General features: G+C 45.5%; 2 protein-coding genes and 1 long non-coding RNA gene across 3 annotated transcripts; 1 reads left to right on the plus strand and 2 right to left on the minus strand.

Annotated features, from left to right (window-relative positions):
• Positions 1-2,591: 2,591 nt before the first annotated feature.
• LOC129381730 (uncharacterized) lies at positions 2,592-24,377 on the minus strand. Its single transcript, XR_008609851.2, has 4 exons — positions 23,566-24,377; positions 16,935-17,300; positions 4,564-4,675; positions 2,592-2,661 (listed from the first exon to the last, which is right to left on the minus strand). It is a non-coding gene; the product is annotated as an uncharacterized lncRNA (long non-coding RNA).
• Positions 24,378-33,915: 9,538 nt separating this feature from the next.
• Positions 33,916-65,432, minus strand: LOC129381452 (uncharacterized). Its single transcript, XM_055064321.1, has 4 exons — positions 64,837-65,432; positions 44,639-44,991; positions 34,967-35,072; positions 33,916-34,010 (listed from the first exon to the last, which is right to left on the minus strand). The coding sequence occupies exons 1-3, from the start codon at positions 65,353-65,355 to the stop codon at positions 35,036-35,038; spliced, it is 909 nt and encodes a 302-aa protein (XP_054920296.1). The 5' UTR covers positions 65,356-65,432; the 3' UTR covers positions 33,916-34,010; positions 34,967-35,035.
• Positions 65,433-136,254: 70,822 nt separating this feature from the next.
• LOC126518120 (uncharacterized) lies at positions 136,255-137,637 on the plus strand. Its single transcript, XM_050167973.1, has one exon. It carries the CDS (start codon positions 136,255-136,257, stop codon positions 137,635-137,637), a length of 1,383 nt encoding a protein of 460 aa, XP_050023930.1.
• The last annotated feature ends 6,542 nt before the right edge of the window (positions 137,638-144,179 follow it).

The raw sequence follows: 144,179 nt of genomic DNA on the forward strand, positions 1-144,179 counted from the left end.
TTAACCGACGAGCAGCCAGGCAGGGTTGCGGCAAACTAAGCGCTCTTTTGCGCTTGCCGAGCACAGGGGCGGAGAAGTAGCAGAAAAAAAAATGAAATTATGGGGTTTTACGTGCCAAAACCACTTTCTGATTATGAGGCACGCCGTAGTGGAGGACTCCGGTAATTTCGACCACCTGGGGTTCTTTAACGTGCACCTAAATCTAAGTACACGGGTGTTTTCGCATTTCGCCCCCATCGAGATGCGGCCGCCGAGGCCGGGATGCGATCCCGCGACCTCGTGCTCAGCAGCCCAACACCATAGCCACTGAGCAACCACGGCGGGTCAAGTAGCAGAAGAAGCGGGGCACACGGTGCCCTTACGACCCTGTGCGCATGCGCCGTGTTTAGAAATCTCGCAGCGCGGGCCGCTGGCCATGCGTTCGCGTGTTCCCTCTAAGAGTGAACCGTACTGTACTTCCTATCTTTCTCATGGTGGCTAAATTATCGCCACGCAGGACTTCCCTCCGGTAGGTAATTATTCTAACTAGCAGAGTTTAGCAGATTAATAAGCAAGGTTTACCTGACGTTTATACTTTCGTGCAGTTATGTTGGGATAGCAGAATCTTCTATCTTAAGATACACGATATAATTTTTCGTGTGTCGAAGATGCAGATACTGATTCACGTTTTGCCGCAGATATCATGAGTCAAGATATCATGAGACAAGATACTCAAGGACGAGAAGAGAGGGGGTTAACCGAGGGTGCCGAATTTTTATCAGTCATATCATCAGAAGCCAACAAACACTGACACCAAGGACAACATAGGGAAAATTAATTGTGCTTAATAAATGAAATAAAGAAACGATAAATTAATGGAAATTAAAGTGGATGAAAAAACAACTTGCCGCAGGTGGGACCCGAACCCACAATGCGAAGGTTGTGGGTTCGGTTGTGAGCAAGAGGGCAATATTTTAAAAGGACTGCCAACTGATTTCCAATTAGGTCGGCAGTCCCTGTGCAGTTGGCAATATATCCATGTATTCAGTTGGCAATATATCCATGTACTGTGCAGCACTAGGTAAGGGTTATTCGAGCACATACACTCTAAGTAGGTTGCTTTATGCCAACAATTTGTTCCTATCTCTAAGAAGCCCTGGCTGTAGCTCATAGTCACCGTCTACAGGGCAATTTATATTTTGGTGAGAAGAAGGATTGAACACTTTTAAGTTCACAAACCGACAACCTGTGAGAATCAGCATGAGAGTGTTGACAATTTCTTACCTGGTGGAGCAATAGAAACAGGTACTCATCACCTAATCATGGCAGGTGGGAAGGGGGGGGGGGGGGGGGGGGGTTAGTTAGGTAGGCGCTGCTTTAGCAGAAGGAAAGCAGCAAATGATGACAGGTTGTTGCAGCTAATTTGCTGCTTGTTTACTTCCCGGTTTGCGGACTTTGTGTCGACCACTTTGATCATGCTTAAACGGAACTTAAGCGGCGGTTCTTGCGAAGTGAGCATTGCCATCGGCTAGGAACAAACATAGCAAATTGCGTACGTACGCCTCCTTAGTTTACCTAGGCGCAGTCCTCGAACAATTCTCTCGCAACTCACGCATGCGCACAAGCCACGGGAGTTGTGCATGCGCACAACTGTCGCGTGTCAGAAATACACTCTGTAATAGCGGCCCGTGAACTTGGCAGCACAAATGGTTGCGGTCCCTAATATGCCATTCACTGTATTTTTGCTGAACTCGCCTTACTTCCATTGCTCGACATTTTGCAGCAAGAATTGATCTCCGCGTGTTAGAGATCATCCAGCGGCGTTTGCAACAGCCATTTGCACAGTTTCAGGATAGAAGTAAGAATGGTTTCTCGCACTTGCGCGCTCTTGCCTGATGCAATGTGCGTTGCGCCGCCGGCTGCACCATCTTGTGTTTCAAGAGCAAAGTGCTGCAAGGAGAAATAGATCACTCGCCAACCCGGCCCGGGGAAAGTAGATGGCTAGTGAAGCTGTTAAATATAACCACAAATGCTGAGGGGGACATCCAATGCTTTATTGCTCTAGAGTAAAGGCAGTAATGGTAATTTTGACGGCACGCCACCGCTGGTCGTATAGCCGTTTTTTTTTCCTTTGCCGCACCTCGTGTTCACGCATCTCCTCGGGAGTCCTAAGTCGTACGCATTGCCTACCCATGGCGCTGTCACAAGAACAATGATATCTGCTGCCATACTAGTCATCTTATATACAAAAGGCTAGGGACGTCCGCCCTATGTCGCAAGCCGCCGTCACCACGGCTGCTTGCGAAACTGTGATCTTTAATGGGAAACGTATGCGGAAAACGCCAGGACGTGCTTTGCATTGTTACCAGGAGTGCCTTATCATCAATTATGTGGCTCGGACGCTTGTTTTGTGCTTGTTCTTTTTGAAACAAATGGGGTGGTGCATGTTGTATGCGTGGTTCCAAAGAATGTACGCACTTTAGGCTTCGCGCTGCTTAGCTTGAAGCCTCCACAACCTCCACCGCAGGTCGGCCTGGTATTCATACCTGCGGCATCCGGCCACATGTTTGAGCATGAATGAATCATGAATCGTTTATTCGTACACGATGAGAGAGAACACTAAACAGTGCAAAAATTGCAAAACCATGAGTGCTTGCTCCATGAGGACGAAAACCATTTGACCTGTAAGAAAAAAGTTTGAGACGTTTTAGTTCGTGAACAACGGATTGCGCGCGAGCGTACGGCTGCTGTTCATATTTGGTGCCTCGCGCGTAGACCGTTTTAATATGCACGATGCGAACATGCTCAAAGACCACAGCAGCGTCGAAGCGCAAACGGAAATGGTGCGAACGTGGTGGATAACACTGCGTTGATCTTGAAGGTGCAACGCCTGGTGTGCCAGAGTGAAAGCACATATCCAAGCAGGGCCTCGAGGCGCAAGGCTTTACTGAATTGAATCTTTTCTGTGGCACCGGCCCTTATTGAACTACTGTGGTGGTTTTTATTGGCTATTTCATAGAGCGCCACCTTCCGGCTAGAATGAATGCTGAAGTCCGAGAGACCAGCGATGGCAGCACCTGGGAGGCAGCCGCTAGATCTTGGAGGCTGTGATATTGCTACCTGGAGCAGCCGAAATTTGGCATGGCTGCCTTGTATTGCCCCCGACTAAAAATAAAGAAAGCTTCCGTACCCTTGCACCATACAACAAATAACACTACCAACATTCTAAACAAATACGTGTGCGCGGCCTACACAGTCACAATTTTTAAATATTTGTCTTGGGGAATTTTTTTACAATGTTCTCAGTGCCACCTTTACGTGGGTGCGACCATTACACTAGTACGTACGGTATTCGCATATTTTGAGGGTTGTTTGTTTTCCGGTTTTATATTTTTTTATTTTCGGAGGGTAAAAATATTGTGATATTTTTTTCAAGCTGGCGATTGGGGAGAAATCGATTTTTTTTCCGCTAAAATCTACAATTGTACGAATAGATAACATACGGGTACTTTTCCATTTTATCGGAGGGTGTCTTGAGTGTAATCAGAAGGAAAGTCACTGAAGAATAAAAGTAGGTTGGAGTGCACATGGCAGACATTGTCAGCACCAGTTGGAAGCTTACCATTATCATTCAAAAGTAACGCGTACAAAGAATGCATCTTACCGGTGTTAACATATCGGGCAGTGACTTGGGCATTGATGCAGACGCTTGAGAACAAGTTAAGGAACGCGCAAAAAGCGAAGTAGAATGGCAGGCATAAAGTTGAGAGACAAAACAAGAGCGGGTTCGATCAGAGAGCCTACGCGGATAGCGTATAACGTAGTAGGCACTAAGAGAAAGAAATGGAGCCGGGCGGGTCATGTGATGCGCAGGTTAGATAACGGGTGGAGCATAAGGGTTACAGAATGGGGGCGAATAGAAGGGACGCGCAGTCGAGGACGGCAGAAGACTAGGTGGGGCGAAGAAATCAAGACATTGGTGGGCACTAGTTGGAATTGTTTGGCGCAGGACAATGGTAATAGAGATAGCAGGGAGCGGCCTTCGTCCTAGAGTGAACATAAAATGGGCTGATGATGATACTTGACTGTAAGCGCAAAAAAAGCCTATTGTGCCTTTTCTTCAGCCGGCCTCCGCACAATGTCACGGTGAGTTACCAACTCCCAGTTAGGCGCGCTCGTTGGGCGGTTGGTTGAGGGCCTTGTAGCGTCGCCGTTCTGCGCACAGCTTGTGCACAACTATCAGTAACTAGAGTCCACTTAAGCAAGCAGGCTCTAACTTCGTTGTCCCGACACAGGGTTCGTGCTAACACACCGCACTCTTTGTAGCATGCAAAGAGAGAGAGAGAAGAGAGAGAGAGGGTGGTATTTGGTTTCAGAATTCGCGGAATAGTCGCGTTTAACCCGGATATCCGGAAACACGTCCGGAATGTAAAAATCTGGCGAAATCGTGGTTGACCGGTAAAGAAGAACGTTACGATGATACATTACAACATCTGCATAATTTCTACCAAACGAACATCCGAGAAAATAACTCAGTCTGCTTGCAAAAATGCAATAGAATTAGAAATACTCACAAATACTTACCAAAGAGCTGCCAATCAGGTAGGAGGGCGTCCTTGATGGCCCCCGTGGCTAAGCCCACAATGCAGGCCACGCCATAGAGACTGCATAGCGCCTTCAGTGCCGGGGTGGTTCACTGCACCAAACATCCGACAGACAAAATTTGTGAAAGCATGCTGTAACATATTATGAAGAGCAGCAAGTAGCTATCGCTCAATTAAAGTTTAGAAATGCGTCGCTAAATAAAGCCGTTGAAGTGGTATGCTTGAATAATTGGGGCACAAATTACGTGTTATTGTGATCTCGATATTTAGTGTGACCAGCTCTGTTGAAGTGCGCATCTGCCGGCAAATACCAAAGGCTATAACGAAAAAGCACTGGCTAGCTAAAAAATAGTTATTCAAACACCGTTAATTCTGCTCATTAATAGTGTGTCGAGAAAGCTATTGATATTGTATTACCTGACTATCATATGATAAAGAGAATGCTATTGGAAACAATTCCGGAAGGTTATTGAATTGGTCAGTAAAAAGTTCACAAGGCTGTGCCGTCCTTTGACGAGAACAAGCCGTTAACTTACAGAAGTTACGTGATTTATGAACAGTATATATATGTCCCTTGTACGATAATCATTACTAGGTCCATAATATTTCAAGTGATGAGGAACTATGAAGCTCGAGTTTCATACCGCTTACTGCTGCAATAGGCACAACCAAATATGCCCAGGTTAAATTCATGTGTCCTTGCCGATGAGGCAGTTACCACTAAACCTGAAGAAATTTGGGCACACAAAAGTTAACATGCACCAACAAGATAGGGACCTTCCACACAGCAAGCAGCTTGGGTCAGCTGGAGTAGCGGTCACAAGCAAGCTTCAAATTAGCGCACGTTTAGCGAAACAAAATTGATGCTTTCAGAACTGCCGGAATTAAAGCGACGTTTTGCTTTTGAAGCACAACACGTACAGAGCGCCATAACATTACATAATCTTCAATTCCCTCGCAGAAGTTGTTGCAAAAGTAATATCACGTCACATTTGCAACATCACGTCTACCAGGTCAAGGTATTTAGTCTTCAAGCATAAGCTCGAACAGCTCACCTGAACAAGAATGTAAACGCAAACATGTACTACAGTACTAGGCGCCTACTTCGAACTGCTGTCTGTCTAGCTCCCCAGCAACCACTTCCCTTTTATATGACGTAGGTGCCCAACGGCGATAAGCGATTTCTTCATCACGGCTGCGATAAGTGAGTAAGTAGAGCAAATGCCTGTATCAAATCATTAATTTTGACACGGGCATTTTAAATGGACACTGAGCATTCCTCTAGCCGATACTAACAAGCTGCGTGCCGTGGACAGAAAGCACCAAACACATTATGGCAACTAAACGGAGATGGCGGACTTCACACTTGTGCGGGCGATACGACACGCGGCTAGCCAATGCAACAATCGCATCGAACACGTGACCGAGGAATTCTAGCTTTGTCAGTTCTTAAGAGCCCAGCCGTGTTGTAGCCCTTGCGCACAAGTCTGCGACGAAAATAAGAGTCGAAATAATTCTTGAAAATGATGCCATCATATCAGCTACAGGAGTTGCACGATGAAGAATGCTGTCGCCGCTTGTTTTTTCTTCTCGATCACAGCCCTTTCTTCTTCTCGCCCTGTGCTGATAAGTGCACGTGGAGGCTACGTCATAACCCTGGCCAGGTTCGCGTTGTTTTTTCTTCTTGTTTCACAGCACCGCTCTGTTCGGGTTACCACCACTTCGCCGCGTTTTTCGGCTGCCACATTACCTCCCGTGCCGAGCTGTGCTCCTGCTAAGAAGGGCTGGGATATACCTTGTGTGAATAATGTGCGATCGCTTCACGTTTTCTGTACAGTGCGTTGTTAGCGGCCCGACAACCCATCCCGCAAGGACAAAAGAGAAAGTGCGAGAAAACGGACGAAGGAGGCCCTGCTACTCGCCGGCGCTTTGCCAGACCCGAAACGTGATACCATGCCGCCGTGTTTCGTTAGTAAAGACTTGCCAGTGCCGCTTGCATGGTGTACATCACCGGCACCAAAGAGAAAAACGAAAGGTGACGCATTGCGTCGTAGTCACGAGGAAATTCGATTTCCTGTAAAGTTCTTATTGTTCTTTTTCCAAAATAAAAAAAAACGAAAGCGATCGATTTGGGACAGCGAGTCGCAAACCAAACACGCAACACGTGTACGCACCAGCAAACAACACAAGGAGGAACAGCAAGCGCTGAAAGCTTCAACTACAAGGAGGCGCGCTAGGCTCCAGGTGGCGCAGTGGCGGAACGACGTGTTTTGCCAGGGCTATATCAAGGAAGTAAATCACCAAATATGGTCTGTCACCTCCACCACCGGAAAAGGATGAGGAAGGGAAGAAAGGAGAGGCATATCCAGTAGAAGAGAGCGAAAGGGTGATTACCGCCGGCGACACAAACCTGGCTAGCTGCTCAGAAGCAATTGCGGAGAGAGTGAAAGTCAATAAAAGAGTGGCGGTAGAGACATTTCACGGCGAATAACCGGTTCTGTCATTGAGCGAGCAAAAGCTAAGCTCGCGGAAAATGCCCACGGCCGCAACATTTTCGTAGCAGCAGGCGGGCTAAATGACGTCCTAAAAAAGAAAGGCACAGGACTAGCCCAGCGCTGGGTGGAAGAGGGTAGACAACTTGCGCGAACTCTCCCTTCAGATGGAGATCGTGGTGTGCAAGGTGCAGGAGGTGCCTGTACGTAACAGTAACCTACGAAGAGTAGTAGTGGCTGCTAGTGAGGATATATAAACAATGACCTGGGAGAAAGGTTTCAGTGTTGTAGAAGTAAACAGGCAAGTGAGAAGATGTGGTCGTTTAGAACGAGAGGGGATCCACTTCAATTTTAGGGTTGGACCAAAAATGGGAAGGTGACTTGCTGGACGCACGGCCGCTTTTTTCTTTGGGGGGGGGGGGGTGCGGGGGGGGCCCAAGGGCGCTCAGGATTCCTATGTAGGTAGTAATGAAGAAGGTGCCCCAGGGAAACCGTAGCAAACCATCGGCATCAATAGTAGAAAATGAGGAAAACAAGGAAAAAAGCTCGCTATGTAATAGGTTACAAAAACATGCAGGGCGGCCCAAGAAAGGAAAAGCGGGTAGATATTGACAAATGTGAGTGTATGCGGTTACAGAACTACAAATTAGGCCCTTGAAGGAGCCGTCGGTGATTGAGAATTATGTTTGGTAAGGGCGCAACAAAGCTAAATCGTAAATAAAGGGAGGGTAGACGGTATGCACATCCATTAAGCAGCCAAATGGAAAAGAATAAATTCAATTCGTCAAGAGCATGTGATCTTATCCTGCACTATGAGTGGAAAGAAAACTTCGCTCGGTATAATGCATTTGTGGACCGGCAATTAGAGCACAGAAAAATCAGCAGTTAGCTGAGTGCCTAAGTTCTGATATTAAGGGATTCGCGAATGATGCCGAAAATATCCAATTAGGTGACATGAATGCCCACATACAGGATCTAGGTGGCTATACCGACGACATCGTGAAGTGAATGCTAGATGTTTCCGAGCAACGTAACCTCGTTATTGGGAGTAGGGGGCCGAAGTGTGATGGGCACACCACGTGGCAAGTAGGAAACCGACAACTTATAACTGATTACTGTCTCATCACAGAAGGAATTCATGACTGGCTGAGGGAAATGGTCATTGACGAGGAGGCAAATAGGAGGATCGGGAGTGACCATAAACGCATCATTTTGAAATTGGGAGATGTAGTTATGGAAGAGAAGAAAGAGCGCAATATCGCGATTTCAAATCCTAACTCTGAACAAATATCAAATATAGTCACAAGAGGCCAGAAAGAACTTTGGAATTGGCTAAGCAAGGAGTGGGAATATAGTGAGCTTCAAAGCATTACAACGACAGAAACACAAAGAGAAGTAACATGTTCGCTCGAAACAAAAAATGAGCCCAAAAAGCTGGCGGAACAGGGAGAATACGAGAAGCGGTCGCCGAATGACAGACAGCATCCCGAGAGCACAGACACGCAAAGAAGCTGCCGTTGGCGCAGGATGAAGTAGCCAGAAAATGGGAAATATAGCGGGGAAAAAATTGTGTGGTTAAAACGATACCGGTACAAGCATAAATAGAAGGTGAAAGTTAACATTGGTTGTCAGAAATACGCGAGAAAAAAAGGTCGCACGTACAATGTTTTGGACCTGCAGATAATATTGTTACGAATGATGTTTATTTACAGGGTGAAACGAGGTCCGAGATGGAAGCTACAGGCCAGGCCCAGCCGGCGCAGAGTACCCCGAGATCACGCGCGCACACTCTACTTCTTCTTTCTCTGCCTCAGTCACGCAGTGCTGCGACAATATTATCAGGCAGGAATTCTGGAACAATCCAGCAGCACATCCTAGATGAAGATGCAAACAAGCTTGAAGGGGACGCGGCATTAAATTACATAAAAAAATAAATACCAGCCGATACTTTCCAAGGAAATGAAAGGGTTCTGGTAGATGAAAGAAGGGGCTTGAAAGACAACTAGGCGGAAAAGGAGCTGGTGCTGAAAAATGTCAACTCGAAGAAAGCCGATGCGGAAATTTCTTAGCGCACAGCCACAGGGCTATAGTTGGTTCCCGTTAGGCTAAATAATGGACTAAGACAAAAAGTCAGCAAGCTGTGTTCAAAGCAGTGGAAAAAACCTTAAAAGAAAGATGTACACCAGAGAGTTCGGACGGGCGACAAAGTAGAAGGAATTCAATTTATAAAGGTGAGGGACAGAAAGATAGAATTCGCTCGTATAGACCATTGACCATTACATCGGTAACGTACAGTTTCACCAAGCAGGCAAATAAATTAAAGCTGCAAGCATGGCATGATAATAATAAAATTTTGGGAGAAAATGAGAAGGGCATCAAAGTAGGTAGGCGTCTGGGTGATAACTTATTTCTCCTTACTCAGTCTATAAAAGTATCAAGAGTAGAAAGGTAACCAATATATGTAGCCCTTTTAAATATTACAGGAGCGTATGACAACGTAAACCACAACATTCTTTTGAATAATCAAGAAGGAGAAGGCTTACCCGATAATTGTCTACAGCTTTTGCAAAATGTTTACATAGGAAATACTGTTTGGGCGCATTGAAAGGGAAGGGATTAGTTGCGAAGAGAAAATTGGTATCAAACAGGGACAGAGGTGCCTTTATCCCCACAGCTGTTTATTATCTACCGGGCGAGGATCGAAATTGGCACTAGAAGGAAGCTATATTGGATTAAATCTCATATAAAAACAGGCCAGTACACTACTAGAGCTACAGCTTCTAGGTTTGTTTTATGTGGACTGCATTGTGTTGGTAGCTAACAAGCAAAGAAATATGCAACGTCTGGCTATTATTTGTGTTCAGGAAGGTGACAATATAGGTCTAAGTTTCAGCGTTAGAAAATCAGCTGTTTTCGTATTCACAGAAAACAATGAACAGACAGTGTCAATAGAGGGGCGGAAAATAGTTAGCGTAAAAGAATATAAATACCGTGGTATATGGACAAACGAAGGAAAATATTATATGCAAACCAAGGAAAAAATAGTAGCAGTGAAGGGGAAGAGAAATACTTCGCATCGGACGCTCACGAGAAGACTACAAATGACGCTGTGCAGGATGATATGGGATGAACAAGTCAGGGAAGCTCAAAGTGAAACGACTGAAGGATATGGAAGAAGGTAATTGGGCTCGTGGAGTGTTCAGGTATTTTTACATTAAAAACATTGATTCACAGTGGAGGAAAAGAGCTATGAACGTTACCATCAACAATGCGATCTGTATGGGGAGCAACACAGCAAAAAGGAACGTGAAGAGGAAAGTCAGAGAGGCTGACATAATCTCATGGGTGGCGGAATTCGAAAAGGAACCTGCCATGAGTTACTGCATCAGAAGAAGAAAAGGAAATCAGTAAAGAAGCCATGTATGATAACTCAAAGTCAAGCTCAAAACTTGTCGAATTGAGATCTGGATGCCTTAAAATATGCACCCATAACGCGAGATATAAGAAAGAAAAGAAGCATGTGTTGTTCGCTGCGCTAAAGCTAGAGAAACGACAGAGCATGTTTTGTTGGAATGTGAAGATATCTGCCCCGTGGTCGCTTTAGGCCCCACTGGCCTTCCTGAAGCGCTTGGGTTGAACGAGAGCAGAGGAAAAGTTAACGTGTTGGCAATAGAGATTACTAAAAGGCGATTCGAAGATTAGTGGAAGTAGGGAAACGACAAGGACAAGGAAGCATAAAAACAAAGTTCACGCTAAGGGTTCACAAACTTTGTTTATGGGAATTGGTCGTTTGTATTTTTTCCTTTATTGTTTTTCCTTTTCTTTTTTATTTCTTTTTTAACACTGGTAGGACAGAGCTTGCTGGCGTAACCCACCGCCCCGTAACAAATAGGACTCTTTGGAACAGGGCGGTGGGTTCGCGCCCCGTTAAAGAGACACCCGCTGTGGTTGCTCCTAAGCACGAGGTCGCGGGATCGAATCCCAGCCATGGCGGCTGAAATTCCATGAGGGCAAATGCGAAAACTCCCATGTGCTTAGATTTAGGTCCACATTAAAGAACCCGAAGTGGTCCAAATTATTCCGGAGTGCCCCCCCTACGGTGCGCTTTGTAATCATATCGTGGTTTTGGCATTTAAAACACCGTAAGTAAATAATTGAGTATTAGGCGGCGTAATGTATTACTCATTTCTACTTTATAGTGCCTCGTAGAGTACTGGTGCAACTACGATACGTAAAATTGCGTAACTGACCTGTCTGTGCGAAACTTAATAAGAGGTACAAATTGAAGGTCGTACAGGTCCCTACATCGAGTCATGATGACCAGAAAGTCGAAAGCTTCTATGAAGACGTGGAATTGGCGACGGGTAAAGTCAAAACAAAATACACTGTACTGATGGGCGACTTTAATGGCAGGGTAGGCAAGAAGCAGGCTGGCGACAAGTCTGTGGCTGAATATGGCATAGCCTGTAGGAATAGCAGGGGAGAGTTAATAGTAGAGTTAGGAGAAGAGAATAATACGCGGATAATGAATGCCTTCTTCCGCAAGCGGTATAGCCGAAAGTGGACGTGGATCAGCCCGAATGGCGAGATTAGCAAGGAAATATACGTTATACTCTGCGCTAACCCTGGCATCATACAAGATGTGGACGTGCTCGGCAAGGTGAGCTGCAGGGAGCATAGGATGGTAAGAACTCGAGTTAGCCTAGACTTGAGGAGGGTTCGGAAGAAACTGGTACATATGAAGCCGATCAATGAGTTAGTGGTAAGAGGGAAAATAGAGCTATTCCGGGTCAAGCTACAGCACAGGTATTCGGCTTTAACTCAGGAAGGGGACCTTAGTGTTAAAACAATGAACGACAATCTTGTGGGCATCATTAAGGAGTGTGCAATAGAAATCGGTGATAACTCCGTTAGACAGGATACCAGTAAGCTATCGCAGGAGACGAAAGATCTGATCAAGAAACGCCAATGTATGAAAGCCTCTAACCCTACAGCTAGAATAGAAATGGCAGAACTATCCAAGTGAATCAACAAGCGTCAGACAGCTGACAAAAGCAAGTATAATATGGATAGAATTGAACATGCTCTCAGGAGTGGAGCAAGCTTAAAAACCAATTAGAAGAACTAGGAATAGGCAAGAATCAGATGCATGCGTTAAGAGACACAGCTGGCAATATAATTACTAATCTGGATGAGATACTTCAAGTGGATGAGGAGTTCTATAGAGATTTTTACAGTACCAGTTTCACCCACGACGATAATAGGAGAGAGAATAGTTTAGAGGAACTTGAAATCCCACAAGTAACGCCGGAAGGAGTAAGGAAAGCCTTGGAAGCTATCCAAACGGGGAAGGCAGCTGGGGTGCATCAGGTGACAGCAGATTTGCTGTCGGATGGTGGTTAGATTGTTCTAGAAAAACTGGCCCCCCTGTATAAGCAGGGCCTCATGACCTCGAGCCTACCGGTGTCTTGGAAGAACGCTAACATTATCCTAATCCATAAGAAAGGGGACGCCAAAGACTTGAAAAATTATAGACCGATCAGCTGACTGTCCGTTGCCTACAAAGCGTTTACTAAGGTAACCGCAAATAGAATCAGGAACACCTTATACTTCTGTCAACCAAAGGACCAGGCAGGATTCCTTAAAGGCTACTGAACAATAGACTATATTCACACTATCATTCAGGTGATAGAGAAATGAGCGGAATATAACGAACCCTTATATATAGCTTTCATTGATTACATGAAAGCGTATGATTCAGTCGAAATCTCAGCAGTCTAAAATTTTTTTCTTTATTACATACTGCAGACCACAACAGGGTCCAAGCAGGACAGGCAAAACATAGTAACTGCACAACAGGAATAAGAATGCGGGACACAAGACAATTGCGAATGCGGAAAAAAGTGTTATTAAAATTACGACGAAGATGTAAGATGGTTCCATTCAGATATGGTACGTGGTAAAAAAGAAAATTTATAACAATTAGTTCTCGAAAAATATGGCATTAATGACTGCGTGTTGTGGTGTTCTTGTATGTCGGGTGGATAGAGGAGATAAGTATAAGGAGGGGGCGGGGGTGTCTATTGCGAGCTTACGATTCAGTAGCAGCTGAAGGAAGTGAAGGCGAGATTTACTTCTTCTATCTTCAAGTGTTTCAATATTGTTAGTCGCCATAAAATCGGTAGGAGAATCCGCCATTGTGAATTCTGAATAAATAAACCCGAGAGCCTTTCTTTGAATTCGTTCAAGTTTATTAATGTTTTCTTTAGTAAGAGGGTCCCACACTATAGACAAATATTCTAGTTTCGGTCTGATGTAGGTGTAATATGCTAGGTGTTTATTATTTTGGGGAAGGGGGAGGGGCATTTCTATGCTTATGGTTTAGAAAACATAGCTTACGGAACGCAGATGAGCTTATGTTTTCCATGTGCAAGTTCCAGGTAAGATCGATAGTTATCGTGACGCCTAAATACTTGTAACTATGAACCTGTTTTAATGTTGATGAGCCTTGTTGATAAGTATAGTTTAACGGATTCTTTTTATGGGTAATCTGAATAAAAATTTTTTCTGTGTTAACAGGCATACAAAATTCACTGCACCAATGAACTACATTGTCTAGGCTCGCGTTAAGTTCATTTTGTTCTTCCGCGCACGTAAGTTGACCAAATAACACACAGTCATCTGCAAACAATCAAATTTCTGTTCCTGGTGTAATGACGGTAACCATATCATTATTATACAGCTGAAATAACAGTTTCCCCAGGACACCTCCCTGGGGCACTCCTGAGGTTACTGGAAGACAACTCCCGTCGTTGTCATTAACTGAAACAAAGTGCACTCTGCTGGTTAGATAATCGGCAGTCCAGGAAATCAAAACATCGGGAAGGTTAATTTCTTTTAGTTCTTGCATTAGTTTGAAATGACTAACCCTGCCAAGCGCTTTGCTTAAATCGATAAATACGGTGTCAATTTGACCATGATTATCTAAAGTTTTTGAAAAAGTATGGACTAATGTAACTAATTGTGTCATTGTCGAGTATCCTTTTCTAAAACCATGCTGAAAGTTACCTATTACGGAGTGTTGTTAAAGAAACTAATTTATGTATATTGCAATGATATGGTCCAGCATTTTACAGAGTACAGAAGTTAAATATATAGGAAGAGATTTTTGTATTAGTAAGCGGTCACCCTTCTTAAAGAATGCAATAACTTGAGCGGTCTTCCAGTCCAATGGAAGTCTTCATGCCATCAGGGATTTACGAAACAGCACAAGATACTTCGCAATGATTTTAGCATGGAGTCATGGAGGCATTACGGAATCAAGGTGTAGACGAGCAGTATGTAAAAATACTGCAAAGTATCAACAGCGGCTCTACAGCCACCTTAACCCTCCATACAGAAAGCAACAATATCCCAATAAAGAAAGGCGTCAAGCAGGGAGATATAATCTCTCCAATGCTAATCTAGCGTGTTAAAGGAGGTATTCAGAGAATTTGATTGGGAAGAATTGGGGATAAGAGTTAATAGAGAATACCTTAGTAACTTGTAATGCGCTGATGTTATTGTCTTGCTTAGTAACCCAGGCGATTAATTGCAATGCAAACGCACTGACCTGGAGAGGCAAAGCAGAAGGGTGGGTCTAAAAATTATTCTGCAGAAAACAAAATAATGTTTAAAAGTCTCGGAAGAGAACAGCAGTTTACGATAGGTAGCGAGGCACTTGAAGCGGTAAAGAAATACATCTACTTATGGCAGGTATTGACCGCGGAGGCGGATCATGAGACTGAATTATTCAGAAGAGTAACAATAGGCTAGGGTGCGTTTGGCAGGCTTTCTCAGATCATGAACAGGAGGTTGCCATTGTCCCTCAAAAGAAAAATGTGCAACGGCTTTGACTTACCTGTACTCACCTACAGGGCAGGTACCTGGAGCCTTAAAGTTAGGGTTCTACTTAAATTGAGGATGACTTAACCAGCTATAGAAAAAAGAATGATGGGTGTAACGTCAAGGGATAAGCAAAGAGCAGATTGAGTGAGGGAACGAACGCGACCTAAAGAAATCGTATTTGAAATCAAGAAACAAAATGGGCATGGGCAGGGCGTGTAATGAGGAGGGAAGATAAGCAATGGTCATTAAGGGTTGCGGACTGCATTCCAAGACAAGGGAAGCGTAGCAGGGGACGGCATAATGTTAGGTGGGGGGATGAGATTAACAAGTTTGCAGGGACAACGTGGGCACGATCAGTACATGACCGGGATAGTTGGAGAAGTATGGGAGCGGCCTCTGCCCTGCAGTGGGCGTAACTAGGGTGATGATGATGATGACCTGCCTGTCGTTACCAAGCTGCGTGATAAGTTGCGAAACCGACAACCCATGCAGCTAGTCTGTTTGCGAACTGCAAGAAATGAATGGCTTTTACTGCAGTAATCTTCAAACGTGACTGCACCGCTGTGAGAAACTGAAGTACTTCGATGATATTGCCATGATCAGCCTCCGCCTATTTCTATGTCCACTGCAGGACGAAGACCTCTTCCAGCAACCGCCAATTACTCCGGTCTTAATGTATAAGCTGATTCCGAGATGCAGCTGCAAATTTCTTCCCTTCATCACCTAGCCTATTTTTATACTTCCCTCGTGTGCCCTTCCCTTCCTTCGACAGCCATTCTGTAACTCTAATGGTCCACAGGTTAATGGTCCACAGAACCGAGTTGCCCGCCGAGCTCCATTCTTTTTCTCCTAATGTCAACTAAATATCGACTATCCCCTCTTGCTCTCTGCTCCACGCCGCTGGTTTCCTGTCTTTTAACGTTATGCCTTGCATGTTTCGTTCCATCGTTCTTCGTACGGAGCTTAAATTTTCTCGACCTTCTTTGTTAACGTCCAACTTTCTGTAACATATGTTGGCACCGGTATAAGCTAATGATTTCACACTTTTCTTTGCAATGACAGTGGTAAGCTGCCAGTCAGGATTTTTATTGCCTCACGTACACATCCAACGCATATTTACTCTTGTGTGAATATACTTCTGACTGTCAAGATCCCGTGGGAGGAATTGTCTTACATCAACGTGCTCCTGCGTCAATGCTGACTGGCGATCATGAAATGTTGTTTTCTTGCCTCGCTGTTCAACATTATCATTGCCTCCTGCATATTATTCTTCAACCCCAGCCTTGCATTGCCTCTGTTAAAATACTAAACGAAAGGTTTTCAATTCATGCGCACTGTTGCCGAAGAACACATGTCATCTGTTAAGCTACGGTTGCCGATATATTCACCATTGACCTTCGCTGCTAAGCTACCGAAGTCTGCTACCTTGAGTACTTATATAAGCATGCAGTGTATAGCAATGACAATATTGTGCCTCCTTCGCGGACCCCTTTCTTTAATGGCAATCTTCTACTTTCCTTCTGGAATCCTCCTGATATCTCTACTGAATCAAGTCGTGTTTCTTAATGAATGAGAGTCATATACAGAGATTAAGTGTACTTAAATGTTCACATTTGACTGATTTATGACAAGCATCTGGTCGATTATAGAATATCCCTTCGTTAAGCACGCGGGTTGTCTTGGTTGAATGAAGTCCAGTGTTTCCCTGATTATGTTGGAAATTATCTTGGTTCAATACCGAAAGCAAGCTCATCTGCCTGCAATTCCTCAATTCATTATTGGTTTATGCTATCGTAAGCTATAGAAACTCGGTATCCAGTATCACAGAACCGTCTGTTGCAAAACGAGTAACAACACTTAAAATGTTTACAGAATGGCCCTGTATTTACGTTGTGCAATGCATTGTTTCCATCCACGTGACATAAATATTTGCGACAAATGTAGGTCGCAAGCATGTTGCAGGAATACATACGGTCCCATTGTCGTTCTCTGCCATGACCTTGAGGTAGGTAGCTGCTGTAAGGAGGCACGGCGTCACCACCATGACAACAGCAGCCAGCACAGCCTGGGCCTCCGAGTACTCATGCGGGCCGAATACGGGCAAGCAGGCGAGCGCAGTGGACGCCACCGGATCGCCGTAAGCCGTAATCATGTAGCACCACCCGTAGATGGCCTGTGCTGGCTGAGGTATTCCCGGCTGCTGCATTCGGTAGATTACAGAGGCCCAAAACCAAAGCTGCAACCGGGTTAGCCCCCCGGCAACCAGCGTGGCCACCCGGGCTTCCCTGCTTCCCCAGTGGCCCAAGCACGAGGAGATCGTGGGAAACGGTGGCGTCGTCTGAGAATGAGATGAAACAAAGAAAATGTTCCGTCCAATTAGAAAATACACATAGGACGAACCAACATGAAATTTAAGGAAACAGTGCGGTTTAGCGCTGCTGCCACTGTGTCGGGACACACGCCCTGCTCGAAGAACAAAACAGACAACAGCCCAAGTCCCAAACCAAGGAGGCCCCCCGTTTATTGTCAGCGCACAGCTTTATGAATCCTGGCGGGAAAAGCGGACGTCGCTCATTGGAGGAACAGTGGTTGGGTTCAATGCAACGCCACAAGCACCGGGCTAACTTCGTATTGCGTGCGTACACACAGGGGCAAAAAACACAGAGCTAGAAAATCCCATTCGACGGAGTAGCTGCTTGTCACCTGTCTAACTATAACCTGGAAAGTTAACGTGCGACCCTGCGAGGCACGTTTACTCTACTGGTGTCCTCACTGAGGGAACGTTATTCACTGGGGGCGCACAGTGATTCTCCAAGAGGGAGGCGGAAATGGGATAACCATAGAGTGTTGCTGGTACTTACTCGCGTACAGAAACAAGCATAAAATTAGATGTGATAATATAAGGTCGAACGTGCGAAAGCAAGACTGGTGGGTACGAGACGCCGTGGAAGGTCTGCAGGCAAAGTTCGACCACGTGATGTTTTTTTAAAGCTAACCGAAAGCAGGTGACACAACACGCGCGACCAGGTGCTGCTCCAATGCGGCATAGAGAGAGGTAACCACCGCACTGGTTAAAGAAAAGCGCAACGGTCACTACAGTCCAAGAAACGCGTCCTTCCAAAGTTGCGCTTACTCCGTTAATCTGCGCAAAAGAAAGTAATCCTGGGTACCTTTTGCAACGTGGAGGTACGCTAAACACCTGCTAATTAAAGCAATTTCAAGAACCACATAGGTAAAATAGGTCAAAGTTGCACTTACTCCGTTACCTTGGGGCAAAAGAAGGTCATCCTTGGTAACTCTGGCGTCGTAGAGGCAGGCTACAAACCTCTCAACTAAAGCAACTTCAAGAACCACATAGATTAAATATGTGAACATAATCGATTGCTCATCGCCTCGACTTCGACCTCACCGGACGTTTCGCTTCTTCGCCTTCTCGTTGTTCTTCAAATTTTGACCCGTTCCCAAGATGGGGGGGGGGAGGGGCATTGGCCATGGTTTTGAGCGGAAACATAATATGAACTTCTCCGTCCGGGTTAATTTATTGATCATATTTAAATAACAGTACATATTATTTATTTTCCGTTTCCGTTTCATGAATAGTGGTCATGGCAATTATACGAAGATGCCATATTATGAAAATAACGCGACTCAGTGTTAATATTGCGGTAAATGCGCTTAACATGAAAGAAAGTCTACCAGTCGCAATGACGTACTCATGTACTGTCTGACACCCATCCTTGCAGGCTCGACCAAGGGTACTTTCTCCAAATGATAGGACTTTAATCTGAGAGAGGAGAATGCGCCTACGCGATAGGGGCTGCTCTAAGCAGATCTTCGGAATTATATTTGCGGCAAAAGAAGAGGAAACGCTCCAGTGGTTCTATATTCCCACATGAACCAGGAAGGTTTGATGGTACGTACCGACACCTACTCTCGTGCAAATTTAGTTGCGGTATTCGACATCGTAATAGTGTAATGGAAACTTCCCATTGCCGAGAGGGACAAGAACGGACATTCCAGGGGAGCGCTAAATGCACGTAATTCCGTGCAGCAAGGAGGAGCTCATTTTTTGTACCCAGGACTTGTTGTCGTGATCGCAATCTTGTTACCACTCGAAAAGTAAGGCTAGGAATAAAGAAACCCATTGGCCCAGCAAGCGCTGCCTTTGCCAGTCCGGATGCCATCTCACTAAGGGCTAGTCAGCAATGTTCAGGTATCTAAAAAAACGAAGTTTCTGCAACATGATTTGGAATAACCCTAAGGTACTGCTGTATCTAAACGTTAGTGGCACATAGCCGCTCGGTTGGATTCTCGAAAAGCTGGCTCGAGCCCACTACGCAGCGTTCGCAAAGAGGCGGTACATTAAACTACGTTTATTAGAATCAACACACAAACCTCGGTTGTCTGGCGTATCGTTGGGTAAATAAATATAATTACGAAATTACGAAATAGCTACACAAACGAAAGGTACCCACCGTGGGGTAATCGCCCAAGAATTGGGCGCTTTGAAGGAAATGGATGGGAAAAAGCTAGAATAAAATACCAGGGGAAGAGTGATTATTGCGGTCTTCAAAACTGACAAAGCGCTCCTGCTAAAATGAATGAGAAGATAAATCAATACTTACGATAATTCGTCGTTTCAGAAAGGCGCCCGATCGGTAGCAAGAATAAAAGTGCTTCATCCCTGTTCAAACAACCTTGTGGCTGCACCCAAACGTGGAAGTCTCCAGCGAAAGGAAGACGTGGAGGTTCATGCTGAGACCGAGCTTGTTTATAGGGACCCCAAGCAACCTTCTTAGCGGGTGAAATCGTCGGCACGCAACGCGGTCAATTATTTCGGGTTTGCCCGCATTGTGTACTTAAAGTAGATGCGGCCAAACGATGCTTGTGCGCGTCGGAATTTAGTGTCCGGACGCGGCAGCATAACCTCTTTAGTGTATGTAACCTGTATCTTGCGTGCTGGGCTCCGCGGGCACCTGACTCCTAATGTCAGCGCTGGCCTTGTGGTGCTACAAGGAGGCGAGATGTGCGTGCCGCTTTGTGATTGGTGGAAACGAAGCGTCTTTCATGGGGGAGGGGGGGGGGCGATCCCTTAGCGCGCGCGCGTCAGCGCCAATAAAGTTGGTATTGTTTCCACTTTTAGTACATAGGGCAAAAGGCATGCGCTGTCTCGTTTCATAATAAGTGTTACCGGTCATCCTCGAAGTTTCGAGGAATAACTCTGTCACGAATACAAGAAGGTATAAGCAACTTTTGTGATAGAATGATGTTGCAATATAACCCCTATGTACCACATGTAACACAGCAAGCCATGGCATAGACATACCTATGCGTCAATATATACGAAAAATTGCGCTCATGGCCAACGCGGAATTTTCAGCATAGTGGGACCATTACAACAATCGCATTAATTATGCCAGAGCCATTTGAGTTTAATATCACAGATCGCCCCAAACTGCTTGGTTTCTTCAACTTACGGGATGAATTTCTAGGTGCAAAACTTTTTGCAGTAGGTAGCACGATTCCAGTCCAGGAGCCGGTTTACCCGGAGGAGGTGCACTATACTTCACCAAGAAATTTAAGTGCGTGTTCTATATTTACATAAATTCACAATGGTCTGTGATAAAAACGTGCCAGTTCTTATTCAAAAGCAAAATATTGATCTAGAAAATGTTTTAAGTTGGTGTCATGCTAACCTATTATCGATTAATGCCACCAAGACAAAATTTATTGTATTTTTCTCACATCAACAACATTCGGCTTCCTTCCCTTTCACATTCTATCTCTCCGAGTCCATGCTCATCTTTTCTTGGGATTTCTCCTGTATACAACTTGAAATATAAAGATCACATTTCTCACATAAAAAAGAATATAGCATATGGTATTCGTGTTCTAATTAAAACTCATTTCTACTGTCACTCTCATATTAACTTCGTCATAATACGCTGGCGTAACACTTATAACACCCACTTGGTATCCCTCCAGGTAATCGAGAAACTATCCATAAGAATTATTACAAGCAGTTCAAGCTTTGCAACAGGAAAATTACTGCTGCATGAAAACAACATCCTAACCATTTCAGAACTCGCCAAATATATTCTAGGGATTTTATCCTACAGATATATGACTAAGGAACAACCATCGATCTCCTTCTCACCTTGTGACCTGATAGCTCATAGTCTAGTCTCATAGTCATCTAGTCACACTAGATGTGCACTCAATAATAATTTACGTCTAGCTAAAGTGCGAGCTAACTATGGTAAACAGGCTGTGGAAATTTCCTCGATATAGCTTTGTAATACTCTACCACCTAGTAAAAAATTTATACCAACTTAAAAGAGAACTAAAAGCATTCATAATAAATACTTACTGATCTTGTCCATTTTTTTCTAATTTTATTATGTTTTTTGTATTGTCATGCTTTTAACAAGTGTTCTAATTACTCATATGCTATAAACATGTTTGGATGTTACTGTTAGCGGTCATTTGTAGTACTTTTGCTTTAAACATTGTACACCATCATAAGTATCTTTAACACGAGGTCCCCATACAGTCTTTGAAAATGGGACCTGCTTATGTATATTACACACATGTAATTTTCTGTATATTTACTAATAAGTACATTATGAAATTTTATGACAATTTTTATTGCCGAATTTTTCTTTTTATACTACAGGCTCGTGAAGTTTCTGCGTATGTAGGAATTCAAAGTGTAGTGCGTCAAATATGTCGCAAGCACACGGCATGCTTAAAAATATTTAACATTCATATTCACAATTATTTCTCTCTTGTCCCCAGAATAACTGCCACTGGTTTATAAACATTTCATGAGCTTGAACTTCTTGAAATGACACATGAAGGCCAGTATTTACTGCGCCGCAGTTACTACTAAACTAAGCTGTTTTCTAGTTAGCATGATTTTTTCTCTCCCATGTTTTGTTTATATTCCTGGCAAGTTATCCCCGTTCATGCAAGTAGTCTGTGTCCAGTTACATAATTTTTTACTTTAAGTCAATGGAGCACTGACCACATAATTAGCTGGTAGAAAGTTCAGTGTATTGATGCTCAATTAATAAATACGAACACTATTTTGCAAAGAGTGCAAGATTGTCTGCTTGCACTCGTTTTAGTGCAAGCTCTTGGGCTAGTTGGTGCATGAGGAATTTGAAAAAAGGGGATACCAGCTAAACACAAAAGACGCGCACCAAGGAAAGGACGTTCGACATGGACGGACGTTGGACTTTCAACTGTACTTCATTGAAATTTACATTGCCACACATAACAGCGTCTAAGGCCTTTTTTTGCGCGTCTTTTGTGTTTCGCTGGTACCCCCCTTTTTTCAAGTTCATCTTGCACTTGCTGTGGAGTTTGCTCGTTGTTGCAATGTTGTAATGAATTTGATTGCAACAGCACCACAGAGAACATCTGCTTGGCGCTGGTGTAATTTAGTAGTTATAATCAAACAAGAAGATCTTGTTCTACAGCTGTCAAGAATTATATTTATTCATTTCGGTCCCTTTCCAAGTATTTGGTCAGGACAAGTGGCAAGTGTTCTACTTATTCCGAAAGAGCGTAGGTTTGGGCATGTTGGTATTATATAACTTTTTTCTTTTAGCCCCCGAAAAGGGACGAGAGACATAAGTTAGCGCTGTGTCCACATCGTACTTATGTCTCTCGACCCTTTTCGTGCGCTAAAGAAGTTATTTATTGTGCTTGGCGCTGTTCAGGTCAGAATATGTTCAACGAGCAAGCACAAATTATAATGCTACTAGTAAGACTTCAACTACTGTTCTGATGAATTGAAAGCATTTTATCTAATTCTCTAAGTATTTTTGACAAATATACCAGTGTCTAAAACAAGCATCATATGCACTGCAACTCAGTGTTAAGCAAGTGTGTATATCTAGGAGTACATGTGCATATATTTTCTACATATTAGCTTGCGCTTTCACTAGAGGAAATAGCCTATGTTGTGACTGCTCAAGTGACATTTGTGGTTGATGCACCAGCTTGTTTTTGTTTTTGTGCACTACCACTTCTGTGGTATCTTAAGCAATGTAGTCATGCGAAAGCTGAAGTATTACAGTTATGTTGAATCTTGCTTGCACCTACTATTGCTACAGTATGCCAACAGATGCCCATCACCCTATTTGTGCATTTTCTGAAAACCACCTGTGTTCGCAAGCGGAAATTTGTAGTGTTGTTTTTATTTTCCTGGTCAATTATGTAACATTTCAGGGCAACATTTACAATGGGAGGCAAGGAAAACCATACAACAAAACTGCTGCTAACAACTTACTCGTTATTTTGATGGAAGGATTAAAAATAACAATAACACTTGATGTATGGTTATATAATACACAATTTCTTCCAGTGGAAAGGCATAAGCTGTGATATAAAGGGATAAAATTACAATAAACAGTAATTCCATAAAAAGAAAGGTAGATATGTGCAGATTAATTTCTATCCGTTGTCATCTAGAAAGGATGCCTTTTTTTCATGCATTGTTAATTGGGTCTGGCTCACGCGTCCTATTTATGTGGTATGCTTCGTTGATTTCTCTTGTAAAAAATGTGTAACTGCAAAGACGCAACAAAACTCACCTAACTTCCTGCAATTCCAGCGCGTATGGCTATACATTAACAGCCTTCCAGAATGTGAGTCCGTCTGGTCCAACTGCCAACTCAGCAATGCCTATACGGCTGTGCCCTTCAACATAAACAAAAATTATCCGCACTCCGATACTACACACTAGTGTTAATAATTTTTTTTAGACGCGTCTTTACCAATTACGCACGTGTTCATGAATTACCATGCTGTTCTAACTTGTAAAACATAGCATTTGCTTTTATCCTGCAATTTTTGTTTTCTATATGAAACAGAAATTACTGTGTTATTGTCCATGCAAACTGTAAAGCTAGAAAATGGTTTATTCGGTGCGGCAAGTAGTCCATGCCTTCCTGCCTAGGCTTGCATTGCTTGGATTCCGGGCCACGTCTTAGGCTGTACATAACAATGTGGTATATCCGAATGAAGGCTCAACTATATGGTAGGCATGAAAGATAGGCGTATCTACCGGGAGCCTGAGGGGAGGGGCAAAGTTTGTCAGTTGCCTCCCCCCCCCCCCCCCGCCCCTGAAAGCGAGCACTTTCGGCTGCATGCTGAAAACTGCCACAGAACTACAGCTCAAGCAAAATTTTCTTTCTTAATAGAGGGAGCACATAAGTAGTGATTTCCCTTGCTACGCATCCCCTGCTTGGACAGCGAGGTTTGCCTTTTGTGCCTTCTCAGGACTCCCTGCACCAGACGATGCACAGCATTCGCCACACATACTCGCGTTGCGAAACGCCTGGTGCTGGGCAGTACCCACTCTTATATGTCAGCTTGCACAACTTGCATTATGCCCAGTTTTTTCAGACCATATACATCCGCATTTAAAAACACAATCAGCTTCCTAGAGTTAACCTGTGGGCGAGTGGAAGGTCCGCTTAAAGTATAATCAGCCGGGCCCAATGAATAGCGTGCCTTAGGGCATGAAATCGTTGCATTATCAATTGCTGGAACTATTTAATTTCTGTCCGGAGATAACCTACATAGCGTTGCAGTCTCAGTATCTTATCACAATCAAAAATAGAATGAAGCCTCTTGCAGGTATAACTGTCTAATTTTATTCTGTAATCGCGACTTATCGTAGATATGCTCCTGAAAGTTACCTTAGTCGAACGTGCAAATCCATTACAATACCAATAGAACACTGACTCGATTTTTTTCTACGCGCACGTTTGACTTCCGATTTGGCGATTTCGTTTTCAGGCTCTTTCTAAATAAGAGCTAGGCTATTACTTGTTTCCCAGCCGGACTAAATTACAGATATTTCTTATTTTGAAAAAGTGAGGGCCACTTTTTGGTGACGTGTACCGAAAGTGTTCACTGCATTGGTTGCTTATGTGCTTTGAAAATACTTAGAGAAAAGCCACTTTCTCGCAGTTTTCATGCGGTATACGCGGCTTTTAGTTTCTCTGCCTTGGTATCCTCGGTAAAATATATCTATATGTGCGGCATAGCAATCATATTTATTCGAAGTATGAATCAATGTTATGAGCGACGAGCGATTTATTTTTGATTTGTGCAGATTCATCACTGCCATTGTAGAAAGTTGCGCATTGAGGCATTCCAGTATGTCACACTACTGCTAATAGGAATGTTTTCCAGACTCCTAAATCAACAGCATCAGAGACGGTTGAAATTACGTGACATTAGACAGAACTTTAAACGTAATACTTTGAGAAACTGTCACTTTCTTGCTTTAACTACAAGTTTTACAGAGGAGCCGACTAAACTGCTACTTTTGCATGTGTTTTCATGCATCATACGAGATTAGTAATTTATTTCTTTGGTGTCCTTTGGAATCTAAACCAGGCATCTTGTTCATATCTGCGGAAAATTAGGGGCATGGTATGGCCAATATGTAGACAACAAATGGGTGGACTAAATGCTCATCTTCCAGTAGAATATGTATGGAAGTGCTCCACAGCATTATTAGTCTGTTTTACGAGCAGTGTAATACTAAGATGGATGCCTTGGCGTAACCACAACTATAATTGAGTTGAAATTTTGTGAGCATATCAAAAACAATGTGTCAAGTTTATGTGCAATGGTAAACGCGTGTTGATAAAATACAGCGTTAAAAATGTAAGCAATGTAAGTTCAAATGTATGAGGCTGCGGCTATTAGCTACATTTGACAATCTCTGAACAGAACTCTGCATTACATATATTTTATACATTGAAGGAATAGGCGGCATTTTAAGTGCAATATGTCACATATATTTAATATTTCTGGCATATTTAGAAGCGTTGCGATTAATTATTGGAACGACTTTTTTTTTCTTCATGCATGATCTATATCGCAAGGTGTCCTCACTGAAGAAGGCAGCTTCGTTATGCTCGGTGACTTAAGGACAAGTCAATGGGTGATATGTAGGTGAACTTCGAAATAGATGCACAATTTTGGCTTTCGCAGTAAAATACATATGCAAGCACTCTAGATTATTATGAGTGTGTCTAACGAGCGCGGAAGTATTGAGCCCACTGCCTTGGCGGAACTATATATAAAAGCCACCAAGACCAAATTTAGCAAAAATTGGTGGTATGCTATGGAAACTCTCTGTGCGAAGTGAAATATGGTTGGATCAAACACAGCCTTTGTAAAAAATATTTCTTATTCAGGTGTTGCAGCATGTGATATTGCCCCTATCAGCTATGCTTCGCACTGTCCGGACATAACTGTAGGTTACAACATGTCTATATTTCGTGGAAAGGGTAAGGTGCGACAACGTTTTTCTATTCCTCGTTCGGTTAGATGCGTTGCAAACAATTACTAAGCAATCGTTTTCCTTTTCCTGTTTTCAAGTGTCATAACATGATCCAACTTGGTTTGATCAATGTGCTTGGTGAACTAAAGAAGAAATTTTCTTTATATTTGGCAAAAATAAAGGGCACAATATGGGCAACATGTAGGTAAACTTCAAAGACAGAGGATAAATCATGACATTTGCAGCAAATTGCGCATGCAATCAATCCCGAGCTTTGTCAATACGTTTCGCGAGCAAAAGAAATTACCATGTCACCCCAGAAAAACTGTGACATCAACCGATATCAAATCTAGCGGAAATTGACTGCGGGACAAAGAGGAGGGGAGGACACCGTGGTAAATGTTATGATTGAGTAACTCCTGTGTTGATGGACTACTGGCGCTTTAAAAATTCCTAACAAGAAGTGCTCCAAAGCTGGCAAATATTTATTTACTTTTATTTATTTTATATATAACATACATCAGACCGCACATCGTGCCTTGCAGGAGGAGAACTGAAGCCTACAAGGCAAATAAACGCAAGAAAAGAAAACTGCAAATATAAAAACATATACTACACGATAAGTACTAATAAATATGCATAACAGAGAAAATATGAGTAACGCACTTCATTAGGAGGGTTTTAATACATTGCGGGTCTGGAGTTCCACTCAGACACTATTCTGGGGTAGAAAGAAAAATTCTCTCTGTTTCTCCTTGCGAAACAAGGTGTTAATGCATAGATGTGATCGTGATGTGTATGCGTTGTGCACAAAGTGGTCACGTACAGCGAGTGGCCTAAGCATAATTAACAATTAATTAGTTGCTGTAAGAAATTCACGCGAAGCATCTACCTCAGTGGCTCGAGGAGGGCAACGTTGTTTGCCATCATTAGCTGTGTTGCTGAATCAGTGCACTTAAACTTAGAATAAATAAAACAAACAACCATTGTCTGAATTCCCTCTATGATTTTAATGCTATGTTTCGTGTATGCATCCCATGTAATGCGCGCATACTCTACTTTGGGTCTGAAGAAAGTCAAATAACTTAATCAGCATTAAATTAAGTTCAGTTTGTGTTTTAAGAAGCAAACTTTACGGAAGGCAGAACAACAATAACTAATATGTAAATTCCAGGAAAGGATATTAGAAAGTGTCACGCCTAGATATTTATTATTGTCATCTTCCTTTACGGGTGAAGCGGCCAACGTGTATTCAAATCTTGAAGGGCTTTTCTTGCAGACGGTTTTGTCTGTGTTCAAGGCCACGCTTGACGTATCAAACCATTCTTCTATATTGTGTCAGCTTCGATGAAGTTTGATATAAAGAACACGCGGTTGTCCGCAAACAATCTAATTTGTGTGCCTGGTGTAACAACGATGACAATGCCATTTATCTAGAGTAGAAACAGCAATGACCCCAGGACGCTTCCCTGGGGTAGATCGCATGTTACGGGAACACAGCTGGAGTTGTTACCTTCAATTGAGACAAACTGCACGCGATCCGAAAGATAAGGTGCTATCCAAGAAACTGTAATACTAGGAAGGTTATTATGTCTAACGTTTTAAATAAGTTTATATTCAACTACTCTGTTGAATTCCTTGCTAAAATGCCTTCGTAATGCCTTATGGAAATTGCCTACTAAAGAAAACAGAACAGTCATATATATGAAGGCAACTTGGCAAAGTATGCCTATAATTGCAAGAAATTGCAACTGCTCGAAATAAACAGCTTCACTGGAAATCGGGTTGTAAAGAAGGTTGCACACATCTGCTGCCTTTTTTTCTTGTGAGTATTGCAAATAATTTATGTTGATTGTACTTCAAAACGTATAACCTTGAGAAATACTATTACCTAAACAAGGAACATATTTGTGCTGTGGATTTAAACACCAAGCACAATTCATTGTTTTATTACTAAAATTGTTTGTAGCAAATGTGCACTTTTTATTTTAGCTGTACTGCGTCTACTGGGCAGGCTCTGGGACCTCTGTGAGGCACTGATTCGTCTTTTGTTCCTTTGTCATCAGGAGATCTTATATTTTCGCAAGAAACAAATTTATTTATTTATTTATTTGCTTCGCCACAGTACAGTGTAAACGGAGGCGGAGGGAAAAGCCGTTGAAATGACAGCTTGAGGGATCCTCCGCCCCCTTTGTGAACAATGGCAGGAGCTGAAAGGACATCACAATATCACAGCCCTTTTCTGTTTCTTAAAGTGACACATTGTTTTACGTAAAGATCAAGGCATAAAGGAAAACTGAAAACCTAGTTTACACATAGCTTATACAACTAAAATATGCTTTAATTGTGCGACACTTAATTGAGACACATTTATACGTTTGGAGGTGTAATTATTTAGAATTATCGGAAGTATACATCGAAGTATCTGAAAGCCATAAAATTAGGACGAAAGTAAGGAACATTCCCCATTTCTGTATTTCTTGTTACATAGGCCTTCTCCTTTAAGCAAAGATTCACCATCTCCATGAACAAAATGTTTGAGCGTTTGCAGCTAAGACACTACTCTCGTAGTAGTCTGTAGTGATAGAGGTCATTCACTTGTATTATCCTATATTTTAAAATAGTGGGACGCTAGGTGCTGGAACTATAGCCAGCCACACACACACACACACACACACACACACACACACACACACACACACGCACACACACACACACACACACACACAGACACGCACGCACACGAACACGCACGCACACACACACAGACAGAGAGAGAGTGAGAGAGATCCGGTCTTGTAAGGTTTGCCCCCACTCGAGAAACAGTTGGTATATCACTGGCATGAAATAGCCAGATGCAGCCCAAGCGCTGATGTGGGCAACTGTAAATTCCAGTTTTGTCTACACAAAGGTGTTAAATATGGTGGTAGGTTTTAGGTGTTTATGCTCGCAAGCACACTGGAATGGGGTTTCTCTGCTAAAGTAGTATGCATACAATTACATACACACATGCTGCTGTTCACGCCTATTGATTTACTAAAACAATACAGCCAGCAAAGACTGGTGGTGTTTGTAAATATCACTCGCAGTAGAAAGCATGATTGGCGCCTTCACGTGGACCCTGTGGGATGGAGAAATTACTAATGAAGTTATAGTCACATAGTTCAAATCCAGGGACTAGTAGCTGTCACAATCCACCCCGGGTCGTGAACAAGGGAGGGCTTCTCAGCGTGGTGGTGCTGAAAGATTACTGAACGGCGAGCTGCCGTGCTCGTCGGTGTTTATTGTGGCTCGGGTGACCACTGTTGCCTGCCGAGCTATAGCAGGCCGCCGAGCTTGGCGGGCGAACCAAGATTATGTCCGAGGGGGCGTCACCTACTTGCTACAACCCCTCACCCCCAGTTTGTTTGTTAAAATAAAAAACAAACGTCCAAGTTCAAACAAATGCCCAAGTTCACACTATGAGGCTCTGCCTCTACCCTTGCTGGGTCGACAGTGCCTGCTACCCAGGCGAGTAACGGTCTGGTGGCCTCCGCCGTCGAGTACTCCGCCTGGGCACCGGTGTTGACGGGTCGGGTGTGGCAACGCCGGGTGCTGCCTGGGCCAGCCTTGCTCCATCCGGGGGGTCCGTAGTGGTCGGCCTCGTGAGTGGTGCCGAGCTCGACACCGGTCCAACGGGTGCCGCACCACTGGCTACGGTTGTCGCCTCCAAGGTAGGTGGTACTCCGCTAGAAGCGACTGGTGCTGCCGCTACTCCTCCTGCGGGCTGGAACTCAGTGGCAGTCGAGGGTGCTGGCCAGGTCCCGAGGCGAGGTCTGACATGGTGGGCGTGTCTATGCCACATGGCCCCATCTGGCATGCGGACGAGCAGCGATGAGGCGCTGGCAGGAGACACCACCTGTCCGGCAGACAAGGGTGAGCCAGGACGGAAGTTCCTGGCGAAAACTGGAGCTCCCGACTCTGGCAAAGGCCCGGGACGGCACCCTTCGTCAGCAGCCAGCTTCTGCTTCAGCGTCTCTGATTGAGCCTTGCGCAGCTTGCACTTGCTGCGGGAGACCTCGCTCTTGAGCTGCCTGTTGCGGCTCTGCACGCTCGTTATAATATGCCGCATCTCCCGGTTGATTGGCTGAGCCTGCTCGCTGGACACCGACGACGCCTCAAACTCAGTGCGTAGATTCTCGTACTCTCGACGAATCTGCGCGATGTGTTCCTCGAGGCGGATGACCTCCGAGCGAAGCTTCTTCTGGACAACGAGCTCCTCGCTTTCCATCTGCTCAATGTGGCGAAGGTGTGAGGTTTTGGCTGTCGACAGCAAGGAGCGACACTCGTCCAGCTGAGTCTTGAGTTGCATGCTCTCGTTGTACAGCACGGAGAACTGGCTCTGCAGGCACTTGTACTCTGCCGTGCTCACCACCAGGCTCTTGGGCAGCGACCGCAGCTCTATCCGCAGCCGGTACACCGCCTTCAGGGCCTCCTTGTGGTCAAGCTGAAGCTGCTCCAGCTCCAGCAGCCGTGCCGATGCCAGCTCCCGCTGTTCCTCGAGCTGGCTCTGCAGGTCCTCCAAGCGCAGGGAGGCTGCTCCGCCACCACCGCCACAGCCCCCAAAATCCACATGTAGGCGGGACCAGGGTCTCTGTGGGAACGGCCAGGGGGTGCTTTCCCCATTACACGAAGCTCGCTGATGCTCCTGGCAGATTTGGCAGCTCTGCATCACATGCAAGCTGGCTTCCGGGTACTCTGGCAGACGAATGCCCAGTACATGAATCCAGTTTCGGCCCAGCAGCGTCGGCGACGACCCCTTCGTTAAGTAAAGGGGAAGGGTTGCCTCCCTGTCGCCAAAACGAACGCTGACCTGTGCCTGACCCTGGACCTGGGAGAGTTGCCCGGAGGAGCTGCGCAGCATCACGCCCGAAGCCTCGACGGACACGCCGGGGAATGTCCGCTTGAAGAGCTTCCCGGCCATTACAGACACGCTGGCCCCCGTGTCCAGCTCCATGGAAATGGGGTGCCCGCATATTTCGACGGTCAGCATGTATGGCGGCACAGACGACGGTACAAAGCCTGTGTGCCACATGTCGAAAATCGGCGGGTCCAGGGCCACGACGTGGAGCCTGGCCGCGGAAGAGCTTGAGCTTGCTGCCGCATGCCTCCGCCGCGTACCCTTGCGACGGCTACCCTGGCCGCGGGCTTGTGTTGTACCTGGGCTTGAATGCGGCTGCTGCTTGCTGTTCGTCCTCCCACTTCGGCATACACGTGCCAGGTGCCCAGTTTTCCCGCACGTAAAGCATTGTGCTTGAGAGAACTGGCACTGTGAAAGGGAGTGGGCACCACCACAGCGACCGCAGGTGCTGCCCTTTGTCGCGAACTTGTTGACCGCCGCTTTCGCCGACGGTGAGCCAGTCGCACGGGAAATCTCGCCGGCGTCCTTGGCGGCAGCTTCCATTGCCAGCGCTGCCTTCACGGCGTCGTCCAGCGACGGGTCGGGAAGCTCCAGGAGTCGCGTCTGCATGGCGGGGTTGTTGATACCGCAGACGAAACGGTCCCGGAGCAGCGAGTCCAGTTGGTCCCCGAAGGCGCAGGCACTCGCTAACCCTCGTAGCGCAGCAACGAATTGCCCGAGGGTCTCTCCTTCCCGGCGGCTCCGGTTGTTGAAGTGGAAACGCTCCATTAGCGTGGACGGTGCTGGGTTAAAATGCGAGCGCAGTATGGCAAGCAGCTCACCCAGCGTCTTAACGTGCGGCGTGGCTGGCTTCAGAAGGTCGAGCAAGAGGCTGAAGACGCGGGTCCCGCAGCTGGCCAGGAAAATGTCCCGCTGTTTGGCCTCGGGTGTGTCGTTTGCCCGGAAGAACACGTGGACTTGCTCCTCGTAAATTTGCCAGGCGGACCCATCTCCCTCGAACGGCTCGAGCCTTCCGTACAGCGGCATGGCGACAGCAACGGGGGGCGGTGTTTCGCCGCTCGCGGCGGCGTGGGACGCTCCGTAGGTACTTGTCGCCAGCTTCTTCGCCAGAGTCACGAGGATCCCATCCTCGTCGCCAGTGTCACAATCCACCCCGGGTCGTGAACAAGGGAGGGCTTCTCAGCGTGGTGGTGCTGAAAGATTACTGACCGGCGAGCTGCCGTGCTCGTCGGTGTTTATTGTGGCTCGGGTGACCACTGTTGCCTGCCGAGCTATAGCAGGCCGCCGAGCTTGGCGGGCGAACCAAGATTATGTCCGAGGGGGCGTCACCTACTTGCTACAGTAGCACCTATATGACATTTTTAAAAAATATGTTGGTATTTAATTGAGTTTCATTAGAGAGGGGCACAATATAAATGCACTTTCTTGCACTGTTCAGTAATATAGATTATGAAGATGATCTGCTAAAGAAACTTCTCCAAATCAAGATTTCTGCCATTTTGTTAGCCCCCTTAATGCTCAATGCTAATAACATACTTTAACAACTTAGCTGAGTTTGTGGTATGTCAGTATGTATCTATGCATCTGTTTTTGTATGTGTAGGCGCCTAACTTCTTTAGTCAACTTTGTAGTGGAGGTGGAGCATTAGGCTGCTATGTTGAGAGATGCAGGATCAAAACCAATAGTTAGACAACTCAGGTCACTGGGTATGCGGTGCACTTCAATTAGCCTTTTTGATGCCAGCTTGGATCACTAGATATGTGCCACTAGCTATGCGCTGCTCTGTTATGACCCTCTTTATTGACAGCTTGGGTTACTGGGCATGGGCTTCTTTTAATGATCAAAAGTGCCAACTTTGGTCAGTAGGTATACACTACTGGATTTGTGCAGCTCTTCAATGAACATTTTGACGCTAACTCGGGTACAGGGTTTGTGTCATGGGATATGTGGCTCCTTCCATAACAAACACTATATGAAATGTGTAAACAATTTCACCCTAACCAATCAGATCTAATGCTCATAGGATTAATGTTAGCAATTATCTCTAGAGGATCCCGGCACTCGCATTTTTTATTACAGTTGATGGGCAGATTAACTTTATTGTCATTTCCTTTTTTTTCTTGAGTTATATCAGTCAAGGTTCATTTTGAAAATCGCCGACCTGAATTTAAAAAATATATAGTTTATTGTATTTTTATCAATTTTCTTCCAATATAAAAAAAACTGTTTCAATGTAGGCGAAGTAAATATGGCTCCAATAAAATATGGAGGAGCATAAAAGAAACCAACAATGCGAATGTGAAACTGAGACACCAGAGAAAACGATGGCCAAAATTCACTATGATAAACCATAGAAACTGCAAAAATGTGAACACTGCTAAAGGAAGGAGTTTGCAATGTTTGAAATATTTGAGAAAGTTTGATGCAGAACTTCTTTCGAAACTTCTTATATAAATTGACCAAGGATGTTTCTTTAGTGTGAACAGGTAATACATTCCTTCCTCGTGTGCTTCCATCTTGCTGCTTAGCATGTTTGCTACATCTATACAAGTGGGTTATGGAATGTATACAATGTGCACTAAAATTGTTCCATTGAAGACAATTTATCCAGAGCCCATTTTTGGTTATTATGCAGAATTTTGGTTACACAGAAAGTGTGATTTTTAAGGCAGCACATTTTTGTCAAATTAATGTTCAGTATGAAAAGGTAAATAATTTGGGAACTTACAATATGGACGCCCAGAAACATGCAGCCTAAATGGAACTGCCATAAACAATAGCCCGGAGGCGTAGATGGTCACGCACGCCCCTTCAATGAAGACTGACGCCTGCACCTGAAAATTCACAAAACAAGGGTTGCATTGAATGCATTTGCAAACTCTTGCAAAATAAATTACATGAGATTAGAAAACCCTTCCTAGGAGGAGCCTTAATTTCAGAAAGGGGAACATGAGAAACTGGTGACACCACCTATAAGAAACATTCCAGGGTTTGTGTCATGGGATATGTGGCTCCGTCCATAACAATCACTATGTGAAATGTGTAAAAAATTTCACCGTAACCAATCAGATCTAATGGTTATGGGATTAATGGTACCAATTATCTCTATAGGATGCCGGCACTCGCATTTTTTACATTGGATGGTTATATCAATGAAGGTTCACTTTGAAAGTCAGCGACCTGAATTTAGAAAATATAGTCTCTTGTATTTTGGTAATTTTCTTGCAGTATAACAAGACCTGTTTCAATGTAGGTGAAGTAAAAATGGCTGCAATAAAATATGGAGTAGCATAAAAGAGATTAACAATGCGAATGTGAAACTGAGACACCAGATAAAACGATGGCCGAAATTCGCTATGATAAACCATAGAAACTGCAAAAATGTTAACACTGCTAAAGGAAGGCGTTTGCAATGTTTGAGATATTTGAGAAAGTTTTGACGCAGAACTTCTTTCGAAACTTCTTATATAAATCGACCAAGTAGATTAGCCTGACCAAGCTACAGGATAAGCCACATCAAAGATGAGCTTTGCTGACTGAAAGCACACAACACACAGAACACAAGAGGCGCATACACACACAGTGCAACTTGAAACTCTTATCCAGTACAGGTCTATGGAATTTATACAAAGTACACTAAAATTGTTCCATTGAAGACAATTTATCCAGAGCCCATTTTTGGCTATTGCGCAAAATTTTTATTACACAAAAAGTGTGATTTTTAAAAAAGGCTGCACATTTTTCTCAAATCAATGTCTAGAAGGACAAGGTAAATAATTTAGGAACTTACAATATGGGCGCTCAGAAACATGCAGGTTGAATGCGACTCCCATAAACAAAAGCCCGAAGGCGAAGATGGTCACGCTCGCCCCTTCGTTGAAGACTGACGCCTGCACCTGCAAATTCACAAAACAAGGGTTGCATTGAGTGCATTTGCAAACTCTAGGAGGAGCCTTAATTTCAGAAAGCTGAACATGAGAAGCCGGTGACACCGCCTATAGGAAACATTCCAAAATGGGGGTAAACATTGGCTGCATCACCACATGTTTCTTTAGTGTGAACAGGTAACACATTCATTCCTCGAGTGCTTCCATCTTGCTGCTTAGCATGTTTGCTGCATCTATACAATTTTTAATTGGCACACTTTCTCTCTCCCGGGGAGTGTAAGCTACAGTTTCTCTTCTGAAGCATCGATGTCAAATGTTAGCAGCATTACTTGCCGATTCCATTTCCCTTGCTAAAAACAAGGACAACAAATTCACGACAAGGCGTCAGAAGCCCCCTGAACCGCATATAGCCGTGTGCGTGCTCTCCCGCACCCATTATATGCCTTTTTTTTACAACGGAGTGTTACATGTCTGTGTACCACGAAGAAAGCAAAGAAACAGCGCAATATTACAATAACACCGCCCTCTATTGATCATTTGGCTTGACAGGTTTTTTATGCTGCCCTCTTATGTGCTCTAGAAGGAACCAACTAGCTCAAGCAAGAGGGTTATTGCTTACAAGCCATCTGCTGCATTTCTGCGCCTGCTTGCGTTCGCTGCTATTGGGCGGCCGCATGTAGTGCGTACAGCCGAACAATGTGCTCACAATGCCCAACTTCAGGAGCTCAGGCGTGAGCGACAGCGGCAGGTGGCGAGAACCACTGAGGAGCGGACTAAGGAGGCTGCCCGTAAAAGGCGAGCTCGAACGAAAGTCCCCTAGAAATTAAAGCGATTAATGCGGCGCAACCATCGAGCTACCACGCTCGGAAGGTTAACTAAATTGGTGCGGATGCATGATTCCACCGCTCGAGACTTCGTAAAACATTTGATTTCATTTCTTTTGTGTGTGACTGATCCCTGGATTAAAAACGACCCATCTGTAATTGCGAACGTTTATGACGCAACTAAAAACGACAGTGCGATTGTAGTGTTGGTGGCAGGCTTTGGCGAACGGACCGATGTGGCATTGTGGAAAGTGTGTGGCGCATGTATATGCGTTAGTGCGTTGTTCCGTGCATCCTGGAATTCCGCCTCGGTTGCCTGTATTCGATCACGGTGAGAAGCGATTGCTGTCGCCATGCTTGCCCTATGCCCATCCGTCGGCTCACGCATGGAGGTGGTCATTACGGGGCAGGTGGTAAAGGTACCAATTGACGTACAGGACATGGTTCAGCGTCTACCACGATACATCAGCAACGATGGGGGGATCAAGGTGCACATAAAGCGCAGATTGTTCGCAAAACTGATGTGCAAGAGAGGCCTTCACACAGTGCAAATTTGACCACGTTTTGGCACTTGAGAATTTGCAGTTGTGGGAAATGGGCCGACTGAACGTTCGTGCGTGTGATTCTTTGATATCCGTAGTGTGATGAGCTCTGCCAAAATGCGCAGGTGGCAAGGACGGGGAACCAATCGCGACATGGATTGTAGACGCTTCACTGTGGCTTTTGTACGTAATTCTTGTTTTGATGAATTAACGCACTCAATCAAAAAGAATTTTCACGTAAACAGTTTATAAGTTACTTTACTTTGTTCTATGATGTAAACTGATGCCAAGAATAGTCAAGTCCTCCGCTAGGTGCTCGCAAATGGAAAATGTTAGCTGCCGCGCTTAGTGCCTGTCAAACAGTGATGTGAAGAAAGTTGGCATTTGCGGATATTGTACCTGCAAAAAATGCAGTCTAAAATCGCACCTTGCGGACCACGTTTATAGAGAAAAACAAACATCAAGGTGTGGTTGCAGTTTCTACTGGAAATGCCACCGTGCAAGTACTATGGTATTATACACTTTGACGCGAGCACGTTTGAGTGTATTCTAAATGAGGCCTAAATAGGTGACGTTCATTTTAGTAGTTACTCGCAGAGTGATCTTTGTGTGCTTCTTTTACAGCTTGGCTGGTATCCCACATTCACAGAGTGGAATTGCTGCGACTTTTCTTTACTGTATTTTTTTAGATTGCCTGTGCTATGCAGTACAATATAACTTCTTGAGCATGGTTAGTCTCAGAGATGAAAACCATTTGCTTTTGGTTGAGACAGTGACATAATTTTTTGACTACCATCTGTATCCTAATTATCTTACGCCCCTTAGTGCAATTTATGAGTACGGCCAATGCCTTTTAAAGTCATGTCCACTTCGAACAAATTCTGAGGATGACAACAGGTTTGAGATACGCAATCCCAAATTTTGCAATGAAATGCATTGGAAGTCACCTAATGTTTTAGCTTTAATGTATAACAAGACTTTGTAAGATGTCAATGCATTGGAAGAGTAAGTAACTTGTAGGATAAATGTGCAGTACTGCACATTTACCACAATTTTGACAGTGCTTATCTCAAAGTGGTACTAGCATTGGAATTTGTTCTATTGAATGTTACATTGTGAAATAACCCACTTGAATTTCTGTATTACAATGCGTGCACTATATGTCATTAGTCAGAAATTTATTTACTGCGATTTGCCTAAATTCTGGGGCATTGTGTGTGAAATCACGCTATGGTTATGAGACATTTTGTTGAGTGTTCCTTTAAACATCTTGATTTTCAGTGTAATGTTAGATTCGGTAAGTAGTTGATCTGAATGAATCGATTTGTGCTATCTGGGCACCATCAAAAATTTTGTCAATGGTAAAAAGAACTACTATACCAAATTTTTAAGAATCGCCTCTGGCAGATTGCTTCATATTAGCCACTGAGCTAGATTAGACAAAGAAGTGGTAATTACTTTCATGAAAAATATATTTGCATATTCGATTGATTAATAAAATAACACATATTATTTAATTGATCACCTCATGTCACATATCGAAATTTACCAAATGCAACCACTGAGTAGAAAGGTCTATCCAATCGCAACAAATTTTCCGGATGGCGCCAGTATTGAGATATTCATTCCCAAGGTGTGTAACAAAATACAGTGTTCTGTTACTTTTCGTTAAAAAGTGGAACAATAGTGCATTTTTACTACAAGTTTCATGCGGCATATCTTGCAAACGAGTCACGATGATGATGAAGTAGATCAATTTTATGAAGATGTCGAATTAGGGATGAGAAAAGTGTAAACTCAGTACGCTGTAGTAATGGGTGATTTCAATGCAAAAGTGGGGAAACAGCAGGCTGGTGAAGAAGCAGCTGGCGACCACGTCGTCGACTCTAGGAACGCTAGAGGAGAAATGCTGATAGGCATTCGTAGAAACGTATAAGCTGAGAATAATGAACACCTGTCTCAAGAAGCATAGCAGCAGAAAGTGGACTTGGAAAAGCCCTAACGGGGAAGCAAAAAATGTAATTGATTTGATGCTTTCTGCCGATCCCAGCATAGCGCAGGGTAGAGAAGTGATACGTAGGGTAAAACGCAGTGATCATAGGTAAGTAACGGCTAGGATTCAATTGCTCAATTCAATTCAAGGATTCAATTGAGGCCTAGCCTCAATTGGAAGAGAGAAAGAGTGAAATTGGTCAAGAATAAACATGTCAACTTAGAGGCAGTAAGGGTTCAAGCGGACAAGTTTAGGCTGCTACTTGCAAAAAGTTTTGCAGTCTCAGAACAAAAAGATGATGATGATGACGCTGACATAGAGCTAATAATGAAACCATAAGGAGGCTAACTTCAGAGGCAGCAACTTAGTGGGAGGCAAGGCATCAAGGCAACCAGTAACCTAATAAAGAAAACGGCAAAGAATGAAAGTGTTCAACTCAAGAGATAAGATACAATTCGTGGAACTGTTAAAACTGATCAACAAGGCGAAAAAAGTGATATTCGAAATTATAACGTGCGAAACATTGCGGAAACCATAAGAAATGAGCGCAGCCTGAAATCTGTGAGAAAGAAACTTGTCATAGGACAAACCAATATGTATGCACTGTAAGATAACAGCTGTAATATCATCAGGAATCTCGAAGGTATACTCTAAAAGCCGTGGAAGAATTGTATACTGACCTGTGCAGTACCCAGAGGAGTCGGGATAACACGATTCAAAACAGTAATGAACAGGATACAGAAACTCCTCCTATATCTAACGATCAGGTCAGAAGGGCCTTGCAAGACATGAAACGGGGAAGGGCGGCCAGAGAAGATGGAATAGCAGTGGATTCAATCAAAGATGGAGGAGACATAATGCTTGGAAAACTGGCAACTCTCTATAAGAAGTGTCATCGACTGCAAGTGTCCCAGACAACTGGAAGACTGCAAACGTTGTACTAATCCACAAAAAGGGAGACTTTAAGGAATGGAAAAATGACAGGCCCATTAGGTGACTCCCAATATCATATAATATATTCCCCAAGTGAATATCCAATAGAATAAGGGCAACATTGGAATTTAGTCAAACAAGAGATCAGGTAGGTTTCGCGAAAGGAAAGTCTACAATGCATTATGTCCACGTAATAGATCCGGTAATCGAGTAATCTGCAGAGCACAATGAACCTCCATATAGGGCTTTCATAGATTACCAAAATGCATTTGATTCAATAGAGACACCAGCACTCATAGAGGCATTAGGCAATCAAGGAGTACAGACCGCCTGCATAACTATGTAGCAGTGGCGTAGAGGATACAGTGATGGCGTAGAGGCAGAGCATCCGCCTCGGGTGCAAGAGGACCGCGGTACGAATCGCGGTGCTGCGCAATTTTCCACCGGATTAAAAAAATGTCCACTTGTTGATAAAAATTTCATACACAGGCCCTGGAGTGCGGCCTGATCCCGGTGACCAGAACCGGGAAGGCACTCTTTCGCCAGAGCAGGATTGGCCACCCTGGTGCAGTACTTGGCCACAACCTCTTGTATGAATACAACAATCAAACCCCGGCCCTCAGTCCCCAGCAGCTGCAAAGCAACTGACCACGGCGGCGGTCACACCTGCGACGCAGCAGAGGGTGCTAAGAATATCTGGGTCCGGACACGCCACCATTGGAATCTGAACCTGATAACGTTTAACGCTGGAACGTTATCTAGTGAGGCGAGTGTAGCAGTGTTATTGGAGGAAATAGAGGGCAGTATATGGGATATGATAGGGCTTAGTGAAGTTAGGAGGGAAAAAGTAGCATATACCGTGCTAAAAAGCTGGCTCGTCCTGTGCTACCGGGGCTTAGCGGAGAGACGATAACTAGGAGTAGGACTCTTGATTAATAACGATATAGCTGGTAACATACACAAACTCTATAACATTAACGAGAGGGCAACAGGTCTGGTTGTGAAACTTAATATGAGATACAAATTGAAGGGCGTGCAGGTCTACGCCCCTACATCCAGTCATGATGACCAGGAAGTGGAAAGTTTCTATGAAGACGTGGAATTGGCGATGGGTAAAGCCAAAACAACATGCAGTATACTGATGGACGACTTCAATGCCAAGGTAGGCAAGAAGCAGGCTGGAGACAAGTCAGTGGGGGAATATGGCATATGCTCTAGCAATAGCAGGGGAGAGTTATTACTATAGTTTGCAGAACAGAATAATATGCGGGTAATGAATACCTTCTTACGGAAGCGGGATAGCCGAAAGGATAGCCGAACACTGGCATCATATAAGATGTGGACGTGCTCGGCAAGGTGCGCTGCAATGACCATAGGATGGTAACAACTCCAATGAGCCTAGACTAGAGGAGAGAACGGAAGAAACTGGTACATAAGAAGCCGATCAATGAGTTAGCGGCAAGATCGAAAAGAGAAGAATTCCCGATCAAGCTAAAGAATAGGAATTCTGCTTTAACTCAGGAAGAGGACCTTCGTGTTGAAGCAGTATACGTGTTGAAGCAGTATAATTTCATGGACATCAGTAAGGAGTGTGCAATAGAAGTCCGTGGTAACTCCGTTAGAAAGGATACCAGTAAGCTATCGCAGGAGACGAAAAATCCGATCACGAAATGCAACTGTATGAAAGCCTCTAACCCTACAGCTAGAATAAAACTGGCAGACCTTTCCAAGTTATTCAACAAGCGCGACCCAGCTGGCATAAGGAAGTAAAATATGGATGGAATTGAACATGCTCTCAGAAACGAAGGACGCCTAAAAGCAGTGAAGAAGAAACTAGGAATAGGCAATAATCAGATGTATGCGGTATGAGACAAAGCCGGCAATATCATTAATAATATGCATGAGATAGGTGAAGTGGCTGAGGGGTTCTATGGAGATTTATACAGTACCAGCGGCACCCACGACAATAATGGAAGAGAGAATAGTGTAGAAGGATTGGAAATCCGCCAAGTAGGGCCGCAAGAAATAAAGAAAGCCTTCTAAAAAGCCTGGCCACCCTGTATACGCAATGCCTCATGACCTCGAGCATACCGGAATCTTGGAAGAACGCTAACACAATTCTAATTCTTTAAAAAGGGGACGCCAAAGACTTGAAAAATTATAGACCAATCAGCTTACTGTCCATTGCCTACAAACTATTTACTAAGGAAATCGCAAATAAAATCAGGAACACCTTAGACCTCTGTCAAACAATGGACCAGGAAGGATTCTGTAAAGCTACTCAGCCATAGGCCATGTTCAAACTATCAATCAGGTGATAGAGAAATGTGCGGAATATAACCAACAGTTATATATATCTTTCATAGATTACGAGAAAGCGTTTTATTCAGTTGAAATCTCAGCACTCATACAGGCATTAAGGAACCAAGGTGTAGACGAGCCGTAAATAAAAATACTGAAAGATAAACTGCAGCTCCACGACCACCATCGTCCTCCATAAAGAAAGCAACAAAATCCCAATAAAGAAAGGCGTCAGGCAGGGACATACCATCTCTCCAATGCTATACACAGCGTGTTTACAGAAGATATTCAGAGACCTGGATTGGGAAGAATTTGGGGTAAGAGTTAATGACAACAGGGATTTACGAAAGGGCAGAAGAAGATACTTCGCAGTGATTTCAGCACACCGGTGAAGAAAGACATTCGGTAAAGTCATGGAGACATGACGTATTCAGTGAATTTGATTGGGAAGAATTGGGGATAAGAGTTAATGGAGAATACCTTAGCAACTTCCGATTGGCTGATGATGTTGCCTTGCTTAGTGACTCGGGGGACCAATTAGAATGCATGCTCACTGACCTGGAGGGGTAAGGCAGAAGGGTGGCTCTAAAAATTAACCTGCACAAAAGGAATGTTTAACAGTCTCGGAAGAGAACATCAGTTTACGGTAGGTAGCGAGGCACTGGAAGTGGTAAAGGAATACATCTACTTAAAGCAGGTAGTGACCGCGGATCCGGGTCATGAGACTGAAATAATCAGAATAATAATAATGGGTTGGGGTGCGTTTGGCAGGCATTCTCATATCATGAACAGCAGGTTGACATCATCCCTCAAAAGAACAGTGTATAACAGCTGTGTCTTACCAGTACTCGCGTACAGGGCTGAAACCTGGATGCTTACGAAAATGGTTCTACCTAAATTGAGGACAACGCGACGAGCTATGGAAAGAAGAATGATGGGTGTAACGTTAAGGAATAAAAAGGAGCAAATACGTTAAAAGAACAAACTGAAGGCAATGACATTTTAGTTGACATCAAGAAAACGAAATGGGCATGGGCCGGACATGTAATGAGGAGGGAAGATAACCGATGGTCATTAAGGGTTAAGGACTAGATTCCAAGGGAAGGGAAGCCCAGCAGGGGGTGGCAGGAAGTTAGGTGGGCGGATTAGATTAAGAAGTTTGCAGGGACAACATGGTCACAATTAGTACCTGACCGGGGTAGTTGGAGAAGTATGCAAAAGGCCTTTGCCCTGCAATGGGCGTAACCAGGCTGATGATGATGACATAAATATGGGGTCAAGCAAGGAGACACAATCTCTGCAACGCTATTCACTGCGTGCTTGGAAGAAATATTCAAGCTATTAAACTGGGAAACCTCAGGAGTAAGGATCAAGAGCGAATACCTTAGCAACCTTGGATTTGCCAATAAGATTGTTCTATTCAGCCACACTGCAGAGGAGTTACAACAAATGATTGAGTACCTTAAGAGAGAGAGTGTAAGAGTGAGATTGAAGATTCAAATGCAGACGACAAAGATAATGATGATTAACCGGGCAAAGAACAAAGAGTTAAGGATCGCCAGTCAACCTGTAGAGTCTGTGAAGGACCTAGCTCAATTAATAACACGAACCCTGATCATGAGAAGGAAATTCATAGAAGAATAAACAAAGGGTTCGGTCAGATACGGCAAACATTGTCACCTCCTGAATAGAAGCTTACCGTTATCATCGAAAAGGATGGTGTATAATCAGTGCATTTAACATATGGGGCAGACACTTGAGGACAAGTTAAGGAAAGCGCAAACAGCGGTGGACGCTTGTTAGAGCCGGTTCGCGCAGGACAGGGGTAAATGGAGATCACATGGAGAGCCGTTTGTCGTGCAATGGATCTAAAGCTGTAATAGTAATTAGCAAATTTTTCTATGATTCGTTGGTTTCTTATGTGAGTCGTGTCTGCTACGTTGAGTAATGTAGCTCAAGAACTGCAATTATGCTATCTGCTGCAGGTGACATTTAAAAATTTTGTATGGTCTATGGAAACCGCTCTATATATACTATATGGTGCTTCTGTGAAGACTGACATTCCTTTAAACATCATCTATGGCAGGTGGCGCGATTCTTAGTGCTTTAGTTGCATTGTGGAAAGAGGCAGACATTGTAATGAGAAATTCGAATGCACATAGACAAATTTATAAAGTGCAGTAATTAAATTTTTAAATATGGACTTTAGGTGCGTATTGCAATGCGCAAAATTTAGCCAGCAAAAGTGGAAGGCATATCCACTTAACAATAATTTTGTGGATGACACCATTTTCGAGACATGCACCATCAAACATGCCGCAAAAATGTACTGACAGTACACTTTTTTGACAAAGCCAAGTTTTCATGCACTGTTGCTCAAAAGTAACTGCACCGACAAGAATGTGTTGAAACGTGGCATCCTTAGACTTCGTTTCAAGTAGACCGATCTTGCGTGCTTTCCGGCTACAATTCATAAATTACAATGTGGAGTAAGGTATATATATATATATATATATATATATATATATATATATATATATATATATATATATATATATATATATATATATATATATATATATATATATATATATATATATAAAGAAATCTTATTTTCACACTACACGCAAAGGCACAAATTTAAAAAAAAGGAGATGATGAGCGTTATAACAAAATTTTAGTAGCCGCTCAGCCGAGGGTCCGACCTTCGTCAGGCTGGACCCTCGGTTGACTCTTTACTAAAATGTTTTCGTAATGCTCGTCACCTCCTTTCTTTTGCAATATGTATATATATAATACGGAGAAGAGAAACGGAGGGGCAAAATATTTCTTAGTCACAATCCTTAAGCGAACACAGACTGAATTAACAAAATAAACTGAGCACGATAAACCTCGAGGATACATTTTGCAGCAATCTTAGCTGTTTAATACTATTTATATGAAAACTCTAATGACAGAGGGATAAATGCCGAGCACACTTACCGGACCTTGAATGGGCCCCGGACTGCACTTTGCTCGATGAAGAACAGGGACATTGTAGCCAGGGATGTCATCGCGTATACAGCTGTGATGAAAAGGTGCTGCTGCGTCTGCTCACTTCTGTAGACGGCTATCAGTGGTAGAGATACCGTCTCTACAGCCGCTGACGTCATCATAAGTATTCTGCGCCATATACTCTGGAGCTGCTTTTGTGGCAATGGCCATTGTAACACGGTCGCCATTATGTTTATCAGGTGACATCCGTGGGTAAGGGTGTGCAAAATAAAGGCCGTGAAGAAGTACTTCGCTGCATCTCCGTAGTTGATAATGGACGAAATGGTGGTATAGTATTGAGGCTGCATGTGTGAGAAAAAATTAAAACACAACATTGTCAAACATTTTTGCAAAATTACCAAACTGCATCTATCGCGAAAAGGCTTCAAGTGCTGCTCCAAACAATACGCCTTACTCGTTATGACAGACGGTAGCAACACAGTGTGTAATACAGCAGCCATTCTGGTATCTTTTGCTGATAGTCTTGCTGTAATTCCATTTCTAAAGATTACCTATAAATCAATTCCACATGCATTACTTACAGGATATCTCCAGTAGAATAGATTTTTGTGAATGAAAGCTCATCGACAGGAGTAATAGAGAGCGTAAGTGTGTAAGTATAAGGCCCATGAAAGCGATCTTGCGCCTGACAGCGACAAGCGATGCGATGGAGACAACTATCACGTTCGCTCATCGCCTACAGGTCATGCCCAATGCGAGCGACGATTTTGAGCAACGTCTCCCCGATGTTGCCGGCATGAGGGCACCAATATACGCGCTAAACTAGCGTGACGTGTGGTGTTTAATTACGGGTTGATATATTTTACTATAAAAGGCAGAGAGAGAGAGAGAGAGGGCTCTTTATTGGAAAAACAGAGAATTTTGCCGGCGCGTATATAACTGCTGGCATGCTACTCTGTATAGGGTAGGGGGAATGGGATTAAAAGATTCCAGAAAAGAGTTGGAGAAAAAAAAGGATAAAAGTAAATATGAAATGTCCGAGTGGACCTGATATTAATATATACAGGTGACATGGCGGGTAAATTTAAGCTTTTGCATGGGAAGGATGCAATTTTTAAAGCTTTCCTATTTGACCAATTTCTGTCAGGTAATTGAACAATAAATCCAAAACCCGTCGCTGTTTTGAAGGGCCGGGCATTGGACCTAAGATGCTCGGTAACGTTAACGGTTCGTGGCAAATCATGTCCATTTGGTGCTCAAAAAATTGTCTCTCGTCGCGGTACGCGGGGCATTCTAGTAATATGTGCTCAATTGTCTCTAAGTTGCGACAGTTATCACAGTATGGGTTAGTGGTAAGTCCTATGCGATACAGATAATTGTTCGTGTATGCCACGTTCAGTCGGAGACGATGGTACAATGTCTCTAAGTGTCGAGGAAGTGGTCGTGGAATTTTCGGTCTCATTTCTGGGTCAATGTAACGTAGGAAGTTATCTTGGTGAAGCGGCAGATTCAAGATGCGGTCTTTTTCTTGATAGGCATATTTTTTTACCATGTTTGAAGCATCGGCTTTTGTAAAATATGTTCTTTTGAACTTGCGGTATTGGAGTCAGCGTAATATATTTCTCACGGGTCTTGTAGTAGCTTCTAATTTTTTCAGGTATAAAATTCAATAGCTTGCTCGTTCCGTGCGACAACCGATAGTATTTGAGTGACGTACATCCAGTTCCGGCTCCGCGCTATTGTCTAGTCGCCCATAGCACTTCTGGGCGACGAGCGACGAATTCTAGATTTGCTGAACCGAGCGATTGAGCGACAAGAACGAGCTATCTGTTCAAGCGACAGCTTGTTTTGTCGCTCGACGCCGTCACGCAAAAAAATTGCTTGCATGGGGTTTATTTAGCCTGTACACTGACAAGGAAGGTGACAGCTGCATCTAGGTTCAAGATACATCATGGAAACATTGCCTCTCTGAGAATTGAAAACGAAATGCAGCGTTTTACACGAATATACATTATTGTGGTGGGCAAATTCCTTGCGAGCATCATAACGGCCAACTTTAAATATTTTCCACGTAAAGTAGCTGGAGTTTGTCATGACCCTTCTGGGCTCTCTTTTGGTGAGGTGAAATGATACACTTGCAGTTGCATAGTGTGGCAGATGCCCCCCCCCCCCCCCCCCCTCCGCCCATATGATTGACTTTCCCAATCTCTGCACCTCGGGGCTGCAACCACACATACAAAGTGCCGAGACAAAGGTGCAAACTTAGTGGTGTTTCATTGCGAAAGCATTACATGCACCATTACGAAAAAAATCCGTCGACGAGGCAGAAAGACGGTATCGAAAATTGCCGAAGGTTCAAAGAGTAAAAAGTGCTACAACATGCTCTGATTATGGTCGAATGTCTGTTTATTGGCTTTGAAAATAAAATTGCGGAAATCTTATCGCCTTCAACATGAGACGGCATCACATTCCTGACGCCATCGAAGCCTTTCTTTACTTTATTGAAAGAATGAACAGCACAAACACAGAATAACCCCACTGCAGCTTCACGGTTCTCGAATACTAAATGTGTGCATGGCGTATGCTTAAGCGCATGCGCGACGACGCAACCAATGAGAAGGAGGTGGCAACACGTCATGACTGTATGAAAAAGTTAGTGACGTTGGACTTCGTGAACACAGGTTACACGCAAGCGTATGGACGTTGCGAACATGCATAGCCAGTACCACGGCGTGATGCACTAACCTTGTGACGGCCTTGTGACTGGAGCTTACGTTTGCCATAGCCGGGCACTTTTGCTAAATATAATGCGTGTATGGGCAAGCTAATTTTTTCTAGTATTGGTCAAAATGAATAGTTCGCGCTCAGCGCGTAGTTATTGTATTATGCAAAGCGCCAGTTTTAGCCGCTATCATCATCACATTACCGTATGCATCGAGCGGCACACGCAGTCAAAACGTCTTTGGTCATCGCGGTACGCGAGTACGGAACGGTAATACCATACCGTATACCGCACTTACCATACCGCAATACGGCACTGCTAAAGCTCTCTATTGACCTCGATGGTACGAAGCCTACTATGCCTCAGGGAATCCGCACATTGTGTGAGAAGCACAAACGGAAAGAACGCGAACGGGGCGCTTCTCTTCCGCACCCCCCGGTGACTTCCTCCTCCGGCGCTAGCTACGCTCGCGGCGACACACATCACCGATATCACAGTAGGGGAAGGTACGCTTGAGTGTAGCAGCATTAACGTATATAGGAAGGGCACTGTGCAGTCCAACAAGTTATGAACTCCTTGCGGGCAAGCGTTCAGACGCGCTCCCTTGCCCAGAAGTTTACATTTGTCGTTACCGAGACGCAGAAGGTGTTTCCAAGTAAAAAAAAAGAGTGTTAGTAAGCGGTTTAGAAATGTTCATTTAAATGTTCGCATCTTACCTATGTTCTATCATAAGATAGCTAGGTCAGGTGGCCACACGCACCGAGCCACACTCGGGGCCCTCCGTCCCAGAAGAACAACTACCACTCTGATCGTCTGCGATCACATCTCTCTGCTCTTTGACAGCACCAGCTTTTTTATCGAAACTATGACGTCATGTATGACATAACAGACTGCATAGCAAACAACACAACATACACCTTCCCTTAAGAAAAAGGAAGAAACTTGAACACTTCATAAGCAAAGAGGTCACAAAGTCACTCAGCCATGCTAGAGGTCGGAGGATTCTAGTTCTGCGCTCTGACTGCGTTGTAGCACTCCTGGATGTCGATGGTGACTCTATTTGACGCTCCTCTCCTCTTTGCTCGTTCTCTGCTAGATCTGTTTGGTCTGTGGTGTCGAGAAGGCCAGGGTGCTCATCTGGCATAATTTGAGGCTCGGGAACAACAGGAATACAGGCATTCCAGTTGCCAGCCACGGGAGTTGTCAACGCTGAGCCTCCTTGACGACCCGTGTACGACACTTTAGACAGCCTCTCGGCATTCCACGTGTTCTTGTCTTCCAGAGTGAAAGCACTACTAAATCACCTTTCCTGGAAACATGAGGAGCTTTCACCCTCACGAAGGAATGTTGGCACTTTTACCTTCTCTTTCGATCTGTATACTCCTTGCTGCTGATTCGTTCACCTCTCACCCTCTTCCGTGCCTGGACAATTTCTGGTGCCGGCTTGTAACAAAAACCTGGGCTTGGGGATAATAAGCCTGATATGTCCAACACGGTGCGTGGAGCACGTCCATGCAAGAGTACAGCTGGTGTAACGCCCGTTGTTGCATGTGGTGTGCTGCGATAAACAGCCAGGTACTCCAATACTGCAATCGATGAGCAAGAGTACTTAATTACGTGCTTTACGAGAAAATCTTTGAACAGGGTGGAGTTCAGTTGCGGTCCATGATCTGCTAATATCTCACCTGGTTAACCCTCTCTACTGAACCCTGCTGTCAAGAATCCGATTACAACATTAGATGTCACGCTTGAAACAAATGATAACTCGGGCCACTTCGAATAAAGGTCAATAACGTTATTGCAAAAGTGCAGCTCTCATCAGCTCTTGAAAAAGAACCGACAATGTCCAGCGCTAGTTTCTGCCAAGCACGCTCAGGTAGCGGAATTGGTTCCAGTGGTGCTACTGTGGGCTTCGCTGACTTATCTACCGCTTGACACACACTGCGAGACGAGATTGCCTGCTCTACTTGCTTGTCGAGTCCTGGCCACCAATACTGCGTGCGAAGCCTCTGCTTTGTGCTCACAATTCCTTAGTGACCTTCATGCGCGTACTCCATGAGCATTGATGTCAGTGCAACTGGTATGACCAGGCGCTCATTTCGCAACAGAAGGCTGTCCATACCTGCCAGCTCATCCCGCACGTAGAAAAAGGGCCGCAACTCAGGCTGAAGACTGCATATCGCCGGCCACCTAGGTGTGGCATAAGTTATCACCTGATGTAGCAGCAAGTTGGACTGAACAGCTTCCTGAAGTTGTCTTTGTGATGCAGATGGAAACAAGCGACCCAACTTCTTCCTCTTGTTCTTGTGTGTTTGACAGACGCAATCGTGATAGAGCATCCGCCACCTTGTTATCACTTCCACCGTGTATAGTACCTTGTTATCTCTTCCACGGTGATATATTACATCAAAATTGTAGTACAGAAGACATACCGAGCATCTTGCAATTTGGGTAGACCGGTGGCCTGTGCCCCGGGATGAGAGGAGAGTAACCAGAGCTTGACGGTCAGTTCGTAGCTCGAACGTCCTTCCCCGAAAAAGCGTGCCAGCGTGCCATGAACGATGATTGCTTTGTTGGCTTCACAAAGGTCCACACAAAGTCGAATGCTGCCGCTTTTTTTTGGGCCACTAGCGAATCCAAGTCTGAACACGGAACAAATAATAATATAGTCACAAGAGTCGACCAAGAACTTGGGAAATGGCCAAGCAAAGAGTGGCAACATAGTGAGCTACTAAGCATTATAACGACAGAAATACGGAAAGAGAAGTAACATTTTCGTTCGAAACGAAAAATGAAACCAAAAAGCTGGTGGAACAGGGAGATTCGAGAAGTGATCGCCGAACTATGAAAGCATCCCGAGAGCACAGGCAGGCAAAGGAGGCGCAGTTGCCGCAGGATGCAGTAGCCAGTAAATGGGAGAACATACCGGGAGAAAAAGTCTATGGTTCAAATACTGGTGCAAGCAAAGATAAAAGGTGAAAGTGAACGTTGGTTGTCCGAAATACGTGAGAAAAAGAAGGCCGCCCTTAGAATATTTTGGAGCCACATAAAATTATTAGGCACGAAGTCAACAATAATACAACAACATATCCTAGACGAAGATGAAAACAGACAGGAAGGAGCAACTACAATTACACCCGAAAAGTAACAGCAGAATCTTTCCAAAGCAAGGACGAGGTTGTATTTGAAGTAAAGAAGAGCATGAGAGAGACTCACGTGGAAAAGGAGCTGGTGCTGACAAATTTCCTAAGTGCATAGCCACAGGGATAGACGAGGTTCCCGTTAGGCTGATTAACGAATTCGGGCCAAAGAGCAAAGAAGCTCTGGTGAAAGCAGTGGGAAAACCTTTAAAAGATAGACGAATACCAGACAGTTGGCGACAAAGTAGAATGAATAAATTGATAAAGGTAAGGGGGAGAAAGATATAATTCACTCGTACAGACCGTTCACCATTACATCGGTAATATATACAGGCTAGCAATGCAGGAAATCACATTAAAGCTTCAAGCATGGGCAGAGTATAATGGCATTTTGGGAGACCTTCAGAATGGCTTCAGAATAGGTAGGCGTTTGAATGATAACTTGTTTGTTCTTACTCAGTGCATTGAAATATCAAAACTAGAAAGCAGACCGTTACATGTGGCCTTTTTAGACATTACATGAGCCTATGACAACGTAGACCGCAACATTTGGTGGGATATTCTGGTCGGCCAAAGCTGAAGTGACGATTGCCGATAGCTTTTGAGAGAGATCTACCTAGAAAATGCGGTTTGCGTTGAAGGGGAAGGGCTGAGCAGCGAGGAGAAAGTTCATATCAACAAGGGACTGAGGCAGGGGCGCCCTTCATTCCCACGGCTGTTTATAATGTACATGGTGAGGAGGGAGAGGGCACTAGAATGAAGTAATATCGGCTTTAATCTATCATACAAACAGGCGGGTGCAGTAGTAGAGCAGAAGCGTCCAGGTTTATTTTATGCGGATGACATTGTACTCCTAGCTAACAAGCAAAGTGATTTGCAACGTCTGGCTAATATCTCTGGACAGGAAGGCAACAATTTAGGTTTCAAATTTAGTGTTGCAAAATCAGGTGTTATGGTATTCAACGAAAACAGTGAACAGACAACGGCGATACAGGGCCAGGATAAACCTCGGGTATCACAATATGAATACCTTGGTATATGGATAAAAGAAAGCAATAGACGGAAACACAGGAAAAAACAATAACAGTGAAGGGGAAGAGAAATGCAGCCTTAATGAAGCACAGAGCGCTATGGGGATACAAGAGGTACGAGGTACTCCGAGGTATGTGGAAAGGTGTAATGGTTCCTCGACTTACTTTTGGAAATTCTGGACTAGTTTTGAAGTCAGGGAAGCTCGCAGTAATATTGAGTATGAAGAGTGACTGAGGAATATCGAAGACAGTAAACGGGCTGAGAATGTGTTGAGGTATCTGTACAGGAAAAACGTTGAATCACTGTGGAGGAAAAGAACTAGGAAGTTTACCAACAAGTATGCGGCCGGTAGGGTGGGCAACACAGCAACAAAGAAGGTCAAGCGGAAAGTCAGAGAGCTGAAATAATCTCAAGTGTGGCGGCAATGGAAAAGGAACGTGCCATGAGTAACTACTTAAGAGGAAACAAAGAAATCAGGAAAGAAAGAATTTATGATAACTCAAAGGGAAGCTCATTGCTTTTCGAAGCGAGATCGGGATGCCTTAGAACACGCACCTATAAAGCGAGATATAAGAAGGAAGAAGAAGCATGTGCTTGCTGTGGTAAAGCTAGGAAAACGACGGAGCATCTTTTATTAGAATGGGAAGACCCAGCGGTCGATTTAGGCACCACTGGCCTCCTTGAAGGCCTTGGGTTCAGCGGGAGCAGTGGTAAATATGTCCGCAATAGACATTAGTAACAAGCGATTGGACGTTGGTGGAAGAAAAGTAGGGAAACGACTAAAGACGGAGACGTACAAAAGCACAGTTTGCACTACGGGGTCAGAAAATGTGTGTGTGGTAGTTCAGTGTTTTTTTTATTATTATTTCATTGTTTAACCTAGGTAGGGCATTATTAGGCAGTACAATAGAAAGAGCTTGGTAGCGCAACGCACCACCCCGTTCCAAAGGGGACGCTCCGAACATCCATCTATCCATCGCGTGTTTCCAGGGCTCAGTAGCAGCGACGAAAACATGCGTTTTTTGTGCATGCTTTGAGCTTGCTACTCTTTTCTGGTTTGCAGACTTTTTAAGCTTTAAATAATTGTTCGCTAGTTTTCTTTTTGTCTCTTGATTTCGTGCGTGCGGGTGTGTTTCCTGTACATTTGATTTTGCGGGATAGTCACAGCGTCCTCTAGTGCCACGTGTTTCAACACGTGCAACGCTGTGTGGCGTTAAGTCTTTCTGACCTTTAAATAATAGTCTGCAAGTTGCAAGATTCTTAGCTATTAGTGGTTTTACTGTGTGCGTTTGGTAGGAAAGTGACAGCGTGGCCGCGTGGTTGAACACGTGCTACAACGTGTCATACCTTAAGTCTCTAGGGCGTTGATTGTTTTTAAAACCTTGGTGACAATTATTTTGAGAAGTTTTAATGATTTAGATCCTATGCGTATCTGTTTTTGCGAGAAGGCGCGTACTCTGCATTATTATAGTAATATGGTATTATAGTATTTGCATTAGAAGAAGCCGTGCAACACATGAGAATATAGACAGGAAAGGGGGCAATGCGCGGGGGGTCCCTCAAGGAAGGGACGGATGAGAATGGAGAGGGAGTCGAGTCAATCCGCACACACTGTAATATCGATGCTAGGCTGCAGAAAATGGAGGCTTTCCAGGAAGATCTTTTCATACAGGTTGAAGAGCTCAAAAATGAGCTAAATAGGGCGCGTGATGCACGGAAGGTAGTGGAAACAAGACCTGAAGCAGACGAGGAAATGCTGGACACGGCCGCCATTGTGAACGAGAATGGTCGTGCCAATGGAACGCAGTCCCCCGACGGGACAGGTGAGGGAATGTCAGCGATGTACGTAGAATGCATGTAACGTGGCGAGGGAATAGCTGGAAACAGCGGCACCTTCTTGAGGCCGCAACGCCAAAACTTCAAGAGCGCATGGATAAATGCCCCCTGTCGAGTCCGAATCATGCGCAAAAGACAAAGGGTTGCGGGGAGAGGCCGGAGATTCTGAAATGGTGATTGATTATCGCGTGCGACTGAAACCTGGCTAGGTGCTCAGAAGCAACGGAAAAGAATAAATTCAAAATGTCAAGAGCACCTTTGGTTATCAGGTACAATGAGTTAGTGGAAGTTAGAGGTTAGTGGAATGCATAAGTGCTGATATTAAGTGTTTCGGGAATTACGCTGGAATTATCCTATTAGGTAACGTGAATGCCAACATACAGGATTTAGATGGCTATATCGACAACAGCGGGAAGTCAATGTTACACCTTTGTGAGCAACATAACCATGTTATCGTGAATACAGGGCATAAATGTGAAGGAAAAATGACGGGGGAAGTGGGAAACCGGCCATCAACCATTTATTACTGTCTGGTGACATAAAGAATTCATGATTGGTTGAGAGAAATGGTCAGTGATGAGGAAGGGTAACGCAGCATAGGGAGTGATCATAAACTCATCATTTTGAAAATTGGATATGTAGTTGGGAAAGAGAGCAAGGAGTGCAAAATGGCCAGTCAAAAGTTGAACGCTGAACAAATATATTGTGAGCATCAAAGTGTAATAACTACAGAAATATGGAACGAGAAACAATATATTCGTAGGAAAGGAAAGAAACAAACGGAAAAGCTGGTGTAATAGGGAGATACTAGAAGCGATCGCCGAATGACAGAAAGCATCCTGAGAGCACAGGCAGGCAAATAAAGAGCAGTTGCCGCAGGATGAAGTAGCCTGTAAATGGGAAATATACCGGGAGAAAAAGTTTATGGTTCGAATACTGGTGCAAGCAAAGATAAAATGTGAGAGTGAACGTTGCTTATCAGAAATACCTGAGAAAAAAAAGAAGCCCATACCTAGAATATTTTTGAACCAGAAAAAATTATTAGGCAGCAAGTAAACAACAATACGACAACATATCCTAGACGAAGCTGGAAACAAACTGGAAGGGGAAGTGGTATTAAATGTAATCCCAAACATAGCAGCCGAATCTTTCCGCACCAATGGCGAGGCTGTATTTGAAGAAAAAAGGAGCATGAAAGAGAACCAGTGGGAAAAAGAGCTGGTGATGACAAATTTCAACTGCAAGAAAGCCGAAGCGAAAATTCCTAAGCGTACAGCCACAGGGCTACTCGAGGTTCCCATTAGGCTGAATAATGAAATAGGACAAGAAAGTATGGAAGCTCTTTCAAAAGCAGTGGAAAAAAACCTTCAGAGGAAGGCGAATTGACTCGTATAGACCATTGTCAATTACATCGGTAACGTACAGGTTCACAATGCAGGAAAATAAATTTGAGCTGCAAGTAATGGCTGAGAATAATAACATATTGGGATAACTTAAAGGTGGCATCAAAATAGGTAGGCGTCTGGATGATAACTTATTTGTCCTTACTCAGTGTATAGAAATATCAAGAGTAGAAAGGAAACCATTATATAACCAATGAGAAGGAGGTGGCAACACGTCATGACTGTATGAAAAAGTTAGTGACGTTGGACTTCGTGAACACAGGTTACACGCAAGCGTATGGACGTTTCGAACATGCATAGCCAGTACCACCGCGTGATGCACTAACCTTGTGACGGCCTTGTGACTGGAGCTTACGTTTGCCATAGCCGGGCACTTTTGCTAAATATAATGCGTGTATGGGCAAGCTAATTTTTTCTAGTATTCGTCAAAATGAATATTTCGCGCTCAGCGCGTAGTTATTGTATTATGGAAAGCGCCAGTTTTAGCCGCTATCATCATCACATTACCGTATGCATCGAGCGGCACACGCAGTCAAAACGTCTTTGGTCATCGCGGTACGTGAGTACGGAACGGTAATACCATACCGTATACCGCACTTACCATACCGCAATACGGCACTGCTAAAGCTCTCTATTGACCTCGATGGTACGAAGCCTACTATGCCTCAGGGAATCCGCACATTGTGTGAGAAGCACAAACGGAAAGAACGCGAACGGGGCGCTTCTCTTCCGCACCCCCCGGTGACTTCCTCCTCCGGCGCTAGCTACCCTCGCGGCGACACACATCACCGATATCACAGTAGGGGAAGGTACGCTTGAGTGTAGCAGCATTAACGTATATAGGAAGGGCACTGTGCAGTCCAACAAGTTATGAACTCCTTGCGGGCAAGCGTTCAGACGCGCTCCCTTGCCCAGAAGTTTACATTTGTCGTTACCGAGACGCAGAAGGTGTTTCCAAGTAAAAAAAAGAGTGTTAGTAAGCGGTTTAGAAATGTTCATTTAAATGTTCGCATCTTACCTATGTTCTATCATAAGATAGCTAGGTCAGGTGGCCACACGCACCGAGCCACACTCGGGGCCCTCCGTCCCAGAAGAACAACTACCACTCTGATCGTCTGCGATCACATCTCTCTGCTCTTTGACAGCACCAGCTTTTTTATCGAAACTATGACGTCATGTATGACATAACAGACTGCATAGCAAACAACACAACATACACCTTCCCTTAAGAAAAAGGAAGAAACTTGAACACTTCATAAGCAAAGAGGTCACAAAGTCACTCAGCCATGCTAGAGGTCGGAGGATTCTAGTTCTGCGCTCTGACTGCGTTGTAGCACTCCTGGATGTCGATGGGGACTCTATTTGACGCTCCTCTCCTCTTTGCTCGTTCTCTGCTAGATCTGTTTGGTCTGTGGTGTCGAGAAGGCCAGGGTGCTCATCTGGCATAATTTGAGGCTCGGGAACAACAGGAATACAGGCATTCCAGTTGCCAGCCACGGGAGTTGTCAACGCTGAGCCTCCTTGACGACCCGTGTACGACACTTTAGACAGCCTCTCGGCATTCCACGTGTTCTTGTCTTCCAGAGTGAAAGCACTACTAAATCACCTTTCCTGGAAACATGAGGAGCTTTCACCCTCACGAAGGAATGTTGGCACTTTTACCTTCTCTTTCGATCTGTATACTCCTTGCTGCTGATTCGTTCACCTCTCACCCTCTTCCGTGCCTGGACAATTTCTGGTGCCGGCTTGTAACAAAAACCTGGGCTTGGGGATAATAAGCCTGATATGTCCAACACGGTGCGTGGAGCACGTCCATGCAAGAGTACAGCTGGTGTAACGCCCGTTGTTGCATGTGGTGTGCTGCGATAAACAGCCAGGTACTCCAATACTGCAATCGATGAGCAAGAGTGCTTAATTACGTGCTTTACGAGAAAATCTTTGAACAGGGTGGAGTTCAGTTGCGGTCCATGATCTGCTAATATCTCACCTGGTTAACCCTCTCTACTGAACCCTGCTGTCAAGAATCCGATTACAACATTAGATGTCACGCTTGAAACAAATGATAACTCGGGCCACTTCGAATAAAGGTCAATAACGTTATTGCAAAAGTGCAGCTCTCATCAGCTCTTGAAAAAGAACCGACAATGTCCAGCGCTAGTTTCTGCCAAGCACGCTCAGGTAGCGGAATTGGTTCCAGTGGTGCTACTGTGGGCTTCGCTGACTTATCTACCGCTTGACACACACTGCGAGACGAGATTGCCTGCTCTACTTGCTTGTCGAGTCCTGGCCACCAATACTGCGTGCGAAGCCTCTGCTTTGTGCTCACAATTCCTTAGTGACCTTCATGCGCGTACTCCATGAGCATTGATGTCAGTGCAACTGGTATGACCAGGCGCTCATTTCGCAACAGAAGGCTGTCCATACCTGCCAGCTCATCCCGCACGTAGAAAAAGGGCCGCAACTCAGGCTGAAGACTGCATATCGCCGGCCACCTAGGTGTGGCATAAGTTATCACCTGATGTAGCAGCAAGTTGGACTGAACAGCTTCCTGAAGTTGTCTTTGTGATGCAGATGGAAACAAGCGACCCAACTTCTTCCTCTTGTTCTTGTGTGTTTGACAGACGCAATCGTGATAGAGCATCCGCCACCTTGTTATCACTTCCACCGTGTATAGTACCTTGTTATCTCTTCCACGGTGATATATTACATCAAAATTGTAGTACAGAAGACATACCGAGCATCTTGCAATTTGGGTAGACCGGTGGCCTGTGCCCCGGGATGAGAGGAGAGTAACCAGAGCTTGACGGTCAGTTCGTAGCTCGAACGTCCTTCCCCGAAAAAGCGTGCCAGCGTGCCATGAACGATGATTGCTTTGTTGGCTTCACAAAGGTCCACACAAAGTCGAATGCTGCCGCTTTTTTTTGGGCCACTAGCGAATCCAAGTCTGAACACGGAACAAATAATAATATAGTCACAAGAGTCGACCAAGAACTTGGGAAATGGCCAAGCAAAGAGTGGCAACATAGTGAGCTACTAAGCATTATAACGACAGAAATACGGAAAGAGAAGTAACATTTTCGTTCGAAACGAAAAATGAAACCAAAAAGCTGGTGGAACAGGGAGATTCGAGAAGTGATCGCCGAACTATGAAAGCATCCCGAGAGCACAGGCAGGCAAAGGAGGCGCAGTTGCCGCAGGATGCAGTAGCCAGTAAATGGGAGAACATACCGGGAGAAAAAGTCTATGGTTCAAATACTGGTGCAAGCAAAGATAAAAGGTGAAAGTGAACGTTGGTTGTCCGAAATACGTGAGAAAAAGAAGGCCGCCCTTAGAATATTTTGGAGCCACATAAAATTATTAGGCACGAAGTCAACAATAATACAACAACATATCCTAGACGAAGATGAAAACAGACAGGAAGGAGCAACTACAATTACACCCGAAAAGTAACAGCAGAATCTTTCCAAAGCAAGGACGAGGTTGTATTTGAAGTAAAGAAGAGCATGAGAGAGACTCACGTGGAAAAGGAGCTGGTGCTGACAAATTTCCTAAGTGCATAGCCACAGGGATAGACGAGGTTCCCGTTAGGCTGATTAACGAATTCGGGCCAAAGAGCAAAGAAGCTCTGGTGAAAGCAGTGGGAAAACCTTTAAAAGATAGACGAATACCAGACAGTTGGCGACAAAGTAGAATGAATAAATTGATAAAGGTAAGGGGGAGAAAGATATAATTCACTCGTACAGACCGTTCACCATTACATCGGTAATATATACAGGCTAGCAATGCAGGAAATCACATTAAAGCTTCAAGCATGGGCAGAGTATAATGGCATTTTGGGAGACCTTCAGAATGGCTTCAGAATAGGTAGGCGTTTGAATGATAACTTGTTTGTTCTTACTCAGTGCATTGAAATATCAAAACTAGAAAGCAGACCGTTACATGTGGCCTTTTTAGACATTACATGAGCCTATGACAACGTAGACCGCAACATTTGGTGGGATATTCTGGTCGGCCAAAGCTGAAGTGACGATTGCCGATAGCTTTTGAGAGAGATCTACCTAGAAAATGCGGTTTGCGTTGAAGGGGAAGGGCTGAGCAGCGAGGAGAAAGTTCATATCAACAAGGGACTGAGGCAGGGGCGCCCTTCATTCCCACGGCTGTTTATAATGTACATGGTGAGGAGGGAGAGGGCACTAGAATGAAGTAATATCGGCTTTAATCTATCATACAAACAGGCGGGTGCAGTAGTAGAGCAGAAGCGTCCAGGTTTATTTTATGCGGATGACATTGTACTCCTAGCTAACAAGCAAAGTGATTTGCAACGTCTGGCTAATATCTCTGGACAGGAAGGCAACAATTTAGGTTTCAAATTTAGTGTTGCAAAATCAGGTGTTATGGTATTCAACGAAAACAGTGAACAGACAACGGCGATACAGGGCCAGGATAAACCTCGGGTATCACAATATGAATACCTTGGTATATGGATAAAAGAAAGCAATAGACGGAAACACAGGAAAAAACAATAACAGTGAAGGGGAAGAGAAATGCAGCCTTAATGAAGCACAGAGCGCTATGGGGATACAAGAGGTACGAGGTACTCCGAGGTATGTGGAAAGGTGTAATGGTTCCTCGACTTACTTTTGGAAATTCTGGACTAGTTTTGAAGTCAGGGAAGCTCGCAGTAATATTGAGTATGAAGAGTGACTGAGGAATATCGAAGACAGTAAACGGGCTGAGAATGTGTTGAGGTATCTGTACAGGAAAAACGTTGAATCACTGTGGAGGAAAAGAACTAGGAAGTTTACCAACAAGTATGCGGCCGGTAGGGTGGGCAACACAGCAACAAAGAAGGTCAAGCGGAAAGTCAGAGAGCTGAAATAATCTCAAGTGTGGCGGCAATGGAAAAGGAACGTGCCATGAGTAACTACTTAAGAGGAAACAAAGAAATCAGGAAAGAAAGAATTTATGATAACTCAAAGGGAAGCTCATTGCTTTTCGAAGCGAGATCGGGATGCCTTAGAACACGCACCTATAAAGCGAGATATAAGAAGGAAGAAGAAGCATGTGCTTGCTGTGGTAAAGCTAGGAAAACGACGGAGCATCTTTTATTAGAATGGGAAGACCCAGCGGTCGATTTAGGCACCACTGGCCTCCTTGAAGGCCTTGGGTTCAGCGGGAGCAGTGGTAAATATGTCCGCAATAGACATTAGTAACAAGCGATTGGACGTTGGTGGAAGAAAAGTAGGGAAACGACTAAAGACGGAGACGTACAAAAGCACAGTTTGCACTACGGGGTCAGAAAATGTGTGTGTGGTAGTTCAGTGTTTTTTTTATTATTATTTCATTGTTTAACCTAGGTAGGGCATTATTAGGCAGTACAATAGAAAGAGCTTGGTAGCGCAACGCACCACCCCGTTCCAAAGGGGACGCTCCGAACATCCATCTATCCATCGCGTGTTTCCAGGGCTCAGTAGCAGCGACGAAAACATGCGTTTTTTGTGCATGCTTTGAGCTTGCTACTCTTTTCTGGTTTGCAGACTTTTTAAGCTTTAAATAATTGTTCGCTAGTTTTCTTTTTGTCTCTTGATTTCGTGCGTGCGGGTGTGTTTCCTGTACATTTGATTTTGCGGGATAGTCACAGCGTCCTCTAGTGCCACGTGTTTCAACACGTGCAACGCTGTGTGGCGTTAAGTCTTTCTGACCTTTAAATAATAGTCTGCAAGTTGCAAGATTCTTAGCTATTAGTGGTTTTACTGTGTGCGTTTGGTAGGAAAGTGACAGCGTGGCCGCGTGGTTGAACACGTGCTACAACGTGTCATACCTTAAGTCTCTAGGGCGTTGATTGTTTTTAAAACCTTGGTGACAATTATTTTGAGAAGTTTTAATGATTTAGATCCTATGCGTATCTGTTTTTGCGAGAAGGCGCGTACTCTGCATTATTATAGTAATATGGTATTATAGTATTTGCATTAGAAGAAGCCGTGCAACACATGAGAATATAGACAGGAAAGGGGGCAATGCGCGGGGGGTCCCTCAAGGAAGGGACGGATGAGAATGGAGAGGGAGTCGAGTCAATCCGCACACACTGTAATATCGATGCTAGGCTGCAGAAAATGGAGGCTTTCCAGGAAGATCTTTTCATACAGGTTGAAGAGCTCAAAAATGAGCTAAATAGGGCGCGTGATGCACGGAAGGTAGTGGAAACAAGACCTGAAGCAGACGAGGAAATGCTGGACACGGCCGCCATTGTGAACGAGAATGGTCGTGCCAATGGAACGCAGTCCCCCGACGGGACAGGTGAGGGAATGTCAGCGATGTACGTAGAATGCATGTAACGTGGCGAGGGAATAGCTGGAAACAGCGGCACCTTCTTGAGGCCGCAACGCCAAAACTTCAAGAGCGCATGGATAAATGCCCCCTGTCGAGTCCGAATCATGCGCAAAAGACAAAGGGTTGCGGGGAGAGGCCGGAGATTCTGAAATGGTGATTGATTATCGCGTGCGACTGAAACCTGGCTAGGTGCTCAGAAGCAACGGAAAAGAATAAATTCAAAATGTCAAGAGCACCTTTGGTTATCAGGTACAATGAGTTAGTGGAAGTTAGAGGTTAGTGGAATGCATAAGTGCTGATATTAAGTGTTTCGGGAATTACGCTGGAATTATCCTATTAGGTAACGTGAATGCCAACATACAGGATTTAGATGGCTATATCGACAACAGCGGGAAGTCAATGTTACACCTTTGTGAGCAACATAACCATGTTATCGTGAATACAGGGCATAAATGTGAAGGAAAAATGACGGGGGAAGTGGGAAACCGGCCATCAACCATTTATTACTGTCTGGTGACATAAAGAATTCATGATTGGTTGAGAGAAATGGTCAGTGATGAGGAAGGGTAACGCAGCATAAGGAGTGATCATAAACTCATCATTTTGAAAATTGGATATGTAGTTGGGAAAGAGAGCAAGGAGTGCAAAATGGCCAGTCAAAAGTTGAACGCTGAACAAATATATTGTGAGCATCAAAGTGTAATAACTACAGAAATATGGAACGAGAAACAATATATTCGTAGGAAAGGAAAGAAACAAACGGAAAAGCTGGTGTAATAGGGAGATACTAGAAGCGATCGCCGAATGACAGAAAGCATCCTGAGAGCACAGGCAGGCAAATAAAGAGCAGTTGCCGCAGGATGAAGTAGCCTGTAAATGGGAAATATACCGGGAGAAAAAGTTTATGGTTCGAATACTGGTGCAAGCAAAGATAAAATGTGAGAGTGAACGTTGCTTATCAGAAATACCTGAGAAAAAAAAGAAGCCCATACCTAGAATATTTTTGAACCAGAAAAAATTATTAGGCAGCAAGTAAACAACAATACGACAACATATCCTAGACGAAGCTGGAAACAAACTGGAAGGGGAAGTGGTATTAAATGTAATCCCAAACATAGCAGCCGAATCTTTCCGCACCAATGGCGAGGCTGTATTTGAAGAAAAAAGGAGCATGAAAGAGAACCAGTGGGAAAAAGAGCTGGTGATGACAAATTTCAACTGCAAGAAAGCCGAAGCGAAAATTCCTAAGCGTACAGCCACAGGGCTACTCGAGGTTCCCATTAGGCTGAATAATGAAATAGGACAAGAAAGTATGGAAGCTCTTTCAAAAGCAGTGGAAAAAAACCTTCAGAGGAAGGCGAATTGACTCGTATAGACCATTGTCAATTACATCGGTAACGTACAGGTTCACAATGCAGGAAAATAAATTTGAGCTGCAAGTAATGGCTGAGAATAATAACATATTGGGATAACTTAAAGGTGGCATCAAAATAGGTAGGCGTCTGGATGATAACTTATTTGTCCTTACTCAGTGTATAGAAATATCAAGAGTAGAAAGGAAACCATTATATGTAGCCTTTTCAGACGTTATACGAGCGTATGACAATCTAGACCACAATATCTTGATGAATATTCTGAAAGGGGGAGGCTTAGGAAATAGTTGTTTACAGCTCTTGAGAAATATTTGCCAAGGATACATGCCATTTGCATTGAATTTGCAAGTATTATTATTATTATTATTACTGCATTGCGAAGCGAGATCAGGATGTCTTAAAACATGCACCTATAAAGCGAGATATAAGAAGGAAGAGCGGAGCCAAGTGTTTGCTGAGCTAGGGAAGCTAGGGAAACAACGGAGCATGTTTTGTTGGTAAGTGGTGATATCTGCCCAGTGGTCAATTTATGCCTCACTGGCCTTCTTGAAGCCCTTGGGTTGAGCGAGAGCAGAGGAAAAGAAAACATGTTCGCTATAGAGATTACTAAAAGGCGAATGGAAGTGTGGTGGAAATTGGGAAAAGACAAAGAACGAAGGCGGACAAAAACAAAGTTCACAATATGGGTTTACAATGCCGGCCAGGGCGGCCGAAATTCGATGAGGGCCAATTGCGAAAACACCCCTATACTTAGATTTAAGTTCACATTAAAGAACCCCAACTGGTCTAAATTATTGCACAGTAGCTCAAACGGCGCGATTAATCTATTACTCCTTTCTTCTCTATGGCCCTCCTCATAGTACTGGTGACCTACTAGACTCAAAATGATGTGACGGACCTTTCTATCGTTGCCAAGCTGCGTGTTAAGTCGTGAAACTGACAAAGCATGCAGCTAGTTTGTTTTCAGACAACAACAAATGGATCTGTTTTACTACAGTAATTTTCAAACGTTACCGCACCAGTTTGAGAAACTATAGTATTTCGATGCCATTGTCTTCATCAGCCTCCACCTATTATTATGTCCACTGCAGGACGAAGACCTCTTCCAGCAACCGCTGCATTCTTTTTCTCCTTATGTCAACTAAATATCGGCTGTCCCCTCTTGCTCTCTGCTCCACGCCACTCGCTTCCTCTGTTTTAACGTTATGCCTTGCATGTTTCGTTCCATCGCTCTTTGTGCGGAGCTTAGATTTTTCTCAAGCGTCTTAGTTAACGTCCAACTTTCTATCACATTTGTTGACACTGGTATAATCCAATGATTCCACATTTTCCTTTTCAATGACAGTGGTAAGCTGCCAGTCAGAATTTTTTATTGCCTTCCGTACGCATCGAACGCATTTTTAATCTTCTGTGAATTTACTTCTCATTGTCAGGATCCCGTGAGAGTTTTTGTCCTACATCATCAATGTGACCCTGCGTCAATGTTGTTTCCTTGCCTCGCTGTTCAACATTACCTTTGGCTCCTGCATATTATTCTTCAACCCCTCCCTTGCATTGCCTCTATTAAAATACTAAATGGAATGTTTTCAATTCATACACACTGTTGCCGAAGAATACGATGTCATCTGTTAAGCTACGGTTGCCGAGATATTCGCTATTGATCTTCACTGCTAAGCCACCGCATTCTAATTTGAGTACTTATATAAGCATGCAGTGTATAGCAATGGCAATATTGTGCCTCCTTCCCAGACCCCTTTCTTTAAAGGTAATCTTCTACTTTCCTTGTGGAGAACCAAGGCAGCCACGGAATCTTTGCAGACATTTCCTAAGACATCGAAGTATGTCTTGAACTCTTTGATTGCGCTGTGCTTCCATGACTGCTGATATCTCTACTGAATCAAGTCGTGTTTCTTAATGAATGAAAGGCATATACACAATTAAGTGTACTTCAAATGTTCCTAATTGACTGATTCATGACAAGCATCTGGTCGATTATAGAATATCCCTTCGTTAAGCACTCGGCTTCTCTTGGTTCAATGAAGTCAAGTGTTTCCCTAATTATGTTGGAAATTATCTTGGTTCAATGCCGAAAGCAAGCTCATGTGCCTGTAATTCCTCAGTTCTTTATTGCTTTATGCTGTCGTAAGCTATAGGAACTCGGTCAGTATTCAATATCACAGAACCGTCTATTGCAAAACGAGTAGCAACACTTAAAATGTTTACAGTATTGCCCTGTATTTACATTGTACAATGCATTGTTTCCCTCCACGTGACATAACATACCTTTTTTGACTATTGAGCAAATATTTGCGATAAATGTGGGTCACAAGCATGTTGCAGAAATACATACGGTCCCATCGTCGTTCTCCACCATGACCTTCAGGTACGTAGCTGCTGCAAGGACGCACAGCGTCACCACCATGACGACCGCAGCCAGCACAGCATGGGCCTCCGCATACTCATAGGGGCCGAATACCGGCAAGGAGGCGAGCGCAGTGGACGCCACTGTATCGGCGTAAGCCACAATCCTGCAGCGCCAGCCGTAGATGGCCTCGGCTGTCTGGGGTATACCCGGCTGCTGCTCTCTGTATATTTCTGACGCCCAGAAGTACAGCAGCAGCCAGGTTAACCCCCTGGCAGCCAGCGTGGCCACCCAAGCTTGCCAGAAGCCCCAGTGGCCCATGCAGGCGGAGACCATTGGGAAGGTTGGCGTCGTCTGAGAATGAGACAGAACAAAGAAAATGTTCCATCTAAGTAGAAAATAGACTTCGGACGAACAAACATGAAATTGTAAGGTAACAGTGATGCTTAGCGTTGCTGCCACTGTGTAGAGGCAGACGCGCTGTTGAACGAACAAAACAGACAACATACCCCAAGTCCCAAACCAAGGAGGCCCCCTTTTTATTGTCAGCGCACCGCTTTATGAATCCTGGTGGGCAAAGCGGACGTCGCTGATTGGAGAAACACTGGTCGGGTTCGATGCAACGCCACAAGCACCGTGCTAACATAGTATTGCGTGCGTTCGGGCAAAAAACACAGAGCTAGAAAATCCCATTCGGTGGAGTACCTGCTTGTCACATGTCTGAATATAACCTGGAAAGTTATCGTGCACCCTTGCGAAGCATGTTTACGCCACTTGTGACCTAACTATGTGAACGTTATTCTCTAGGGGCTCATAGTGATTCTCCAAAAGGGGGCCGAAAATGAGACAACCATAGGGTGTTGCCGGTACTTACTCGCGTACAGATGTTTACTCGAAATAAACGTGCCAGAATTTTAGCGGTTTAATTACCCCTTCATAAGGTGGAACGTGCCAAAGCTAGACGGGTGGCAATGAGACATCGTGGGAGCTCTCCAGGCTAAGTTCGACCACCCGAAGTTCTTTAAAGCTCCCAGAAAGCAGGTGACATGAAACGCGCGACCAGCAGGTGCTCGGCAGCGGGACAGACAGAGGTACCCACCGCAATGGTTAAAGAAAAGCCGAACGGTCACTGCAGCCGAAGATGCACGTCTTTCCAATGTTGCGCTTACCCCTTTGATCTGCGGGAGAAGTGGTTGATCTTTGCTGCTCCTGGCATCCTCGATGCACCAGAAGTAGCGCAAGATCAAGGATGCTTCCAAAATCATCATGTAACAGTGGTAAATTCACATGATTTCATGAATACGCGCTACTCTCGAAAAATTGAATTGTTACTTCTTTGCGTTTTCCTTCATATTTTGGCACGTTCCCACGAGGGGGAGAAGGCTGACCATGGTCCTCAGTGGACACAGAATATGCACTTCTTGCTTCCCGTAAATTTTTTGAAGAGTACTATTGATATTTAATTAATAGTATATATAAATTATCTTCTGTTTCTGTTTCACTAATATTGGTCATACCAATTATGACGAAGTATATATGAACATTACGCAATTCACCGTTAATAATGAGGTAAATGTGCTTAACATGAGAGTCTACCAGCCGCAATGATGTACTTATGTACTGTTTGTCACACCTCCTTTCAATCTCAACCAAGGGTACTTGCCCGAAATGATAACATGTTAATCTCTCAGAGGAGAATGCATATACACGATATGGGCTGCTCTAGACAGATCCTTAATTGCATTTGTGGCAGAATAAGAGGAAGCGCTCCAGTGATTCTATATTCCCGCATGGACCAGGAATGTTTGATAGTGCGTACCTACACCTACTCGTGTGCAGATTTAGTTGCGGTATACGACATCGTAATAGTGTAAAGGAAACTTCGCATTGCCGAGAGGGACAAGAGCGGACATTCCAGGGGAGCGCTAAATGCACGTAATTCCGTGCAGCAAAGAGCTCATTTTTTGCACCTAGGACTATTTGTCGCGATCGCAACCTTGTTACCACCAGCAGAGTAAGGCTTGGAATAAAGAAACCCACTGGCCCAATAATGGCTGCCTTTCTCATTCTGTATGCCATCTCATTATGGGCTTGTCCACAATGTTCAGATATCTACAAAAACCAAATTTCTTTAACATGAGGTGGAATAACCCCAAGGTACTGCTGTATCTAAACGTTACTGGCACATAGCCGCTCTGTTGGATTCTCGAAATGCTGGCTCGTGCGCACTACGCAGCATTCGCCAAGAGGCGGCAGAATAAACTACGTTTATTAGGATAAACACACAAACATCGTTTGTCTGGCGGATTGTTGGTAAATAAATATACAAAAAAGTTACACAAATGACAGGTACCCACCGTGGGGTAATAGAAAAAGCTAGAATAAAATACCACGGGGAGAGTAATTTTCTACGGTCTTCAAAACTGGCAAAGTGCTGCTGCTAAAATGAATGAAAAGATAAATCAATATTTACGATAATTCGTCGTTTCAGAAATGCGCCCGTTTGCTAGCAAGAATAAAAGTGCTTCATCCCTGTTCAAACAAGCTTGTGGCAGCACCCAAAAGGGAAAGTTTCCAGCGAAAGTAAGACGTGGAGGTTCATGCTAAGACCAAACTTGTTTATAGGGACCTCGAGCACCCTTCTTCTTAGCGGGTGAAATCGTCGGCACGCAACGTGGTCAATTGTTTCGGGTTTCTCCGCTTTGTGTACACAAAGTAAATGTGGCCAAACGATCCTTGTGGGTGTCGGAATTTAGTGTCGGGACACGGCAGCGTAACGTCTTTAGTGTAAGCTCTATTTTGCGTGCTGGGCTCCGCTTGTACTCGACTCTTAGCGTCAGTGCTAGCCTGGTGCTGCTCAAGAACTTCGATCCCAAGTACTCCGTTGAGAAACTCAAGTACTTCGATGCCATCGTCATCATCAGCGTCCACCTATTTTATGTCCACTGCAGGACGAAGACCTCTTCCAGCAACCACCAATTACTCCGGTCTTGCACAAGCTGATTCCGAGTTGCAGCTGCAAATTTCTTCACTTCATCACCTAACATATTTTTATGCTTCCCTCGAGTGCCCTTCCCCTCCTTTGGCAGCCATTCTGTTACTCGAATTGTCCACCGGTTATGTAGGAGAACCGAGTGGCCGGCCGAGCTCCATTCTTTTTCTCCTAATGTCAACTAAATACCGGCTATCCCCTCTTGCTCTGTGGTCCATGCCGCTCGTTTCCTGTCTTTAAACGTTGCGCCTTAAATTTTCCTTTTATCGCTTTCTCTGCGGAGCTTAGCTTTTCCTCGACCTTCTTTGTTCTGCCCATATGTTGGCGCCAGTATAATGCAATGATTCTACATTTTTCTTTTAAATGAGAGTGGTAAGCTGCCAGTCAGAATTTGTTAATTCCTCCCATGTGCCCTCCAACCCAGTTATTTTTTTCATTTATACAAGTACCTGCAGCACCACAAGAGCATTATTGCCGGGGGGACAATTGGAGGAAAATGAACATGTGACAAAAAAATTAAAACAGCTAAGCACAGGTGGTAAAAGTAACAAAATACGTAACATCGATGAGTCATCTCGACAGCAAAACGGTCTTCAGTGCAACTGCGGTGCAAAATTGCAACACAGAAATGGCAAAGGTACACCATCGCATGAAGCGCAAGGCCAGCCAAATGATAAGTAAAGGGGATGATATCAGAAACTCTGAACTCGTTTTACATTCACCAATGCTCTTGTGAAGCCTATTCCCGTGTTCGGAAGAATGCGGAATAAATTAATTACGGTAGACATCAGTACGACAGCACATTTCAAGAACTTTCAGGCCGTGATCACATCGTTTAGAGATGAAGTGGGAGGGAAAATGTACAAGTTCTTATTTATTCCCGTGAGATCAGAGTGAATTCAGAAAGAAAGTGCTAATTTTGCAGTTAATCGGCGGTGTGCTAGTGTTTTCCAACCAAGGTCTTCTTTAACTAATGGAATACTGCTACGGAAGTTATAATTACCAGAAAGAAATCTTGCAGCGCGGTTTTGGATGTGTTCAGGCTTTTCTATAAGTTTAGAGCTTTGAGGGTCTCATACTTGGCAAGCGTATTCGAGTACCGGACGAACATTTGTTCTATAAAGCACTTCTTTTACTTTCTGGGGGGCTTTATAAAAGTTACGTCTAACAAGGTTTAGCATACGAGATGATGTTAAGGTTAAGCTTTCAATATGTCTGTTCCATGTTATTGTTTCTGCAAAATAGACCCCGAGGCATTTTTAGGGTTGGACATTTTCAAGAAATAGTCCGTCCAATTTATACACTGATCTCACAGGAAAGCGTTTACGGGTGAATGATACAGGCTGACATTTAGCACTGTTCAAAGACATGCCGCACTTAATGCACCGAACATGAATTTTGTTAGGATCATTCTGCAAACTACTAACATCACAATCATTTTATACATTCCTGTATATGGCACAATCATCATCATATAACCTCACTTTGCATTCTAGATTGTGGACAATGTCGTTTATAAAGAGTAAAAATAACAAAGGCCCCAAAACAGACCCATTTTATTCTTCTGTAAATTTCCGTCCCATTGTGAGGATTCCCTGTGAGTAATTGTCCTACATCGACGTTCCCCTGTACAGACTCTCGACGCTGACTCGCGATAATGAATTTTTGTTGCCTTGCTTCGCTATTGGACATTGCCTTTGTCTCCTGCATGTTCATCTTCCACCCCACCCTTGCACTCCCTCGGTTAAAATACGAAATCAAATGTTTTGATTTCATACCCATTTTTGCCGAATAATAGGATGTCATCTGCTAAGTTGCCTAGATATTCAACATTGATCCCCACGGCTAAGCCACCGCTGCTAATAATAGCATGAATACCTATATAAGCTTGCAGTGAATATCGGTGGTAATATTGTGCCTCCTTGCCTGACCCCATTCCTTGTAGGCAGTCTTCTACTTTTCTTGTGGAGAAGGAAGGCAGCCGCGGATTCTTTGCAGATATTTCCTAAGATATTCAAGGATGCGCCTTGTACTCCTAGATTGCGCCGAGCTTGCATGACTGCTGATATGTCCAATGAATCAAATTCCTTTTGAAAATCAATGAAAGGCATATACAGGGGCTGAGTGTACTCCAATATTTTCTCATATAACTGATTTATGGCGAGCATCTGGGCCATTGTGGAATATAGCTTCATGAAGGCAGCGTGTTCTCTTGGTTTAATGAAGCAAATCCTTTCCCTTATTCTATCGGAAATACCTTGCTGAATAATAATGTTCGATACTGAAAGGATGCTCATGTGACTGTAATTATTCAGTTCTTTATCGGTTTATGATATAGTAAGCTATAGGAACTCAGTATCCAGTCTCACACAACCGTCTATTGCACAACGAGAAACAGCTTTTAAAATATTTATAGAATGACCCTGTATTGACGGCATGGAATGAATTGTTTCCTCCAGATGACATAATCATATTATTTTACTGTTGAGTAAATATTTCCGACAAATGTAGGGCACGAGCATGCTGCAGAAATACGTGCTGTCGCGTTGCCCGCATCGACTTGCATACGAAGGTTGATGCTGTGAGGACGGCGACGGTCCCTACTATGACGACGGCGGCCAGGGCGCCTTGCGCGTTCGCGAACCGGTACGGGCCGAAGACAGGTAGTGTAGCCAGCGCTGTAGCAGCCACAGAGTCGGCGTAGGCGACGACAGCGCAGCCACAACCGTAGAGGGCTCGGGCTCCCTGGGGGATCCTCGGCTACTGCTGGCGGTAAATCTCCGCCGCCATAAAGTAGAGCAGCAGCCTGGTTGCTGTCAGCGTCGCCACCCTCGTTTCCCTGCGGCGTCAGTGCCCCAGGCACGCGGAAAAGTCGGCTGCGGTGGCCTTTCCTGACAATGAGATGGAACAAAGAAAATGCTCTAACCAAGTAGAAAATACAATTCGGACGAACCAACCGGAAATCGGAAAGAAATATTGCCGTCTAGCGTTGCTGCCACTGTGTCGGGACGCACAGTTCCAAGAGCACAGCTGACAACAGTCCAAGTCCCAAACCAAGCTCCCCGTTTATGGTCAGCGCGCGCGTTTATATATCCTGGCGGGCGGTGACGTCACCAGCGAGCTCGGACGCCGCAGCAGTCTTGCAAAGTGGGCGACGCTCAGTGGAACGCGCGGAGCACTTTGATGCGTTCCGGTGCGCGTTCATTGGAGCGCCGGTTGCGTTCGATGCAACGCCACCTGCAGCCTGCTAACGTAGTATTGCCTGCGCACACGCTCGGGCAAAAGAGAAAGCTAGAAAATGCTATTCGACGGAGTAGCTGTCTAACATGTTTAACTATCATCTGGATAGTTATCGTACAACCCTGCAAGGCACGTTTACTACACTTGTGCTCTAACCGAGTGAACGTGCTCCACTAGGGGTGGACAATGATTCTTTAAAAGGGAGCCGAAAATGGGGCAAGCATGGAGTGTTGCCGGTACTTATTCGCGTACTGATGCGTACTCTAAATAAATGTGCCAGGGTCTCAGCCGTATATATACATCTCCCTAGAACAAGCGTAAAAATTGAGGTGATAATATGCAACACAGCGTGCCTTAGCAAGACAGGTGGCTAGGAGGCGCCATGTGGGACGTCGGCAGGTTAAGTTCGACCACGTGGGATTTTTTAAAGCTCACCGAATGGTAGCTGACATGACGCGCGCGACCAGAAGGTGTTCAACAGCGGCATAGACAGAGGTAGCCACCGCAATGGTTAAAGGAAAGCGGAACGGTCACTGCAGTCGAAGTGGCGCGTCTTTCCAAAGCTGCACTTACTCCATTGAATTCCGGCAAAAGAACATCATCTTCAGTCTCTTCGGTGTCGCGCAAGCATTATGTAGCTTGGAATTTACCAAATTTCGGGAATGATATAGGTAATGTAGGTGAATATGACTGAGTGGAATTCGACTCTCTTTCGACCGATTTGTTCTTCGTGATGATGATGGCGTAATATTATGATGGCTCATACCCAGACTGGGGTATTGGCCAAGGATTGCGTGCTGAAACGATTACCTATTCTTTTGAAGTGTTACATATTCGATGAAAAAAAATAAAGTAAAGAAAACACACAAAAATGAACAAATTACAAGAGAACAATAAAAAAAATTATTCGCTTTGTTGATTGTATGTAACCATAAACGGCGTCAAACACGTCCCAGCTGACCCCTATACCTGACGCACCGGAAGACAGTAAAATTTGTGATGATAACATTCTCCTTAATTTAGCAAGCGGAAGTTGTATGTGTCTTTTTCTTAACAATCTAGTGATTCTGTTTCTTGGCAGTGTGGCATAGAGGCGATAGCGTCAGACCAGTCATGTGTAAATATAGGTTTAATGAAGAGATAGGGCAGCGTAACCTTGTGATCACTACTTCTGATTGTTTTGATGGACACTATTGGATTTTCCCAGGAAATTTTTAGGTGCTGAAATTCTGCCTATGTCATTTTTTATTCATTAACATATCTATAAATTCAATAATTTTTATATCTAATTGCCACTACCGGAAGAACCGGCATTATAGGTCCACTCAGGGATGCTCGCGCTAATGAGTTTGCCATTTGGTTTGAACGTAAGCCACAGTGGCCAGGTACCCATAATTGTTTTAGTGAATTCAACTTTAGAGGAGCTAATGTCAGAAACGCCTTTAGAGTTGGCGAATTGGATGAAACTGTAAGCAAAGTACCGACCGAAAGGGAATCTTTTGTAATAATAGCACTTATAGAGTTCGAAGGTAGTTTTCGAAGCGCAACAATCATTGCTAAAAGCTCGGCTTCCAGAAGGGGTGAGAAATGTGGCAGTCTCGAGGAGAATGACCAGCCAAGGGGAAGCGAGAAAATGCCTACGCCCTCGTTTTCATTGTTCAGTGAAGCGTCCGTGGCTATTATGTTATTTGTTTGGACGTGTGTAAGGTACTCTTGCAACATGTTTTTTAAAAAAGCGACTGATTAAAACTTAGAGTAAGAAGGGAAAATGTATTCAAAATCTATCTTAATATTCTGATTTGATTCGGTTGATAAAATTACCTCGCAAATGTTCACATTCAGGCTATCTGATTGTTGTTGTGCAAATACAATCTGTGGACTATCAAAACAAAGCCAATGAGCAAAAAAGAATGAATTTTGATCATTAATAAAGGTTTATTCGGATCGTCTATAAATTGTAAAATGTAGAGCTGTAAAATTTCAGAAGTGCTTGTATTGTTAAGATGCGAAATCTGCAGGGCAGTGTTGGAAGGCGCGCTTCTCGATAGATAACATTAATATCCGCCAACCTGGGGAGTCCCAGACACAGGCGCAGGGCCTCACGCTCCAAAAGAACCAGAGGCTTTAGTTTATAAGCAGGGCCGCCTGAGAATAAGACACACACATATTCCAATATGGGGCGCACATAAATTTTAGAAATCGTTAACAGTGAATCGTTACGTAGTCCATATTGTCGGTTACTCATTCTGTGCAGAATGCCTAAAGCAAGTTGTGCCTTACACGCTACTGTTTCTACGTGTGGACTCCAGTTGAGTTTTCTATTATATATGATCCCCAAGTATTTTAGAGACTCAACCTATGGAACGGGTTCTTGCTTATGAGCAATAGAAATTGAAATCGGATCCATGACGGGGATGTATCTTTGAAATCTTTAGAATAAAGTGTTAATGTCATTGTGAGCCGCAAAGAATGCAATGTCATCTGCATACGTCAACATGCACGTCCTGACAAGTGCGGACGGAGCCCATTATGATACTAACATAGGGGACAGGACTGCTCCTTAAAGGACACCACGAGTCTGTCTGAATGTAGGCGAGGAACATCCGTACTTGAAGCAATAAAATTCTTTTTATTGCAAAAATTCTGCCAGCCACGCGATAATATCATTTGGGAATTTACGACGCGGCAGAATATCCAGTAAAATTGAATGCTCAACGCCGTCATAAGCTTTAGCTATAAATAATTTCACTAAAGCAGAATATTGTCTCCTTTTCCGGGCAAGTTAGACGCGGCTCTCTAAATCAGCATGTGCTCATCATATTGAGCAATTAGCTCTGAAGCCTATTGTATTTGCCCTTAATATTAAATTATCCGTCATTCAGATAGTAAATCTGCAATTTAATACCCTCTCTATGAGTTGACCATATTAGAAGTAAGAGAAATAGGTCTGATGGTTTCTATGTTATAAGCTACTCCTTGTTTTTAGGTATCGGTACTACTTTAGCTACTTTCCAATTGTAAGGTATCCATGCTTTGTTTAAGGAATAACTTATAACGTTTGGAAGGTCTCCATGAGATAGATCGAATAAAATTTTTATCGCGTGTACGGTTCCATCAGGACCCATCAGGACCAGGGGGTGACAAGGGTAAGTTTCGAATCACTTGAGCTAATTCAGGCAATGTAACTTCAGTGAACACTGGTGTTGGGGCTGAATTTTGCAAATCATAGGATATTGATGACGTGTTCAGTTCAAGAAATTTTCTCATTTCATCGGGACAACTGATTGACATAATCAATATTAACTGGCAATGGCCGAATTTTCTGATATCTAATATATCTAAACGATTTTTTGTCTTTAGTTTTAGAAAGAAAATCGTAGTGTTTCTTATCATAGCCTTCTTTAGCTTGAGCCACTGAACGTTTAAATACAGCAGCGTGAAATTTATAATCAGACCAATTTTTTGGGCACTGGTTGTAAAAGAGCTGCTTCCAAGCTGTCTGTCGGCGTCGGTGGTCTAGCGTACAATCTGTATCCCACCCACCAAGGGTTATAATGTAGCGCTCTTCAATGAAGCACTCTGAGCACACTGGTTTATTGTGGGCGAACTTGTGCCCGGAAACTCAATATTAAGCATTCACACACTTTAAAAGAAGAGTTAACAGGAGCGTATTCCACAGTCAACCGCGTCTCTTCGCAGAAACGCACTTTTCACGTGCCCCGAAGGCCGAGAGCCACGCCATGGCTTCTCATTGGACGGCAGACTCGGGCGCTGCCGTGAGCGCGTGCACGGGAGACACGCGCTGTATCGCCATGCGCGAGGCGTTGCTGGCGCTCTTCTAATGGCGATGCGACGAGTAATGGGTTTTAGCGATGAGACGCTTGGAAAGGTGCCTCACCAGAGTGCTCGTAACTGGCATGTGGAGAGCTCTCTGCGGCAATAAGATGCTGTCCTTGCGGATATAACACTAAATTCCGCCATATTATATTTTCTTTTAATTAAAACACGAAGTTTCATTCAAATTTATTTTAATCTACAAATACGCGTACCTAGGAGCTTGATGGCATAATCGGGCAAGCAATTTCAAACATTATTGGAAAGTGGTCATTGTTGGTGGCACAGTGCAAGGCTGTCCAGGAAGAGCTAGTGCGGGACGAACTTACGAAACTTAAATCCAATGCTGAGCGGAACTGTTTGCCAATATATGTAATAATTCTGATGTTGAGATAAGACACATTATTATCTATTATTGTCCACGCAAGGGGGGGGGAGGCCTTTGCCCCATTGGTTAGTTCGAAAGTCCCAGAGCATGTGGTGATGGGAGTTGAAATCTCGAACAAGAATTTTGTCGTTACACCATGAAGGCACTGCCGAATCCAAACATCGAGTGTACTGCACACCCGCTGGGAAGGATAAATTTACTAACTAGAAAGGTAGACACCCTGGTATGGTTATGTCAAATGCAAAAAATTTCACTTTCGGGAGACAAGTTTATGTGAAATCTTTGCCTTAAGAATTATTCTGTTAGTGATAAAGAAAGCTAAACCTCCGCCCTTCAATAGACGGTCGAGTCCGAAAGATCGGTAGTTATTTACATGAACAGAATGATGTCCAGAAAGCAATGTTTCTTGCGAAGCAATAATATGCGCGGAAAATTTCGATGATAAATACAATAAATCTGTTGCTGCAGAGTGAATTGATCGGCAAGTCCAATGGATTTTGAGGAGCCCTATGGTTGCGAAAGTACGGACTCAGTAGCTGCCTTACTTCAAATGCTTTCCTTTAAGAAATCTTCCTTTGTAAGGCTGTCTTACAGATATTTTTTTGTCTTTGACTGTGTTAGACTCGTGGCTTTTTTTTTTTTTGACAAATGGAATCTACATTGTTTTAACGATCGAGGATCCAAGTCCATTTTAACTTCACCCCGTGTGTTATCATTGAAGCTTGCGCATTGGCTCTGGTTGACATCGATGGATGGGCCTACAATTTGGACATCTTGGGACGTGAAATCGGCGTTTACTTCTTAATGTGAAGGACGTGGACAGTCTATTGTTCGAGAAGTTATACCAACAGCTGTTGGTGTTCTGAATATCTGTGCCATCTAGCTAGTTAGAACTTGTGTGAAGGACTCGCAGAGGTTTCCAGCTAGGCGCTCCATATCTTTTTCCATTGCCCTTCCGACAGCATCATTAATAGAAAGGGAAAGAGACACGTGCGTTGCTGCCACCTGGCGGGCTGCGACACCGGCGTATCCCTGTGTCCTAGCATGAATTTCAGTTACGGCTTCTCTACGGGAACAACGTATCCGTTCAATGATTTCCAGGATTTGAATTTCCTGTGTCTTTGCTGAGCAATTAGAACTATAAGCAGCATGCGCGTCATTGCAGAGGCAGCACCTTTCTTCCTTGCTTTTGCACTCGCTAGAATTGTGCCCTTGACCCCAAATCGGGCACCTGGAAGAAGATCTGCATCCTTTTAAGGTGTGTCCATAACGCCAGCACTTTACCCATTGGAGGGGAGGAGGGGACAGAGGTTCAATTCTCTTTGTAGATTAGAGACCACGCCTTAAGCTCTGATGGTTGAATTGTCCCTGCAAATATGGTTATGACCGACTCAGTAGAATCCTGTTTTTCTCGACCACACGTCTACACCGATAAACTGACATTACACCCGCCGGTGATAACATCTCTAATACCTCTGCCTGTGTCATGTTCATATCGACGCCGCGGACAACCCCTTTCACACATGCCAAGTGGGGAAGAATAAGTGCGCTCACCGGATAGGCGGCGAACAGCAAACACGTTAAAATGCTTTGTACCCAGGACTGGTCTGCGGAAAAGCAGAGGATATCTCCCCTGCCACACTGGCGGACCTCAGTCATGTTCTGGAAATTGCCGATCGGACCATCGCCGATCGCCATTCCGCCTGAATCGCTTTTGGATTCTTCATCCGTATGACACCGTCACCGGTTGAAACAAGAGCCACAACAACTGATGCGATGCCGTTGAGTAGAAACAGATTTTGATGGAAACAAACTTGCTGAATCCGTTGGGCTCAGGATCCTTTTAATAACGACACGGGAGACGGCCGCTTTTTACATGCAACACAGACTTTATTTATACAGACACGCTAACACGATACAGACGATTTACATACGCGCTTACTAGAGAATTCGGAAGTCGTTTGTCTATCTAAGGATGTGCCTAGCACTCATGCATCACGGCCTGCCGGTGTGTGTCCTCGTTGTGGTAACCATTACGGTTATCGTTGCGTAGTGCGTCGTTGCCTTGTCTGACAGTTAAAGACAGCTGGTGTATTGTTGCTTGCGACGGCGAAGTCTTACGCCATCATCATCACGCCACACCTTATCGCGACGTGGAAGCAGGGGAACAGCAGGCCGGCAAAACACCAGGCCACTGTTTTAGCTGGCCCATAACGCCTCTGCCGCTATAACGTCTGGCTCTGTCCGCAGGTAGCTCAGGGGCCCCGGTGTCCAGCAGGAAGCACTGCACCAGACTGCTATAGCAAGCCGTTGGTGCCAGGGCAGCTCAGCCACGAGCGGGATCTCTGATCAGGTCCGCAGGGTATCCGGACATCCGGTCGCCCGTCATCGGGCTCGCTCAGCAGGCATGTAGCTCCGGCGTCCCGTTCCCCAACAAAGAGCACTGTACCAGGCCGCTATAACCGCAGGCCGCTGGTGCCAGGAGAGCTCAGCCACGAGCGGGATCTCTGACCAGGTCCGCTCGGTAGCCGTACACCCTGTCACCAGTCAACGAGCCTTGCACCCCCGTTTTACCAGTAGCCGTTCAAGACTTCCGCTCGCTCTCACGCCCTGGTCTTCTTCGCAATCACCGGTGCGCTGCCTGATGCTCTCTGCCAGGTGCTGCGGCCGCGTCTGACCTCGGCCGTATGGGGCCTGCGTCGGCTCCGGTGCTCGTTCCTGCTGTAGCTGTTTAGAGCCTTTCCTGCCACCAAACGGGAGCATGCTCACATTATGTTTTTGTCACCGATCGTGCGGTCACCCACTGCGGTGCAGGAGGTCTTGCGCCTGTTTAAAACAAAGTTTGATCATGTTCAAGCGAACCTTATAGATTAACGCTACGTAAAACACCCCATGGTATCACGGCCTTGTCGGAGGATCTCGCGTCTATGCTGCGCCTACAGCAGGCGATTGAGAATAACACCGTTACCAAAATGGCAATATCCGTTCGTCTGGTCAACCATCGGAAGCCCCAGGGTAAACTCACGGTGGTGGCTCCCAACGTTTCTGCGAATACTCTAATCGAACAACTTAACGTGCGTAATACCGACTTGCACCTTGACCCCTAGTTTTGTGAGGTGCGGGCATGGTTCCGCGAGCGATCGGGGAATTTTTCCCACGTCGTCGTGGTGGATCCGTCGGCGTTCCGCACACTCATTAGCCACGGGCGTGTCGCCGTGGGGTGGACGTAGCGTGAGGGAGGACCTCCACGCTCCTACGTGCACCTTCTGCTCCCCCTGCGGCCACTCCCGGCGCGTCTGCCCGGTTCGATGGCCGCCTGAGTGCGCTGTATGCACGCGATGCGCGGGTCCGCACTTCCGCGAGCGGTGCACCGTTCGCTTGGAGGATGTAGCCGTGTGCTGCAGTGAGTGTCGACGCGTGGGACGACCGAGCGCGCACCCTACGGGGTCTCAGGCTTGCCCAATCCTGCAAAGCAGGATATCCCGCTTGCGGGCCCACACTGGTTATGGATAGTCACGCTTTCCCTGCCTCTTCGTCCCGGTATGGCGGTCCCCTGTCGCTCGCGGTTGCCGGTGGCGCTCGGAGGTGCGCGCGGACTTCGGCGCGGCGGGCTGTCGGAAGATCGCCGAGTGGTTTTCCGTGGTCTTGTTTGTCTTTCCTTCTTTCTTCTCCTCCTTGTTTCTAGTCTCTTTCTTTCGAGCTTGTTCGTTGTTGCTTTTTCTTCTTTTCCTCTGCCTACCATCTACGCGAACGCACGGCACATCGCGCGGCTGTCCACGTGATGTGCTCGGACCTTACGTCCCGCAACCTCTTCGGCCGGCCTTTCCAGTCGGCATTAGCCAGGCTGCGCTCCCCCACCTGTCTTCCCCCGCTAGAGACATCGGATGGCATCCTCACCATCTCGGTTCAGGCTTCCGCTGCGCTCTTGCTGTGCACGCACGTCGCGGTGGTCGATCCCGCTGCGGAAAGTGAATTTCACAGTCGCACTCGTGCGCTCGCGGGCTCTCCTTATCCGGCGGTACCAGACGATCACCCATTTACACTTCCGGAGATAGAAGATTCGCTGCTTCTGGGAAATCTACGTGTGGCACCGGGCCTGTATGGGCTAAGTGGCATGTTTGTGCAGCAACTCCATCATCCCCACCCTCATTTCTTTTTATGCATACTCAACGCTTCGGTTCGCTTGGGCTATTTCCCTTCTACGTGGAAGACGGGCCTCAACATCTTTATCTTTAAGCCTAACCATCCCCCTCACGTTCCATCAGCCTATCGTCCGCTGGTCATGAATTCTCTCTGGTAAAATTCTTGAACGCCTGCTCAATTCTCGCCTTTATTATTTGCTTAACTCTCATCACCTTATTCATGAAAACCAGTTTGGTTTTCCTCATGCGCGGAGTGCCCCTCTGGCACTGTAAGCCCTCAGGTAGCGACTTAGTGCGTTTCAGGCCGTCAAGGCGCCTGCGCTGTTAATCTCATTGGATTTCACTTGCGCCTTCGATAGCGTCTGGCATGATGCCGTGTTGTTTTTTCTTCGTACACACCGTTTCCCGGCGAACCTGTATCAGCTTCTTCAGTCTTTTCTCAGCGGTCGTACGGTAGTTCTTCGGACAAAGACTGGAGACATCTCGGCCCGCCCTTCGATTCGCAGTCCGCAGGGATCGCCTATTAGGCCCCTGCTATTGAACCTAGTCATTCATCCACAACTAAGTCTCCCATTGCCCGAGGGCGTCCACATACAGGCGTTTGCGGACGATCCCATCGGTGCTTGATGGTTCATTGCATTTGCAATTGCAGGCTTTAGCGGAATCAGCCTTAACCTCACACTAAGAAAAAAAAGAGTACGTCTTACTCCTTTCGAAGAGTCTGGACTCGCCACGTATACGACACACTTTGTGGGAGACACCCGAACTCTCTTTCGGCAGAGGGTCCCGAGACTATCTGTGCTCGATACAAGGTGGTTACGTGACTCCACACACAATAGTCATGCAACTCTCTTGTAGTAGTCTGCTAACCCTCTCAAAAGAGTTACACGACTAGTGCTGAGGGAGTCCGTTAACTATTCTGCATGAGTCAGACGACTCAAGATAAAGGGTCACATGGCCACTGCGGAGAATTCGGGTAACTATTCTTGATGAGTCTGATGACTCCAGCAGTATGTGTCAAGTTACCCTTAGTGCGTGGTGCAGGACTCTTGTAAATAGAGTAAAATAACTAATCCATGTAAGTCGTTTGACTCTCAGATGGCAGTGTCGAGCCGATTTTCAAAATGTGTCACCAACTTTTGCTGTAAGTACGCACGACTACGGCTAGTTCTCAAGATGACTACTGTGAAAAGACAACATATACGAAAGAACCCATAGCAAGCTTGCCAAAAAGGACATGGCAGGTTAGCAACAAAAAGTTAACATTTAATCACCCTTTGTTGTCTTCTGGAAAATTCAAATGTATTAGTCAGCACAGAATTCAAATGTGTTAGTCAGCACAGAATCACCATGAAAGCAGGACAGTTCTCATTACTATTAAACTGGAATCAATAGCCAACCAAGCAAAACAGTCCTAAATATATGTAGCCTGCAGGTGCATATGCATGACACTGCAATGCAACTCGGAACCATAACGAGACCCCAAAATATTATGTAACTCATGTAGAAGTTCAATTCAGCGCTGCACAAGTCTCTAATGTCAAAACATTTCTAAGTTAAACCTACTTCACTGTTCTTCGAGACATGTTTTTATTTAGAACTTAAGATTTAACATTTTAAGCAAGTAAGCTACACATAACAAATAAAAAAGGCTGCACTTATGTACAGAGGAGACCCACATAATCAAGTGCAATAAAAACAATATTCCAACTTATATTACATAATCTGTGCGTTATACTATGCTTGCTAAAAACAACTGGTTGGCAATTGATAATCCAATCTAACAGTAAAAACAGCTGTCTTACCTTATGCTACTCTTGTTGGCAATTTTCCCCCACAACTTTTGCATGTTAGCGTCAGTTGAAAATTGATCTGAAAAATACCACATTAAAAAGTTGTGCATCAATTTTATTCTGTCAAACAACATGCAACAGTGTATAAAAGCTTCACAACAGATAATATTACAAAAATAAATATAGCAACATTTATACTAATTGTTTATTTATGTTGACAAATGTACTTTTCCAAGACAAAGTATAGTAGCTGACACAGACAATTTCACAGATTGCAATAACCACTAATACAAAACTTGCCGTAACGCAAACACGCTGACAAAATATGAAGCACAGGTAGCTGTATTTTGTTACAGCAAAGATGTCACATGAATAATGAAGACAAGGGAGGGAGCACAACACATAAACTATACCCAACTGCATGCATGTAGCTGTAACAATATACATGGTGCACCAACATCCAAAATAAACAAAGAGGAAGATGTGAGGAAAGTTTCTTTTACTCATCACAAGTTATCCTGTAAGAGCAGATTATGCACTGGCTGTAATCTACCCTCAGCGCATACGTAAATAAGTTACATTAGGTGCCACATTTACAAATCACTCATACAATGTTCTTGTGATTGTCCTTATTCCGATTTTTAACTTGGAAAGCATGATCGATTTACATAAAGCCTTCCTACGGCTTCACACATATGTATACAGAAAGAAGTGTTTCTATAAACACTGGATGTCATGGAAGGATGACTGACACATACCTCTTTTATTTCTTTTGTCTTTGTCTTTATGATTATCTACCACAGCACTCTTTTGTAGAGTGAAACACATCCAGATAATACACTGTGGGCAACAAAGTGTGAATACCTGTTCTTGATTTCTACCTTTCTCTGGTGTCCCGCTAAGGTAAGATTGGTGCAAAAAATTGTCTTCCCAATGTATGCGTTCCCACAAAACAGGAGCAGATGATATGTCACATTAATGGTGCGTGAAATAAAACATCTCTTCTTAACTTACCACTGCCATTCCAATCTGGTGCGATTTTCTGCTTTGTTGTGTACTCTAGCACAGGTGCTACGCAGTTCACTTGGTGCCCAAAGCAACTCTCACACCATAGCAGGATGTCAATTTTGTTTTTCAATTTCTAGCGAAACTCTGGTTATGGGGGACAATTGCAAACTTATAGTTTTGCTTTGTATCTTCATTATGTTGTAGAGCAGGGTAGAAAGCAAGAACAGATATCTATAATTTGGGTTCCCACTGTGCATTGCGTGGATACGTCTCAATGAACGAAACAACTGCTTGGTAGATAAACATATGAAAGATAAGAGAATTAAGGTCGAAGCCTACCATATCAGTTACTGGGAATTTTATGTGTAAATGAACTTTCGTGATTCCCAGTGATGAAACAGTTTTGACAATATGTGCCAAGGCAATCAAGTCACTCATGCTCTCAAAGAAAACAAAATAAAAGCAAGCAAGATTACAAGAAGTTCGAATTTGCAACCTAAAGCGAGACACCTCACATGACTGATTTATGTATTTACTGAGTATAAGTTACATCTGGTGCATATTCTGCTTGTACAAGATGACGAACAATAAGTTACTGTTGCTTTCTCTCTGGGGCATTTGGCTCTTCTGAACACATGCACATTGTGTGGCACAGCTGCGTGGATGTAGCTGGGCACAGCTGTTATTCAGCATCAATCTCTTTTTATGGTCCTGTACTATTATTGTTGTAATTTATAATTAGCAAATAGACTAACTATTGGGTTGATCAGCTCCATTTTATACAAAACATACTGACAGATTTTCCTGTTTACCGCTAACAAAGAGATGGGTACATCATTTCAGATTTCAAGAAACAGCGGTGGAACAGAACAAATGCTCAAGACACAATATCTACAATGACCAGTACCTTTTTTTTATTAAATGCCATGTACTAGCTCTTTCTGCAATGAATACCATTATTACCAAAAACTGTAGCCTGAAAAAAATAATTGGGAAATATTTACAAAAGTGACAGAGATTAGAACTGCATGTTAATTTCAAATGTCTTCTTAAACAAGATCACGATAATTGAAGTTTCATTCATTTCAGCAAAACGCTGACATCCCATTATTGAAGCTAGTCAGTGCTGAAGGTATTGTTAGTTTGTAGGAGTCCTCAGACTGACAGCTCTGAAATATTTGTCACCATACTTGGTGGAACATGCTTTGCTCTTTCAGATATTACTTCGCCAAAAAGCCTCCTGTAAGCCTTGTGGGACAATTCTGTGTGGAAGAGAAATCTATTTGATCATTACTTTTTGGGTATGTGTATCTCAGAACTGGTGCTAGTCTGAGTTCTTACAAAGTAGACGTTATTGAGTACTGTAATTCTAATGCCTGCCACTGCTATAAATTTCTGTTAGTGAAAATTGTCGCACTGTCATGAAGCAGTTATGTTCAATAATTAGTGGCAGTCACCGCTGAAACACTCAGTACAAAACACAAAATAAATATATGGAGTCAAAATTTAAATGTCCAACAAAGTTATAATCAAGTGTACAGTTCACAGAACTGTCTTTTTTTCTATTAGCCTGCCAATACGAATTGCACATTCACAAACATTTTAGTATTGCACTTCTGGCAAATGCAGGAAAATTCACTGTCTTTAACAGAAGCTCTTGAGAAGACAGCCCAGATTCGCTTCGGCAAAAGGACTTGCCTTAAACTTTGCTTCGCTATGTTGTAGGTCACTGTAGCAAGGGGAACATTTTGCTGATCGAATATTACTCGAAATATTTTTATTATTTCTACTAGAGCTTTGAAAAGAGAGCCAATTGTAGAGTTCTTCATGCAGATTTCATATATTCCATTAATTTTTCTTTAGCTGCTTCTTGAGTTATGCCCTACACAACGGCAAAATACATAGTGATATTTGCGCGCATTTTCTTGTGTATTAAATTTTCACAAAAAGTAGTGTGCTGCAGCTAACTCAGCTCCCTGTAGACTGCAAGGCGCCGATATCTATTCAAACAGCATGTAAAGTTACTAGAAGTATGCAAGATAGTAGGCAGGCAGGAAGGCCTGCCTACTAATCTTGCATACCTCTCATACTCTGTGAAAAAAAATTATTGAGAATACTTCAATAATTTTTTTCTCCTAATAGCATGAGAATGACCTTGTGCACTTATAGTTGTTCTATAGAAATGAAATTTGGCATACATACTCTTCAAAATATGCAGAATACCGATATCTAATTGAAATTGCAATCTGTAAAAATTATTTAAAGTGGCCTAATATATTTTTGCATAGTTCCAGTAATTGTACAAGCTGTTTGGATAGGTATCGCTACTTTGCGGTATACAACTAGCTAAATAAGATACAGCATGAAACTATTTGCGAAACTTTTTACACACGAAAGTGCCCATAAAAATATATTGCCACTATGTAGGACATAACTAAAGAACACCAGCTACACAAAAACCAATGGCAATTCAAATCTACATAAAACTCCCTATTAAGAGGAAGCTTTAGCTCGGGTGCTCCTATCTAAATACATGTAAAAGGAGAATTCGTTTTTCTCGGCAACCACTGCACCAAATTTGACGGGGTTTGCTGCATTTAAAGGAAAAACTTAAAATCTAGTGACTGCTGGTTTCGAATTTTTGAGTTAGGTTGTAAATTTTTTATAAAAAATTGTCAAAAATTGAAAATTTTCAAAAAACGACACTACCAAGTTTACAACTCTGTAACTCAACCACTAAAAATGATAATACAATTCTGTGAATTGCATCTAATAGTACATCTAAAGCGGACAAAATTTATATGTTACATATGAATATAAAAAAAATTTATTCATAGAGAAATACAACTTTTGCAAAACCGTTGTAACCAACGTAACAAATTCACGTAAGATGTAAAATGACATATTGAATTAGTCCGCTTTGAATGCTCTAATGGATGCCGTTTACAGAACCGCGATATCAGTTCTTGATGCAGAGCTATGAATTTGTAAACTTCGTGCTTCTATTTTTTTCAGACGGTCATATATTTGAATATCGTTTTAAGAAAATTCAAGCCCTAAATCCAAATTCCGCTTCCAACAGTCACTAGAATTAAGCTTTCTCTTTCAAATGCAACAAATTTCATCAAAATCGGTCCAGGGGTTATCTCATAAAAACGTTTTTGCGTTTTTACATGTATTTGAATAGGCCGCGTCGGAGTTGGGCCCGAGCTAAAGCTTCCTCTTAATGGCGGCACATTCAAATATCTAGTACAACTAATTAAAAAAAGTTGTTTCGAGGAGCATTTCCCCTTAATAAGTGGGCGTCAGTGTTTCTACTAAAGGGTTAAAAATGCCTTGAGGCATACCATAGGGAGTTTTATAAGTAGCACATGCACGCATCTGCCTAAAAAGCCCTATGCCCTGCTTGCATTCCTTAGACATTTCTTTGCATTATGTTGTATAAAGTTTGTAAACAGGGATGAAGTGCCTCAGACAGGCTGGCCAACGTTTCGATAGGAGGACCTATCTTCGTCAAAGGCGGCCTCGTCATCCTCGGCGTGTTAGTTTTAAAGGGTTAGTGCAGTGACGTCACGTGCGGGTGTTGTCGCTGGCGGCTGGTTTTAAAGAGAGAGATTACAAGAGGAAACAAGCGCTGTCGTCCGACGTCTGTGAGCTTCATTCTCAAGACGAGGGGACAGGAGCGTGAGAGTGGGCACGCGGGAGACAAGAAAAGAAATATAAGCAGAAAAAAGGGGAATGAAAGGGGGGGGAAACCAGGGCAGACAAAAAAGGGGGGAGTGAAAGAAAAAGACAGAGAAAAGTGAAATCTTTAGGAAATACGGGGGCTTGGGAGCGTGTTGGGGATGCGAAAGTTTAGGAGGTATTCAGGGGGAGTCGTTGGCGGCATGTTTTTGAGGCATTAAAACGGCCGGTCAAGCGGTCAGCGCGCGAGTAACACAAAAGACAAAAAAAAGAGGAAAGGAGAAAACCCAGACAAAAAGAAAAAAAAACATGAGTTGAAAGTGACTTGAGTAGCATAGTAGTAATACGTCGAGTAATTTTGAAATAGTTAAGGTGGCGACGAGGAGTCTGCGGTGCAATGTATGGGGTGACTGAAAGGCAGACAGACAGACAGACAGACAAAGAACTTTATTAATGGTCCTGAGGAACCGGCGTTAGGGTACCTCCCTTTTCAGGGAGTCCCCGTAGCCGTCGCGGGCCGCACCCACGTCGAGGTCGGAAGATCGTGGTCCTCCGCCCTGTCGCAGGCCCTCTGGACAGCCCGTAGTTGCTCTGAGAGGTCGCCGCTCTTAAGGGCTGCCTCCCAGTCGATTAGAGTGGTTAGCGATGAGCTGCGTAACGCAGGGCATTGCCAGAGCATATGGGACAAGGAGCAGTACGCCTCCCCACAGTCTGGACAGTGGGGTTCTACATTAGGCGCGAAGTGACTGAATCTGCCCCTGGAGGGAAATGACCCCCTTTGAAGCATGCGAAACGCCGACGATTGTGCTCTATTAAGTTTAGGGTGTGGTAGCGGAAAGGCCCGCCGAGCAAGTTGATAATGTTTCAAGATTTCATGGAAGGTGAGAAGCGAATCTCTGTACAGCCCTAAGTCGCCGCCCGTGAGTCCACCTGAACCGCCGCGGTGTGTAAGACACACAGTCATGGGCCAACTCATTGGCGTTAACAAGCTCAGAGTGTACATTGATTCCCATATGGGCCGGGAACCATTTGATGCTATGAAAACCAGCAGCCCCCTCACTGCCGAGGATGGCCGCCGCCTCCTTTGAGATCGAGCCGGAGGCGAAAGCTCGGGCTGCCGATCTGGAGTCTGTATAGATATTGGAACGTAGAGGGTCCTTCAGTGCTATAGCTATAGCAACCTGTTCGGCTACTGTTGAAGAAACCTTCCGCACGGATGCTAAATTAATCAGAGTGCCATTGAAGTCAACCGAAACTACGGCATAGTGATCAGAGCACTCGTACTGGGCGGCGTCAACGAAACATGCCAGATTCGGAGTGGCGGCAGCCGCTTTTAACAGGGAACGAGCCCTGGCTACCCGGCGCCCTACATTGTATTGAGGGTGGACGTTACGTGGCATGGGATCTACCTTGAACGTATCTCGGACCATGGGTGATAGGGTCACGTTGCGCTCCGTGATTTCCTGGTGACCGCATCCAACGGATTCGAGGATGCGTCTCCCCGCTCGCGATGATGATAGTCGAATTATCTGAGCCACTCGTTGGGCCTCGATCACCTCTGATAGGGTGTTGTGCATGCCTAGTTGCATGAGACGCGCGGTGCTGGTAGTGAGTGGTAAACCCAGCACGCGCTTGATGCTTTTGCGCATGAGGGCGTCGATTTTGGCCTCGTCCCGTTTAGACCAGCGCAACGCGGAGGCTACATAGTTAACGTGGCTCAACAGAAACGCGTGGTAGAGTCTGAGTAGATTGCTCTCGCTTAAACCCCCTCTGCGGTTCGAGACCCTGAGGATAAGCCGAAGCATATTCTCCGTCTTCGAAGTAATGCGGGCTATAGTCTGCGAGTTGCCCCCGCGAGATTCCAGCAAGAGTCCGAGGACCCTGATAGTATCGACTCTGTGAATTTGCTGTCCGTCCCTCGTATAGAGGGCTATGGGAACTTGGTCTAAGGGTGTGGAGCACCTAACCCCCCGTCGGGGGGGCCTATACAATAGAAGTTCGGACTTGGTTGGTGACAGACTCAGGCCCGTGTCTAGTAGGAAGTGTTCTGTGATGTCGAGCGCCTCTTGGAGCGCACTCTCAACTGCAGCGTCAGACCATCCCATGCACCACACGGTAATATCATCCGCGTAGAGGGCGTGACCCGTTCCTCTTACTGTGGCCAGTCTGTCCGAGAGGCCCTTCATGGCGATGTTAAACAGTAGGGGAGAGATGACCGCCCCTTGCGGGGTGCCTCTCGCTCCCAATGTAAATTCCTTCGATTTGATTTGCCCTATTTTGACAGTGGCCTTGCGATCCCTGAGGAAGGAGCTAACGTACGCATGGAATCGTGGCCCCAGGCCCAGACCTGAGATGGCGTCTAGTACGAACCGGTGCGAGATGTTATCAAAAGCCTTGGACAAGTCTAGAGCAAGGATGCCCCGAGTGTCTCTAGTGTCGACATCAATGATTTGCCTCTTTATAAGTAACATGACGTCCTGTGTGGAGAGTGCCGGCCGAAAGCCGACCATGTTGTGAGGGAATAACTCATTATTTTCTATATGCCTAGATATACGGTTGTGAATGACATGTTCGGCCACCTTACCCACGCAGGACGTGAGCGAGATGGGCCGCATGTTCTCCGGCGCAAGAGGTTTGCCTGGTTTCGGGATGAGCACCACTGAGGCTGTCTTCCAGGAGTCGGGGACTAGGCCCGTTTCCCAAATTTTATTGACCTCCCCGGTGAGCAGCGCAACTGATTGTTCGTCCAAGTTCCGGAGGAGCTTATTGGAGATGCCATCCGGGCCCGGTGCAGAGCGACCGTTGAGCGTTTGCAGCACCTCCCAGATTTCAGATTCCGTGAAGGGGGCGTCGAGCTCCCCCACCGCTACCCCCTGATAACAAGGATAATCCCCGTCACCGGAGTGGCCCAGCGGAAGATACTTTTCGGCCAACTCTTGCAAAAGGACGTGTTCAAATACGCCCGCCGCCTTTTGATTATGAACTATGCGATCGATGGCTAGTCTCTGATTACTTTTGGTTTGCGAATCGTCCAGTAAGTGTTTGAGCAGGTTCCATTTGCCCCCCGTTCTCATCTGCCCATCAACCGAGGAGCACACTTCATTTCATTGTTGTTTGGACAGTTCGATGGAATGAGTTTCAATTGTACGATTGAGCTCCGCAATTTTCTTACGAAGCCGGCGGTGGAGTCTGTGCGTTCTCCAGTGGCGCAGGATAGAGTTTTTGGCTTCTAGGAGGTGCGCAAGGCCCGCGTCCATACGATCTACCTTTAGGTCGGTCTTAACCACCTTGGTCGCAGCTTGTACGTCCTTCTGTAGTCTTGTGAACAGACTATCGAGATTATCGTAGTCGGTCTGGTCCGCCTTCCGTATTTTCCGGAAGGCATCCCAATCCGTCACTTTAAATTCCCTGGTAGGGGCTGTGCTAATCATTAGGGTAATCTCCACAATGAAGTGGTCGCTGCCCAGGTTCTCTTGCAAATTTTGCCATCCTGTTCCGGGGGCGTTCTTGACGAACGCCAGGTCCGGAGTGGTGTCTCGGACTACCGACGTGCCGGTTCGCGTCGGGTATTGAGGATCCGTAATCAATTCCAGTGAGCAGTCAGCAACTGCCTGGACAAGAAGATTGCCCTTGGTGGATTAGCGGGGGTATCCCCAGGCATTGTGGGGGGCATTGAAGTCACCCGCTATCACTATGGGGGCTCCCTTGCTCAGGGCCACCGCCTTTGTCATGATCGTGGCGAATGCCTGCCGTTGATCCGACGGCGAGCTGTATATGTTTAAAAGGAAGACACTGCTCTTAAGCCAATTGTTAGGGATAATTTCGACCATAATAATTTCCGCCCTAGTTTTGCCAATTGGTAATTTGTGTACTTGAAAGGAGCACTTCCGTCCGACCAAGGTTGCTAAACCCCGCTTTCCTTCCTCCCGTATCGATACAACCCGGTATCCCGGAAAGGTGGGCGCGTCAACGAGAGTTTCTTGTAAAAGAATTACGTGCGGTTTGACCGCCTGTGCCGAAACGAATTGCTGCAGCGGAGCTTTGCGCCGTTGGAAACTGGCACAGTTCCACTGCCACACAACTAACTTATTGGGATTGACCGCCATGGTGATTGCCTTGGATTGGCCATTCCACCGTCTTGTTGACGGGGACGGCGCTTGCGGGTAAAGGTGCCCGACGGGGCTCCCTCGAAGGCTGTCTAGCCGTAGCTAACGCGGCCTGTGCACTTTCCAGGGACGCCATCCTTTTAAGGAGGACAGTCACGCTTTCAGCGAGCTGCTGAATTGCCCGCTGAATGCTTTCTAAGTCTTTGTTATTGGACTCGGTCTCCATAGAGTCAGCGTCCCCCTCTGGGGGCGCGGCCCTACGTTTACCCGAGCGCGCCTGTGGCTCCCCTGAGGGGGGCACCTGTTGCTTCTCGACTTGCGAGGGGTACGACTTACGGAAAGACTCAAAGTCGGCCCTCATCTGCTGCATTTCTGCTTTGAGTCGAGCGTTCTCTTGCATGAGTTGAGCGACTCTGGGATCAACTTTATGCTCCGGCAATGCTACCTGCGTTACCTTTGAAGCCGGCGTCGTCTGCTTCGACTTGACACGATCGGCCCAGGTTGGCGTTTCCTGGATCCGAACCCGGGAGTTAGAGCGCCCTCGGGAACGAGAGCGCCCTCTGGAGAGGCTGCGTTGTCGACCAGAGGGCGTGGCGGAGCGCTCCCTCCTGGGGGCTCCCGCCGCGCTCGAGCCACGTGGCCTGTTCTCCTTGGCCAGCTGTTGCTGCTGGTGCTTGTTGGCGCGCTTACGGCGCCGTCGGCGTCTGCGTACGACGTATGGGACTTGAAAGCGCTGCTTACACGTTTTGTCCGCCGTAAGATGCGGGCCTCCGCAAAGGGCGCACTTCGGCGAACACTGGTGGTCATCGGGTGGTGAGCTTAGTCCGCAGCCCCGGCAATCCTCATTGGTGGGGTTGGGGCAGACGTCCGCGCGATGTCCCAAGCCGCCACACGCGTAGCACACCTCGGTTTGGCGTTTGTAGAGCGTGCAGCGCAGAAGGCTGACGCCGCACATGACATAGTTAGGCACTTTCATGCCGTCGAAGAGGACAACCACTGTGGTGGAGTTCTTAATTCGTTTGACTTCCAGAGCCTTCGGGTTACGATGGTTGACGATCATGCGCTGGAGTTGGGCCTCGCTGATGTCTGCGTCGACCCCTCGTATGACCCCTTTGCAGGTGTTGTCTGGGGCCGCTATGTATGCGGCCACTTTGTACAGTCCTTCGCTTATGCGGATTTGCTGGATTCCTGCATAAGCTGCGGCGTTCTTCTTCTCCGGGGTAGATACGACGAGAACGTTTTGAGTGAAATTAGGGCAGATTACGTCGCCCTCAGTTTCTGTGGGGGCTAGTGCAGCCGCCATGGCCAAGGCTTGAGCCAGCTTGATTTGGCTTACCTTCTTGACGTCAAGCCCGCCCCTTGGGCGGACAATAATTCGTATGTGCTCCCTAGGTAGTCTGGGGAGCCTCGACGAGGTTGCGAGACGTTGCAACACGCCTTGCGGGGCAGCCGTGCGGCAGCCACCCTTCGAGCCCACGTGAGCTCTCTTGCTCGTTGAAACTGGTGTTTCTTGCCGGGCTTTCTTGTTCTTGCCCAACGCTGTCGTCCAGCCTGGGCTCTTGGCTTCTTCGGAGGAGATTTCCTCTCCTACCACCATTTCTACTTCGGGCATAATGCCCCTCTCGTCGGGTTATGCCTAAGCCTACCCGCGCCTAGCGTCGCCGCGGCGTGGTCTACACAAAACGTTCCACGGTTTCCGCGCAAACGCCACTCACCGAAGGAAGTCCTCAGAAGAAACCGTGTCGAATGGCGTGCATTTCCGCGGTAGGTGACACAAAAAGCAGACCAAAAATATTTACGAAAGCGGGAGCCGATCTTTCCACGTCCGCACTAGTCGGCGCGTTCTTCTTCTTCTCCACTGAAAGGCAGCGGCATGGTCTTTGAAGGGGCACTGCCCCACGCGCTTAACGTAGGTGTCGTTACGGCGGCCTCCAGAGATGGCGATACTCTGGGTTGAGGCGCCGAAAAAGGCATATTGACTTCGGAATGTGTTGTCGAGGGGATTTCAAAAAAAAAAAAGATTAAAAAAAGGGGGGGAGGGAAGGGAGAGGGGGAGGGGGGCCGAAACCGGTATAACAAACAGGAGGGTAACGCGCGCAGAAGGGGGCAAGTGTACATGGAAGAATGGGATCGTACAGTTGGTATAGACGTAAAAACCTGAAAGAGTACATTAAATTGAGTAGTAGGCAGGAAAAAATTTTTTCGAAATGGAAGAGTAGGTGAGGTTAAGAATTAAAGTTGGCTGGTGGCCTAATGTGTTTTGTGTATTGGTTGATGATATGAGAGTTTCAGATTTAAGTTACAGCTTTTAAAGATTCTAAGTTGCCGCGTGCCAAATTAATTCCCGTCGGGTGTAGGCAATTAAACTTGTGCATGAGGTATGATTCCGTATACTTCCTTTCGCGAGGGGAACGGAAATTTGTTTGTAGTATATAGAGCCTTGCTTTGTCAAACATATGTCCATGTTCATTAAAGTGGCTGGCTACTGCTTTGGGTAAATTGTGTTTTGTGTCCGCGCGGTGACCATTGAGTCTTGTATTAATTTGTTGTCCAGTCTCACCTATGTATTGTTTGCTACAAGCAGTGCATTCTAGACAGTAGACTACGTTGCTTGATGTGCAGGTGAAAGCCGAAGTTACCTTGTGTGTGTAATTCGACGCTGTACTTTTTACTGTAGTAGTAGATTGAATGTGTTTGCATGTAGAGCACCTGGGGCGGCCACAGGGATTGGTTCCCAACTTCTTCTTTTTCTGTAGTTTGGCGTGCACAAGAACATCTTTAAAATTAGTGTTGCGTCTGTAGGCCACTCTGGGAGGGTCGGGAAAGATCTTCTTAAGTTTCTGGTTGCTGGTGAGAATCGGGTAGTATTTACTTAGGATGTTATTCACGTTTGGGAGTGCGTTTGAGAATTTAGTAGTAAGAAGAGGCGTTGTTGTTCTTGTGATCCTCGGGCGGGGTTTGAGGACGTCGACTCGATCAAGTTTGGTTGCAGCGATGTAAGCTGTTTGAAGGTCACTGTTTGGGTGGTTCCTGTTTGATAGCGTTTCTTTAAGGTGATCGAGTCTATCTATGTAGTCTTGGTTTTCAACGCAAATGCGACGTAGTCGTGTGGCTTGGCCTTTAAAGATGCCTTGTTTGCAATGTCTGGGATGGTGGCTGGTATATTCTAGGTACTGTTGTTTGTCGAAAGGTTTCCTATACAGCGTTGTCTTTAGTTCACCATTGTCAATGCATATTGTTGTGTCCAGAAAGTTTATGCGCTCAGTTGAGGATTCTGATGTGAATTTTATTGTTGGGTGAACAGAATTTAGAAAGGCCACATATTTATCTAGACTGTCTTGACCATGTCCCCAGATTATGAGTATGTCGTCTATGTATCGTAGGTATGTGTGGGGCTTGGTAGTGCAGCGCGATACGAAATCTGTTTCTAGAATCCCCATAAATATGTTCGCGTAGCTTGGTGCAAAAGGCGTACCCATGCTTGTACCATGTATCTGTAGGTAGTAACTCCAGCCACCATCCCAGACATTGCAAACAAGGCATCTTTAAAGGCCAAGCCACACGACTACGTTGCATTTGCGTTGAAAACCAAGACTACATAGATAGACTCGATCACCTTAAAGAAACGCTATCAAACAGGAACCACCCAAACAGTGACCTTCAAACTGCTTACATCGCTGCAACCAAACTTGATCGAGTCGACGTCCTCAAACCCCGCCCGAGGATCACAAGAACAACAACGCCTCTTCTTACTACTAAATTCTCAAACGCACTCCCAAACGTGAATAACATCCTAAGTAAATACTACCCGATTCTCACCAGCAACCAGAAACTTAAGAAGATCTTTCCCGACCCTCCCAGAGTGGCCTACAGACGCAACACTAATTTTAAAGATGTTCTTGTGCACGCCAAACTACAGAAAAAGAAGAAGTTGGGAACCAATCCCTGTGGCCGCCCCAGGTGCTCTACATGCAAACACATTCAATCTACTACTACAGTAAAAAGTACAGCGTCGAATTACACACACAAGGTAACTTCGGCTTTCACCTGCACATCAAGCAACGTAGTCTACTGTCTAGAATGCGCTGCTTGTAGCAAACAATACATAGGTGAGACTGGACAACAAATTCATACAAGACTCAATGGTCACCGCGCAGACACAAAACACAATTTACCCAAAGCAGTAGCCAGCCACTTTAATGAACATGGACATATGTTTGACAAAGCAAGGCTCTATATACTACAAACAAATTTCCGTTCCCCTCGCGAAAGGAAGTATACGGAATCATACCTCATACACAAGTTTAATTGCCTACACCCGACGGGAATTAATTTGGCACGCGGCAACTTAGAATCTTTAAAAGCTGTAACTTAAATCTGAAACTCTCATATCATCAACCAATACACAAAACACATTAGGCCACCAGCCAACTTTAATTCTTAACCTCACCTACTCTTCCATTTCGAAAAAAATTTTTCCTGCCTACTACACAATTTAATGTACTCTTTCAGGTTTTTACGTCTATACCAACTGTACGATCCCATTCTTCCATGTACACTTGCCCCCTTCTGCGCGCGTCACCCTCCTGTTTGTTATACCGGTTTCGGCCCCCCTCCCCCTCTCCCTTCCCTCCCCCCCCCTTTTTTTAATCTTTTTTTTTTTTTGAAATCCCCTCGACAACACATTCCGAAGTCAATATGCCTTTTTCGGCGCCTCAACCCAGAGTATCGCCATCACTGGAGGCCGCCGTAACGACACCTACGTTAAGCGCGTGGGGCAGTGCCCCTTCAAAGACCATGCCGCTGCCTTTCAGTCACCCCATACATTGCACCGCAGACTCCTCGTCGCCACCTTAACTATTTCAAAATTTCTCGACCCATTACTACTATGCTACTCAAGTCACTTTCAACTCACGTTTTTTTTCTTTTTGTCTGGGTTTTCTCCTTTCCTTTTTTTTTGTCTTTTGTGTTACTCGCGCGCTGACCGCTTGACCGGCCGTTTTAATGCCTCAAAAACATGCCGCCAACGACTCCCCCTGAATACCTCCTAAACTTTCGCATCCCCAACACGCTCCCAAGCCCCTGTATTTCTTAAAGATTTCACTTTTCTCTGTCTTTTTCTTTCACTCCCCCATTTTTTGTCTGTCTTGGTGCCGCCCTGGTTTTCCCCACTCCCTCCCTTTATTTCCCCTTTTTTCTGGTTCTATTTCTTTTCTTGTCTCCCGCGTGCCCACTCTCACGCTCCTGTCCCCTCGTCTTGAGAATGAAGCTCACAGACGTCGGACGACAGCGCTTGTTTCCTCTTGTAATCTCTCTCTTTAAAACCAGCCGCCAGCGACAACACCCGCACGTGACGTCCCTGCACTAACCCTTTAAAACTAACACGCCGAGGATGACGAGGCCGCCTTTGACGAAGATAGGTCCTCCTATCGAAACGTTGGCCAGCCTGTCTGAGGCACTTCATCCCTGTTTACAAACTTTATACCACAGTGTGCTATTCCATCTGTCAGCCCCTTTCTTGTTTTTGGACTTGCATTATGTTGTATGTCACCGTTTGCATCCCTTAACACTGAGGGCACAAAACCAAAAAACACCCTAATAATATACTGAATTTTTAGCCTGTAAAGGGGTTGTATGCGAATGGGGGCAGCCAACTCTAGCATGAGAATAAACAAATATTTGTTCTCGCATTAATAAAACCAGTCAAAATATAATCTCGCAAATCTGGAAAATATTGCACAAAGAACCTTGCTGATTGTTACATTAGTGTCCCGAACAAGACCTTTGATGTTTATAATTCCTAGTTTAATTCACTTTCCTCCAGTAACTAGGCTCTGACCTAGAATACTCAGTGTAGGAGACTAACCCAGACCTGGAAGCCAATATTGAAATCTTAAATAGACATTCATCCCCCAACCACATGGCACTGCTACGTCATCAGAAGAAGCATGCATCCATGGACATATAGTCTGTAAAATTATTTTTACATGATCTGTAGCGTTACTCTTGCACTAACAAATACATCTGCTATTTAAAGCACTGCTGCAAACCTGAGTGTTTGAGAAATGCAATAGTCAAAAGGTGTAATACAACCAATGTGTCCATGAAACCTACGCTGCCTTTGACATTCGTCAGTGTGGCAAATAAGCACTGAGAAATGCCGAGGGTATCATAGCTTTCATGTCTAAAACCTTGTATGCCAGTACCATTATCTTTGCAGTGAAAGGAAGTCACATTATTACCAGACTTATGAGGGGAAGCCATGTTTCTCTAGTTCAATATTTCCTTTCTTGTGCTCCTATATCCCTGAGTTTTTCAAAAATAACGGGTGCTTGAAATAAGTACTATATATTGCTCTTAAGTTTATCCTGCAGCAGAGCCTGTGTTATGTTACATTTCTTGAGCACATTGCAGTGCTGTAGATTATCAAAGGAATAAAAAATGCCGTAAGTTGGCATTTTGGCCTTCTGTATAACAAGAATTAGGAACCTATCAATTACATCCACAAGTACAAAAGAACTACGAGAAACAGGGCTTAAAGGCAGGTATACATTATAATAGCAGTAGTCGATGGTGAGAATTCTAAGAGAAAGGAACCATTAAAAATTAGGTACTAAGGACACATATGAATTATATTAGCAGAAATATTTGCAAAGAATTTGAAGAGAAAAATAGAATGTTTAAATCACTCCACCCCAACATTCATCCATGGTTCGATAAGTGATCACAGATGGTGATGCTGTTTGGATAGATGGTAGGTGAGGCACAGCTGTGAAATAGGTAGAACATTAGAGGGGTCACCAAAGGTTGCACGCTGGTTGCACAGCAGGTTGCCTTGATCTCCGCACTCACTCGACACTCATGTAGGTCATGTTGAGCCTGGTTATACGTCGTTCGCAAGAGGCTTGGCCCAAGTGTGCGGCATGGCTTGGGTAAAATTTCGAGGCAACCTGAAAAACACAGATCCATATATTTAAGCACCAAAATATTCTGTATCATAGGGCAAATGTGAAGTTTACCATCTGCACATAGCAGATGATGAAAACAGACACAAGTCACCAGGCTCAAGGTATATAAATGTGCAAAAGTGTAAGTGAATGTGAAGAGCTGCTTATAGGATGGAATCCTTCATTTTGTCTTTTGTGGATCAATAATAGTATCTTAACATAACGTCAAGTGTACATGACCCTCCCTATTTGTGTAAGTAGGCTATTCCATGCCAGCTGTTCCAACCTGGCACACGACCACTTGGAATTTCTGGTTGAAAACTGAGGGCCCTTCAATATAGAACAAATATCAATTTCACGCAATACTTAAAGCAAAAAAAATATTTCACTGGCATAAACATGTCAAATTTTGTGTAACGCACCAAAATATGCATCATAAAATGGCATAGCCAACAATTTGGTTCCTTCATTAAGAGGGCCAAATTTTTAACAACAATGAAGAGAGGCCTTATAACAAAAACTTAACTGCTTATTAGCCACGGCTCAGTTTATTGTGGCTGATTAAAAATGGACAAAATAGCTTATTAACTTTATTTTCACAGAAGTGACCTACAGCAAAAGCTGCAAATTTATGCAATCCATGTGTTTAGGACTTGTGCTGCGTGCAAGAATGGTATCAGAAAGATGCATTATGAAGCAGTGCAGAGAGAGGAGGATGAACTTGGAAAAGAAGTCAGTTTTGGCGTACGTTTATCGGCCTACTTACCATTGAGGCAGCCCTAATAAATTTATGCCAAATACCATGTATGAGAGTACATTGTATTGTTTTTAAATTGGTAAAGCTTTAGCAAAGTAGTTTTTGTGTTAAGCAAGAAAAAAATTGTACAAGTGGTCTCTTGTAGATTCAAAATTTGCATCGCATTTCGCCTAATACACATAGCCTCTTGGCGGCTAAGACAAAATGCATGGACTTAAGCATCCCAGCACAGATAGCAGGGAGTCTGAACTGTTTTAACTACTTCTTTCATTGCTGAGTGACTACAAGCCATTTCACTCAGAAAGATGCCGCTTAATCACAGGTATTTACCTGAATCTTCCTGTCGGCTGTCAGCCTGCTGGCATCATCACTAAGCCTGCCAACTCCCTAGTGGACGTAGTTGGGACATGGTGGCGGCAGGATGCAGTGGCAGAAGCCGCCAAAGGCTTCCAACTCCCTAGTGGACGTAATCAGGACATGGTGGTGGTAGGACGCCGGAGTAGGAGCTGCCAGAGTGTACCTGCAACAAATTTGCACAATTGTTCTTAGTCCTACCATGTCACGATTTACAATAAAAATTGAGCTGTCTGTGTAACACGGCTACCAATACAAATAAAGGTAAGCAGTTAGGTCCTACGACACAACTAGAAGCCCGACAAAAAAGAAACAGTACTTATGTTTATGAAAATCTAAACAATGAAAGAAAAATGTGCAACTGATTTGTGCGTGGAAACTCGGTTGAAACCTGAGCTCATATCATCAAGTGACCTGCTAGTCAACTGCAAGCCTGCCACCTTAAAATGTCATTGCAAATTTTTTTACATGCATTATTTTAAGCTGCATCAATACAAGTTCAATATCTCTTAATATAAGTAAATCACCAAGCTAAGCTAATTCAATTAACGAATTCCAGTGGTCGTTAATGCAACAAAGTGCAAGGTCGGAATGAAGCTGGCCAAACTGGTCAGTGAAAAATAAAAATGTGGTTCTCTACATCTTGTTTTCCTGGCTTTCGCTCTAGCACTGGAATATACAAGACTTTTGACATTCCTGATATTTCACCCTGCAAATTTTTATGCCATAATGCATAATACTTCAGCAAGAGCAATAATGCTTTCTTTTAGTCATAAATAGTGATACATCAAGAAAATTCATTGGAGCCAATGTTTTGAGAAGAAAAATCTCCTTCTCTTTGTTGAAATATTGACTCCAGCGATCCTTGTTCTATGGCTCTTCATCAGTTCAAGTCTGTCTTCCTGTGTATCTCTGTACTTTCAATGTTATGTCAATGAAATTGTAATAACGGATCATTAGTAAATGTAGCTGATGAGGAACTTGGGCTTGTTGGTAGATAATGACAGAGTAACGGCGCAACATAGAGATACGGACAAGGGAGGCTTGTGTGTGTTGTCTCCTCCAGCCATGTCTCCCCTTTGGGCGATTACTCTGTCTCAATGTAAACAATGGGCGTTTTTATAGCGCCATTTCAAGTTTCGGAGACGCTTTGAAGGACGAGGCAGCAGAAGCGTTCTGTCCGCTCTGTTCGCGCCCTTCATCCCGCCGACGCTGTGACAGCGAGTGTCCGCGGTCATTGAGTGAGATTTGTTCATGTTTGCACGTGCGCGCGCGACCCCGTGCTTGCAAATTTACGGAGTAAGCGATTGTTTACTGCAGTTTATTCAGGCGATGAAACTACGAACCTTGGTTCGTGCAGTTGTTCGTGCAGTGGTTCATGCAGCATTGGGGGGAAACTGCTGCATTTTTGTTTTTACATTTCTAGGGTGTTCAAAAGCAGTGCTGCGTACGCTAATATTTGTTTCTGGTCGCGGAACGCAACGCACTGCGGTAGCCCAGCGGCTTTGGTGTTGCGCTGCTGAGCTCGAGGTCACGGGTCCAATCAAACCGCAGCAGTCGCATTCCAATGGGGGCAGAATGCGAAAACGCGCGTATACTGTGCATTCCGTGCACGTTAAATAACTCGAGCTGCTGAAAATAAATCTGCAGTTTTCCATTACCGTGCGCCTCATAACAACATCTTGATTTTGGAACCTAAATCCTCAACATTTAGTTTTACGTAGCGCAATTACATTTACAATCGACACTTGTTGAGTCTCTTTAGTAGCCAATGCTTTTTTTAAGATTTACTTATGGTCGGAATCCAGTGTGACAAATCCGGGTCTTCCTCAGCATAGGAAGCCAGCTATCGCTTAAGCGTGTGAGATATTAACAAACATGTTCAAGGAAAATTGATATTTAGAGTTCGATGTAATTGCAGAACATGACAAGGACGAAAGAATGATACACCGCATTACAACCAGGACAGGAACCCGAGGGACTGCCTAAAACAGAAGACTTTATCTGGTATTTCTTCTCCAGCATTTTAATCTTTCTCTCGCCAGACTCATCTCGAATATCAGAGGAGTCGCGGTCTTCCACGATGACTCTTCGCGTGCTATTAAGAGTCAAACGACCCATACACAAATGTTGACTCTTGTTTTGTGACTCTACCCGCGCGCAAATGGGTCTTTGTAAGAAAAAGGAGAGTCAAGTTGCCGTGACTCACTTTTTACTCTCTTTTTTCTTAGCGTGCTCTATTTGCTATTGGGCCATGCAAAACAAGGTCAAAATCAGCCAATCAAAATTTTTCTTTGTCTTTTTCAACAACGAGCATATTGGCACATCTAAGCGCCGTCCGTCTATTCGATTGATGGAGCTTTTCTAAAACAACAGGACCATCCATATTAAACTCCTACGGGCGTTCTTCGATGACAAACTGAACTTTCGCGCCCACGGTGACTATCTTAAGACTAAAGCAGAGATATTGGTAACGCGATTGGTAAATTTTATCCGCGTGCATTTTACACTGCGTGCAGTCCTTTTACGTCGTTTTTATAGACAGGTTCTGCTGATTTCCGTTGCATACTCGTCGCCGGTATGGTGGCCGTCTCTCCCGACGACGCACCTTCAGACACGCGTCCTGTCAGTACAATGGTCTCTGTTGGTGGCGTTGACTGGACCCTTCTATACGACCGGAACTTCGGCGCTGCCGGTTTTGGCAAACTGTCTGCCTCTCACAGTGGAGTTGGACCGCCTGAGCGCAGAGTTTTCGCTTTTCGCGCTCCATGATATCACCTATTACGGGTCTGACACTTTCCATCCGAGCGACATCGACTGCCCGTTTAACCATTGGTCCCGTCACCCTCGCGAAATATTTCGCTTCACCTCCACGCGCCTCCCTACAGCACATTCTGCTCGCATCGCTGCCCTCTCTGCTTTTCACATCTACACTGACGACGCGTTCAGGAGTGTCTTCTCGGGGGTGGCTTTTCTTGTGTTCGACCCTCGTGGACGCTTAACGGTTCTGCGCAAGTTCCAAGATTTTAAACGCCACAAGCGCGTATAGCGTTGAGGCGCTCGCGTTCATAGCTTCGATGCCTGTTGGAGCGCCCGTACACGTCTACACGGACTGCCTTCCTTCACTGTCTGCGATCTCACATCTCAGCGACACGGACTCCCGCGTGGGGAGGTGCAAACGGGCGCTCACTTTCCTGGCTCGCGAGGGTCGCCGCGTGTGTCTACATCACGTCCCTGTACACCGGGGCGTTGTGGGCAATGAGTTGGCAGACACCGCGGCGTCGTCGGCGGCTAGATCGGGCATGCTTCGGACTTCCACTGCCCCCATCAAAACAGTGAGCGCGCGCTTTTATCGCATCACGCGAAACCAGTGGAGTAGTTATTGGCAGCGGCAGGGCTGCGGCACGCGATTTTACCGTTGGGTTCCCAGCGTCCATGCCATCGCTGGTCGGTTCCCGTCGACCAAGCTTCTTGGACATTTATTTACGGGACGTGGGCGTTTTGTTTCTTACCGACATAGATTCCACCTTCGTGATTCAAACTTGCGCACGTGGGGCGCAGTGTGCGACGACGTGACGCATTATTCCACCTTCTGCTCTAACAAGGCAGACATAGTACCACAGTTGTGCGGCAGAGCACACGTTCAGTCTCTGTCTCCCAACAGTTACTCCGTTCTGCTTAATTCTCGATGATCGCGGGCCTTGCTTTTCCAGCTAGCGCGTCTCGCAGTTCTTTCTGTCTCTCCTTCCTCTCTCTCCCCCTTCCCTAGTTCCTGATGCATCCTAGGGCGCTGTAACGTAAAACTATTCCAAACTTTTCTATTTCAATTCGGCTATCAGCCCTCCACGATTGGTCAAAAACTTTTTCGGCCACCCCCACTTCACCTGTCTGTCACGCGGCCTCACGAAAACCGCGATACCTCCCCATCTGATATGATGTGTACACACTGATTATGCATGATTTCACAGAAAAAAGAAAAACAGTCATTTCTGATTCGACCCCTTATCGCCATTAGCCCTAGGCTATTGGTAAAAAGTTTTCAGGCTGCACCCTCTTCACCTGCCTGCCACGCGACGTCACAAAACCGCAAGAACTCACCGCGTCAATGTGACGTGTACGCGATAAAGATGCATTATTATGCCGAACAAAACTGAATTTTCTTCGGTATAGCCGCAGGCTGCCCCGTTCCAAAAGGAATAGAAGATGGCTGCCGCTGATCGCTCAGACGCTGGCTACTCGCACCTGCCGGAGAGGATGGGTGTATTTGCGTATAATAAAGCTTCTTGCGTGGCCGTGTAACGTTTTCGAGCACTTTCGGCACGTTTACCCCCTCATTCTGCCAACTCTTCTTTGCTATGGGTCCGTTTTAGCGTCATTCTTGAGCTTCCGTTGCATGCCGCCGCGATTTTCGACCAGCCACCGCAAGCTAAGAAGGGAAAGCCGACCAATCGTAGACGCCGGCACCACCCTCTTCATCCGGTTATCGACTTTCAGTGCAGTGGCTCGGCCCCATCGAACCCCTCTCCACTTGAGCGTTCTCCTCGCCTCTTGTCAGCCAATTAGATACGACAAGCCGCTCAGTGTAGGCAATGTTATTCGTTTTTCAAGCAAACAAAAGTGACCTCCTATGAACGAGGAGAGCGTTTGATTGGTCTGTTCAGACAACCTGCGGGTGACCGCCCGGTGCTTGCGTTGGTGGTTACGCAAATTTGACGTCAGGAGATTGGAATAGAAACAGATTGGAATAGTTTTACGTTATAGGGCCCCTAAATTCACTCTTTCATTCATTTATCTGATTCATTTTTTACCTCATGTTACATTAGCATGTTTGTTCTTGTCAGCTGCACTGTTTCAGCCTACTATTGGCGGGGCTTCCCCGTGTCAGCTGACTCTAGCTGCATGCTTGATCTTTCTTTTCTCATTTCCTTTCTTCTACTTTCCCAGATTCTGTCGTATCACTTTCTTCTTTTTCCTGGCCATTCTTTGGTCTTCCTGTGCACTCTGGACGTTACTTATCATTGGTCCTCTGCCAAGCGTGCAGCCCAAGGCATCGTCTCCACCTTCCTGGCCGTTTCCTCTGGAAGCCGGATGCGGCATTCCTGCCTGGCTACGGTGGCGTCAACTGCCTACCCGTGGACATGCGCAAACTCCGAAGAGCACTCTGCGCCCACGGGCTGTTTTATTTTCAATAAACACCGCCAATGCTGCGGATTGCTGTGGTGGGTTGGCCTTTGGGGGGGGGGGGGGGGGGGGGGGTGAGGCGGCTAGCCTCCGATTTTTTTCTTTTACTAATTAGCTTTTACCTAAATTTCTCCTGGGACAGCTCACGCTTCCCCTATTTGTTTATTTTTTATCGGTTTTTACGCCTGCTATACCTCACTCATGGTGCGGGTTTCCCCATTTTTAAAAAATTATTTTAGGGGAAATAGAAAGCAATCACCATCGCCAACTCTCTTCTTGTTGTTGTCACAACACAATCATCATTCTAAGCTGGTCTTTTCACTACCACACGCCACTATCCACGTCATCACGCAGTTCCACAGGTAACTCCTGCGGTGGAATGTAAGCGGACCAGGAGATGGCGCCTGGCTCTGGTAAAAAAATTGCATAACAGTCAGCAATCGATAAAAGAAAAAACAGCTACTCAATCCTTGGCCAAAAACCCTGGGTGGCAAGAAAATCTACACTGGAAGCGGCACTGGACCACGCTGTGCGATCAGCAGCCGCTTGGTTTGGTTTGGTGCCTGTAGTTACAGCACAACCCAATACGGGGGTCGCCCATGTATCGCGCGGCAGTGGGTCGAAAAAGAATAAATGCCTAAATAAATTAATTCTAATCGTTAGTAATATTTTTCATGCTATAGTTCCTTAAAATTAGAAGTTAATATTTTCGGTTTCTTATTTATACATGGCATAACTTACAGTGTTCTAGTACCGACGCCCCCAGAGACAGAATGAAAGGTAGGTAGCCTAATGGCTAATCCAAGTTATCGGAAGGGACTCCTAGAAGTCGTTTTCTATGCATGTTGAACCTACGACACTCTATAAATAAATTATCCATAGTTTCGGATTCATTGCAGTAAAAGCATTTAGGAGAAGGTGCCAAACCAGACCTATGGGAATAGAAATTAAGCCGTGGTATTCTGCAACGCATACGCATAAATGAAACTTCAAATTTTCTTGTTGCACACCATCCGCTGTGCCAAGGAAATCTAAGGTGCTGAAAATCGGCGTTATCTAATGCACATGCTTTGGCGTGTTCTTGAATGGAAAATTTTTAAAATCTTGCAGAAGTGACGTATGCCGAATGTTTTAGGATCCTCAGTACCGGGCTTTAAGAGATGCCGCTGCTAGTGCGTCTGCTGACTCGTTTAAAGTGAGCCCCACGTGCCCTGGCACCCATACCAGATGGATGAGGCGTAATTGTTGGGGAATGAATGAATGAAATTCATGGAGAATGATACTTGAATTGGGCACAGATAAAGCGGGGCAAACAGACAAGGAGTCGGCTAAGATTATGGCTGAAAAAATAGATGGTCGGAAGTTTCCGTAGAGCTAGGATGATCGCCAATAACTCTGCTTGAAATATTGGCCTAAAGTCTGGTAGTCGAAGAGAGAAAGACGAATTTAATGATGTAGAAAAAATACCCACTCCGGCCTTCCCTTCACTGACAGAAGCATCTGTGGCTATTATTGCATTTATGTGGAGGTTTTCAAGATGGTCATCTAATAAACCTTTTAGGTAACGAATTGGTAGGAGCTTAGCGTTATTGGGAAATATATCGCCAAATTCAACACTTACTGTCGAAGTAGGTAAATTTTTAAACGCCACATCACGGATTGATATTTGTAATGGCTCAAATAGCTTCTGCACAAGAACTACCTGGGGACAATGCAGTCTGGACCATTGATTCTCAAAGAATGCAGTTGGTTCTCATATAAAAGAGAAGGCAGGTGAGTTTCATGGTACAAAATATTATTGGCTACAAATTTTGGAAGGCCTAGACACAGATGTAGTGATTCGCGTTCTAAATGAACAAGAGGACGTAACTTATCCGTACGACCTCCTGAAAATAACACGCATCCAAACTTTAGACTAGGGCGGACATACATACAATAAATCATTAGCAAGCTCTCCCTGCGCATTCCAAAACGACTGCTGCAGACCCTTCGTAATAAGCCAACAGCGCGTGCTACTTTAGATGCGATGTATTCTATGTGTGTCTGCCAATTAAGCTTTTCGGTGTAAATCATTCCCAGATATTTTAAAGAATGTACCTGCGGAATAATCTCCTGGCCATACGATAGTGTTATTCGGATAGGAAAAGTTAAGGGAAAGAAAATGATCGCACTTTTGTTGACATTTAGCGACATTTGTATTCGTTTTAGCCAAATTTCAGTCTGTATCAAATACGACTGCAAAGCTTTAAATAGGCTATAGATATCATTCGATACCGTGAAAAATGCGATATCGTCAGCGTATACGTATACTTGTACGTCATGATGTGTCGGGATGTGATTTAGTAAAATACTGAATAATATTTGGGAAAGTACTGCACCTTGAGGAACGCTTCTTGTCTGTTTGTAACTTTTAGAAGAAACACCGTTTTGATAGCAATAAAATGTTCGTCCGCTTAGACGATTTTGAATCCATGCAATTATATGCTGTGGAAGATTCACAGTATTGAGTCTGTTGATTAAAGTACTGTGGTCGACACTGCCATACGCCTTCGCAATGTCTGACGTCACTAAGACCACGTACTGGTTGTTGCGGCGAGTGAGCTGAATTCTTTTCTCCAACTCAACATGAGCAAACCGAATTGAGCAGCCGGGCCTGAATCCTATTTGAGAATCACTTTATATTTGGTTCTGGCCTATTCACCTATCGATGTGACCATACAGAACTCTCTCAATTAACTTTATTAGATTTGAGGTGAGAGAAATAAGTCTAATGTTGTCTAATGTATATCTATCGCCTGGCTTTTTGAGTAGTGGGATTATTTTGGCAACCTTCCAATCTGGTTGAAGCCACGCATTTTTAATCGAGTAGTTTATAAAATTAAGCAAATCCTGGGGCAACAATTCGAATAATAATTTTATCATTGCTGTAGTTATGCCATTAGGACCTGGGGCTGAAGCTTGCAGCATCTTTACCGCTCTCATTAATACTTCTAGTGTGACTGTTATGTACTCACTAGCTGGTTCAGGTGCCGGTATATGATAGGGCGAAGTGATGTGAATTGACGCTCTGAGCCTTTTGCAATATCCTCCAGAGTGCACTAATTCAGTGGAAGTTAAAGTAACAGACTCTACATTTATTGGGGCAGAAGCAATCTTTTTAGACCGAAGAAACCGAAATAGGGATTTTTTATTACTAGACTTATGATAGGTAACTGTATTTTTTGGCGTTACAATTTTCTTTCGCTTTGTCAAGTGTTTGCCTGAATGTAGCTGCAACAATTACGTGGACATTGATTATGCAGTAACTTTCTCCAGGCCGCCTTTCTTCTATATTTGCGTGCACACTCCGGATTCCACCATGGTGAATAAATACCACCTTTAGTTGACTGCATACTGAACTTGCATTTTTTATAACTGTCACTTAGCACTTGACACAAATTAACTGCCTTAACTTCATCATTTAGGTCAACCTGTTTTTCTAAAGCTGATCGCAGTGAAACTTGAAATTTATTATAGCTAATATAGGTGCGGACATGCTTTTCAACCAAAATAATTGGGGGCGTTATTTCAAAAGTTATTGGAAGATGGTCGCTATTTGTGGCTGAGGTAATAGCAGACCTGGAGGAAATTACGCAGCCCGAACTGGAAAAAGCACCGAACGCGATTTGCCGGAAACATAGGTTGGGGTTCTCAAATTTACACAATTAAGGTTATTTCACGAAACCCAATCTAACAATCGTTTACCACAAGAGTCGGACCGATAACCCTATGATACGTGGTGAGAATTAAAATCACCAGCTATGATTATATCCTTTCTGCATGCTGCAGCCGCGGCATCAAGAGAGCCTGTATTGCGGACTCCTGTAGGGAAATAGACAATGATTATCAAAAACTGGGCGCATCCAGGAAGCGTAACATCGAATGCTAGAATCTCACTTTCAGTGGAGAATGACTGGTGAATAATTTTAGCTCGACATCCCTTAATACTGTGGCCATATCGCCAACACTGAACGCATTGCCCTGGGTAGAGAGAAATTGCCTCCACCCTGTATATCAATGGCCACGCCTTGATTACGATGTAGATGCCATCTGGAGGAAATCAGGAGAAATATCTTCACAGACATATAAGAGATCAGCGGCTGCAGCAAAAATGGAATGACAGTTCCACTGCAGCACTTTCAAGCTTCCTATGTTGACAATATTCCGGCAGTATTAACTGCCGTCTGTAGAGTGTTATCCTTTAGGAAATCATCCTTTGATAAGCTCTTATTTTCACTCTCTTTAGCTTGTAGTTTTTGGAGGGTAGTAGCTCTCGGGGAGTATGGAGAAGCACGACGTTTACAAGTTCTAGCATCCAAGTCCATGTTCTCGATGGTATCTGAACCGGATTCGTGACTGTGAAAGCCCCCATGTTCTACATGAGTTGCGGGAGCTTGGGAGGCATCATTACTACGAGGCGAGGCCTCTGTAGATACGTGTTTCTCGATGTTCTCATCAGAGACTGTGATTTCAGAAGCAACACTTGGACGCGCAGTATTAAGCAAACGTTGCGACAACTGAGAGGTGAGAACTTGTCCAACGTTCTCCGAAAGGTTCGTAAATAAACTGTCAAGGGATTTTGCCATAGCTTTCTCTACAGCAGCAGCTACAACATCGCCAAGAAATGCATCCATTGCTTTGGAATGACGAGCACCAGCTTCAGCATAGCCACATGATTTCTCTAATGAGAGGGCCCGAGCTTCACAACGCGAACACTGTTTCCATTCTATAATTTGTAGAATTTCGAGCTCTTGGTCTCTGGCAGGGCATTGCGCACAGTCCGCAGGGTGGAAACCTTCACACAAACAGCATCGTTCGCTCTGAGAGGAACACGTTTTTCAATCGTGGCCTTTTCCGCAAATGCGGCACCGAAGCTCTGATCCACATCCCTTAATACTGTGGCCATATCGCCAACACTGAACGCATTGCACTGGGTGGGGAGAAATTGCTTCCGCCCTGTATATCAATGGCCACGCCTTGATCTCTGACAGCCTATTTGTGCCTGCAAAGGGGACAATAACCGACTCTGTGGGGGCTCTTCGATTCTCACAAACGCGTGAACATCGGTAGACGGAGACGGCACCTACCGGGGAGAACATCTGCAGGAACTCGGAAGCACACAGACTGGCATCGACTCCACCAACTAGACCCTTAACGCAAGCTAGATGAGCAGGAATAAAAGGCCTCACCGGGTGATTCGCGAACATTTCGCACTTCAGAAGGTGGGAGACACAGGTCTGGTCAGGCGAACAGCATAGAATGCCCCCTCTGCCAAATTGTCGAACATCGGTTATGCTTTGGAAATGCGGGGTTGCTTTCCGCAGCTCTTCTTGAATCACCTTGGGATTCTTTACGCGGATGAATCCCCCACAGGTCGGCACTAGGGCCACTGGAACGCTGTGAATGCCACTGCGCAAGAAAGCCCCTATAGGCATGCCATTAGTAGGAGGCGAAGCCTTCCAGACGAAAGATCTCTGGCCGGGAGAAGAAAGAGACATTAGGAACTCACCATCAGATTGACGACACAATAAGAGGAAAGAACAAAACAAAACTAAAGAAAATTAAACAGCCCCATACTTGACCGATTCCCCGCAGAGAGCAGGACCGCCTCCGTGCAAAGCCTCGCCAGCAGTGTTCCAATAATACGGGCCTCCCTCTCAGTAACAAACTGGGACAAATTCCCCGAGTCCAGAAGAACGCGAGCCAGTGAAGGATCTACCTCACCCTGACCACTGTTTCTGTTGGTATGGTATGGTATGCCTTATGCGATGGCGCACACCCACTGTGGGGGATTGGCCAAGATTTGGGTGAAATTAGGCAATCTTTATTAAAATACTAAAATTGGTAAGGCTAACTGGAGAAAATGAACAAAAATAAAATGTTTAAGAATTCAAGACAATCTCTTTGTAGCACTTATAAAATCCTCCACGGTTGAGCAAATATCCCTGTGGCACTTTCCAAGAGAGGAGGCTCCTAGAGAAAGGATATTTATAATAGAAAAGCTCAAACCAAGCTGTGTAAATCTTGATTCTAGATTTTTTCTTAAAGAAGTGAAGCGGCGGCAGAATATGGTCTTCTTCCTTCTTCGACTTCTTCTTTTCATTAAGATTTCGGCACGCTGCCATGAGGGGGGGGGGGGGGGGGAACTGGCAATGGTCCTCATTGAAAAATGTAACTTCTTCGTTTTTTCTAATTTGCTGGTGTGTACCATTCATATTACGTTTCATATTCATATTCATTCATATTCAAAAAGCGTTTGATTCAGTCGAAACCTCAGCAATCATGAAGGCATTACGGAATCACGGTGTAGATGAGCCATATGTAAAAATACTGGAAGATATCTATAGCGGCTCCACAGCCACCGTAGTCCTCCACAAAGAAAGCAACAAAATCCCAATAAAGAAAGGCGTCAGACAGGGAGATACGATCTCTCCAATGCTATTCACAGCATGTTTACAGGAGGTATTCAGAGACCTGGAGTGGGAAGAATTGGGGATAAAAGTTGATGGAGAATACCTTTGCAACTTGCGATTCGCTGATGATATTGCCTTGCTTAGTAACTCAGGAGACCAATTGCAATGCATGCTCACTTACCTGGAGAGGCAAAGCAGAAGCGTGGGTCTGAAAATTAATCTGCAGAAAACTAAAGTAATGTTTAACAGTCTCGGAAGAGAACAGCAGTTTACGATAGGTAGCGAGGCACTGGAAGTGGTAAGGGAATAGATTTACTTAGGGCAGGTAGTGACCACGGATCCGGATCATGAGACTGAAATAACCAGAAGAATAAGAATGGGCTGGGGTGCGTTTGGCAGGCATTCTGAAATCATGAACAGCAGGTTGCCACTATCCCTCAAGAGAAAAGTGTATAACAGCTGTGTGTTACCAGTACTCACGTATGGGGCAGAAACCTGGAGGAAAGATGGGTGTAACGTTAAGGGATAAGAAAAGAGAAGAATGGGTGAGGGAACAAACGCGGGTAAATGACATCTTAGTTGAAATCAAGAAAAAGAAATGGGCATGGGCCGGACATGTAATGAGGAGGGAAGATAACCGATGGTTATGAAGGGTTACGGACTGGATTCCAAGGGAAAGGGAAGCATAGCAGGGGGCGGCAGAAAGTTAGGTGGGCGGATGACATTAAGGCGTTTGCAGGAACAACATGGCCACAATTAGTATACATGACCGGGGTAGTTGGAGAAGTATGGGAGAGGCCTTTGCCCTGCAGTGGGCGTAACCAGGCTGATGATGATGATGACTATTCATATTTATTTCATAATAAATATAAAATATTTTCTCCTTCCGTTTCTTGAATAGTGGTCATACCAATTACGATGAAGATGCCATATTGTGAAAATAACGTGATTCAGTGGTAATAATGGGGTAAATGTGCTTAACATCCCAGGTAAGGCACATTCTTGAAAACGTATTAGTGCATTCAACGTCTGAAACGGATTTTTGACAAAGATCAACCCATCAAAGACGTTCCAAACAAGATAGCTTAAAAACGAGGGGCGAATACGTGTTGAAAGCGTTGGAAGCCAGACAGCTTAAAAATGAGCGGTGAATTCGTTTTGAAAACGACTGCACATGACTCGCTCTATCTGTTTAGTTATCAAGCGTACCGGGTAAGCTTTCGACAGCGCCTTCCCCAGGAGAATTCTTCACTTGACTCGCTCTATCTGTTTAGGTATCAAGCGTACCGGGTAAGCTTTCGACAGCGCCTTCCGCAGGAGAATTCCTCACTTGTCGAATAGCACTAGTCGTGTCTATTTCTCCTCTATTCGACCTGCATACGAATTAGTACAAGAAAAAGAAAGCCTTTTGGTGTGTTAACCTCACGTCAGAAGTGACGAAGGAGTGCAAATGAAGTTGGCATCGCAACGGGAAGTGTTTTGCGCCAGGAGGAAATGGAGCGCGAGTGCAGAAACATCGAAGCCGCCCTTTGTAATAAAGACAACGACTCCGCATTGACCTCGGAGGAGCGCTGCCAGTCAGCACATGTTGCTGGCGTTAACGCATATTCTGATAGCGCGTCCGTTACATAAGTAGCCGAGGAACTGTAAATATACTGTAGCTAGGGAAACAATCTTGGACTGCCAGGGGTAGGCGACGACTACGGCTATCCAGGGTCCCATCTAGAAGCCGGCGTCGAGGTTGGCTACACGTTTTCAAGACGCCTATATAGTTCCAAGCGTGGTTAGCTTCGTTGAATACTGGGCACGCCATCCCACTCAGTGCATTATCAGAACTTCTTCTCCAATTGCGGAATGTGTGCAACGTAGATGTTCCGGCAGGCGCAAGAACACTGCTCAGTACACTGAGGCGTACTCCGACACCTAGCGTTAAAAAATTTAAATTATAGGGTTTTACGTGCCAAAACCAATTTCTGATTATGAGGCACGCCGTAGTGGGGGACGCCGGAAATTTCGACCACCTGGGGTTCTTAACGTGCACCTAAATCTAAGTACACGGGTGTTTTCGCATTTCGCCCCCATCGAAATGCGGCCGCCGTGGCCGGGATTCGATCCCGCGACCTCGTGCTCAGCAGCCTAACAGACACCTAGCGTGCCGCCTGGCATATATACTCACTTTTCCCTTGCAAAAACAGTTAAATGCTCGACAGCTGCAAAAAACTTTACTGGTGGGACAATGCTTGAGCTGTTTTTTTTTACATCGACGGCATGCGTGTTGGCAGCACCACTGAACAATTCTGGCCCATTCTTGGAAACTGTGATCAGCTGGATCCACGTTCTCTGTTTATGATTGGCTACTACGAAGTAAAGAGAAAAAAAAACTTCATTATGTACAAGCCTTCCTTTCGGAGTTTATGGTGGACCTGGCCAGTCATTAACACTGGCACCACATCGAACGGTCAGCACTTTGTTGTGCACGTGAAAGGATTTATTTGCGACGCACCAGGAAGAGCATTTGTGCTTGGCATTAAATATCACGGTGGATACCATGGCTGCAGCAAATGCCAGCAGAAGGGCCTGTATTGCATGGGCCAAGTAGTTTCCCCTGATGCCGAAGCACGACAGCGGACAGATGAGGACTTTGAGACAAGAGCTTGCCCTGAGCATCACGCGAACAACACACCACTCTCGGAACCTCCGATTGGGTTAGTAAGCCAGGTCCCATACGAGTACATGCATATGGTGTGCTTGGGCGCACAGAAAAACTCTTACCAGTTGTGGAAAGGAGAAAGCAGGTCTTCTTTCAAACTACGGCCCGATGAAATTTCCAGTTTGTCAAGTAAGTTGCTAAACATTGGCAGCATATACGTCTGCCAAGAATTCGCTTGCAAACGGCAACCTCTACATTACTTGAGCGCGTGGAAGGCTACCGAGCATCGGCAATGGCTTTTGTACACAGGTCCGGTATTAATGCAACGCCATTTAATTCGCCAAAGGTATGGCAACTTCTTGGTGCTGCATGCGGCCATTCCAATTTTGGCTCGCCAGCACTTGTGCCACAGCATGGACCAGTACGCCCACAAGCTGCTGGTATTCTTTGGTCGTACGTTTAGCCAACTGTACCGCCAGCAACATATAATGTACAATGTCCTTGGCCTCGTGCACCTCGCTCAGGATGTCCGGCAGTTTGGCCCGCTGGACGGTTTCAGCACCTTCAGAGCAGAAAACTACATGAGTCAAATAAGGCTTCGACCTGGGAATTCGAATTCGACCTGGGAAACATCAGCTGCAGCAGCTCTACAGGCGCGTGCAGGAGAAGCATCAATCCAACTGCGCTACACTTCGATCCAATGCCACGCCAGAATTGCAGTTGAAACAGCTAGCCGCACGAAGGAGCGTTGCTGCCACAGCACTGTACTGGTACGCAGTACTAGGTAGCACACATTCAAAGTAGTGTTTTGAAGGCAAGTGAGGCTGACAATTGTTGTGTTCTTTAGGATGGAACAGTCACAATAGCAGGTAGTGTTGTTTTTGATTTGGATGCCCGTACGCCAATGGTAGTGGGCCGAGAATTCAGCAGGAAGAAAGATTTGTATGACTGCACGGTTCCTTCCTGTCTCTTTGCCATATCAAAGGTGTCAGCACTAATTGTGACAACGGGATCCTGGAAAAGCGTCTGAATAATGAAAACTACGGTTGTATAATAAACAGCAGTTTCGTTTTATTTCCTCCTTGTGTTATATAAAGAAGAGAGCGCAGTAAACGTTTTCACCATTCCAGCATGTACAAGTTCACTATGCTTTGCATACGTACGTATGAAGTTAACATTATATATATATATATATATATATATATATATATATATATATATATATATGGTGTGTATGTGTGTGTGCACATATTTAACTCTATATGAAATGTTAGGTGATAGCTTATGCATATGCAATACAGTAAGCGTACAAAATTCATCAGACAACGCGTTTCCCCCTGAGAGCAATGAACAACTTGCAGCTTGGCCCCGGAGCGCAAAATGATGCAAGTCACAACTTTGGTTGTGCGATCTGTTTGGGCCGGGCATAGTTGCGTTATCGCACTCGCATTGCGCTGTGGTATGTTTGCGGCGGTTGTGAATGTGCTGCCGCTAACCATTGTCATGTAAGTGTTGCAGTGTTTTGCTGTCAAGAAAGCGATATTCTTTGGTTAGTTTAGGTTGTGGGATCTGTCTTTGTAATTTTAATTCGGAAACCAGTAGTGTTTTCTATTGGCATGTGACCAAGTTGGCTACGTGATTCGTGAAGCCGGGCAACCGGGCAGCCCGGCGAGCAGGGCATTGTTGCGTTATTGCGCTCGCATGGTACTGTGGTCTGTTTGGAGCTGTTCTGAATGTGCTGCCACTGCCATTTGTCATGTAAGTGTTGCAGTGTTTTGCTGTCAAGGAAACGATATTCTGTGATAAGCTAGGGTTGTGCGATCTGTTTGGGCCGGGCATAGTTGCGTTATCGCACTCGCATTGCGCTGTGGTATGTTTGCGGCGGCTGCTGTGAATGCGCTGCCGCTACCCTTTGTCATGTAAGTGTTGCAGTGTTTTGCTGTCAAGAAAGCGATATTCTTTCGTTAGTTTAGGCTGTGCGATCTGTTTTTGTGATTTTAGTTTGGAAACCAGTAGTGGTTTCTATTGGCATGCGACCAAGCCGGCTACGTGATTCGTGAAGCTGGGCGATATAGAGACGAACCCTGGTACTGACAGATTGGACCGCGTTCTTGCTAAACTGGAGACGTTGTCAACCGGTCAGGACCAAATAATCACCGATGTACAGGACCTTAAACATCAGATGCGTTCTATTGAAACAACCATTTCTGACTTGAGCAAGCGCGTAGCAGATCTAGAAAGCGTTTTCCAGGGTGTCTCAACTGTCAAAACCGATCTGCAGTCTGCCCAATCTGTATTCGCTAAGACTGCTGCTCTTGTTACTAACCTTGAAGCTCGGTTAGATGACGCCGAAAATAGGTCACGCCGCAACAATTTGATATTTTATGGCCTTTCGGATTCTAATTCGCGCGAAACGTTCGTTGAATCGGAAGAATTGCTAATCCGCCATTGTCGTGACAAATTACGGATAACCTTGGACCCATGTCAAATTTAGCGTGCACATCGTTTGGGCCGCTACGAAGATGGCCGTCAGCGGCCGATTATAGTTAAATTTTTGTCCTCTAAAACAAAAGGAAACTGTCCTCTCAAATGGGCCCAAGTTAAAGGGCACCAATTTTAACATTGGAAAAGACTTTTCCCTTCGTGTTCGTACAGCACGCAAACACCTTGTCGCATTCGCAAAAGCAAAAACCGGACCGTCCTCTCTGCGGTACAAAACTTTGTTTCTCGGAAAGAAACGCTACACCTTCGATGCTGCCACAGAAACGGTTACGGAAATAGCACAGCGCTTACCTCGCCATCGTCACAAACCTAATCTTTGCGATACCGCCCCTCGAGAGAATATTTGCCTCTCGGTTATCTACACCAACATACGCAGCCTGCCTCCAAAGAGCGATCTTGTGTCCAGCCTCGTGTCTTCAACGGGCAGCAACCTGCTCATCTTGACAGAGACCTGGCTGACTGATAATACAAGCGACGCTGAAGTTCTTTGTAACCTACCTAACCTTAATCTTTTCTGCACTGATCGCACAAACTCTCGAGGGGGTGGCGTCCTTATTGCTACAAGCAATAATCTAGTGTTCCCACATCAATATCTCATCAGACCTTGAAATATTATGGCCCCTTTGTCGTGCCACACCAGTATATATATTAATTGGCGTTTGTTATAGACCCCCTCACAATAGCCCCGAATTCCCACGTAAACTGCACAACATTTTAAACGAACTTAAAAGTAGGCACCCTAAGGCACACATTCTTCTTTTTGGGGATTTTAACTATCCTGGCATAGATTGGTGTGCCCCTAATTATCCTATCTTTAGACAGGATGAATCCCGTGAATTTATGGATGTCTGCTTAACTTTTAACCTAGCCCAACTAGTTACCCAGCCTACACGCATCGCCGGAGATACTGCTAACATTCTTGACCTCATACAATCTAGCCACCCCGACAGCCTGAACGCCATTACTTATCTCCGTGAAATCAGCGATCATAAAGTCATCCATGCATGCTTTAACTTCACTCCAATAACAAAAGCAACTTGCCAAAAAACAATTTCTCTCTACAACAAAGGAAACTATGAGGCCTTCAACGCGGAATTGGAGGCCTTTTTTCCATCATATCAGGGGTCATTTGACGAACAAGACATCCACACAAACTGGTCAATGTTTAAACATAAGATGAATGAATTGGCTAATAAATATATTACCAAATGCAACTTCCGCGCCAACCACCACAAGCCATGGTTTACCAAGACTCTGGGAAGATTAGAAAATAAAAAGAAACGCCTTTTCCGAAGTGCTCAACTGAGCAGAACAGACTGCGCAAGGGAAAAATATTACGCTGTTGAAGAGGCGTATTTGGTCGCAGTAAAAAGCGCTAAACGTTCCTTTTACCACATCGATTTGCCAAACATACTTACAGATAACCCGACTAAATTCTGGCAGCTTTTAAACCCCCAATCTTCGCGCGTTGTTACCCTGACTGACGATTCTGGACGTGTTATTTCAGACGTTGAGTGCGCTAACATATTTAATTCTGCCTTCGCATCTGTATTCACTAAAGAACAAAAACCACTGCCCCTCATGACAGCCAGTGACCCCACAATTGCAATGGCAGCCGTTACGTTCTCAGAAACCGGCATATCCCTTCTTTTAGATAAGTTAAAACTTTCTTTATCTACCGGCATTGATGAAATCAACACAAAGGTCTTGAAACGCACTCGCCACACGTCTGCCAAGTTTTTATGCTTACTATTCTCGCAGTCCATTTCTACAGGTATCATACCCCACGACTGGAAAGTGGGGAAGGTCGTCCCAGTCCACAAGTCGGGTAAAAAAGATTCACCACTTCACTACCGGCCCGTATCACTTACCAGCATACCCTGCAAGCTCATGGAACACGTCATTTACTCTTTAACAATGCAGTTTCTGGACTCAAATAATTTCTTTCATTCATCACAGCATGGATTTCGTAAAGGTTTCTCCTGTAAGACTCAACTAGCCATTTTCGTTCACGACCTGTATGCCAACCTTGACGCCAACCTCCAAACCGACGCAATCTTCCTCGACTTTGCTACGGCATTTGACAAGGTACCCCATAACCGCCTATTTCTGAAACTTTCCAGCCTAAACTTGCATTGTGACATACTAGCATGGATAAAAGAATTCTTGACTCACCGCTCCCAATCAGTCGTCATTAATAAACAAATGTCTAACTTACTACCAGTTTCCTCAGGGGTACCCCAAGGATCCGTCCTAGGGCCTCTTTTGTTTTTAATTTATATTAACGACCTACCTAAGAAATTAGATTGCCATATTCGGATGTTTGCCGACGATTGCGTTATTTACAAAACAGTTACTGACACCCTTAACCAACAATCCCTAAAGAATAACCTAAATCTGGTACAAAACTGGTGCAACGACTGGCTAATGACACTTAATATAAACAAATGCAAATATATATCTTTCCACCCTCACAGTAATCCTCTCCTGTTTCCCTACACTATCTCTAACGTTCCTATCGACCCTGTCCAATCATATAAATATCTCAGTGTTCATCTGAGTCATGATCTTACGTGGAATAGCCATATGGCGAATATTATTTCATCTGCTAACAAAACGCTTGGCTTCTTAAAGCGTCATCTCCACTCTGCCCCCCTGCATGTTAAGCTACTCGCATACAAATCACTAGTTCGACCAAAATTAGAATACGCATCGCCCATGTGGTCCCCGAAACAAGTATACCTTGCTAATTCACTTGAATCAGTTCAAAACAGGGCAACTAGATTTATTCATTGATCGTACTCTTTTGATATCAGCATATCATCTTTGAAATCGCAGTCCAACTTACCTACTCTTGCACTTCGTCGCCACATTTCTAGTTTGGGCTTATTTCATAAATTCTTTTATTCCGAGCTATCACAGGAACCCTACATCTGCCCTCCCCCACCACGTTTCTCTATTCGCACCGGACGTCAGCAGCAGGTGTCTCGACCACGAGCACACACAAAAACTTTTGCTTCGTCATTCTTCCCCCGAAGTGCTTGCGACTGGAATGGCCTTCCCCAAGAACTTGCTGCCATCACATGCCCATCTATGTTCCTTAACCAAATTACGCGTGCGCTTGCATCACAATAATCATTTTTGTTTCTATAACTCGTTCAAAATTCTTCTGTATACTGTTGTTAACCTATATGTGTCCCACCCCTTATGTAATACCCTCACATGAGGGTCTTTAAGGAAATAAAGTGAAGTGAAGCCGGGCAGTCGGGCGAGCCAGGCATTGTTGCGTTATCGTGCTCGCATGGTGCTGTGGTCTGTTTGCAGCTGTTCTGAATGTGCTGCCGCTGCCCTTTGTCATGTAAGTGTTGCAGTGTTTTGCTGTTAAGAAAACAATAATATGTGATTAGCTTGGGTTATGCGATCTGTTTGGGCCGGGCATAGTTGCGTTATCGCACTCGCATTGCGCTGTGGTGTGATTGCGGCTGTTCTGAAAGTGCTGCCGCTGCCCTATCTAATGTAAGCGTTGCAGTGTTTGGCTTTCAAGAAAGCGATATTCTGTGATTAGATTGGGTAGCGTGATCTGTTTTTTTATTGATATGATATAAGGAGATCTTCACGCACAATTTAAGGCGCCAGCTGCTCCTTATCTCTTGAATGGGTCCATCATACAACATACAGGGTTCGAGATTACATATGTGAATAATCTTTTCACGGAAGCACCAGGACTTATCTCGCAACGTTTTCAGAGAAAGACTATGGCGTAATAAACATGCCAATGGAAAACACAACTGGTTTCCAAATAAAAATCACACTAACAGATCACACTGTAAATTAATCAACCTGCAACAGTGGAAAGATTTGCAGTGTGATCTGTTTGTGTGGTTTTTATTTGGAGACCAGTAGTGTTTTCAATTAGCATGTGACCAAGGTGGCTACGTGATTCGTGAAGCCGGGCAGGCGGGCGAGGCGGGCATAGTTGCCTTATCGCATTCGCATGGCGCTGTGGTCTGTTTGAAGCTGTTCTGAATGTGCTGCCGCTACCCTTTGTCATGTAAGTAAATGTTGCAGTGATTCGCTGTCAAGGAAACGATATTCTGTGATTACCTAGGGTTGTGCGGTCTGTTTGGGCCGGGCATAGTTGCGTTATCGCACTCGCATGACGCTGTGGTCTGTTTGCAGCTGTTCTGAATGTGCTACCCCTGCCCTTTCTCATGTAAGCTTTGCAGTGTTTTGCTGTCAAGAAATTCTTTGATTAGTTTAGGTTGTGCCATTTGTTTTTGTGATTTTAACTTGGAAACCAGTACCGTTTTCAATTGGCATGTGACCAAGGCGGCTACGTGATTCGTGAAGCTGGGCAGCTGGGCGAGCCCCGCGTAGTTGTGTCATCGCACTCGCGTGGCACTGTGGTCTGTTTGAAGCTGTTCTGAATGTGTTGCCGCTACCCTTGGTCGTGTAAGTAAGTGTTGCAGTGATTCGCTGTCAAGGAAACGATATTCTGTGATTACCTAGGGTTGTGCGATCTGCTTGAGCCGGGCATAGATGCGTTATCCCTCTTGCATTGCACTGTGGTATGTTTGCGGCTGTTGTGAATTTGCTGCCGCTACCCTTTGTAATTCTTTGATTAGTTTAGGTTGGGCCATCTGTTTTTGTGATTTTAATTTTGACACCAGTAGTGTTTTCAATTGGTATGTGACCAAGGCGGCTACGTAATTCGTGAAGCCGGGCAGCTGGGCGAGCCCCGCGTAGTTGCGTTATCGCACTCGCGTGGCACTGTGGTGTGTTTGCAGCTGTTTTGAATGTGCTGCCGCTGCCCTTTGTCATGTAAGTGTTGCTGTGTTTTGCTGTCAAGAAATTAATAATATGTGATTAGCTTGGGTTGTGCGATCTGTTTGCGCCGGGCATAGTCGCGTTATTCCACTCGCACGGCGCTGTGGTCTGTTTGCTGCTGTTTTAAATGTGCTGCCGCTACCCTTTGTCATGTAAGTGTTGCAGTGTTTTGCTGTCAAGAAAGCGATATTCTTTGATTGGTTTAGGTTGTGCGATCTGTTTTCGTGATTGTTAATTTGGAAACCAGTAGTGTTTTCTATTGGCATGCGACCAAGACAGCTACGTGATTCGTGAAGCTGGGCAGCCGGGCCGCCGGGCGAGCCGGGCCTTGCTGCTTTATTGCGCTCGCATGCTGCTGTGGTCTGTTTGCAGCTGCTCTGAATGTGCTGCCACTACCCTTTCTCATGGAAGCGTTGCAGTGTTTTGCTGCCAAGAAAGCGATATTCTGTGATTAGATTGGGTAGTGTGATTTGTTTGTTTATTGATATGATATAAGGAGATCTCGACGCACAATTTAAGGCACCGGGTACTCCTTATCTCTTGAATGGTTCCATCATACAACATACAGGGTTCAAGATTACATAAGAAATAATATTTTCACGGAAGCACCAGGACTTATGACGCAACGTTTTCACAGACAGACTATGGCGTAATAAACACGCCAATTGAAAACACAACTGGTTTCCAAATAAAAACCACACTAATAGATAACACTGTAAATTAATCGACCTGCAACAGTGGAAAGATATACATTTTGATCTGTTTGTGTGATTTTTATTTGGAAACCAGTAGCGTTTTCAATTGGCATGAGACGAAGGCGGCTACGTGATTTGTGAAGCCGGGCAGCTGAGTGAGCCCCGCGTAGTTGCGTTATCGCACTCGGGTGGCACTGTGATCTGTTTGCAGCTGTTCTGGATGTGCTGTCACTGCCAGTTTTCATGCAAGTGTTGCAGTGTTTTACTGTCAAGAAAACAGTGTTCTGGAATTAGCTTGGATTGTGACATCTCTTTGGGCCGGGCATAGTCGCGTTATCGCACTCGCAGGGCGCTGTGGTCTGTACGCGGCTCTTCTGCTTGTGCTGCCGCTTCTCTTTGTCATGTAAGTGTTGAAGTGCTTTGCCATCAGGAAAATGATATTCTGTAAGTAGTTTGGGTTGTGTGATCCGCTTTTTGTTGGTTTTAATTTGGAAATCAGTAGTGTTTTCAATTGGATGACGTCGAGTGGGAGGGCACTAATGAGGTCTTGTTAATTGTCGTGTTACGTGAGGCGCCTTTTCATTGGCCCTGTAATTCAGGTGTTGATGGCAGTATAAGGACGAAAGTTAAAGGGACGAACTTGTGCTTGTGTGTCTCTAGCGTCCGGATTGGCCGCTATGCGTGAACCTAACAAGAAAGTCGCATTTTGCAGAATGCGAAGAAAGGCGTCAAAATTACTCTCTGCGCACCTTGCCGATCTCCGCAGTAGAGCAGTCATCGTGGTATTTTACTATTTCAAGTGTGTTGCAGACAAGAGAACTGTTACAAACGGGCTTTTTTAATGATTCAGTACTAGTACGGTATCCCAAGAGGCGAGGTCAAGTGCCCGCCCTATTTTCTTCCCTCGTGCTACAACACACTGACAGAATTTTGCGTGCCCCGTACCGTGCTGTTATCGTTTGCGCTTCAGGTTCTTGATTGTATTTTCGCACCCTTTACCCACATGATGGTCTTACAGGGAACTTGTGTCCAATATGGGAAACAGCCGAATTCGATTTTATTTGACGCCTAAAATGGTAGTATTATATTGAGCCCCTTGTAGCCTTGCGCTTGTTATCAATTTTTCTACTTGGCGAATGGATACAGCATGTTGGCTGCATAATACGCTTGTGGATACTGCGTAATTGAGTCGGGTATGCTCTTGGTAAAAACTAACTTGTATGCGCCAGGTAGTACCATTGTCCGCAGTTTGGGACACGTGTCAGACTGTACGCTGTGTGCCCTTCGCGCTGTACTTAGTTGGCCGCATGCCGAGTTCGTGTGGGTACCATGTGTGCGCGTAGAGGTTGCGAAGCGCTCGCTTTGTTTTTTCGATTTGTGTTCTGTTCGCGCGCTTCGCACCACAGGGCATGCCGCAGCTCTTTGTCTTTGTGCAACCCATTTTCCAAGCGTACGTCTGTGCATTATTTGATACTGGTTTCACACGGGGCCCTTTTTATCACGATCCAGTTCGTTACAAATCGAATTTCGCGGTCGTGATTGGTTCCTTTGCGGAAGCTCCGAAAGTGAGCCAATCGCATCGAGAATTTCGATCCGGATCGGGCTTGATCGCGAGCAAGAGTGGTCGTGTGACACCGGTATTACACATGGCACCCACATAGGGAACACTACAAGTTGCAAGTGCATATATATGCCAGGGGTGGTATGTGGCGGTTTATGGTGAAGCCAATGCTTGGGCATTCAAAAAATTTCAACTACCAGCGTAGTGCATCTGCGTGTCTACTTCGACAAAACGGAGCAGCACCAGTGCAGATATCTTGGCATACGTGTCCAGGGCAGCAGTTGTGTCTACCTTGAAACCACTACCAGCATGCGCGGTAGTTCTATTTCCAGCTGGACTGCAGAATATTAAGTAGTGTGCTCTCAAGCTGTTCATCGATGAAGCTTTGCCTGGACTGTGGGCCAAATATTTTTGGACGTCGAAGTGGGGGTGAACTGGCAAACATCGGTGGAACTGTGCCTGGATATGTGGCAAATATTTTTGGATGTGAAAGTGTGGGCGAACTGGCAAAGAATTTGCTCTGGGCTACGTGTGTTAATTTTTTTTTTTTTGTCATTCAGAGTGCTTTTTTTTACTTTAGGAGACTGGAGATGTGCGCTAAGTGTGACATGTCAGTGTACTAATGTACTTGCTGGTTTGCAAATTATTTGTTGTTACTTTGTTTTTGCCAGATCGGTACATATTTGCCTCTTGTACAGGGCTTTTGAGATAAATCAATTACTATTTATTATGACCATTGCTTTCTTACACAAATGCAGCTTGCAGTGCATTCCAGTTTATTTCCACGTTTATATAAGTTTCTACTATGAGGCTTGCACCTTCGTTTCTCATGTTAAGGAGTGGCAAGATGCAGCATTACTCAGTCTCATCGTTCACTGTTCTACAGTACTGCTCACTTGTTACACTGACTCCCGTTTAAGTATTCTGTACTAATTTCACTGTATTGCTTTTTGTGGTATGGTTCATTTTCTCGCCCTTACGTTGTTGGATATTTCCTAAAGGCAATATTTCCAATATTCAATTGTTCCCCTTGTTTGATTTCTGTCACAGGATTCTTTAATGATGGTATGTGGCGGTATTTCTGTTTGTGCTCTTTTCAAGCTTCTAGCTGAATGGTAACATTGCTTGGAGGCAGTTACCATTCGATTCAAACTTTTGCATTTTTCAGTCTATTTCTTCCATTTGCTGTGATATCACTTCTGCATAACTCTAGTCCATCTAATAGCACGTGCTCTTTACTATGATAAATGAGAAACTTTAGCACACTCCATGTTTTTCTGTTCATTTCTGTATGTGTACTTGGAATTTTGTTTATGTACTAGTGAACGCTCACTTTCGCGTTCATTACAAATCCTTTCTGCGATTTTTGTCATTGTTGATGTACTTTTACTTCTATTTGCATTTTCACACATTTTGCTTGAACCTTGCATAAGCATTACATTTTAATAGTGTTTTTTCTTGGTCACAATGTTCTCATTTCATGCACTCTTGGCGTGAATGCCTTGGTCAGGCCGCCAGCCAAGACGTGAGCATGTTGTTCTTTGCAGGATCATATTCCCATTTTGGTTGTAAGCATCGTAGCTTACTAAAGGCGGTATTAAGAATTCGTTATTCCTAACAGGTTCATTATCATGTGCCTTGGTAGAGAGAGGATGCGCCGGCCATGCGGGCATCAGGGCTTGGCACTGCGCCGTGGCTGTTACAGTGAACGCCGACGCTTCTATTCATCTGGGCGCGATCAGAGATACTCTTTAGAAGCGCCCGTGCTGTTTCACCTCACGCGATTGGCCTAGGCCGTGCCAACGGGCACGACTGACGACGTCGGCGAGGCATAGGCCAGTCGCTGAGGCGAAACTGAACGCTCGTTCTGAACAACGATGTCCGATCGCGCTCCTGGCACCCGCGAAAATTCCCTTCAGATTATCGTAAACCTCTCAAGACCACTTCCAGACCAGCTTTTTGATAACGCCCTAAAACGTTGAGAAATTGTTTACGAATAGTTTTGGCAAAGGGATTATTTGTGTTTTTTTCCCAATCCTATTTCTAGACCAGCTTTTCGAATGCGTCTTGCAGACCTATTCTAGATCGTCTCAAGAAAGTAATAAAGTCGGAAATTAGTAGACGTATACGACGTTTTCACAACGCAGTTCTCTCATTCGTGTCTTCTTTAACCCGTTTTTATCGTCTTGGATAAACGCTACGAAAACGTTACGTATATTTTTTCTGCTATCTGGGAGGAGAGTCTGTCACTGCAATGACGTACTTATGTAATATCTGACACATTTCTTTTCAGCCTCGACCAAGGGTAGTTGCTCCAAATAATCAAATGTCTATCTCCGAAAGAAGAATGCCTATACGCGATAGGAGCTGCTTTAAGCAGATCTTTAATTATATTTTCGACAAAATAGGAGGAAATGCTCCAGTGATTCTATATTCCACACATGCTGCAGAAATAAATGTTTGATAGTGCGTACCCACACCTACTAATGTGCAGATTTAGTTGCGGTATTCGACAGGGTAATAGTGTAATGAAAACTTCGCATTGCCGAAAGGGACGACAGCGGACTTTGCAGGGGAAAGCTAAATGATCGTAATGCGGTGAAGCAAGGAGGCTCTCATATGTTGTACATAGAACTTGTTGTCGCCTTCGTAATCTTGCTATCGCTAGCAGAGTAAAGCTGGGAATAAAGAAACTCACTGGCCCACCGAGCGCTGCCTTTTCCAAGTGGTCTTGAATCTCATTAAGGGCTAGTCCACAACGTTCAGGTATCCGCAGAAGCAGAATTTCTTTATCATGATGTGATACTGTTATATCTAAACGTTAGCGGCAGATACCTACTCTGGGGTATTCACAAAATGCTGGCTCGTGCGAACGACGCAGCCCTGACCAAGAGGTGGAGATTGAACTATGTTTATTAGAATCAACACAAAAACTACGTTTGTCTGGCGTATCGTGGGTTAAATAAACATAATTAGGAAATTAGAAAAAATGCTACACAAACGGTGCGTACCCATCGAAGGGGAACCGGCCAAGAATTGGGCGGTTTGAAGAAAATGGATGAAAAAAGTTCGAGTACAATAGCACGGGAAGAGAAATTCTCCTGGGTCTTCAAAAGAGCCAAAGCAATCAAGCCTAAATGAATGGAAAGATAAATCAATATTTATGATAGTTTATTGTTTTAGGAAGGCGCCTCATTGGAATGAACAAGAAAAGTGTTTGAATGCTGTGCAAACAATGTTGTGGCTGCACCGCTAACGTGAAAGTTTCCAGTGAACGTATGAAAGGGACTGTCACATATAAGAGGGAAGATAAAATAAAATGATAGACGAAGAAAGGTTCCAAGAAGACGACGAGGATGGCGTTTAAGAATGACGTGAATTAACCGAAGACAAAAGAAGATAAAGAAGAAGTTCTCAGTGAGGTGACAAGAGATGATTGGTGGAGAAGTATCCGGTGAGATGGAAAGCGATGATTGGTGGAGAAGAGAAGAAAACGAAGAGAAGGATTACGTGGACTAACAAGGCTATAAAAGGGCGAGGAAGGGCAAGACACGGGGGGGAAGGAGAAAGCAGCGGAGACTCGGCGGGTGAGGGACGGTTCGACCGGAAGAGAGCGACGCCGGCTACTGCTCCGGCGTGCTCGTGTTCTACGGCTTTGCACCGCAGACTTCCTGCCGTTCCTGAGCCCGTTCCGGGGAGTCGACGGAGGACGCCGCCGCCTGCTACGGCCAGGGGTGTGTCTACCGCTGTTGCCACCCTTCCGGGTGGTGCCCCAACGCCAACATTATCGGCCACACCTCCACGGGCGTTTTGACCGGGAGTGTGTACGACGCAACCAACGACGCCTCCAGCGACGCGAGCCCTAGAACGTCGAGCGCCACTCCGACGTCGGCTACGGGACCCGCACCACACCACATCCGCATCGAACCAGACGTGAGCACGAACGCCAACCACTATAAGTAGAACGCTAGTGTAGTGTTACTGGTGCGTGTGTACTGACAGTCTTTGTATCTTGTGTGTTAGTTTCGTTAGGTTTGTGTGCTGCTGTTCGTGCCGCGTGGGTTGTATTAAATGTGCGTCTGTGTGGGTACACCTGTCGCCCCGTCCATTGTTACGGCCAGAGTGTTCTCCGGAGGAGAACCGTGACAAAGACAAGTAGCAGCCTGCCAGGATTCATTTCCTTGTTTCTTTTTTCTTTGTCTCGGATCTTTCCGATCCCTCGACGGCAGAAAGTATGGATTTGGTAAAAATGCTAGAACTTGCGCTCAAGCTAGGGTTAAGCAAGGAAGAGGCGATGCGTCTCTGGGACGAGAAGAAAGAAGAAGCAAAGAGGCAGAGAGAGGAAAGGGCGCAAGCACGCGCAGACGCTCGCGAGGCAGAAGAGCGAGAGGCTAGAAGAGCTCGCGAGGCAGAAGAACAGGAGAAAAGAAAGATAGAACGGGAGAAGGAGTTCTTTTTGTGGAAAAGGGCGCATATCGCAGGAGGATATGAGGGGATCACGGAAGATGACCAGCGTTCCTTAGCGGGTACCGAATCTCCTAGACCGGCCAGGGTTTGTCCAAGAAAGTCAATGGCTCCTTTTGATGACAAAGAGATGACTCGGACGCGTATCCGCAATGATTGGAGCGGATAGCTCTGGGGCAAGACCAAGCTGCATGCGTTGTCCACTCTCGGGCAGAACTGGTCACCCCACCTGAAGTTCCACCGCGGGAAGGAGAGCAAACCCCGCTTGGAAATGAGGTGGTGAGTGGAGCACTCGAGTCAAAAGAAGCAATGCAGGTGTCTGGTGGGGCAGTCAGTTTATCGTCGGCAGTGGAGACAAGAGCTCAAGTGACAGGCAGAGCAACGCAGCGTTTGGAAAGAAAGAAAAAGGGTAAAGAGAAGTCCAAAGACAAGAAGCGCACGAGCAAAGACAAGTCCAAAGACAAGAAGCGCACGAGCAAAGACAAGTCCAAAGACAAGAAGCGCACGAGCAAAGACAAGTCCAAATACAAGAAGAGCAAGAGCAAAGACAAGAAAAGCAAAGGCAAGGATAGTAAAAAGGAGAGAAAGAAGGGTTTTTGTCCCTGGTTAAGCAGCAAAAGCAGCAAGAGCACCAAAGAGAATGGGGGAGGCAAGCGCAAGTCCAAGAAGGCCAAGAAAGGCTCTTTTAGGAAGGCAGCTCGAGAACCAGAAGCAAAGAGAAGGCTGGCAAGGCTAAGTCCAGCAAGGAGAAGGTGGTCAAAGGAATCAAGGAGAAGACGGACAAAGGCAGTAAGGAGAAGGCGAGCAAGAAGCGGGGCTCCAAGAGGCACAGCAAGGAAAAGAGCAGCAAGGATAAAGACAACAAGGATAAGCGAAGTAAAGAAAAGCAACAAAGCATGGAGAAACACAACAAGGATAAGTACGGAAGCAAAGAAAAGCATAGCAAGGACAAGCGGAGTAAGGAGTCCAGTAAGTCCAGTTTGGCCTTACAAGAATACTCAGTTCAGGTGTAATATATTAAAGGCAGGGATAACGTTGGAGCGGACTTCATGAGTAGAGCCAACTAAACAGCTCTACGTATCTCTGGGAGGTATCTTGTTGTTGCTGCTGTGCTATGTATCTCAGGGATGTATCGTGTTGTTGTGGTTGTTACGTGATTATGCAAAGGAGTGTTGTGGACATTAACATTTTTTTTAAGGACACCGTATGGACAATGGCAATGATGTGTTAGTGTTCCGAAAACGCATTTTGATTGTGAACGTTAACATGCTTGCTTAGGACACTGTATGGACAACGGCAATGATGTGTTAGTGATGTGCTTTTGGTGTGTGCTGGTCATCTGCGTTGTGCTGTGTGGTGTGGTGCGGCCAGAATCGCCACAGAAGATAGTCGACTGGCTGGATGGCTTGAAGAGGAGGACGACTTGAGCAGTTTTTCAGGGAAAAACTCTTGAGAGAGGGGGCCCTTGTCACATATCAGAGGGAAGATAAAATAAAATGGTAGACGAAGAAAGGTTTCAAGAAGACGACGAGGATGGCGTTAAGAATGACGTGGATTAACCGAAGACAAAAGAAGATAAAGAAGAAGTTCTCAGTAAGGTGACAAGAGATGATTGGTGGAGAAGAGAAGAAAACGAAAAGAAGGATTACGCGGACTAACAAGGCTATAAAAGGGCGAGGAAGGGCAAGACACGGGGGGGGGGGGAAGGAGAAAGCAGCGGAGACTCGGCGGGTGAGGGACGGTTCGACCGGAAGAGAGCGACGCCGGCTACTGCTCCGGCGTGCTCGTGTTCTACGGCTTTGCACCGCAGACTTCCTGCCGTTCCTGAGCCCGTTCCGGGGAGTCCACGGAGGACGCCGCCACCTGCTACGGCCAGGGGTGTGTCTACCGCTGTTGCCACCCTTCCGGGTGGTGCCCCAACGCCAACATCATCGGCCACACCTCCACGGGCGTTTGGACCGGGAGTGTGTACGACGCAACCAACGACGCCTCCAGCGACGCGAGCCCTAGAACGTCGAGCGCCACTCCGACGTCGGCTACGGGACCCGCACCACACCACATCCGCATCGAACCAGACGTGAGCACGAACGCCAACCACTATCAGTAGAACGCGAGTGTAGTGTTACTGGGACGTGTGTACTGACAGTCTTTGTATCTTGTGTTGGTTTTGCTAGGTTTGTGTGCTGCTGTTCGTGCCGCGTGGGTTGTATTAAACGTGCGTCTGTGTGGGTACACCTGGAACCCCAATCCCAACCGCAACCTTACCTTCAGCCTCAGTTGGTAACTCCGCCTGCACCACCGCCAGAACCAAACAGGCTACGCGATTCTGTGGCTCAACGCGCTTCCGGAGTGCTCACAAAAACACCTAGCACGGTTTCACCGTGCATGGAACCGCAAAAACAAACATGATGGCCAAAGCACCAATCGTAATCTGGCAGTGGAATTGCAGGGGCTTCCGCCGTAAACGCAGGTCTCTGGAATACACGCTTCAAAATCACCAAACCAAACCTGACATAGTTGCCCTTCAGGAAACTGGGATAGCGGCAAAATTATCAGGTTTTGCGGCTTACAACGAAATTACCGCTCCAGATATCTCTCCGGCCACGGCGATCACGGTGAACAGAAATCTGACCACCAACCAATTAAACCTTGAATTCACGGCGGTGTCATACACCTTCGTTGAAATCCTGCCAAAACGACGATCGGACCAAACGCTCTACATTCTGAATGTTTATAGCCCCCCTAGGGATAAAAGCCTAGCAGTAGCTACACTAATAGGCAAAGCATATAAAGCTGCAAAGCATGCACAACTCGTGCTGCTGGGAGATTTTAACGCGCACCATTCGGCCTGGGGCTACCAAAAATGTCAAAAGAAGGGCACTAAACTCTGGGAGACCACTCAAGACCTTGGTTTTACTCTTCTTGTTGACCCTGAAAGACCAACCCGCATAGGCAATAGCGTGAGTCAAAACACCTCGCCTGATTTGACCTTCACCAGGAACATAGACAATGCCATCTGGGAGAATACCGAACTAAACGTTGGTAGCGACCATTACATTCTTTCCATTACGGTACCCTCCAGAGGCTACAAGTGAAATAAGGTGAAAATTAAGCACACTAAATGGGACGCTTTCCGGTATGCTCGCAATAGACGCGAACCCGCAACCATTACAAACCTTGAAGAATGGATATCCCCTCTTCTCAAAGACGCAGCTAACTCGACCACGGAGGTAGACCAGGAGGAGGACGGCCCGGCTCCAGATGCTAAATTGGTCCACCTGTGGTCTGCGCAGCAGAGTTTGCAGAAGCGCTGGCTCGCGCAGAAACACAACCGTGGCCTACGCAGACGCATCGCGCAACTCGAACGGGATATCGAGAAATACTCACGACAGCTCAGTCAGGAACACTGGCACCAGCTATGCGACCGCCTTAATGGCAAGCTAGGGTGCAAAAACACCTGGTTCCTGCTTAAACACCTACTTGACCCCAGTCAGACTAAAACAGCATCACAAAAGAACCTTCAGAGGATCATACACTCTTTCCCGGGAGATAATGATGCCCTTTTTGAAGCTCTAAAAAACCGCTACTTTAATACAAGCACCGATATTCCTCTACCCTTAGCTTATACCGGAAAGGAAAACAGGGAACTAGACAGCGAAATTATGGAATCTGAAGTACGTGCTGTCCTAAACAACATCAAAACAACAGCGGCGGCTGGCGAGGACCGCATCACCAATAAAATGCTACGGAACCTAGACGATCGGTCGGTTACTGAAATCACCAATCTTTTCAACATCCACTGGAAAGAGGGAACTATACCTACCAGCTGGAAACATACAAACGTAATTTTCATACCCAAACCAGGCAAGAAGCTGGAGGTAGAGAATCTCCGCCCTATCTCCTTAACCTTTTGCCTGGGGAAGGTTATGGAACACGTCATTCTTAACAGGCTAAACGAGTACACTGAAAGCAATGGGCTGCTGCCCCATACGTTGATAGGCTTCAGATCAAATCTGTCCACTAAAGACATTATGTGGCAAATTCAGCAAGATATCCTACATCCGGGCCCTATAAGAGCCACCCGTACAATTCTAGGGCTGGACGTGAGTAAAGCATTCGACAATGTGTCACATGCTTAAATACTCACAAATCTAGCCCAAATGAATGTCGGGAAGCGCACTTATAGCTATATTACAAGCTTTCTCAAGGATCGCACTGCAGAAATACATTTTGGGGACATTAAAAGCGGACAATTTCAATTAGGTACAAGGGGCACCCCTCAGGGTGCGGTCCTCTCCCCCTTCCTTTTCAATGTGACCATGCGAAACCTGCCTCCATTACTGGAAAGGATCCCGTATATCAAACACTCCATCTATGCCGATGATATCACCATCTGGACAAATAGCGGTTCCGATGGAGAAATCACGGAAGCATTACAAGTGGCCGCGGATACCGTACAAAATTTTGTGCGACAGAATGGTCTAGCGTGCTCGCCGACAAAATCGGAGCTTCTCGTCATCCGTGATAAATCAACGAAACACGCCACCGAAAGGGACGCCACCTCCCCTATACGAGTCAGTATGGAAGACGGCCCAGTTCCGCCCGTACTGACTATAAGAGTCCTGGGCATGCTAATTCAACATAACACCCATAATTCTGAGGCGATTGTCCGATTACGGACGACAGCCCGCCAAATATGTGGCCTAATCAGACGAGTAACCACACGACACCGCGGTATGAAGGAGGCTGATATCTGCCATTTGACGCAGGCTTTCCTGATCAGTCGCGTCGTGTGTTCCTTCCCTTACTACCACCTACGCCTTTCTGACAAAGAAAAGGTTAACAGCGTCATTCGCACAGCTCATAAAGCTGCCCTTGGTCTCCCGAGGTATGCGAACACTGAACGATTACTTGAGCTAGGTATATACAATACCCTAGACGAACTCGTGGAGGCCCATAAAACAGCCCAACGTGAACGACTCTCTCGTACCGCAACTGGCAGGGTTATTCTAAGCAAACTCAGCCTGAATCCCGTTATGAATTATGCAGGAAGAACAACATTACTCGGTGCGGTCAAACGCCGTTTGGTTATAAAACCGTTACCTAAGAACATGCTCTCTGGGAGACACAATAAGAGGCGGTCTGCCAGAGCCAAGGCCCTTCAAGAAAGGTACCAAAGCAACCAGCACACCGCTTATGTCGATGCAGCAAAGCAAAATCACCAAACTTACGTAGTGAGCGTCGTGACCGGAGAGGGAAGTATCCTCAACGCCGCGACCATAAGAACAGCGTCCACCGTGGAAGCGGAAGACACTGCCATTGCTTTGGCCATCATGAATCCCTCCGTGCGAACTATCCTAAGCGACTCCAACAGGGCAATAGTCAACTTCTCGAGAGGCAGCATAGGCGTCTGTGCAGCGCGAGTCCTACGGGACTTTAATAATGAAAACACTGTTGAACTCGTATGGGTCCCTGCCCATTCGGGGAATCAAGGGAATGAGGAGGCGCACTGGGTAGCCCGAGGTCTAATCAACCGGGAGGTGTGCCCCTCAGACTCAGATCCTATGGATGAGGCACCGGCGACATACCACGAAATAAAAAACTACTACAAGCAAAAAAGGCGAATCTACCCGCCTCCAAACGCAAGCCTCACGCGAGCTCAAGTCTCGATCCTGCGTCGAATCCAAACTAAATCCTTCCCCAGGCAACATTGGCTAGCCATAATTACCAACGGGCAATGGAACCCAATATGTCAAAACTGCACAAATCAAACATTGGCTAGCCAAAATCACATTCTTTGGGGTGCGAGGGCTTACCCCCTCACAGGTCGCTCCTGCCAGCTCCCTCACAACAGACGTGGGAAGAGCTGCTGAGAACGCCGGAAGAAAAAGTACAAAAAGCCCTCGTTGCCTGGGCCGAAAGGGTCGCTCCTCGTGAGGGGCCATTCTAGGACTCGGGCCTGCCAGATCACAGCTGAGCAGAGTCTCAATAAAGTTGTTACCACCACCACCACCTGTCGCCCCGTGCATTCTTTCGGCCAGTGTTCTCCGGAGGAGATCCGTGACAGGGACGTTCATGCTGAGACCAAGCCTGTTTATAGGGCCCTCGAGAACCCTTCTTACCGGGTAAAATCGTCGGCATAGAAAGAGAAAGTGGTCAACTGTTTTGGGTTTCCCGCATTGTGTACACAAAGCAAGTGCCGCCAAATGAGCCTTGCGTATATATAAATTTAGTGTCAGGAGGTGGCAGCGTAACCTCCTTAGTGTAACCTCGATTTGGCATGCTGGACTCCGCTGGCACCCGACTACTAACGTCAGCGCTTGCCTGGTGGTGCTACAAAAAAGCCGGATGTGCGTGCCGCTCTCTGATTCGTAGAAACGCTGCATCCTTCATGGATGGCTCCCGGAGAGCGCACAGCGGCCCCAATAAAATTGTTATTGTTTACACTTTTCACATACAACTGTGTGTGATACGATTTAAGATGAAGGGCATGCGCTGTCTCATTTCATAATATTTGTAGGCTGTCATCCTCAAAAGTCTGCAAGAATGTAAGAGGTATCAGAGACATTTGTGGTAGAATGGTGTGGCTATATAACTTGCATATACCACGTGTGACATAGAGCCTGGCATATACATACTTATGCGTAAATATATACGAAAAATTGGGGTAATGGTCAACGCGGCATTCTTTTCATAACGGGGCCCTTACAACAAGAGCTTAAATTATGCCGTAGCCAGTTGAGTTTACTATCGTAGATCGCCCCAAACTCTTTGGTTTCTTCAACTTGCGGGATGAATCTTTATTTCTAAATTTTTTACGATGCCCTGTGGCACGTAGCACGATTCCAGTCCATGAGTCGGTCTAACCGGAAGAGGTGCATCATACTTGACCAAGAAATTGAAATGCATAATCAATAATAACCAGAAATTCACTTTTGAAGTTTTAAACTGTGTTTCAGCGTTCGATCATGCTATGTGAACCGCTTGTGTCTGCCTCAGTATTCGCATAGCACAGACTTCAGCCACCACTCAGGTGTTCTCTTCCACTGCGCGCAAAATCGTGCGCTGCGCGAAACGTGACAAACGCCACAGCTGGCGCGCGATCCCTCCAGCGTATGTGCGACGCCCAGCAACAAAGCGATGGCGACAAAAACGAAGGCGGGGTGCGTGACGCATGCGTCACGTGATCCTCTAGGTCTGGTGTGGGGGAAAGTAGGGAATGACTTTCGCTCGCGGAGGCTAGACGGGACAAGTGGAGAGAATGTGTACGTGTGCGGTGAAGGCTCGCCTCCTAAGTAACTGAAACGTGAACGCATTTCTCCGCAGAGTTCGGGAAATAATATCTAGAAACTGGTGTCACCATGACTATTCGTTCTAAATGGATCCGCTTTGGGAATTCGCGGGCTAGAATTTCTCATTTGAAATGTGTGTAAAATGTAATTAGTTAGAAACATAACTAGTGAAGTTTTGTGAATTAGTCGATTACGGCAGTTCAATTTTTTGTCAAGTAATACTCGGCGCTTGGAATTTACCACCTCATGCATTAGAATTGTGCCATCAAGCAGATGCTGGCAAGCAGGCAATGAAGTTTAATCGACTTCGATACCCCCTTACGAGGGAGGAGCCGCTGCGGACTGCTCGGACGTCAGGGCGGGTAGAGGAAAGTTAAAAAAAAAAGTTTTGACGTAAAATACATGCCGTATATCTCATTTGTGGAATGAATTATGCAGTCCGTAATGCTGAAAATGAGCAAATATGAAGCTGCAGTTTCCTCAGTGTTACTCTTACCATAGCGAAAACAAGTCCATATGCAATTACCAGTGAAGCAGCTGCCGCTATACATAAAGAAATTTGTGCGCAAAAATATTAACGTCTGCCTTAATTATAAGGGACTGTCATATGTAAGTGCCGCGCGTCGCGCCTAGAAGATCGAAGCGGCCACCAAGCGCCGTGAACGACGAGGAAGACAACGGGTGCACGAGCACGGCGCCACGAGGCGCGCTCGCAGTGTTCGAACCAGGCGGGCAGCAGCTCCGAGCTCCTGGGCGGAACGAGGCGAGGGCTCCTGCCAGGTGAGACGTCCGTGGCAAGGTGCGGAGGACCGCGGAGCCGAGCGTGGACGTCCAAGGGCCCCTGCTGCCAGTGCTCGAGACGCTGGCTGACCCGAGGGCCGCCGGTCCCTGAGCTGCCGCACCTGAGCTGTGCCGAGCAGCGTTTCAGTCTGGCACAGATGTTGCTGTGCTAGACGAGGTCCTCACGTGTGACCACCGCACGTGGATTGCGAGCGACGTACGAGCTGGGCACCGAGGTCGTGCTGGAAGTGCGACTGTAGCACATCGGTCGCGAGCGGCGTCCGAGCCGGACATCGAGGAAGTGTGGAACAAGGCGTCCCCTGGCTGCTGCCACGGCGGCTTCTGAGCGTGCCGAGTCCGAGAACCGTGCTGAACGGGGCCTGAGTGCGTGGTCGTCGCGGCCAGCTCCAGCACGGGTGGCCGCACGGTGCCGTGACGACCGAACTGTGAGCCTCGCAACGCGGGACTGTTTCAGCCCGTGGACACACTGACTGCAGTTACGCTGTCATCAACTCTCTGTACATATTCATATTTTATACGTTGCTTTGAGTTCATAAACGCACATAAATGACTCTCTGTCTTTCTACCGCATCACTGCGCACTAGCGAAAGTGCCGAACAGTCCTAATCACCACAATTTCTGGCGTCCGCGACAGGACTAAGCTCTACTTCCATCCTTAAGAGCCGCACTTCGCTTGTGTGCAGTGGTCGGAAATGGACTGGGAGAAATTTATTCCGATAGGCAAGGAGCTTGGCTTGTCTGGTAAAGAACTAAGAGAGTGGATTGACGAGCAGCTTAAGAGAGAACGCGATAAACGAGCTGAGGACAGGGAAGCAGTGCGAGTAGCCCACGAACAGGAGATCGCTCGACTGACGGCGGAACGAACCTTGCTAGAGACTAGATGTCGTCTTGCAGACCACGCGTCTGGAACGGTCGGAACCGGAAGCGACCGCGGGGAAAGCAGCGGTGAAACATTTAGAAGTCCCCACAAGCTTATCCCTCCCTACAACGAGAGCCGCGATGAACTGGACGCGTACATACAGCGCTTCGAGCGCGTAGCCACGAGCCAAGGATGGCCAACCGATAGATGGGCGCTATCATTAAGCTTGTGTTTGTCAGGCGAAGCCTTGAGCGTGATCGGACGCATGGCTGCGGAGGATGCCACAGACTATCCAAAGCTGAAGCAAACTTTATTGCAAAGGTTCCGGTATACGGAAGAAGGATACCGTCAAAAGTTTCGGGAAACTAAGCCTGAGAATTCCGAGACAGGGCGGCAGTTTGCTGGTAGACTGCTTGGGTACTTCGATCATTGGCAGCAGATGGCAAAAACAGAGAAAACATATGACGGATTAAGAGATAAGATTGTTTCTGAACAGTTTTTGCTACGTTGCGATGAGAGGCTCGCCATCTTCCTGAAAGAGCGAGGATGCCGCGGCCTCGACAAGCTAGCCGAAGCGGCTGACCATTATTTAGAGGCGCAAAACCTGACAAACCTCGCCAGAGGAAAAGAAGAGAGAGCGATTAGTAAAGCAGACCTGCAAAGCAAGAATTCCGAAACAGAGGCCAGGAAAGAAAAGGTTGAGTGCTTTCTATGTGGCAAGCAAGGACACCGTGCTGCAGATTGTTGGACGCGGTCAAAAGGATCAAAGTCCTCGTCTAACTGGAAATGCACGAACCATGGACATAAAGCTGACGTGTGCCCGAACATAAACGTCAGCAACCCGGAAGCGTCTGGTGCAATTGCTGGCTGCGACAGGATGCCTGCCAACCGGAACGAAGAAAGTCCGGCTCCTACCACTAAATCTGAGGATAAAACAAGGCCCCCTGTAAAAACATATGGAGAAGACATCTGCCTTGGTCTTCAGACGCAAGAGATACCGACGGCAAGCGGATATCTCAATGGACATCCTGTGTCGGTGCTGAGAGATTCCGGCTGCAGTACTGTGGTCGTCAGGCGTTCAATGGTGCCGGAAAAGAATTTCACCGGTATCATGCGTACCATTTACCTTCTGGACGGTTCGTTTAAACGGCTTCCAGAGGCAAAGGTCTATGTAGATTCCCCCTTCTTCCGAGGAAGGACACTGGCGCTCTGCATGGAAAGGCCACTCTATGATGTTGTTCTTGGGAACATCGACGGGGTGCTCTACCCTACTGGTTTCAATCCGTCACATGACCTGTTTGACGTGTCAAAACGGCACAAAGACTCGGCGACAGCAGAGGAGCCTGTTCGACACCAAGGCGTGTGCCCGGATAGAGCTACCGTGAGTGCTGCGTCAAACCCTGCAACTGTGTCGACTGAGGCAACCAAGCAGGAGACGGAACCGTCTACTGAAGCAAAGGATGAAGGTGCTACTGAAATAGCTGGAGAAGGCCAGGAGGGCAGGAGACGAGCGTCCATTCGGGCCAATGGGCGTGTGAGTGAAGGCAGTCTCGGTGGCCATCGCAAGCGGCGCAAGCCCAGAAAGGAGGCGGAAAGCCACAGCCAAAGTGAGCCCGAGGGCATTGACCGGAAAGGAGGAACTCCATGTCGGGGTGGGCTCCGTTCTTACCAGCGACGCGTCCCTTGGGACCGTTCAGACACAAGGTCACGTATTAATGGTGATGAAAGCATCCCCGAGTCACATCGGTACGTCTGGGCTGATGACACGTGCAAGTGTTCATTGTACGTTCGGAACATGTCAAGCCAGGTGACCAAGGATGAAGTTCGTGCCCTGTCAGATGCCATCCGCAGTGCCCGCTTTGTAAACAGGCACAGTGCATTCCTGGATTTTGAGAGCCCAGAAGTGGCTACTGCACAGCTGGAGCTCCTGCGCAGCAAGCAGCTCAAGGGGAAACCAGTGCAGGTGGAGCCTAGCAGCCCCCGGAGCAGTTCCACATACAAGTCAGACCGCCTGCTGTATGTGCGAGGGCTTCCTGATGACAAAGGCATGGATACCCTTGGATTGCTATTTCCTGATGCCTTTCTCATTGATCGCCGTGCAGGCAAAGTGCTGCTGAGATTCAAGGACCATGAAAGTGCCATAAGTGCCATCAAACAAGTTATTGCTCATTATGGGACAGACTACAAGTTCAGCTTTGCTGCTGTTCGTCCTAGATGGAACCGCCGGTGTCCGCCGCGAACAGTGTGGCACGAAGGGTAGCGAAAATGCACAGGATAGCGAAAATGTAGGCGCTGACCAGATGAAATGAGCGCAAACTTACAGCGTGAAGTAATTGTATTTACCGCGTTTGTGAACACTTCATGAACTACTTCTGTGCGTGGAAAAACAAAAAGAAACTCTTGCATATGAACACTTTGTGCCTTAAGGACTGCGAACTTTACCCATGCACGTGATTTGAAAAGTTGTTTTAATGAAACAACTTCTTAAAGTGGGGGGTGAAATGTCATATGTAAGTGCCGCGCGTCGCGCCTAGAAGATCGAAGCGGCCACCAAGCGCCGTGAACGACGAGGAAGACAACGGGTGCACGAGCACGGCGGCACGAGGCGCGCTCGCAGTGTTCGAACCAGGCGGGCAGCAGCTCCGAGCTCCTGGGCGGAACGAGGCGAGGGCTCCTGCCAGGTGAGACGTCCGTGGCAAGGTGCGGAGGACCGCGGAGCCGAGCGTGGACGTCCAAGGGCCCCTGCTGCCAGTGCTCGAGACGCTGGCTGACCCGAGGGCCGCCGGTCCCTGAGCTGCCGCACCTGAGCTGTGCCGAGCAGCGTTTCAGTCTGGCACAGATGTTGCTGTGCTAGACGAGGTCATCACGTGTGACCACCGCACGTGGATTGCGAGCGACGTACGAGCTGGGCACCGAGGTCGTGCTGGAAGTGCGACCGTAGCACATCGGTCGCGACCGGCGTCCGAGCCGGACATCGAGGACGTGTGGAACAAGGCGTCCCCTGGCTGCTGCCGCGGCGGCTTCCGAGCGTGCCGAGTCCGAGAACCGTGCTGAACGGGGCCTGAGTGCGTGGTCGTCGCGGCCAGCTCCAGCACGGGTGGCCGCACGGTGCCGTGGCGACCGAACTGTGAGCCTCGCAACGCGGGACTGTTTCAGCCCGTGGACACACTGACTGCAGTTACGCTGTCATCAACTCTCTGTACATATTCATATGTTATAGGTTGCTTTGAGTTTATAAACGCACATAAATGACTCTCTGTCTTTCTTCCGCATCACTGCGCACTAGCGAAAGTGCCGAACAGTCCTAATCACCACAGGGACCTTTGCCACACCAAGCAGCATTGGTCAGTGGGAGTAGCGGCTACCGGCAAGATTCAGATTAGCGCACGTTTAGCAAAGCGAAAGTTCATGCTTGGAAATTGCGGAAAAAAAAGTGGCGTTTTGCTTTTTAACCACCGCACATCCATAGGAGCAAGACCTAAAGTACCATTAGTTCTCACTCATAAGAAGTTGCGAAGGCAGCAGCATGTCACTTTTTTAACATCCCGTCTACCAGGTCTAGGTGTTTCGCCTTCAAACTAAGCTCAACCGTTCACCTGAACAAGGGCATCGACAAAACGTCCTGCAGGAGTAGCGCCGTCTTCCAACTGCTTTCTGTGTACTTCCCCATCAAGCACTTCCTATATATATATATATATATATATATATATATATATATATATATATATATTTGCTTCCACAAGAAAGGAGGTACATGGTTGGAGCGGAAAAACAAGGGGAAAGAGGCTGCAGAGAAAGCAGCTTGACGGGCCCCAGGTTCCGTTTACAATGGCAGCAGCAGGGCAGGTGGGAAACGTGCTAAGGAAGAAAATAGGAGAAAAAAAAACAAAGGAGAGCAAATACACCAAGGGCAACAGTCACAAAGTACAACCGTACACACTTTTGGCGGAACAAGTGAACACATCGCTATTGCATCTGGTGAGATCATTGAGTAAACTGGGCAGCCAGTGGCATAACATTTGCTGGCCATAATTAGTACGAAGTTGAGGAACACACCGAGTCTCAGGAGCTCGAGTTGTGTAAGGGGTTTCTCGTTTTGTGAGATTAGCGAGAAAGCTGAGGGCGTCAATATCTGTAGGTTGTATAGTAGTATCTGTATCTTCTGTAGGTTAACAGGCGCAGGGTTATTAGTGCAGGCAATTTAAGGGTTCTAAGCGCGCTGAAAAGAGGAGCGGAATAAAAATCACGAGGCTTATTATAAATGACACGAAGAAATTTCTTCTGGATAACAAACAGCTTGTGAATATTTCTTGCTGAAATTGTCCCCCATACGAGGCTGCAGTAATTTAGGTGACTCAAAAAAGTGACTTATAAATCAGCGATTTCACGGATTGCGGCAGGTACCTAACGGAATGAACAACACCCAACACCTGTGACAGTTTGCCGGTGAGTAAATCTACATGAGAGCGCCATGTTAGATCATGATCAAAGTGCACACCCAGACATTTGATTGATTGTACGACTTCAATAGTACAGGAGTTCAGCACAATATCTCCAGGTAGCACGACATTCACATTTCTTGGATGAAAGAGCAAGGCTTTCGTTTTTGCGGGGTTGATTAGATCGTTTTCGAGGGACCACTGATGTACTTTAGAGAGCACACTGTTAGCGCGTAAGACAGGTCATCTAGGGATTTGGGTGAAAAATAGTGTCGTGTCATCAGCATACATAATGTACATTGTGCCAGAATCATTGTTAATAAATCCGTTGACGAAAATATTGCACAAAAGAGGGCCTAAGATGCTTCCTTGTGGGACACCTACATGTAAACAGGAAGGACACTCGATGATAACCCATTTACGTGCACAAGTTGCTTTCTGCGACTCAAGTAGGATTCAAGTAAGCTGAGGGCAATACCTCGGATGCCATATTAAGTTAGTTTACAAACCAAAAGCTTATGATCAATAGAATTGAAGGCTTTAGGAAAGTCGACAAAAACACCTAAGGTTACTCAACGTTACTCAAAATTTTAAAGGATTAGTTCTTTCTGCTTAAGCAGTGCTAGTTTATTCGGCATGAATGTCCGGAAAGCGTGTTGATGTGGTGTTAATAAGTTATGTTTGTCGAGAAAACAGATTCATTTGTAGGGTTCAAAAATATTGATTCCGTGCAGTGAGCATCTATAATTTGACCGTCACTCAGGCTGGCAGTTTGGTGAGATGTACTCGTGAAATGATCATGTGACCTAGGTACACGACGACGCTAAGTGCTATTTGTTCCCGCGCAATGCTTAAAGAAGACGGCCCGGCATCGCTCTCATCCATGGCCAAGCTGGCTCTGACTAGGCGAGCGCGGCGCTCCTCCTAGCCAGGCGCGTGGCAAGTCACGTGGTCAGGAGGTGGCCCAGTTGCGGAAAGCGCATGCGCCAAGCAGGCGACGGCGGCGCAGCTCGGTGCCGTGCTTTGCGAAGGTTGCGGCGCAGCTGCGGTCAAACGAAGGTCAAATTGGTGGCGACGCTGAAACTCGGCTCGACATGGCTAGTAAAAAGATTTCGCTTTAAAACGTCGCAAAATAGATATGCGAATTCAGTTACATTTCGACTACCAACACAACTTGTAGTTCACGTTCTGGCTATTTTTCTAAGTCAGAAGGTCTTTCAGACGACTTAGCCCCCCTTTTTCATATGGGGTGTGTATGTTTCTAACCTCTTTCATGGACCAACCGCGATATAGGGCAGTTTAAGTTAGACTCGTACAACTGAATTGCATGTAATGAATTAGTTGTAATCAAGTACGTATGTTTGGTAATTTAGAATTGTGGCAATTATTTTACTTAATAGGTTACGCTCCCTGTTTTTCAGTTTCTTTTTGTTTCAGTCGTCAATTACATCTACCAAGCTACATTTTCAGACCAAGCAAGCTTGACAGCCATAGTAGCATTGTGCACTTGTATCCATGGCCAGCTCATCCATGGCCAGCTTGGCCATGGATGAGAGCGATGCCGGGCCGTCTTCTTTGAGCATTGCGCGGGACCGGGAGGCTTTGAGCCCTCACCGCCAAGCAGGGACTGGAATGAACACACATGCAAAGGTTACCCCATTCCCCGAATCAGCATCGTGCAGCTTTCCTTTACTTTGATTTTATCTCTCAATCCCCTGCAAATACGCCTCGATTAGCGGAGAATCTCAGGGTTCCAGATTTGGTAACCACTGTTGGAAGTCCAGTTTCAGTTTTTTTAATAGGATAAATATCTCCCTCTGTCTCCTGGAGGCACTATGAAGCGGCCTTCGTTGGCGGTAAGAGCCCCTACTCCTCAATTCTTTAACGCTTAGTTGATTCGATGACTATTCTGATATTGAAAGAAGTCGTTATCCTTTAAACGCACATGCTTCTATCTTTTTTATATATAAGTTAGACATATAAGACTATTTTTGCGATTGTAACACAAGAACAGTATTTTAGGGCTGCATAATCTGCAGTTTTAGAATAAACTACATTATGTATTTGGGCAACTATTCACGTAACGTGAAGGCTTGCTGGCGTCTGTCACAAGTAGTCGTCTAAACCTGAATGGCTAAACGAGTGAATGGCACCGGGAGGATCGATATCTATCAGACGTCGCCTGCCAAATACACACGGCGCTTCTACATAGCGATGAATACTTCGGATGTGATTCCAAGGAATCACGTATAGGCCATTTTTCAGTTTCTCAGTGGCCCTATCGACAGGGCCTTGTCTTAGCCCCGGCAACAATACGACGATTCGTTTCGTACATGACCCATATCTGAGCAGCGCACAAATTGAGTAACCGCAATCTTGTAAACAAGGTGCTCGTGCTTTACTTACACAGGTTTTAGCACCAGCGTGCACATTCAGTGAGTTTTCCGTGTCGCTGCAGATGTCTTCAGGAAAAGAAAAGAAGGAAACAAAGGAAGATTATAGAAGAAAATTTGAAAGCAATTTTTTGTAAACATAAGCAACGTATCAAGGGTAGCAGAGGCCACAGTGAACGGGCCAGGACAGCTCGTTCCATTTACTGTATTTGTAAAGTAAAGTTAAATAATCGACTGCTTCTTATTGCTGAATTATTTTCGTAGGGAAGTTATTGGTAACCGTAATCAATAACATTTTGTTAAGAACTCATTGCGATCGGATGCTTTATTTCTGTAACGTGTAAAAGACCGGCCACCCTACACTTCCGCAAACAGTGAGCAGGAGACCATAGATGATACTGCTGCCTGTTCCTAATTCTTCGAGTACCTTAATGCGCACAGTTCACTTGTTATATATAGTAGATAAAGAGTAGGACAGGGTATGACCGCTCATTTAGGAAACGCGTGTCGATACTACTACTTAAGGTTCTGGCATCTGAAAGAGCCGGTTGTTGCACGCCGATTTATTAAAGGTTGCCCAGTTGGGATAAGCGACAAACAGTGCATCTTAGATGGTATGTAACGGTTCAGCCTAACCATGCGCACAAATACACCTATGTACGTAATCACATATGTTAAGGGAAGCAGATGCGAGTATGGCTGGCAGCCGTCGGGAACGGCGATGTACTGATGTTTATAGCGCATTGCGCAGCCCCTTCTCAGGTTTCGGGTGTGCGCTCTAGAAATTGAAGAATCGTTGATCTCAAATCGGTAAGGTCAAAATCCTACATTATCAGTGAAACCCTTTTCCTTCCTAATGGCGGTCTGGGCTGCCCGTAGCAGGCACGTGAACTCGGGAACTGTTGCCTAAAGTCATCGGATAAGTGCGATCGACATTGGCTCAAACTGTATTTGCAGCACGTGAAGACTGAAGTTTGCGCTTCGAAGAATCCGTCGCCACTTTCCAATAGTCCCCGCCCGGTCACAGAGAGCGCAACTTCTTGCGACATCAACATCTCATGCTAAAGCATACCTCGCAATCGGGGACTTATTGACGCTGTCGTCTTCCATTGTTTCCCTAGCAAGCTCTGCGCATACCACTATTTACCCCAAGACACAGTGTGGTCAATAACCTAGGAGAAAACGAGGAATGTGGTTTTAGACAATTGTAAAATTAACCGCCAAGAAATCATCGCAACCCTCAGCCCTGCTGTGTTGAATATATGACCGACGCACATGTGAACAGGAAGGTCTTCAGCAAATTTTCTTGACTTCCGTCGAACTCGCAAATTCGCCGAAGTTGACATTTGAAGGTCAATGATTAAGCACAGAATGATCAATGAGGTTAAGTGTGGAGAAGTGGTAGTATGCATGGGACGCAGTAACTATAGTATCCTGATAACTTTCTTTTTGTCCCTAATACCTGATATATATTCCAAAATTGTCTCAATATACACAAGGCACACAGTTCCCTGTGGGTAAAGGAAAAAAATGTCTAAAGCTTAGCATGTTTATTTTGTAGCAAACGTACGTACGTAAAGGAGATGCCAACACTCTCTTTCCTGAGAACATAATAACTTTGCAACCTCGGGACCCACCAACCTTCCATGGAGCAGCGACGGAAGACCCGGAATCATGGCTGGAGACCTACGAACGGATCGCAACATTCAGCAACTGGGACTCCGACGAGAAGCTGCGGCATGTCTACTTCGCCTTAGAAGACACCGCCAGAACTTGGTTTGAGAACAGGGAATTGACCTTGACCACGTAAGACCTGTTCCGTAGCGGCTTCCTACGCACCTTTACAAGCGTCGTGCGCAAGGAAAGGGCTGAAGCTATGCTGGACGCCCGAGTGCAGCTGCCAAACGAGAACGTCGCCATCTTTACGGAAGAAATGACCCGTTTGTTCCGCCATGCCGACCCGGATATGG

This window comes from Dermacentor andersoni, unplaced genomic scaffold (assembly GCF_023375885.2).
Source record: "Dermacentor andersoni unplaced genomic scaffold, qqDerAnde1_hic_scaffold ctg00000033.1, whole genome shotgun sequence".
Taxonomy (NCBI): Eukaryota; Metazoa; Arthropoda; class Arachnida; order Ixodida; family Ixodidae; genus Dermacentor; species Dermacentor andersoni.

What these genes read in the sequence shown, in the direction of transcription:
- LOC129381452 (XM_055064321.1), bottom strand. Translation starts at nt 65,355, where the DNA reads ATGTTGTCTGTTTTGTTCGTTCAACAGCGCGTCTGCCTCTACACAGTG. An exon ending in TGGAGAACGACGATGGGACC is followed by an intron (nt 44,992 to 64,836) that starts GTATGTATTTCT and finishes TCACACATGCAG; the next exon opens with CCTCAATACTATACCACCAT. An exon ending in CGGGGCCCATTCAAGGTCCG is followed by an intron (nt 35,073 to 44,638) that starts GTAAGTGTGCTC and finishes GTGAATTTGCAG; the next exon opens with GTGCAGGCGTCAGTCTTCAA.
- LOC126518120 (XM_050167973.1), top strand. Translation starts at nt 136,255, where the DNA reads ATGCCTGCCAACCGGAACGAAGAAAGTCCGGCTCCTACCACTAAATCT.